Source organism: Protopterus annectens, chromosome 14.part0 (genome assembly GCF_019279795.1).
Source record: "Protopterus annectens isolate FY-2018-M chromosome 14.part0, PAN1.0, whole genome shotgun sequence".
NCBI classification, from domain to species: Eukaryota; Metazoa; Chordata; order Ceratodontiformes; family Protopteridae; genus Protopterus; species Protopterus annectens.
In genome coordinates, this window is record NC_056748.1 from 691,985,629 (window position 1) to 692,129,807 (window position 144,179).

Sequence of the window (144,179 nt, forward strand, 5' to 3'; positions counted from 1 at the left end):
ATGTTTGGTTTTAATGTGCTATTGTGGTGCATGAAGGATACACTTTACCGGACAAAGCAAAGCTGAGTTAACCTCAGTTTATCCAAAATGGAAAAAATAGAACATAAACAAATATGGACAGAATATTTGTGTCTCATGAATTTTATTATAAAACTTAATCTCCTGAAATTATATTGTGTCCGTTATCTGACCATAGTGCTTTGACTTTTAAAATAATTGTAAAATACAATAAACTGAGTGGTCCAACAGCTTAAATAAAATAGTTTAAAGGATTGTTTAACAAGAAATTAGAAAATTTCAAGGACAAAACAGTTGCTAACATGTTAAGGGATACATTAAAATATATTTGTGGCAAAATATTCATTTGGCTTAAATATAAGTTGAACAAGTGAGACAATGAACAAAAACAAGTACAAAAATATTTTGATTTTGCTAAATTAAATATAACTAAAGGTGAACTGCTATATAAAGATATAATTAATAAAGAACATTTAACAAATAATAAAGTGTAAACATAATTAGAAAATATTACATTTTCACCCTACTCGTTAACTGTCAAAAGTTTACAGAGATTAGCTAAAAGAAGAACATTAATTTTTAAACTCAGTAAAATTGATATCTCAAATCCAGAAAATACTCTTACTTTGGCTAAGTATGGCTAGCAGTTGTCACAGGAGGTTAAAGCTATGAGATGTTAACATGTAGGTTCCCGTGGTACAGGGTGTGAACCCTTTAGCTTCCATTTGCCTCCTATATGACTCTGGGCATGACACTTAACCAAACAGTCCACCCATGCTGAGTCTGAAAAAACTCAATGGAGATCATTGCTCTATCCTGTTTTGCAAATACAAATAAAATAAAAATATATTGTTAGGGTTTTTATAACTTATTCTGTAGATCTCAGTAGTGAAGAAATGGAACAATGAATGAGAAGAAATAAGAATGTATCTTGGAACAAAATGTTGATAAGAAATTATCTAAAGAGAACATTAACATATTAATAAAAGTAAATATAACAGAAATAGCAAGTCACATTTAAAAAAGCAAATGAAATATTGGGACTATATGGAATTATGCTAAAATTATATAGATTATTTCCACACAAAGCCAACAAAATCATAAATAAAGCATTTTAAATGCACAAGTAAAAATGAAATCCCTCCCTTGTAGAAATATACACTCTAACTCTCACACTAAAATGAGAATAAAACATATTTTATGGTCATTTTTTACGTGTATATCATTATTAAATATAGATTATAAAATATGTATTTTTTATTTCAGATGGAATTAAAATCTTTATATCAATGTCGATAGATGAAGACCAGTCATGATTTATAAACCGCATATAAATGAAAGATAACACAAAAAAGACCATTAACTTTATTTGATTATACAGACCACAGCAATAAAAAATTAACAATGAGAATTCTTTATACACCCACCAAGAGGAGAAAACGCTGAGAGAAGAAAGGAGCCACTTTTGAGATTTTAAGTATTTTTCTTCAGATTATTTGTTAAGATTTCTGCATTGCCGCCTACTTTTTGGCATTTTCCAGCTTGCTAAACTTGGTATCTGTATTAGAAACTGTATTTAGAACACATCTAGAGCCTGTTTACTGCATTTCCTGTGTTGCACTTATTTTAAAATCTTTTTTTTTTCTTAAAACTTGCATTTTACCTGTCTCTGGCCTAGCACTCAACTTGTTGCTACTTGTGTATCTCTGCTATCTTTAAACAAAAAAAAAAAAATCTTGCTTTTTTCCCACTTTCTGAAATTTAAAAAAAGTTCAGTTACAGATTTGCTGTTCTGAACTATTTGTAAGTTTCTTGGAGGCCATTGCTTGCTTGGGCTAAAGGGAAGCCTCTGTGTTCATCAGTGGCAGTGGTAAACACTGAACAGCCTGCCTGCCCATGTGGGAGTGGTTATTGCCTAGAAACTGTAGTTTTATTGGCCATTTTGGGTCAATTCCAAACTCCTTGATCCCCCTCTCTTAAAACCATGTTTTGCGCGGTTTTGTGCATTTTTGAGCATAGCGCAGCATCGGGCAGCGCCGCTTAATCAGGTTTAAAGTATTCCTGGCTCCACAAAGTCTGCTCTTCACTTTTTCCCTTAGAACTGTTCCAAATCTCAAAGTAAGCACTCTATTTTCCTTCTAAAACCCAGCAGTAGCTAGGATAAGTGTCTTATAAGTAAGCACTAATAAACTAAAGCACTACACCCTCTTATACCCCCTTTAAGTACTTGGCTCCCTATTGGTCCTTTTTGATCAAGTCAAAAAGTAATTCTTTATACTATTCTGGCATGTCCAAAAGTCAGTTTCAGGTTTACTCTCCAGTCCAGCTGGTGAATATGGGAATCTTGAGGCAATGTTACAACTGCCTTATGTACACAGACCACCCTCTCCTCTTCCCATCAAGCTCAAATATATGTGAGAGATGCAACTATATAGCCAAACTGGAGGCTGAGCTTTCCCAACATAGTACTGGCACGGTCAGCCTGGAGGAGAAGGTAATCACACACACCACAAATCCAGTCTCACATAGACCTATCGCAACAGCAAACCAAACACATAAACACACAAAAACATACTTGGAGGCTCTAAATAAAAATCTGCCCAAGCAACAGAGACCTCCAAAGTAGACATCCAAGCAACCGCTACCCCACAACAATACCCACGTATCACATAGTTCACAAAGTCAGTGTGCCACACAGTCACAGCCCTTAAGGCAAAACAACACACCTAATACACTTGTAATAGGTGACTCTATCATCAGACACACTGACGTCCCTCTCACCAGGCTAAACAAGGAGAAGGTCACTGTAAGCTGCCTGTCGGGTGCCAGGATCCACCACATAACACAAGCACTCAGGTCACTCCAAAGCAAGTACAAATATGACTCCGTCATTGTCCATGCTGGTGTGAATGACCTAAGACGTACCTCCCTGGATTACATGAAAAGAGACATAGAGGAGCTTTCTGATCATGTGGCCCAGGCCGGTATGACCCTGACCTTGAGTAGCATCTTACCCTCACCAAGAATGATACCACAGTATAAAGACAAAATGATCAATTTCAACAATTGGCTAAAGCATTGGTGTCACTCAAAGGGGATCCAGTGTCTGTCAGCCTGGGATGACATGCTTGACAAGCCATGTTGCTTCACTAGGGGTGGCTTGCACCTGTCACCCCTGGGTTTTCGAATACTGGCCAAGGCTCTTGCCACCCCCATAGTGCCTTTTTTAGGCAAGGCTCAAAAGACAAACCTACCTACTTGGACAACACAAGGAAAAAGAAGCTAAGGGTAATGTTGCTCAATGCCAGAAGTCTAAATTTCAAGATGCATGCACTTGAGGCTCTCCTCAGTATGGAGAATATCGATATCTGTGCAGTAACAGAAACCTGGTTCAAGGCTCCCGAGAGCACCCCAGCACTACCAGGCTATACCTCATACCATGCTTTTCGGCTCCAAAACTCGGACCGAACCACAAGAGGAGGGGGAGTACCCATATTCATCAAAGATACCCATACCTCCAGGCTAGTGGCACTGCATGAATCATCTGAGACCATCCATGTGCAACTAACAGTGGGCAAAACTGCCTTCCAGTTTGTAGCCTGCTACAGACCACCCTCCCAAGCTCAGGAACCCCACTCAGCTTTCCTGAAGACACTGGAAAATATGAAGGTCTCTCCAAACACCATTATATTGGGTGACTTTAACTACCCAAACATAGACTGGGAGCACTACTCAAGCCCCAACACCCTAGCCTAATGGTTCCTAGAATTTATAAACTCAAATGCTATGGAACAACTGGTCACCACTCCCACAAGAGGGGAAAACATATTGGACCTGATCATCACCAACATGGGGACTATATGTTCCATACCAGAGGTATACCCCTCATTGGTAAGATCTGACCATAAATTAATCACTATGGGCATCCATAGCCCATCCCCAGCCCCAGCAAAGGAAACCACGGTCAAAAACTTCTCAAAAGCAAACTTCCCACTTCTCAAAACCGAGGTAGAATCCTTCAAAGCCCCAGGGCCAGTGGAAAATACAGCCCAAACTGCAGAATCCTTTACAAATGCATTCTATGGATACCTACAGGAATGCATGGATTGTGCTATCCCAAATAAAACCAAGATACACTCCTCCAAGGACAGGAGACCTGTCTGGTGGACCCCAGCCATAAATAAGCTGTACAACAGAAGGAGGAAGCTACTACATGATAGAGCAAAATCCCTGAAAGGGAAGGCAACTCTGATCAGTACTAGCAAGAAACTACGATTCCTCATAAAATCATTTAAGGATAGCTTTGAAAGAAAAATTGCACAAGACGCTAAAGATAATCACAAGGCCTTCTTTAGTTATGTCAGAAACCTGGGTGGAAACTCCCAGATATGCTCTGAGTTAGTGCAAAATGACAAAAAATACACTAAACCCACAGACATTGCCAACATCCTGGCAGACAGGTTCAGTGCAAACTTCTCCCCCCCTTCCTCCCAGATGAGCAAATGACTATCTTGGTGTTGAAAGCCTTGGCGAGATCTAGATAAGCTGTGTGAACCATTTTACTCTCATCTATGGTTTTGGTGACTGCTTCAAAGAAGTCAATCAGGTTTAGGAGACATGATCTGCCTTTTACAAATCCAAACTGAATAGAGTCCAGAGTTTGGAGATTACCAATGTCTTTGCTTATGAGTTTCATGATGATACGTTCCATGGCCTTGCAGACCAGGCTCGTCAGGCTAATGGGGCGGTAGTTCCCGGGGTCCGTCATGGCTCCCCCTTTGTGGAGTGGGATAACTGTCATGGTGCGCCATTCAGTGGGTACAAAGCCTGAGGTGAGGCTATGATTGAACATGGTACTTAGGTAGGGTGCCAGTTCATTCTGTAGTTCGTGTAGAATGCAGCCTGGGATATTGTCAGGTCCCATGGATGCTGTGTTCTTGGCTTTGGAGAGTGTGTTTTTTACCTGTGCAGCCGTGATTATAGGAACTTTGCATTCTTCAGGTATAGAGATGGGCCCTCTAGGGGGCGAGAGGGGGGTAAAGTTAGCACTGAACCTATCTGCTAGGATGTTGGCAATATCAGTTGGTTCTGTATATTTAGTGCCATTATGCTGTAACTCAGAGCAGATCTGAGTGTTCCCATTTAGATTCTTGACATAGCTATAGAATGCTTTGTGGTTGTCTTTAGAGTCAGTGGCAATTTTGTTTTCGTAACTAGCTTTGGAGGATTTTATGAGGGATCTCAGCTTCTTACTGAGGTTGACCAGGGAGTTCCTCCAGTCATGGGATTTTACTCTTTTTTGCAACAGTTTCTTTCTTCTGTTGTAGAGTTTGTTTATGGCAGAGGTCCACCAGATTGGCTTCCTTTTTTGGAGGATAACATCTTGGTTCTATTAGGGATAGCATGATCCATACACTCGTGTAAGTGCTTATAAAGTGCATTTGTGTAGGATTCGGCAGTCATACCTCTATTGTCCGTCTGCATGGGTGTCATGAAGTTTGCCACTTCTGTCTTAAGAAGTGTGAAGTTGGCTTTTGAGAAGTTTTTACGATGGTTTCCCTAATTGGGGCTGGGGGTGGGATGTGGATGTCTAGGCTGATTAGCTTGTGGTCGGATCTGACCAACAAGGAATTGACCTCTGGTATGGAACACCGGTTTCCCATGTTGGTAATGACCAGGTCTAGGATATTGCTGCCCCTGGTGGGGGTGTGAATAAGTTGATCCAAGGCATTGGAATTTATGAATTCTAGAAAACGTTGAGCAAAAGAGTTGGTACATGAGTAGTTTTCCCAGTTAATGGTGGGGTAGTTGAAATCGCCCATTATTAGGATGTTGGGTTGTACCCTAATACTTTCCAGTGTATCAAGAAATGAGGAGTGTGAATCCTGGGGCATGGTGGGGGGTCTGTAGTAAGCTACAATTTGGATTGCGGTCTTGCCCAGAGTTAGTTGCACTTGGATAATCTCGGATGCATTATACTGTGCAACTAGCCTGGAGGTGTGGATATCCTTAATGAATATGGACATGCCTCCGCCTTTAGTGCTTCTTTCTGGGTTAGGTGGCCGAAAGGTGTGGTATGAATTGAAGCCTGGTAATGCAGGGGTGCTCTCTGGAGCTTTGACCCAGGTCTCTGTCACTGCACAGATGTCAATGTTCTCCATTTTAAGGAATGCCTCGAGTGAGTGCATTTTGAGGTTTAGACTTCTAGCATTGAGTAGCATTACCCTCAGATTTTGCTTGCTTGTACCTGCTACGGTGGTGAATTTGTCATTTGAACCTTGCCTAAAAAAGGCACTATAGGGGTTGCAAGAGTCTTAGCCAGTATCTGGAATCCTAAAGGCGACAGGTGCAGGCCATCTCTGGCAAAGCATCGTGGACTGTCAATTATGTCGTCCCAGGCAGACAAATACTGGATCCCCTTAGAATGACACCAGAAGCTTAGCCAATTGTTGAAGTCAATCATTTTGTCCTTGTACTGTGATATCATTCTGGGTGATGGCAAGATGCTACTCAGGGTTAGGGTCATACCTGCCTGGGATACAAGATCGGAGAGCTCTTCCATGTCTCTTTTCATGTAGTCCAGGGAGGTACGTCTCAGGTCATTCACACCAACATGGACAATGACAGTGTCATATTTGTACTTATTGTGGAGTGACCTGAGTGCATGCGTTATGTGGTGGATCCTGGCACCTGACAGGCAGCTGACAGTAACTTTCTCCTTGTTTAGTCTAGTGAGTGGGACATCAGTGTGCCTGACTATAGAGTCACCTATGACTAGAGTGTTGGGTACATTGTTATGCCTTATGGGCTGTGGTTGAGTGGCACACTGAGTTTGTGGGCTATGTGCCATTTGGGTTGTGTTGGGGGGTTTGCTTGCGTTTATGCTTTGGGTGTCCCTGATGCTTGGGCAGGTTTTTATTGAGAGCCTCCGCGAATGTAGGTGTGTGTTTTTTGTTTCTATGTGTGTGTTTTGGTGGTGTAGGTTTTGAGGGACTATGTGATGAGTGTGGTGTGGTGCAAGTGTTTACCTTCTCCTCTTGACTGTCTAGTCCAGTCTTGGGTGAAGAGAGCTTTGCTTCCAGTTTGTCTATATAAGTGCATCCCTCACAGGTTGTAGTGTTGGGTGGTAGGAGGAGAGAGTTGTCTGTGTACATGAGGCAATTGCTGCATTGCCCCAAGATGCCCAGATTCATCAGGTAGACAGGAGAAATCATTGGGAGCTGACCCTTAGACATGCCTGGATAAGTGCTTATTTATTAAGTACTAAAAACTGCTTTCCACTAGACAAGTGAGGAAAGTTGAGTGCTGTAGTAATTTGCAGTTTATGTAATGCTTACAATGAGTTCTGAACAAGTGCTGAGATCAAAGAAACAGAGTTGAGTGCTGAAACTAGAAAACTGGCTAGTTATAAGAAAAAAATAAGCTAGAAGGCTTCCCTCCAACACAGAAGGGCTTGGGGGCTCAGAAGCCTACAAATAGTCTATACCACTTAACAGGAAAGGCAGGAAACAAGCTTAAATTTTTTTTTTTCTGTTTCCCAGATGCTCTCTTTGTACACAGTTGGAGTGCCTGAAATCAGAATATGATCTCACTGCACTCAGTTGAGTGAGCAAATGAGATGGGCCCAGAAGGAGTATCCAAACACAAATTTACAAGAGGGGCAGGCAGTTTCAAGGCAACTAAGATTAACACCAAAACAAAAACAGGGAGGGTGGGTGGTACTAACTGAAGAGCAGAGTCAAAACTTCCAGTTCAGTTAATATTCCTGCAACACAGTTAAATCAATTTAAATACTGTATTTTTTTTTTAAAAAGTGCAGATAAAGGTACTTAAATTCTCTTATACGTCCAGTTGAATACAGCTAGTTCTTAGCCGGCCAAAGCTGAGGTTTTTAAGCAGAAAATATTTCACACTGTACCACTTAAATAGGCAAGGAAAGGAAATCAAAGAATGTGGCTACCCCAACACCTGCAATTACTAGCAAATAATAAAATTCAGCAAGCACTGACTAACTTCCAGTTCAGTTAATATTCCTGCAACACAGTTAAATCAATTTAAATACTGTATTTTTGAAAAAAGTGCAGATAAAGGTACTTAAATTCTCTTATACGTCCAGTTGAATACAGCTAGTTCTTAGCCGGCCAAAGCTGAGGTTTTTAAGCAGAAAATATTTCACACTGTACCACTTAAATGGGCAAGGACAGGAAATCAAAGAATGTGGCTACCGCCACACCTGCAATTACTAGCAAATAATTAAATTCAGAAAGCACTGACTAACTTCCAGTTCAGTTAACATTCCTGCAACACAGTTAAATCAATTTAAATAATGTATTTTTTGAAAAAAAGTGCAGATAAAGGTACTTAAATTCTCTTATACGTCCAGTTGAATACAGCTAGTTCTTAGCCGGCCAAAGCTGAGGTTTTTAAGTAGAAAATATTTCACACTGTACCACTTAAATAGGCAAGGACAGGAAATCAAAGAATGTGGCTACCCCCACACCTGCAATTACTAGCAAATAATAAAATTCAGCAAGCACTGACTAACTTCCAGTTCAGTTCAACTTGGAACAAAGCCAATTTTCAGCAGAGGCCCAGGGAGAAATGCTCCAGATGCATGTCTTTGTAACATGGGAGGAAACCAGAGCATCCAGAGGGAACCCACACGAACACAGGGAGGACATAGGACATGCAGACTCTGCACAGAAGGCACCCCAGCCGAGAATCGAACTGGAGAACCTCTTGCTTTGAGGTGACAATGCTACCGCTGCACCACTAAAGCACCTCTCCAACAATCTCTGAGTTTATTAATATACTGGATATAATTTGTGATAAAGAAATCAAAAGTTTAATGATCAAAATGAAAATAATCCCTGAAATAAAACCCAGCTGTTAGATAAATATAGAGCTAATATCGTATAAAACACAGTAAAGGCAAGATTAAATAAAACAGATTTCTAATTTATATGTACAGTAATTTATAATAAACATGATTGTATGACACACATACATATGTGTAGTATATCTAGTTATACTTATATAGTAAATATTGTGCATTGATATATTGTTTATTCTTATTTTAACATAAGAGAATGCATTCAGTTAATTACGGATAGTGCTTTCATCTCTTTTTTATCTCTTTCAGTTATTAAAGAAAAAGAAAATAATAAAAAAAACAATCAATCTATATTCCACTATCTACTATTCTCTAATCATATTTCTGGTGATGTCCTAAAGGGTCAGTCCTGTTTGCGAAATTCAGGGGAATATTTTGATTGTATCATGTTAGATATTACGAAATGACCAGATTAAAGTAGTAATTAATTCCTACTAATACCATATTCAGAGTATCTCCAGAATTAAATATCTTATTTCACTTGATGATCGTGTTCAGGTTATGCTTACAAAGATCTCTTCCAGAGAGAGCTAGTATAAGTTAATTTGTTTTATGTTTGTTGATAATGACCTTAAACATCTGCAGAATTCTTGGCTTTGGCTGGCATGTCTTAGCATTGCCTCATAACTCCAGTTTTGTGAGGTCTGTGCCAGCTGCTAATAGCCAAGAGCTCAGCATTTAAGATTCTCATTCTTACTTATCTTGCTTTACATAGCTTGAGCGTTGTATTTTAAAACAGCTATTGGTCCCTTTCTTTTCTGCCTGCCATTTCACCTCAACTGGAAAGGACTTAAATTAGATGGAAAAACTCCTACAAAAGAGCTGAGTGAACAGTATGTATTTTAAACAGTCCCAGGAAAAGACAAGGTGATAAAAACTTTGATGATTCTGAAATCAATTAAGTTTCAGGCTGCAGACACACTGAAGCTAATATTCAGTATGAGAATTCAGTCTTTCTGGCCAGTGTGCATCACTGAGAGCTCCTCGAAGGGGCATGGCCAAGATGGTGAACAGCTAGCAGCACAAAAGTTGTGCTGTGCTTCTTTCCAGTTATTCTGACAGTAATTTATATACTATAGATTGCAATACTAATTTCCATGATTAATTTTATTTATCTAAACTAATTCAGTAATAATATCTGGAAGAAAAACTAAGTTATTGTGATTTTTCTAATTCATTATCATTTCAGAAGTTTTATAATCAGTTTTAGACATGAGCCACTCTAAAGTTAATTCTCAGCGGAGTTTGATGAAGAAGGAGCTACAATCTATTCTTACTGGTATCCAGGATCTTTCAGTTAAAATGAATAAACTTGAGATCAAACTGGACAATATAAAAGAAGACTGTAAGAAACAACTGGATTTATTAAATGAAATTATTAAGAAAGAATCAGTTCGGATCTCAGCAATAGATTAATATTTTAAATATCAAAAAAAAGCAGTAAATGACTTGGATGGAAGGCTGACTGAGAATGAAAACCATGCTGAATTTATCCTAAACAGAATACCCTACTTTTTGAAAAGGTAGAAGACCTGGAGAGTAGATCTAGAAGGAATAACATTAGAATTTATAGAATACCAGAGAAAGAAGAAGGAGACAACATGATTCAGTTTTTAAACAACTGGTTATCTAAAATTTTGACTTACCAGAAGCATTTTCTTTTGACATTGAGAAAGCTGGTAGGTCTCTTTCAAATTCCTTTATAAAAATAATTCTACCCTCTCCTAGATTGGTTATTGTTAAGTTCCTATCAAGTCAGGACAAATATCTGGTATTAAAGACAGCTTGGTCAAATTCACCAATAAAAATTAAAGGAAACAATATCAGGTTTGATAAAGACTATTCTTTCTTAGTGATTTCTAAAAGAAAAGCTTGCATCTCATTTATTATCAAATCTCAACTTATTTTCCCAGCAAGAATTAAGATTTTCTTCCTGAATGACAAAAAAACCTTTAACACACTTGAAGAAGCTTTGGTTAAATTTGAAGAAATGGACTGGTCTTTGACTAATTTAATGAGACAAACAACTAGAAATGGATGGAAATCTAAAGAAAAAAACAACAACAAAAAAAACTTAAAGAAAAGTGATGATTCAGTTTATTTTTCTGTCTGTATTGTTTGTTTGTTTTTTCTTTTTAAATACTGCTTTGATCTTCTTCTTGGGAATATCACACATCACAAGGTAAAATCTTTTCATTTATTTGAGTGAGTTTCTTAATAATAAAATATTAATTTCCTTTAACCTTATTAAACTTTCCAGTAGTAATCATTATGATCTAATGGAACAGCTTGTTTTCAACTTCAGCACCAGCCATTTATTTTTTAAATCAGTACAATAATATCATTTGTTTTCATATTAATGAAATATCTAAAGTAGATATAATTATCATAATATCAGGATTGCTCCTAACTAAATAAGCTGTTTTTCACTGATACTTCTGTTTTTTTTTTTTTTTTTTATCCGCCACTCTGAATTATAGTAGTTACTGCGGTGGTGGTGCTGTGGTAGCATTGTCACCTCACAGTAAGACGTTGTCTCGTTCGATTCTCAGCTAGAGCGTCTTCTGTGTGGAGACAAGCGAGAATGGGCGTACCTTCATTGAAGGTTGTGCATCAGGGCCAGCAACTCGGCAAGTAAAAATCTACTGCCAGTCATTAGTGGACCGGAGTTCCCCTGTGGCGACCCCTAATCGGGAAAAGTCAAAAAACACAACTCTGAATTATAGTAGTTATCTAGAAATATGCTTTTTTTAGGTAGTTTATTAATGACCTTGTTCTGCTTAGTATCCATATTGGAATTGTTGGCGGATTTTAGTGTGCCTTTATGTAATATTATTAATATTTTCATATTTCCTGTAAATTAATGATGGCTTGTAAGTATAACAAAAATGTTTAATATTTTGTCTAATGGTTGAAATTACCTTTCTGAATAAGTTTATGTACATTTTTCTTTTTATTTGAACATCTGAATTTGTAACTTTTTTAATGTACTATAATGTTTTGGAGCTTTTCTCCCCAGGCCTCCACTAAAAAAAGGGCTATTCTCAGCTCAGTCGGACTTTTCCTGGAGTATATTTCCCACTTAAAGTCTTGTTATTGTCAAAAGTATCTTGTTTGAAAGAAGCCTCACCCTTGCTTTAACTCACCACAGCAACCCACCTTTGTTTGGATTCATTGTGGAAACCGGAAGTGTTCCATGACCTTTCAGATTTACAGAAACAGGAAAAACATGCTTTAAAACTTTCAAATGAGCAGTAATGAAAGAAAACACAAGTAAATAGTAGCTTTCTTTGCTTTTAATGATAGAATTGTTTCTCTGGTCATATAATATGCTGCATTTATACATCTTCTTTATACATTTAAGCTCAAAAGTAAATAATTCATACATTTTTGGATTATTTAGAAAGCTTGATTGAAATATATATACAGTCACTGGTAAATGGTTAGTATAGTTTTTGATTTATTATTTTAATAAATATGTTAGGAAATAGGTTATTATAAGTGAAAGTATTTGATAATTTGAGGATACAGTTTTAAGATGTTTTATATTGTACTAGTTTAGATATTTTAAATATTAGAGTGTTAATATATTTATTTTATGGACTTCTTGTCATTCAGTTGGGGTTTTGTGTTTGAATGAGTTTTTTCAAAGCAATAAGTCTTTTGTTTATACAAGTACTTTATGTAGCTTTGACTGTTTAATAGTAGTACTTTAGACTGTTTGAAGCCTTGTTATAGAATATTAGACTGATAGGTAAACATTATCTTATCTCCTTTATAACAGAGGGAAACCTTATGTATTCTATTATCAAATATTATTGGTACTGGATACTGATATTTTCAAACTGTATACAGTATGGTGGGTTATAATATTATTTTATGAAGGGATTAAGTTTAACATCATTAATAACATGATAGGTCTTAAGAAATAGAAAATATATAGAATTCTATAATTATAATAATATAGCAAATATTGTTATGATGATATATTTGAGTGTTTTAGTTTATTATTCATAAAATGATACATAATATTATTTGGATTAACTAATGGGTTTTGTACTGAACATAGTATTTATATTTTGTTTTTAACACATTATAGGGTATTTGTTTGCCAAGTATAAGTATTTTGACAATATAAATAAGATATTAGCTGGTATATTATGAGTTTTGTGTTCTTAGAAGGATCCAATATATGTTGAGTAATGATATTATGGAAGTTGTAGAATTCATAGTTAGCACATTTATATATGCTTTGATTGATTTCTGATTGGTATAATATTTTAAATATCAAAAGAAATGTTATATTACATTGATTTTAGTCTTTAGAAAAATTATATCTATAATATGAGTGCACCTTATATTCTATTTTATATTGTTATTTAATTAACATTAAGAAGTAGCAGCAAAAGACTGGGATTAAGTGGTCTGTATGACAATATCATCAAACCAGGAATTATAGGTTCATAGTGGTCTGTATGACAATATCATCAAACCAGGAATTATTACAAACACCCTCCACTTCTGTCCCTTGCAAGTACAGATTATGAACTGCAACCATGGATAGGCACTTCCCTGCTATCTCTGCATTTAGCGTGGTGGATATGGGCATCCTGAGGCAATGTAGCAATTGCTTTATGTACATTGCCAACCACTTAATTCTCAGACAGACAAATACAGTATGTGAAACATGTAGCTACACATTGACTCTCACATACAGACACAAAAATCAACAAACAGGTTGTCAGTGACATACATACAGACATACACCAGTCACTGCACCCACAAAGAACCAGGGACATAGATCCACATATGCAGAGGTGCTCACATGCAACTTACTGAAACTTCAAAGGCCTCTCAGGTGCAGACATCAGAAACTCCACATGCTCACAAACAAGACAATTCCCATCACAACACATAAAGCCATATCTCACTGTGTCTCAACTACCAGGCCCATAAGACGAAACACCCCACAACCCAATATTGTGGTCATAGGAGACTCCATTGTGAGACCCACTGATGACCCTCTTACTATGTTGGGTAAAGAGAAGGTTACAGTTAGTTACCTGTAAGGGGCTAGGATCCACCAGTTCAAGCAAACACTTAGGTCACTTACCCCCAAGTACTAGAATGACTATGTCATAGTCTTTGTAGGCATGAATGATGTGAGACACACCTCCTTGGGCTATATGAAGGAGACATGATTGAACTCTCAGAATATCTGTCACAAGCAGGTATGAGTCTAGCATTGAGAAGCATTCCACTGTCTGCAAGGATATGCCACAATAACAACAGAAAATGATCAGTTTTAACAAATGGCTTAGCTACTGGTGTCATTCTTTGTGGTCCAATACTTGTCATGGTTCACAGGCCCCGCTGCTTTGCCAGAGCCAGAGCAGCTTTGTTCACCTGTCATCACTGGTCGTTTGGATATTGGCCAAAACATTATTCACCCCTATAGTTCCTATAGTTCCTTTTCAGGTATTCCAAACAGACAAACCTTCCAACATAGCAAATGTTACTCCTGACAAGCTAAAGGTGTTGCTGTTCTGTACTAGGAGTCTCAACAAGAAATTGCACTTCCCAGAAGTGCCTCTCAACCTGGAGAATAGTGACAACTGTGCAGTGACTGAAACATGGTTCATAATCACCAAAAGCACTCTGGCTGTGCATAGCTATAACACCCTCCATACATTCCAACCACCCACTGAACATGAAAGAGCAAAAGGCAGAGGTGTATCTATCTACATAAAGGATAAGCACACCTTGCACACCTCAAGGCTGGTCAAACAATATGACATGCATGTATGACTCCATGTCCAGCTAACCATGCAAAAAAATCCATTAACATATTCCTGCTATCTACAGGTTCCCACCATGAACCAGGAAACTCATAAATTATAACTGAAGTTACTAGAATCACTCACCATCCAGTCCAGTACCATTCTCATGGGTGATTTTTAACTACCCCTCCATTAACTGAGAGGCATACACAGTGACAGACATTCATGCCTAAAGATTTATTGACTTTGTAAACTCAAATGCTCTGGAGCAGCTAGTCTAAACCCCCACTAGGGGTAAAAATATTCTAGATATAGTACTCACAAGTATGGGTGAATGCTCCCCACTCAAGTGTGATGTGTTCCCTGGTATGATCAGATCACAAAGCAGTCTCCCTTAAAATACAGGTAAAACTAGACCCCCTTCCTAACTCAAAACACTTAAGAACTTTTGTAAGGCAAACTACCTCCTATTAAATGATGGCATAGTTAATTTCCAAGCTCCCCAACCAGGAAAACACAGAAGCCTATGCAGAGGTGTACACAAAAACCCTGTATGACCATAAAAACAACTGCATAGAAACAGCAGTACCAGACTAAAATAAGTCCAGGTCAAACCGCAAAAACAAGCCACCCTGGTGGACCCTGGTATTATTAGGTTGTACAAAGAAATTCCTGTCAATAAGTAAGAACAAATGTGCACAGCAAAACAAAATGCCCCTCATTACATACATACATGCATACATACATACATATATTTCAAGCACAGGCATTAATGCCCTTCTAACCTGACAAAATACCAAAACACTTGTCCCCACAATAAGTGTCCAGCCTGTTCTTAAAAATATTTAAACTACTACTTGCTTTATTGTAATTTGGTAGTCTGTTCCATGCATTAGCTTCTCTCCAGGAGAACCAGTTAGAAGACTTCTCATTCCTATATAATGTTTTTTAATTTCTCCAAATCTTTTGGGTTTCTAATACCATGACAGGAATGAACCCAATTTCTAAGTAAAGTAAAGTTCATGAAATTAGTATTGTTTCAATCTTTGATGTTAGCCAGAAGTGACCTTCGCAGCATCCACAGTATGCCCAATAATGACTCCTGTGATTCGTATGGAATTATGTATTTCGATAACATCACAAGTGAGAAACCCATTTCTGTGCATTTAAAGTATTTTTTTATTGTATCTGCTTTATTTTCTGAAAAAAAAAAAAAAAAAAAAAAAAATATATATATATATATATATATATATATATATATATATATATATACTTGTTTTCCTACCTTTCTAAGCTAGTACAGTCCAGTTTTCAGGTTAGTGCTGAATTCAGTGTTGTGTTACAAGTTTCTGTGTTTGCCCATACCTTACTTGGATAGAAGGAAGTTTCTCTGTACACCTGTGAGAGAGGGGAGCTTTGAGCAGCCTATCTGTCCCTGGAGGAGTGGTTTCAGCCCAGAAATTAGTAGTTTATTGGTCATTTTGGGCTAATTTCTATCTCTTTCATTTCCCTGCTATAAAACCCACATTTGCAAGGTTTTTGTGCTTGTATACAGCTCAGCGAGCTCCTGCCTGGTGCCCTGTAGAGTTCTACAGCAGCAGAAAGACAAAAGAGAGACTTTGGAGTGATTAAGTATCATTTTTCTGCATTTTCTTGCTGCCTTTAGCCAATTCTGCCTAAAACGTCGATTTTTTTAGAGTTTCTGTGATTTAAAAAGCTTGTTTCAGCTACATATTGTACTTATTTTATTGCCTGCACTTTAACAAAGTCGTTTATGTGTTTAAATTACCTATTTAACTGTTGTAGGCTACACACACACACTAAAGTGTGAACGCCATTTCTGTGCATTTAATGTGATTTTTTGATTGTATCTGCTTTATTTTCTGAAAAAAACAAAAAAATATATATATACTTGTTTTCCTGCCTTTCTAAGCTAGTATAGTCCAGTTTTCAGGTTTGTGCTGAATTCAGGGCTGTGTTACAAGTTTCTGTGTTTGCCCATACCTTACTTGGATAGAAGGAAGTTTCTCTGTTCACCTGTGAGAGAGGAGAGCTTTGAGCAACCTATCTGTCCCTGGAGGAGTGGTTCCAGCCCAGAAGTTAGTTTATTGGCCATTTTGGGCTAATTTCTATCTCTTTCATTTCCCTGCTATAAAACCCACATTAGTGTGGTTTTGCGCGCCAGGCAGTGCTGGTTAGCTAGGGTATAACTATTCCCAGCTCCACAAATTCTACTCTTCAATTTTTCCCTTGGAACTAGACAAACTTTCAACTTAAGCACTCAAACCGTTCACTTCTCAGCCTGGCACTTGCTCAAACCTCATAGCAAGCACTAATAAACCTTAGCACTAGACCTCCCCCCCATACTGTAGAGAAGGACAAGGCTCTCTATACGACCTTACCAGCCAGTCAGTAAAACAGCTCACTGTACCTATCCAGGCATGTCCAAAGGGAAGTTTCAGGTGTACTCTCCGGTCCAACCAGTGAATCTGGGCATTTTGAGGCAATGTTGCAACTGCCTCATTTACACAGGCAACCCACTCATCCTACCACCAAACACTAATACATGCAAGAGATGCAATTATACAGACAAACTGGAGGCTAAGCTCTCTCAACCCAAGACTGGACCCGACAGTCAAGAAGACAAGGGAATTATTTGCATCACACCACTAGTCTCACATAGAAACCAGCACCGGCAAAAACCACACATAAATACACAAAAACATACTCGGAGGCTCTAAATAAAAATCTGCAAAAGCAACAGAGACCTCCAAAGTAGACATCCAAGCAACCTCCACCCCCCAATACAAACCATGAAACACATACTTCACAAAACCAGTGTGCTACGCAATCACAGCCCTTAAGGCAAAATAAGATACCCAACACACTAGTAATACGTGACTCTATAGTCAGGCACACTGACGTCCCACTCACTAGGCTGAACAAGGAAAAGGTCACTGTTAGCTGCCTGTTGGGTGCCAGGATCCACCACATGACACAAGCACTCAGGTCACTCCAGAACAAGTACAAATATGACTCTGTCATTGTCCATGTTGGTGTGAATGACCTGAGCCGTACCTCCCTGGACTACATGAAAAGTGACATGGAAGATCTCTCTGATCACGTAGCCCAAGCTGGTATGACCCTGACCCTGAGTAGCATCCTGCCCTCACCAAGAATGATACCACGGTATAAAGAAAAAATGATCAATTTCAACAATTGGCTAAGTTTCTGGTGTCATTCAAAGGGGATCCAGTGTCTGTCAGCTTGAGATGACATGCTCAACAAGCCACGCTACTTCGCTAGAGATGACTGCACCTGTCACCCTTAAGCTTTTGAATACTGGCCAAGGCTCTTGCCACCCCCATAGTGCATTTTAGGCAAGGCTCAAAAGACAAACCCTCCGCCATAAATAGCACAAGTAACAAAAAACTGAGGGTAATGCTACTCAATGCCAGAAGTCTAAACCTCAAAATGCATGCACTCGAGGCACTCCTCAGTATGGAGAAAATTGATATATGTGCAGTAACAGAAACCTGGTTTAAGGCTCCAGAGAGCACCCCAGCACTACCAGGCTACAACTCATACCATACATGTTGGCCACAAAATCCAGACCGAAATACAAAAGGCGGGGGCGTATCCATATTCATCAAGGATACCCACACCTCCAGGTTAGTGGCACAGCATGATGCTTCAGAGATCATCCACGTGCAACTAACAACAGGCAGAACTGGAATTCAAATTGTAGCTTGCTACAGATCACCCACCATGTCCCAGGACCCCCATTCTGCATTTCTGGAAACACTGGGAAACATAAAGGTCCTACCAAACAATCTGATATTGGGTGATTTCAGTTACCCAAACATTAACTGGCAGAACTACTCAAGTACTAACTCCCTTGCCCAACATTTCCAAGAATTTATAAACTCAAATGCCCTGGATCAACTGGTCAACACCCCCACCAGAGGTGACAACATATTGAAACTGGTCATCACCAACATGGGCGACTGGTTTTCCACACTGGAGGTCAACCCCTTGCTGGTTAGATCTGACCATAAACTAATAACTCTGGATATCCACATTCCACCCCCATCCCCAGTCAAAGAAACCACCGTGAAAAACTTTTCAAAAGCAAACTTCACTTTGCTTCAGATCGAGGTAGAAAGTTTCAAATCCCCCATGCTAAAGAATAACGCTGCCCAAGCTGCAAAATCCTTTACTAATGCACTCTATGGGCACCTACAAGAATGCATGGATCTTGCTATCCCAAGCAAAACTAAGACTCACTCCTCCAAGAAAAGGAAACCAGTCTGGTGGACTCCTGCCATAAACAAGCTATACAATAGAAGGAGGAAACTAGTACAGAAAAGAGTAAAATCCCAAGAGGGGAAGACATCCCTGATCAGTATCAGCAAGAAACTATGATCCCTCATAAAATCATCTTAGCTAGCTTTGAATGAAAAATTGCCAAGGACTCCAAAGATAACCACAAGGCATTCTTTAGCTATGTCAAGAATCTAAGTGGTGATTCCCATATCTGCTCGGAGTTAGTGCAGAATGGCACAAAATACACTGAACCAACCGATATCGCCAACATCCTGGCAGGCATGTTCAGTGCAAACCTTCACCCTGCTCTCACCCTCAAAAGGGCCCATAACCATACCAGAAGAATGTAGTGCCCCTGAAATCACAGACACTCAGGTTAAAACAGCCCTCTCCAAAACCAAAAACACAGCATCAGTGGGACCGGACGGTGTCCCAGGCTGCGTCCTACATGAGCTCAAAGATGAACTAACCCCTCACCTAAACACACTGTTCAAACTCAGCCTCTCCACAGGCTACATGCCCATCGAGTGGCGCATAGCAATGGTTATTTTGCTCCACAAAGGTGGAGCCACAACAGACCCCAGGAACTATCGCCCTATAAGCCTGAATAGCTTGATCTGGAAGGCTATGGAGTGCATCATCATGGATCTCTTTAACAGAGACATTGGGAACCTCCAAACACTGGACCCTTCACTGTTCGGCTTTGTTAAGGGCAGATCATGCCTCCTAAACCTGGTGGACTTCTTTGAGACAGTTACCAAGGCTATAGATGAGGGAAAGGTGGTCCACACAGCCTACCTAGACCTCACAAAGGCCTTCAACACCATTCTCCATTCTGGTATTATAGACAAGCTCACCAGCCTGAACATAAACCCCTACGTCACGAGATGGGTTGCCAACAGGCTCATGGACAGAACCCACATTATAAAAGTTGCGGGAGCTAGATCTGACTCTAAACCAGTTACACGTGACATTCCCCATGGCTCAGTCTTAGGATCCCTCCTGTTTGGCATATACTTCTCAGTGGTACAGGCAAGCACAGGAGGACTATGGCTGACCAAGTTCGCAGACGACTGCAGACTAGGGGCTATAATTGACTCTCCGGCTGACACAGACATCCTCCAAAAGGGTCTCACTGAGACAGATACCTGGTGTCAAAACCATGGCGTCAAGCTAAATGCCAAAAGGTGCATAGTCATCCCCTTTGGAAAAAACAAAGTACCCACAAATTACCACATAGGTGGTAACCCCCTAAATACGGAAGATGAAATAAGGGATCTGGGGACCCAAGTAGATAGTAATCTCTCCTTTGATAATCACATTGCCAAAGTGGTTAGAAAATCCTTCTATGTGGCCCACCTAATCACAAAAGGGTTTGCATCCAGATCAAAAGAGGTCATTGTGCCCCTCTACACATCACTCATCAGACCCATCATAGAGTACAATGCCCCATTGGGGATGTATCTTACAAGACACCTGCAACAGCTGGAAAGACCACAGAAGTACTTCACCAAGAGGATCACTGGCCTCAAACAGATTCCCTATGCAGCTTGATTGAAGAAACTCCAGCTGTACTCGGTTGCATACCACCTACTCAGAGGTGATCTCTGCCTGAGATACATGGCCATGTCCAACCCAGAATTGATGGACATGCTCCACCTAAAGAAAACCATATCCCCTCGAGCCACACTCTATAGGGATCTAAACCTCACCACAACAATAAATAGGACGTGCTGGAGGGATAGATTCCTGTCCCAGAGACTTTCCATGCTCTGGAGCAAGATTCCAATCTACATTAGGCAGAGCTCCTCACTAACACTCTTCAAGAGAAACCTTGACGAGTGGATGGGAAACAGGAAGTTTACCCCGGGGATCACTTCAGTGGCTCTGCTGGCAGAGGCACAGGGAACTAATCTAAGGGGCAGCGAAAGCCAACACATTCCTGCTAGGCTTATAAATGCCTTTGGGCAGATAGCCTAGTACCTACCTATGAACCTATATCTAAATACAATTGTAGAGTCTTTTTTATAAACCTCATTGCTCCTGCTACTATTGGAACTATCTGGGTATCTTTCTTCCACATTGCTCTCATTTCTGTCTGCACATCCTAAAATTGTATGACTTTGTGTCTCTCTGTACGCAAGACCTTCACCTAGGATGATACCTCAATACAAACAAAAATGATTGACTTGAACAATTGGCTTAGTTTCTGATGTCATTCAAAGGGGATCCAGCATCTGTCAACCTGGGGTGACATGGTCAGCAGACTTCAATGCTTTGTCAGAGATGGTCTTCATCTATCACCCCTGGGATTTCGGTTACTGGCTAAGGCTCTTGACTTGCCATTGCCATGCTGCCTTTTTTAGGGAATGTCACAAGAACAACATTCCCCACATAAAAATACCATCTAAAAACACCCTCGGGGTTATGCTACTAAATGCTAGGAGTCTGAACCAGAAACTGCACTCACTGGAAGCAGTCACCCTGGAAGATGCTTGCATTTGTGCAGTCACTGAGAACTGGTTTAAGGCTGCAGAGAGCACCCTGGTTATACCAGATTACATTTCCTTCCACACGTTCAGACCACAAACTGAAGGATTGTGAACACAGGGAGGTGGAGTAGCAATATTCATTAAAGATACATACACCTGTAAATTGGTTAAACAGCACTATTCCCTTGAATTACTTCAGATGCAATTGACTTTAGGTAGGGCCCGTGTTCAGGTCATTGTCAGTTATATGACCCCCTCAGTAAATCAGGGCATCCACTCAGCCTACGTGGATCTACGTGAATCAATCAAAATACAACCAAACACTCTGGCTTTAGGTGACTTTAATAACCCATCTATAAACTGGGTAAATTATATGTGTTCTAACTCACTTGCCCAAAGGTTCCTGGACTTCGTTAACTCCAGTGCTCTGGACCAACTGGTTGACACACCCACAACGGACTCAAAAATCCTGGACCTGGTGCTCACCAACATAGGGGACTGCTGCACCACCCCAGTTTGTGGCCATCCCTGGTGAGATCTGACCACAAATCAATCTCGCTAGAAGTAACTATAACACAATAATCCCCCCTTAGCAACAACTAGACTAAAAAACTTCTCAAAGCAACTAGACTAGAAAACTTCTCCAAGTCCCTCATTACATACATATATACATGCATACATACATACATATATTTCAAGCACAGGCATTAACTCTTATGTGATGGCATAAATAGATTTATAGCCCCTCCCTCCACTGATGGAACAGATGCCTTTGCTGAGTTATACACCTATGCTTTATGCAAGCACCCGTACAATTGTATTGACTCTGCCATACTTGATAGAAGCAAAGCATGATCTTCAAAGAAAAACAAACCTGCCTGGTAGACAACTGCCATTAATAGGCTATACAATAGGAGAAGGAAATTGCTGTTTAGTAGTAGAAAGGAATGGTCTCAAAACTGGAAACACTTCCTCCTCAACTTAAACAAGCAAATAAGACTCCTAGTGAAGTCCTCCAAAGCTAACTATGAATCCAAATTAGTTTCCCTATATAAGGATAACCACAAGATGTTCTTTAGTTACATCTGTAACCTCAAAGGTTAGGCCCAGATTTGCACTGAACTCGTAGTTAATCATACTACATATATAGAACCTGTGGATATACCAAACCTGCTGGCTGACAGATTCAGTGAAAACTTCACTCCCCTGTCCCCCACCTAGTATCTCCGAGGACCAGGTCTTAAATGCCCTCTCCAAGACCAAAAACACAGCCTCTGTGGGACCAGACAACATCCTGTGCTGTGTTCTACATGGGTTACAACAGGAATTAGTATCACCACTGAGCACATTTTTGAATCACAGCCTAAGCACTGGCTTTATCCCAGTGGAATGGAAAACACAGATACCATTTTGCACAAAGGGGTTGCATTGCATCCATGGACCCCGGGAACTATAGACTCATTAGCCTGACCAGCCTTATCTGAAAGGCCATGGAATGAATCATCATGGACCTTATTAACAAAAAATTAGGAAATCTCCAAATGCTCAACTCCACCCAGTTTGGCTATTTCAAAGGGAGAGCATACATGTTAAACTTGGTAGGTTTCTTTGAGACAGTCACCAAACCCCTAGATGAGGGCAAATCTGTGCATGCAGCCTACCTAGACTTAGCCAAGGCCTTTGACACAATCCCCCACTCAGACATCATTGATAAACTCACCCAGCTGGATATCAACCCATATATTGTCAAGTAGGTTGCAAAGTGGCTCACAGATAGAATTCATACGGTCAAAATAGGTGACTCCACCTCCTCCAGCAGATCCATAATCAGCAGTGTTAAAGAGGGATCATTTCTGGGACCCCTACTGTTCAGAATCTACTTCTCTGAAGTACAGGCTAAAACTAAAGTACTGTGACTGACAAAGTTTGCTGCTGACTGTAAACTGGGAGTTAGCATTGAAACCCCTAACGATGTCAACATCCTGTAAGAAGTTCTTGCACAGAATAATGACTGGTGCCAAAGTTATGGTTTTAAACTTAATACAAAAAAAATGCATTATCATTCCCTTCAGCAAGGGTGATGTTCCTGAAACTACCACATCAATAGGAATACCCTAAGCACAGTCAGTGGTGAGAGATCTGGGCACACAGGTTGACAGCAACCTTAACTTCGATCACTATTTCTCCACAGAGGTAAGAAGGGCATTTTATGTTACTCATCTCATAAGTAAGGGCAATGGCTCCAGAAAAAAAGAGGTGCTCTTTCCTCATCAGGCCAATAACAGAGTACAACACTCCCTTTGGTATGTTCCTTTCCAAACATCTGCAGCAATTGGAGAGACCACAAAGGTTCCTTACAGAGAAAATTCAGGATCTTCAAGATCTATCTTATATGGACAGACTAAAATCATTGTCACTTTAGTCAGTGTCATACAGACTGCTCAGAGGCAACCTGTGCCTTGCATATGGAGCAATCTCTGACCCATCTTCGCAAGTCAAATGGCACATGGGTCACTCACTCAAAGGACATTAACCTGGTATGTGATATCAACAGAACTTGCTAGAGAGACAGATTTGTCTCACAGATGTTGCCCCACTTTTGGAACAAGCTTCCTATTCATGTTAAACAAAGCCCCTCATTGACCCTATTTAAGTGTAATTTGGATGACTGGATGGGTAACCGGAAATTTACCACGGGGGTTCCACCTGTGTCCCTCTTCTTGGACAGGGGCAGTAGGTGCTAATTTTAATGCCTGCTTGAACCAGTCACCCTTGCGGACATGGGATGAATTTAGTTAGGCTTGTAAGGGCCCTGGGGCCATTAGCCTAGTAGCCTTCTGTGATTCTATGACCCTATGATACTGTAGTCACTGCGTGTAGCATTTTCAATGATCAATGCTACTTTCGTCTTCTTTTCATGGACCATTATATCTGGTTTTCTCGTATCTATCTTTTGAACTGTTGGTAATGGGTGATCTCATGTGATGTAGACTTCATCATTTTCTATGATGCTTTGTGGCTCATGTTTCCAGTGTTTTTCAGCTACTTCAGTATTATATTGTTTGCACAATCCCCAGTGCAACAGTCTTGCCATATTATTATGACCTTCAGTATACAGTCCTTCTACCATTAGTATGTCACAACCAGCAACAATGTGTGTGACTGTTTTCAGTTCTGTTTTACAAAACCTACATTTATTTGTTTCTCCCATATGTTCAATGGACTTTGTAAACCAATATGTACATAGGTTCATAGGTAGGTACTAGGCTATCAGCCCAAGGGCCTAAGTAAGCCTAGCCAACAAGGTTCCCTGGCTTACGCCACCCAAGAAAGTTAATTTCCTGTGCCCCTGTCAAGCAGAGCCACAGAAGTGATCCCCAGGGTGTATTTCCTATTTCCCATCCACTCATCAAGATTTTTCTTGAAAAGTGCTAATGAGGAACTTTGCTTGACATAGATGGGTAGCTTGTTCCAGAGTATAGGAAGTCTCTGGGACAGGAATCTATTCCTCCAGCATGTCCTGTTTATTGTGGTGACAAGGTTTAGGTCCCTAGAGCATGTAGCTTGGAGGGATTGGGATTTCTTAAGGTGTAGCATGTCCAACAGCTCTGGGTTTAACATAGGTTTATATGTTAGGCAGAGATCTCCTCGGAGTAGGCGATATGCTACAGAGTAAAGCTGGAGTTTTTTGAGATGTTCAGTGTAGGGCATCTGTTTGAGGCCAGTAATCCTCTTTGTGAGGTACTTCTGTGGCCTTTCCAGCCGCTGGAGATGTCTTGTGGGGTACATTCCAAAAGGGGCATTGTACTCTATAATGGGTCTAAAGAGTGCCGAGTAGAGGGGAACAATGACCTTTTTTTTCCTGGATGAGAACCTTTTTGTGATGAGGTGTGCCACTTAGAAGGATTTCCTGACTACTGTGGCGATGTGATTATCAAAGGAGAGACTACTGTCCACCTGAGTCCCAAGGTCTCTTATCACACGTTCAGCGTTAAGTAGACTGATGTTTATGTGGTAGTTCATGGGTACAGAGTTTTTACAAAAGGGGATGACAATGCACTTTTTGGCATTGAACTTGAGGCCATGCCTCAGACAACAGGCATCTGTCTCAGTGAGAACCTTCTCTAGGATGTCCACATCATTTGGGGACTCGACTATGTCTCCTAGTTTGCAGTCATCTGCGAACATCATTAGCCAGAGGCCTTCTGTGTTAGCCTGTACTTCAGAGAAGTAGATACCAAACAAAGAGGTCCCAGGACTGAACCCTGTGGTACTCCACTTGTCACTGGTTTGAAGTCAGATTTGGAGTCTGGAACGTTTACAGTGTGGGTTCTGTCAGTGAGCCAGTTGGCAACCCATCTTGTGACGTAGGGATTTATACCTAGTTTAGTGAGTTTAGCTATAATTCCAGAGTGGGGGATGGTGTTAAAAGCCTTGGCGAGGTCAAGATAGGCTGTGTGAACCACCTTAACCTAATCTACAGCTTTGGTGACTTACTCAAAGACGTCGATCAGGTTCAGAAGACATGATCTACCTTTCACAAACCCGAACTGGGTGGGGACCAGAGTTTGGAGGTTACCAATGTCTTTGTTTATGAGTTCCATGATGATACGTTCCAAGGCCTTGCACACCAGGCTCATCAGGCTAATAGGGCGACAGTTCCCAGGAACAGTGGTGGCTCCCCCTTTGTGAAGTGGGATAACTGTTGCTGTGCGCCATTCAGTGGGAAAAAAGCCTGATGTGAGACTATGATTGAACATGGTGCTTAGGTGATAACTGTTGCTGTGCACCATTCAGTTGGCGCAAAGCCTGATGTGAGACTATGATTGAACATAGTGGGGAGCCAGTTCGTTCTGAAGTTCATGTAAAACACAGCCTGAGATGTTGTACGGTCCCATGGATGCTGTGTTTTTGGTTTTAGAGAGTGCAGCTATTACCTGCATAGATGTGATTACAGGGACTCTGCAGTCTTCCTGTATAGATATCGGCCCTTTAGGGGGTGAGAGAGGGGTAATGTTAGCACTGAACCTATCTGCCAGGATGTTGGCAATATCAGTTGGTTCTGTAATTTTCGTGCCTTTGTGCTGTAACTCAGAGCAGATCTGGGTGTTGCCATTGAGATTGTTGACATAGCTATAGAATGCTTTGTGGTTGCCCTTAGAATCAGTGGCAATTTTGTTTTCATAGCTAGCTTTGGAGGATTTTATAAGGGATCTCAGCTTCTTACTGAGGCTGACCAGGGAGCTCCTCCACTCATGGGATTTTACTCTCTTTTGCAACAGTTACTTCCTTCTGTTGTTCATAGGTTCATACTAGGCTATCTTCCCTAGGGCATTTATAAGCCTAGCCAGAGTGTGTGTGTGGCTTTCGCCACCCCTTGGAATGAGAATACTATGCCCATTTAGGGTTTAGTTTACTGTGCCTCTGTCTAGTCGTGACACAGAGATGACCCCTGGGGTAAACCTACGATCTCCCATCCACTCGTCAAGATTTCTCTTGAAGAGAGTCAGTGAGGGGCTCTGCCTAACATGGACTGGGATTCTGTTCCAGAGTGTAGGGAGCCTCTGGGTTATGAATCTGTCCCTCCAGCACGTCCTATTTATTTCTGTGTTGAGGTTCAAATCTCTCGCTCTCGTGGCTCTGGTGGATTTGGATTTTCTGAGGTGGAGCATGTCCATTAATTCCAGATTGGACATGGCCTTGTACGTCAGGCATAGATCGCCTCTGAGTAGGCGGTATGTGACTGAATAGAGCTGGAGTTTGTAGAGGTGGTTTATGGCAGGGGACCACCAGATTTGCTTCCTTTTTGGAGGATAGCATCTTGGTTCTGTTTGGGATAGCACTATCCATGCACTCGTGTAAGTGCTTATAGAGTGCATTTGTGGAGGATTCAGCAGTTGTAACTGTATTATCCATTTGCATGGTGTCATGAAGTTCATTACTTCTGTCTTAAGAAGCATGAAGTTGGCTTTGGAGAAATTTTTTACCGTGGTTTCCTTAATGGTGGGTGGGGGCGGGATGCGGATGTCTAGGGTGATTAGCTTATGGTCGGATCTGACCAACGAGGAGTTGATTTCAGGTGTGGAACACCGGTCACTCATGTTGGTAATGACTAGGTCTAGGATATTGTTGCCCCTGGTGGGGGTGAGGATAAGTTGATCCAGGGCTTTGGAATTTATGAATTCCAGAAGGTGTTGAGCGAAGGAGTTGGTACATGAGTAGTTTTCCCAGTTAATGGTGGGGTAGTTGAAATCGCCCATTATTAGGGTGTTTGGTTGAACCCTAATATTTTCCAGTATATCAAGAAAAGATGAGTGGGAATCCTGGGGCATGGTGGGGGATCTGTAGCAAGCTACAATTTGGATTCCAGTTTTGCCCAGAGTTAGTTGCACTTGGATAACCTCGGATGCATTATGCTGCGCAACTAGCCTGGAGGTGTGGATATCCTTAATGAATATGAACACATCTCCACCTTTAGTGTTCTGGTCCAGGTTAGATGTCCAAAAAGTGTGGTATGAGTTATAGCCTGGTAATGCAGGGGTGCTCTCTAGAGCCTTGAACCAGGTCTCAGTCACTACACAGATATCAATGTTCTCCATTTTTAGGAGTGCCTCGAGTGAGTGCATTTTGAGATTTAGACTTCTAGCATTGAGTAGCATTACCCTCAGTTTTTGCTTGCCTGTTCCTGTTACGGTGGTGAATTTGTCATTTGAACCTTGCCTAAAAAAGGCACTATAGGGGTGGCAAGAGCCTTAGCCAGTATTCGGAATCCTAGGAGAGACAGATGCAAGCCATCTCTGGCAAAGCATCGTGGTCTGTTGACCATGTCACCCCAGGCAGACAGATACTGGTTCCCCTTAGAATGACACCAGAAGTTTAGCCAATTGTTGAAGTCAATCATTTTGTCCTTGTACTGTGGTATCATTTTGGGTGATGGCAGGATGCTACTCAGGGCTTGGGTCATACCTGCCTGGGCTACAAGATCGGAGAGCTCTTTCATGTCTCTTTTCATGTAGTCCAGGGAGATACATCTCAGGTTGTTCACACCAACATGGACAATGACAGAGTCATATTTGTACTTGTTGTGGAGTGACCTGAGTGCATGGGTTATGTGGTGGATCCTGGCACCCGACAGGCAGCTGACAGTAACCTTCTCCTTGTTTAGCCTGGTGAGTGGGACATCAGTGTGCCTGACTATAGAGTCACCTATGACTAGTGTGTTGGGTATGCTGGTTTGTCTTATGGGCTGTGGTTTATTGGCACACTGAGTCTGTGGTCTATGTGTCATTTGGGTTGTGTTGGGGGGTGGAGGTTGCTTGAGTTTCTGCCTTGGAGGTCCCTGTTGCTTGAGCAGGTTATTACTGAGAGCCTCTGTGAATGGTTTTGTGTTTCTATGTGTGGATTTTGGTGGTGTAGGTTTAGTGGGACTATGTGATGAGTGTGGTGTGGTGCAAGTGTTTACCTTCTCCTCTTGACTGTCAAGTTCAGTCTTGGTTGGAGAGAGTTTTACCTCCAGTTTTGCTAGATAAGTGCATCTCTCACAGATTGTGGTGTTGGGTGGTAGGAGGAGAGGGTTGTCTGTGTACATGAGGCAATTTCTACATTTCCTCAAGATGCCCAGATTAATCAGATAGACAGGAGAGAACACTGAGAGCTGACCCTTGGGCATGCCTGAATAAAAAAACTACTTTCCTCTGGACAAGTGAGGAAAGTGAGTATAAGAGCTGTTTTTCTCTAAGCAAGTGAGGAAAGTAAGTACAAAAACTGTTTTCCACTAGGTAAAGAGAAAGTTTGAGTGCTGTAGTAATTTGTAGCTTATTTAGTGCTAACAACAAGTTCTGAACAAGTGTTGAGCACGAATAAGCTTGGCCCACCAATATTAACCTTTCATCTTTTGTTTGAATTCACTGCTCCTTAACCATTCTTGCATTCGATCCTGATCATCAGGTTGTTCCTGGAGTTTTCTATACTTGCAATTATATTGATGCATTTTCCACATTTCTTGCCTTCTCATCTGATCCTTCACCTTCTATTCTTTCTTTCTTTTGTTTTTTAGCACATTCAGTTGCTGCCTGATTTTTATCTACTTCTGGCTTTATTTCCATTCCTGCTTGATGTGGATATGCTTCTCCAGAGTAAGAAAGGAAGTCATCTTAGATTTATTCTTCTCATGTTTCAAAACTTTCACTATTTTTGGGTCTTGTGAGGTCAGTGCATATGTATGCAATCCTTCGACTGCAGATCAAAACATGTAATCAATTTCAAGGACACCCGTACCTCCTTCTGAATGGGGAATATATAATCTTGGTATGCATTGATTTTTCTAAATCATTTGATGAGCATGGCACATTTTTTTTGTTTTCCTATCTAATCTATCCAAAACCTTTTGGGCCAATCAGTCACTCCAAAACTGTAAGTAAGGATAGGAAGAGCAAATTGGTTTATAGCTTGAACTCTTTAATTTCTCCAAATCTTATGGGTTTCTAATACCATGACGGAATGGATCCCATTCCTAAGTCAAAGTATGATTAAAGTTCATGAAATTAGTATTGTTTCAATTTTTGATGTTAGCCAGAAGTTCTCTTTGCAGCACCTGCAATGTGCCCAGTAATTATTTCTTCTACAATTCGTACGAAGTTACACATAACTGGTAACATATCTAAATACGATTGTAGATTCTTTTTTATAAGACCAGTTGCTCCTACTAGTATTGGAACTGTCTGGATATCTCTCTTCTACATTGCTGTCATTTCTGCCTTCAAATTCTGATATTTTATGATGTTGTGTCTGTCTGTATGTAAGACACTGTAGTCACTGGGTGTAGCAATTTCAATAATCAATACTGCTTTTGTCTTCCTTTCATGGACCACTATATCCGGTTTTCTAGCATCTATCTTTTGAACTGTTGGTAATGGATGATCCCATGTGATGCAGACTCCATCATTTTCTATGATGCTTTTTGGTTTATGTTTCCAGTGTTTTTCAGCCACTTCAATACCATAATAGTTGCACAGTCCCCAGTGCAACAGTCTTCCACATTATTATGCCTTTCCATATACAGTCCTTCTGCCATTAGTATGTCACAACCAGCAACAAGATGTGCAACTGTCTCCATTTCTGTTTTACAAAACCTATATTTGTCTATTTCTCCCACATGTTCAATGGACTTTGTAAACCAATGTGTACGTAGCCCACTATCTTGGGCGGCTAATATTAACCTTTCATCTCTTGGTTTGAATTTGCATCTCCTTAACAATTCCTGTGTTCGATCCTGATCAACATGAGGTTCTTCCGGAAGTCTTTTATACTTGCAACTATATTTATGCATTTTCCACATTTCTTGCCTTCTCATCTGGTCCTCACCTTATATTCTTTTTTTTTGTTTTTTGGTACATTCAGTTGCTGCCTGATTTTTATTTACTTCTGGTTTGATTTCCATTCCCGCTTGACACCAATATGCTTCTGCTAGACTAATCAGAGAAGTCATCTTAGATTTATTCTCCTCATATTTCAAAACTTTCACTACATTTGGGTCTTGTCAGGTCAGCAGATATGTGTGCAGTCCCATGATTGCAGATATATGCATGTAATCCATATCAAGGAGGCCCATACCTCCTTTGGAATGGGGAATATATAATCTTGGTATGCACTGATTTTTATAAATCATTTAGTGACCATGAAGCATCCTTCTTGTTTTCCTACCTAATCTAGCCAACACATTTTGGGGCCAATCAATCACTCCAGAACTGTAAGTCAGGACAGGAAGAGCAAATTGATTTATGGCCTGGATTTTGTTCCTTGATGTCAACACTGTTTTCAGGATTAATTTAAGTCTTCTAAAGTATTCCTTACTAACTTTTATTCACATTTGTTCATGTTTTATTGTTGATCCTTCATCAAATCCCAAATATTTATACACTCTCTCTTGCTCAAATTTTTTTATATCAAATTCTTGTCCCAAACTGATGTTTTCTTGGTGCTGCAGTTTTCCTGCTTTAAAGGTTGTTTTTGCAGGTTTATCAAGACTAAATGACATTCTTATATCATCTGAAAAAGTTTTGACAACTTGCAGTTGTGCTTTCAGTTCCTCATCTGATGAACTATACAATTTTAAATCAATAACAAAGAAAATATGTGAAGTCTTTACACATTGTTGTTTTCTAGGAGCCAAATTATAGCCATGGCCTAAGCTGTTAAGGAAATAGCTTAATAGGTTAAGGGTAAGACAGAATAGCAACAGTGACAGACAGTCACCCTGGAATACCCCACTTTGAATTTTTATCCCTGGAATAATAATTTGTCCTTTATCATGGCTTAATTGCAAAGTGGGCTGCCACTATTTCACGGTCATAAATATAGACTATCAGTGTAGGGTGTATCCTAGTATCCTCTTCATTTTTAAGCACTCCTTTATCCATGAATATGGGATACTATCAAATGCTTTTTTGTAGTCAATCCATGCCATACTTAGATTCTTCCCCTTTTTACAGTTCTCCACTATGACTTTATTTAACAACAAATGAGATTTTGTTCCATATGACATTCATTTATTGCCCTTTTGATCTATTGCCATAATTGAGTTTTCTTCTAAATGACTATAAACTCTGTCGGCATCAGTTCCAGTGCATAGTTTATATGTCGTTGGAAAGCAAGCTATTGGTCTATAATTTTTAAGGTAGCTTGCAGGTTCACTGTTAAGAAGGAGCATTGCTTTTCCTGTTGTTAGCCAGGTTGGTGTTTGTTCAGGGTGTATATAAAAAATAGTTCTTACTCATGGCTAAATCTGTGCAAAGATGTTAATACTTTTAACCAGAAGTTGGGTACTGCATCTGGGTCTGGGGTTTTCCAATTAGAGGCTTTTCTTAACTTTGTTTCAATCACTCTGGCTGTTACTTCATCCCATTTCATATCCTGTACCTTTAAACTTCTTATTCTTTCTTTTACTTCTTCTATCCATTTAGCATATTTGTTATGTTCCAGAGGATCTTCATATATACTTCTCCAAAATATATCTGTTTCTTCTTTTTTTGGTGGTTTTTCAATTCCTTTTACCTTGTTTCCCAATTCTTTATAAAAGTTTTTTGGGTCATCAATAAATTGCTTATTTTGTACTTTTCCTTTGTATTTATCTAAGTATCTTCTAAGATTTTCCGCCTGTGCTGAGATTTTTAGTTTGTTATTTGCAATAGTGCATGATAGATCCTGATCTGTTCTGATACTGTGCATTGCTTTTATCACGTCTTTCTAAGTATTTTTGTTGGTCTGTTTCCACTTCTATACTCTTCTAACAGTGACACTTCTTGTCTTAATTGCTTTATAGTTTTCTCTGTTCAATACTTCTATGATGGTATTCAATTTCTCCCTTTCCTTTCCCTCGCTACCCTGTGTTCTTATGGTAGACGTTTGTCAGTTATTAATTTAGCTGCACAGTAAAATATCCTGTTTCTTCTACATAGGTTATCTGATTATTCTCTAGTACTTTTTGATAACCCCGAACATTCCCAGAGATAGTTGTCTCTAAATGCCCTATATACCTGAATAAGATTTCCTCATAGATATCTACAAGAGACACTGTACAAGTTCAGATATTGAAGTCTTTCATAATAACTTAAATTTTCACATCCATGGATGCCATTGGTATATTTCCGTTGTATTCCTTCCAGTTTACTCATGTTTGTTTTCTTATAATGTTTCCATATTCTAATTCCACACTCAAGTTTCGGTCTAATGTAACTAAAAAACAATGACTTCATAATTTCTGATTTCCTAGAATTTATAAATATTTTTATAAAACTTATATTTCTATAACTATTATTAACCAATTGGTTGATATAATTAGAAAAACTCAAAGCTGGATCTACCTATATACCCAAGTCCTTAAATGAATCTACACTTTCAATCACTGTGTGCTGTATTAAATAGTCACCTTTCAGTTTATGTCTTCCAGATCTCATATGCTTAGTTTTTGATGTATTTATTAACATATTATTCTCATTCACCCACATGGTTGATTTAGTCAAGTTATTTTTCAGACATTCCTTATCTGTAACACATGTAATCAGTTTACCCAATTTCAGGTTGTCTGCCTATAGACTGTAGAGCACCTCAGATGAAAAAGTTAAGTCTGAAAAATACAATCTAAACAAGTAAAGGCCTAGTACAGAGCCCTGTGGGACACCTTGACTGTAACCAAGGATTTCACCTGTCCAGTTGGTATGTAATACTTGCCATGTCCTATTTGTAAGCTATGCAGCTACCCATCTAATCAAGATTACATCGATACCTTGTTGTTCTAATTTATTGATCAGTGTTTTTGTGTATGACCCTGTCAAATGCTGAAGTTAAATCTGTATAAATTACATCACAGCCCGTGCTTTCATTCATAGCTGTTATTATATTGTTATAGACAGGCATGTTACAGGAGGTAATAGAACTGTTTTCAACGTATGCATGCTGATATATGGTATCAAGTCACAACCTATCCAATTCTGACAATAACTTATCTAATACTAACTTCTCCAGTATGTTTGCACAGCATGGAATTGGGTTTGTCCTACTCCACTTTCCCTTAAAGACAGGTTTAATAAGCATGTCTCCAATCTTGAGAAATCTACCCATATTTGTATGACCTCCTAAATAATAGCTATAATGGTACTGTAAGTTCTTGTTGACTTGTTCTCAGGTCATTATTACTAATTCCGTCTCCTTCCTGTGCATGTGCTTTGTTTGGATCCAATTTGTGCAGTTCTTTTTCAATATAATTCCAGTATATGAGGTTACCTGGATGTCACTAGGACACTTATCACCCCCTTTGTGAAGCCAAACAGTTTTGCATAAGATTTTGTAACTATATCTATAATTTGTTGTGTCTGAGAATACATTTTAGAATCTGCATACAGTTTATCAATTTGCATGTCTTTGCTCCTTCCACATCTTATGTATCTATAAAACGGTTTCCTATTATGCTCAATATCTTTATATAAACTTTCTTTCACTATGCTTAATTTGTTTTTCCAGCTTGTATATTTCAGTTTTCAAAGTTGTAGTTCGACCTGTCTTCCATTTCTTATATTTTTCAGCTCTCACCTTAATCAGGTATCTTATTCTTATGGAAATATATCTTCCTGATATTCTGTGTCTAGATCTTGATGTTAAACATTTTTTTTGCATTCAAACAATTTCTCTTTCAGAACTTTCCACATTCCTTCTGCAGTTTTTCCAGTGAAAGCATCACTCCCACTTAGTTTTACATAGTGACTATTTTGCTTCCATATAGTCTGTTATTAATCTTCTGTGCATTGGCTGAATTGTCTAGCAACAAATTAACCTTCCATGATCAATGCATATAAACAGTGGTACACCTTGGCATGAAGTAACAGTAATCTCTCTGGGAACACAAATAATGTCTAGTATATTCCATTGCAGCCACTGGGGATGCACAAGCCAGTGCATTTGTTTGTGCCGGTCCCAAGCCCGGATAAATGGGGAGGGTTGCGTCAGGGAGGGCATCCGGCGTAAAATCTCTACCAAATGACTTATGCGGAGAACATTTCATAGTTCCATACTGGATTGGTCGAGGCCCGGGTTAACAACGACCACCACCAGTACTGCTAGCCAACAGGGTGCTGGCGGAAATTGGGCTACTGTTGGCCAAAGGAGAAGAGGAGGAGGAAGGCATGCCCGAAAGCAGGAAGAGAGGAGGAAGGTTAGGAGTGTAGTAGTGAGGTTAGGAACGTTGAATGTTGGCAGTATGACTGGTATAGGGAGAGAGCTAGCTGATATGATGGAGAGAAGGAAGGTTGATATATTGTGCGTGCAAGAGACCAGATGGAAGGGAAGTAAGGCCAGGTGTATAGGAGGCGGGTTCAAATTGTTCTATCATGGTGTGGATGGCAGAAGAAATGGGGTAGGGGTTATCCTAAAGGAAGAATATGCCAAGAGTGTTTTGGAGGTGAAGAGAGTGTCTGGTAGAGTGATGTTTATGAAGCTTGAAATTGATGGTGTAATGATGAATGTTGTTAGTGCATATGCTCCACAAGTTGGGTGTGCGATGGATGAGAAAGAAAAATTTTGGAGTGAGTTGGATCAAGTGGTGGTCGGTGTACCCAAGGGTGAGAGACTAGCGGACTTCAATGGGCATGTTGGTGAAGTGAACAGAGGGGATGAGGAAGTGATTGGTAGGTATGGTGTTAAGGAGAGGAATGCAGAAGGTCAGATGATTGTGGATTTTGCGAAAAGGATGGACATGGCTGTGGTGAATATGTATTTTAAGAAGAGGGAGGAGCATAGGGTGACGTACAAGAGTGGAGGAAGATGCACACAGGTGGATTATATCCTATGTAGGAGGGCCAGTCTGAAGGAGATTGGAGACTGTAAAGTGGTGACAGGGGAAAGTGTAGTTAAGCAGCATAGAATGGTGGTCTGTAGGATGATGTTGGTGATCAAGAAGAGGAGGAGGAGTGTGAAAGCAGTGCCAAGGATTAAATGGTGGAAGTTAAAAAAGGGTGATTGTGAGGTGGAGTTCAGGGAAGAGTTAAGACAGGCACTGGGAGGCAGTGAAGAGTTACCGAGTAGTTGAGTAACTACAGCAGAGCTAGTAAGGGAGACTGCTAGAAAGGTGCTTGGTGTGACATCTGGACAGAGGAAGGAGGACAAGGAGACCTGGTGGTGGAATGAGGAAGTACAGGAGAGTATACAGAGGAAGAGGCTGGCGAAGAAGAAGAAGTAGGATTGTCAAAGAGATGAAGAAAGTAGACATGAGTATAAGGAGATGAGGCGCATGGCAAAGAGAGAGGTGGTGAAGGCTAAGGATAAGGCATATGGAGAGTTGTATAAGAGATTGGACACTAAAGAGGGAGAAAAGGACCTGTACCGATTGGCTAGACAGAGGGACAGAGCTGGGAAAGATGTGCAGCAGGTAAGGGTGATAAAGGATAGTGAGGGAAACGTACTCACAAGTGAGGAGAGTGTGTTGAGTAGATGGAAAGAGTACTTTGAAGGGCTGATGAATGAAGAGAATGAGAGAGAGAGAATGTTGGATGATGTGGGGATAGTGAATCAGGAAGTGAAACAGATTAGCAAGGAGGAAGTAAGGACAGCTATGAAGAGGATGAAGAATGGGACTGAGGAGTGGAGAAAAAGTGTTATGGTACCTATCTTTAAGAATAAGGGTGATGTGCAGAGCTGCAGTAACTACAGAGGAATAAAATTGATCAGTCACAGCTTGAAGTTATGGGAAAGAGTAGTGGAAGCTAGGTTAAGAAGGGAGGTGATGATTAGTGATCAGCAGTATGGTTTCATGCCAGGAAAGAGCACTACAGATGCAATGTTTGCTCTGAGAGTGTTGGTGGAGAAATACAGAGAAGGTCAGAAGGAGTTGCATTGTGTCTTTGTGGACTTAGAGAAAGCATATGACAGGGTGCCTAGAGAGGAATGGTGAGGATGCAGGGAGTAGTGTTGGTAAAGGTGGATGAGTTTAAGTACTTGGGATCAACAGTTCAGAGTAATGGTGAGTGTGGAAGAGAGGTGAAAAAGAGAGTACAGGCAGGGTGGAATGGGTGGAGAAGAGTGTCAGGAGTGATTTGTGACAGACGGGTACCAGTAAGAGTGAAAGGGAAGTTCTACAAGAGGGTAGTGAGACCAGCTATGTTATATGGGTTGGAGACTGTGGCACTGACAAAAAGGCAGGAGTCAGAGCTGGATGTGGCAGAGATAAAGATGTTAAGATTTGCACTGGGTGTGACTAGGATGGACAGGATTAGGAATCAACATATTAGAGGGTCAGCTCAGGTTGGACAGTTTGGAGACAAAGCAAGTGAGGCGGGATTGCAATGGTTTGGACATGTGCTGAGGAGGGATGCTGGGTATATTGGGAAAAAGATGCTAAGGATGGAGCTGCCAGGTAAGAGGAAAAGAGGAAGGCCTAAGATAAGGTTTATGGATGTGGTGAGAGAGGACATGCAGGCGGTTGGTGTGAAAGAGCATGATGCAGCGGACAGGAAGATATGGAAACAGATGATCCGCTGTGGCAACCCCTAACGGAAACAGCCGAAAGAAGATGATGTTCCATTGTCTGGTAGGTTTTTTTACAACCTGAAGCAATTGTTGTTCCTGAACATACATCCTGAATAATTTCCTTACTAATGTTGATGAAACAATATTACTCCAATCTGTTTCTGGTAAATTTAAGTCCCCAGCTAATATTATTTTTCCCTTCCTGTGTTTTATGCAAGAAATGTCTGAATTTCTCTAGGTCATCCAACAATTGTTATGTGTTCCAGGGTTGTCTTTGTTGTCACAGTTACACAGTCTATAGTATTGGTGCTATCACTGAACATATAATAATCACAGGTCTCTTAACTATCTTTAATCCCTATCATAACATTTATTGTTAGAATGTCTGTTACAGTAAAACATTTATATCCTGACAGAAATGGTTTCCAGTCATTGCTCTTTAGCCATGTTTCACAAACAACATCAGTCTTGCAGAAATGTAGCACATTTTCCAATATAAAAACTTTATTATTAATGCTCCTAGCAATAACAATCATCAGAGATGCAGCAAATACTCTTACCTGTGAACTACTCATTTCAATTTCATGTAAATTTTCAACTTGGCAAAAATCCTGCCTAGTGTTTGTCAACTATTGCAAACAAATGCACACCATCCTGTCTGAATACATGTGTGCAAAAAATAGGCTTGGATGCTTTACACATTTCCTTTTTTTTAAAATGGGACACTTTTTTCTTGTAGTTATTTGCTTAAAGAATCTTTTCATTAATGGTGACCTATCTTTTCTATATGTGACTTGTGAAAAAAACGTCCTAACACTAGTACAAGTTATATTAGCTAAGAGGGCTGTAAGTTCCCTACTCACAGTCAAAGTGTCCTTGCGGATGGACATAAATAAAAACAGAATTGTACTTCCTTACATCAAGACATTCCAAGGCTTGTGTCACATCTTCTATTTTTGCTCCTGGCTAGCATCACACGATTTGATGTTCATTATCATCTCTGTAAATATAAGTATCAGTTCCTCTAGTAATAGAATCGCCAATTACAAGAATATGTTTTCTGACCAGATCTGAAGAATCTTCAACTTCTAATAAAGTAACATCTGGTCTATCAATTGTTAAAATGAATGATATTATTTACCATTAGTCTTATTAGTCCCACTGTTTTCATTGCATGTTAGATTTACAAGCACGCAATTCTCATCCAGATGGCTTTGTATAGCGACAGTTTGAGCCATGTAGTCAACATCTGTCTTTCCCTTCTTTTTTCTCACAGTAATATTCTTCAGTCCTTCCATGTTCAGTTTGGGTTTCTTCTTTTTCACCTGCCCCTTGCCTGTTTTTTTTTTTTTTTTTTTACCTTCTCTTTTGGAAACATTATGCTTTTTTCTGTATACTGAAGGTTTTCTGATATAAAAATGTTATCATTCCCTGTAATATGTGTGTTACATAACAAAAGAGTGTTTTTAGTATGTTTTGTCTTTCCTTTACAGATATTTATCAGTTTCTTTTTCTTCCTTGTTATTTGTTATGAATTTCTTCCTGTCTTTCTTTTTTGTTTCCTTCTAAACACTCTGAATCCTTAGATTGCTGAATACTTGCACCCAGAATTTCAAAGTTGTCAGGAGCATTGTCGTTTCATAGGGGGATTAGTGACCTTTACAGGCAATAGATGCATCATTTCCTAAATCTGTTCTATTTGTTCCATGCCTAACATTATTTATCTCACCAGTTCAGTCGTTAATATATGAAACAACAGTTCTCCAAGCCATGCCAATTGCACAAGTGCAATCATCATCATTAAGTCTAGATTTACTTCTAACAATGGTAGTCATCCAAATGTTTACTTGAGGAACACAGATCACCATTATTATCAGGTGTTAGCTTTAAATATGCATAACATTTATTACACTGTATAACATATTTGTGCTTTTGCAAGTCATTAATGGCATACTCATTTAAGGAATCCAGATTCAACTTCAAACAAATAAAAAAGGGAATTTAAATCAAATTCTTTGAGAAAAATCACATAAACAATATACAACCAAATACTAAACAGTAAAGTTGTTGTTCTGACCATACAAGTTCTGAAAGTCAGACAAAATATGTAATTTCTAACAATCACTCGCAGTTGTATTTCTTTTTAACAGTAAAGATCAATAAATCACAATCCAAGATAGGATTGTTTAGATAAGCTCTGGATTACCCTTTCTGCAGACTGTGAGAATTTATAGCTGACTAGGCTCCTTGGGATGGCTAGAGCTTGCCTGTCTAAAACCTATCCCTTTCAAACAACCAACAGTGAAATTAAAGGTAAAACAACAAAACAGAAATCAAAGTAAATCTTCTTGTCTACAAGCTATCCCTTCCTTCCTACAAGCAGTGGTAAAAAATAACATACACAGTCAAATAAAACTTCTCTTACCAGTCAACTCCACAGGAAATCACAAACCAAGATAGGATTGTTTAGATAAGCTCATTAGTCCAAACAAGTGAATCAGGGAACTAGTCAAGACTCTCAAGTTACTAGAATCACTCCCCACCCAGCCCAATACCATTTTCATGGGTGAGTTTAACTTTAAGAACTCTTCTAAGGCAAACTACTTTCTATTAAGTGATGGCATACCTATTTTTTCAGCTCCCCTGGAGCAGACTTTGAGGGAAAATAGCTTCCAAAGCTACAGATAACCACAAGGTATTTTTCAGTTAGGTCCGCAGTTTTAATGCAACACCCAACAATGTTCAGAATTAGTTGTGGACAGCATCACCTATACTTAGCCAAAAAATATACCAGATAAGCTGGCTGATAAATTCAACTTGATTTTCACCTCTCCATCACCCCCAGTTCTCCCCTGAGAAACACCCTGCACAACTCCCCTGCCAATTATCACTAAAGAACAGGTTGCCACTGTGCTCTCTAAAGCTAAAAACATGGCTTCACTTAGGCCCGACGATATACCAGGTTACCCCTTAAACAGCTTGAATCAGGACCTGTCTGGCCTATTGAGATCTGTATTTAACCACAACCTCTGGACTGGCTTTCTCTGAGAGCATGGAGAACAGCAACAGTCATCCCTCTGCACAAACAGGAACCATCAACTGATCTGGGTAATTACAGACCCATAAGTTTGACTAGTCCTATATGTAAAGCCATGGATGGAATATTCATGGGTCTGATAAATAATCACATAGGAGACCTCCAAATACTGGACCCAATCCATATCCAAAGAAGTTATATCCCATTGTAAGCAGCCCTTATTAGGCCAATAATTGAGTATAATGCACCATTTGGGATATACTTGATTAGGCACTTACAGCAGCTGGAGTGATCTCAGAGGTTCCTCACAAAGAAAATACAGGGTGTAAGCAACATGTCCTATGGATAGACTAAAAGCTCTATCCCTTTACTCTGTCTCCTACTGGCTATTAAGGGGTGACCTATCCCTAATCTACAAGGCACACCCAAATCCTGATGGAGCTGCTACACATCCGCAAGACAAACAGCATGGGGGTGACCTGATCTAGGGATCTAAACCTAGTCAATGACTCAAACAAAACAAGCTGCAGAGACAGATATGTGTCACAGAGGTTACCCCTTCTTTGTAACAGGCTTCCTTTTCACTTTAAACAAAGCCCTTCCCTAGCCCTCTTCAAATGTAGTTTAGATCAATGGATGGGGAATCTCAAATTCACACCTGGAGTAGTGCGCATGTCCCTTATGTCAGGGGCAATCTGTAAAATACTCAAGGCATATGCGCAAACATATGCCATCTTCTTGCCTCTAGGGGCCTCATATTGGTTAAAACTGGGTTATACTGGATAGGCTTGTAAAGACTCTTAAGCAGTTAGCCTAGTAATCTCCTATGAACCTATAAGACCATAGCAGAATACAAGACTAACAACCCAAAAGGGACTTTTAAAGCCTGGCCATCTTCCCAGAAATATTAGCAAGGTATTGGTCCCATACGTTATGTGGGGCATATAGAAACTTAGGTATGAGTGGTCTGGAATTTACAAATTTCTTCTCTCTAATAGAGACATAGGTGCCAGAAATTAGGTAAATTTGTGATTTCCCCATCCACTGATCCAAGTTATGCTTGAATAAGTGCACGGAAGAACTTGGCTTCACATGGATGGGAAGCTTGTTGCAGAGAAGTGGCACCCTCTGAGACACATACCCATCTCTCCAGCATGTTGCATTTATGTTGGAGGCTAGGATGGATTGGGTGTTTCTGGTGCTATTTGTTTTGTGGATGTGCAACAAGGCATTAAGTGTGGATCAGTGGATGCTTTGTAGGCATACCTCACAACTGTACAGGTTTTTGCAGAATGTACAGATTTTTGCCTCATATTTTTGGCTGTTTTTTCATAAAATTGTGTTTTTTTTTCTGGCAAATTAGTGGCAAATCATTAGAGACTGAAGTCAGAAAATAATGACAGACATTTGAGTTTCAGACTTCATACCATTCAGAAAATTCATGCTAATGCAAAACCTGTTATTCTATCAACTTTCTAAGTTTGTAAGAGTAATATTTAAAAATTATCCCTATTTTTGGGCCTTTGTCCCACTTGTATTTATAGCATTGTCCAGATTTCTTGCTCTAAGAGGTTGAGCGATATGTTTGTAGGACAGTCTTAGGTCATCTCTCAGCAGCATGTAAGAAACTGAGGATAAGTACAACACTTTTTCTGGTGGTCCACATAGGACTTGTGTTCTATATGTTGTATTCCTTATGGGAGTAACCTCTACAGTCACTCTAGTTATTACATATTCCTGGTAAGATACATGCCAAAGGGTGCATTGTACTCGATGACTGGTCTTATGAGGGCAGAGTACAATGGAACAATGACATCTTTGGAACGGGATTCCACAACTTTGCTTATAATTTCTGCAACATGGAATTATTTCCTTATCACTGTAGACTCATGATGGTCAAAGGCCAGGTCGCTGTCTACAGGCATTCCTAAATCCCTGCATAATGAGTCTACTCTAAGGTGTGTATTATTGATGTAGTAATTTGAAAAAGCGGTGGTTGTCTTACCAAAGGATACTATTATGCACCTTTTAGCACTGAGTATAAGACTAATACTCTGGCACCAGTTATTAACCTGTTTTAGGCCCTCTTGGATGATGTTGATGTCATGGTGGATTCAATGACTGCACTTAATTTGCACTTCTCTAGAATTTGGCCTGCCAAAGGCATTTGATGTTAACCTTCACTTCAGAGAAGTAGAAGCAAAACAGGATTAGCCCCAGTACCAAGCCCTGAGGGAATACACTAGTGACTGACCTTTTTGTGGTGGTAGCCTCCCCTATCTTAACTTCTTGGATCATACATATGAGTTAGATGGCTATCCATCAGGTGACATAAGTGTCTATACCTAATTTAGTCAGCTTGTCAACAATGCTCACCAAGTCTAGGTAGACATTATGCACCATTTTGCCTTCATCCATTGCTTTGGTGACCTTCTTGAAGAAGTCCACCAGGCTGAGTAGGCATAACATTCGCTTGATGAAAACAAAAACTGAGTTTGATCCAGCAGCTGAGGGTTTCCTGTGCTGTTATTTATCATGTCCATGGTAATTCTTTCTGTTGCCTAGCATTTGAGACTAGTCAGTCTAAAGAGTCAGTAGTTTCCTGGGTGTGTTGCTGGCCCACCCTTGTTTAGAGGGATAACACTTGTAGTCCTCGATTCACTTGGCATGAAGCCAGTTTGGAAGCTACAATTTAATGGTGCTTCTAGAGGCCACAAAAAGTCATGTTTCATGTTACTAAAAAGGCATCCTGGGATATTATCAGGTCTCTTCACTGCAGTGCTTTTTGCCTTACAGAGTGCACTCAGAAGTTGTTCTCTGGTGATAGTTGGGAAAGCTATGGTTGGTGGCATTTCTAGGGAGGTGTATGGGAGAGAAGGTAGGGTAAAACTGGAGCTGAATTTATTGGCAAGTAGGTTTGCTATGTCCTCAGCCTCGGTATAGGTGTAGGTGGCACCATTTAGAATTACTGGGGCACTCCTCCTCCCCTTCCTCTTCTACGCCGCCCCAATTCTTACCAATATCCAGGCCTCCACTCTAAACAAACTCCAACAGACTTACCATAAAATAGCCAGATTCATTACTAACTCCCCATACAACTCACACCACTGCATTTCTTTAAACTCTCTTCAATGGCTTGAACTTCCCCAATTTCTGCTATCTTATCAATTTCATATGCTACACTCTATTCTTTATAAACCCTCCTTCTGTCCATCTCTATCTTCCTTAGTCTCCATCTACGTCCCATCCCAGCCCCTCCGTACTTCTAACCAAAAATTACTTGATATCTACCACCCAAAAAGGTCAGTAGGCAAACTACTCTACAAACAATCCCTTGCCCATGCTTGGAACAAACTTCTCTTTGACTTACGTTCAATCTCCCACACCTCACACTTTAAAAATGAACTAAAAGCTTTTTTTCTCAGTTCCAGAACCTGCCCTTGCCATGACCCTACCTAGTCTTCCTTCCCTCCCTTTATGTACCCTCAAAAGGACCATACTTAGTACCTCATTACACCTCTCTCTCCAATGTGTCTACTATGCTTTTGCATAATTTTACACAAACAAAAATTTTTTATTGTTGACCTATTGAACTATAGCAATATAAAATTGTTACTTAGTTTCTTTTTAATGCAACTTTAACTTTATGCATGTAACCCAACATATGTGAATCTTTTTGCTATAACTGCTATTATATCAATATTGTTTAAAATTGTACTTATTTAAAATGTACTTCTGGAGCTTTTCTCCTCGGGTCTCCACTGAAAATGGGCCACAAGCCCAGTTGGACAAACCCGGTTAACAAATGTCAATAAATAAATAAATAAATATTGCTGTGTATTGTCATTGATGTTTTGGACCTAACTGAAGAATGTCTACTGGTTATCCTTAGACTGGAAGGTTACATTTACCTAAAGTTTGGCCTTAGGTCACTTAATTAGCCTCCTGTATTGTTTATTTAGTTTGATGAGGGAGTTCTGACCTTGCTGAGCATTGTACATCCATTTTTTATCAGGATTGTCTTCCTTTTTTATATATAATCTATTGATGTTCTGATTCCACCAGGGTGGCTTGTTTTTTGAGTTTGTCACGAACATATTCTGGGTAGGCGCTGCAGCCTTTATACAACTGTATAAATGATTATAGAGAATTCTTGTGAATGACTCAGTGTAGGCAGTGGTGTTTCCTGGGTTTTGGGTTGACCAGCTACTGTTGTGATCTTGTCCATTGTGATGTCTCATGCATTCTGCAGTACCTGGGGCAACACAGCACCACTCTTCCTTTGTGTGTGATGCTGGGTCCTAATATGGTCAGCCATGCCATTCACATCTCACACCAGATTTACTACCTTACATACTGGTCTGCACCTGTTTAGCTTGTAGGAAGAAATATACCAGTAATATAGTGGTCCTGCAGTAGCGCATCATTCTTCTGGTTTAGCGACTTCTCCAGGTGTTTATTCCCCTAACAGTTGTAGATATGCTTGTACATTTGCAGGCAAAATGTGTGTGTTACTGTCCATGATCTCCACTGTCTCAAACTGGGTATCACCTGCAGTCATCACTTGTGACTCATGCATATAGTACTGTATCCTGCAGATATGTAGAGCCGTAGCAATCCCCACCCTTTTGATGCCATGTTATTACATGAAATATCCTATGACAACTGTATCTTTCCCCACAGCCATACACATCCTGGCTGTATGGAGGCATGTTGGCTTTGAATGTGGCACATGTGGGTGAATGGTGCTTCAGCAGTTATGTCACCATATCTGAGGTGGAACACCCATATGTGGCCCAGCCTTGCATATGTGTCAGTTACACAAGCTACACACTGACCTCCCTCCCTCTCTCTCTTAGGCAGGCAACACCAGCAGTCCTCTCTTTAATAGTTCACATTTATGGCACTTTCACACTTATTCTAGTATATTCCACTCCTATGTCCCAGAGGTGTCTTATGCAAGTAGATGATTATGGTTTACATAGTACTATCTTGGGTCAGTTAGTGTGGTGTGAATGCTAATGAGACCAGATAGTGTCAGTTTCTGTGATTCACATAGTATACACATTGCAATATCCATACCTAGTCATCTGAGTATTGCATATATCACTTACCAAAAGGATTACAAATGTATTAATATCCAGTTACTGGAGCAGAGCACTGATACAGAATGACCATTTTCAAGATCAGCCTGCGTGCATATATATGCACGAAAAAAAGTGTTCAGAATAAAAATTAGTGCACTGGCAGCTAGATATCTGCATTAGCAAAACCAACACCATTCTAACAGGCATGGTTAGGAATGCAGCTGGCAGGCCCTGGCCATAGGGTCACTGGAGGATAAACCTGTCCATGGCATCAGCCACCCAGGTGTAGTATATCTGGGGTTGCTGCACTTTGGACCATTCAGCAAATGAACCATTCTCAGCAGTACACTCTGTCCCCTTCTAAGTCATTGTCTATGCCTTGTTTTTGGCCCATACTCCCCAAAATCATTCTACTACTCTCTGTCTGTCTGTGCCCATTTCTACTCTCTGTCTGTCTGTGCCCATAAACTATCTACCCCATCTTTTGCATGTTTAGCATAGGTTCATAGATTCATAGGTGTGTACTAGGCCAATGGCCCTGGAGCCTTTACAAGCCTAGCCCACAGAAGTGCCCTGGCATCGTGCCGCCCGACATTAGTACCCAGTGCCTCTATCAAGTAGAGTCACTGGAGTGATCCCCAAAGTGAACTTTCTATTTCCCATTCACTCATCAAGATTTCTCTTGAAGAGGACTAGTGAGGTGCTCTGCTTGACATGTATGGGAAGTCTATTCCAGAACGTGGGCAGTCTCTGGGTTATGAAGGGATTGGGATTCTTTTAAAAGTAGCATTTCTAACAGAGCTGGGTCAGACATGGCTTTGCAAGTCAAGCAGAGATCACATCTTAGTAGATGACATGAGACAGAGAATAGCTGGAGTTTTTTGAGTATGTCCATGTAGGACATGTGTTTAAGGCCTAGGATCCTCTTTGTGAGGTACTTATGTGGCCTCTCCAGCTGTTGCAGGTGTCTAGTAAGGTTAGGGTTGCCAACTTTCCATGTCAAAAATTCTGGACATGTACGTGAAAGCAAAATACGTTTAATTTTGATACCCCCACGCAGCCATTCCAGTGTCCCATTACTTGGCTATTTCTCCCCAGTTGCCATAAACACTGTTCAGAACTCTGTCTGCATACTGTCTTCTGCTTTGCTTCTAGAATGATTACAGATATTTGGATTTAATTTAAAACTTTTATTTCAAATTTTATAGCACAAACCATACATATTTGATCAAAAAAGCAATACAGTCTCACAGTGAAAACAGACTTGGCATTAAAACTTCTTTTCCTTTGAAACTCACATTCACTGAAACAGCACTGAAACCCATGTTCAAAGAAAATGCATCTGGCCACAGTGGCCAGTGGTGGGTTAAGTTTACCTTTGGGCTGTTTTCATAGGTCCCTTGCACACATTTTTAGGACCATGCAAAAGTTCTTTAATTCACCTTCCTGAGTGTATTAAATTATAATATATGATAATTAAATTATATCCCTTGAATAATACAGCACCATTTGTCAGAGCATGTTTTAAATTTATAGTTTTGAACATTTTCCAGTAAGTAATGAAACAAAACATATGAACCAATAATGTCAAAAAATGCCTAATTCAGAACATTTCAACCATAAAAGACCACTCAAACTTCTATTATTACAATCCACCAATATCAGTCAATATGCAAAATCTCTGCAGAAGTAAAAGTCATCTGAATAATTCTACATTAAAGAGATCTGTAACGAATGAAAAGGTTACTGCTAGCAAACAACTTTACATTTCAGTGTTTCATCTACAAATGCACTGCCTGCTGCCCTTGAAGAATAAATTGCCTATTTACATTAAAAAATGGTAAGCTGATAATCTGCCCTTTATCTTGACCTAAACAGTATTGAGGAACAAAAAAAAAAAAAAAGTTGAGAAAGAGCTATTTTCTAAAACACCTTTCAGAATATCAGTGCACATAGTATGAAAAGACCCAGTTTGATATTTCCTTGCGTACAATGCTTTTTGTTTTCTATCTCACATACAAACACACACTTTATTCAGTAAATGACAGTAATGAAACCCAATCCAGGAAAATAAACTGTTGCTTCGTTATATACTAGACAAAAGAAGACTGCTAGCTAACGAACCAAGGGACATCGGGCATGATAAGCATAAAGAAGTCTGGAAACTTTTCAGAAAACATGACTGTTAATGGTGTTTAACACATCTGCCTGCCAACACGTACTGTGTGATCTGTGATCTTTTAAACCTGCAGATATTTCAGAATATGTACCTGTGAAAACAATAGGGGTAATAAAATAAACTCAATGACAAACATTTTCAGAATCTTAGAATTACTACCAGTCTGCTACAAGCCAAATGGAATGTTACTGCAAGCCTGAAATTTAACTGCTAACCACAAAACAAAAACAAGTGTTTAAGTGCCATCTAAAACAAAACAAAAGTAAAAGAAAAATATTATCTTTATACAATTAAATATAGTATACATAAATATAAGCTTAAACCCAACAGCACTGATTTTCTGACATATCCGAAATGTAGTTGGAATAGGGCATAAAACAAACAGGCAAGCACATACCATTCAATTATCTCTGCATCACATCAGCAGTATGCAAATCATGACCATCATACATGAATTTATAGTGCAGTATGCCTTACACAGACAGAAAAAAGTGTGGCAGTACACATTTTCAGGTTTGCACTACAAGTCTAAGGAAAAATAAGTGCTTTTCTTGAAATTCTGAAACTGTAAGTGTGAGCAGAAGGAATTTTTACCTCAGAGTTAGTATATGTAAGTAACAGAGGTATGGGAGTATACCTCCTGCACAAAATGTTTTTAATATGTAACAGTGAATTTTGTACTGCACTGTTATTTTCATGGAAGTGTACTTAAAATATTGGCAGTCTCAGTGCTTTTCAACCTGTGCAGAGCATTAGCACACTACATCCATGACCTTGACAGATTTGAATTGTAATTTGTAAACTGTTAGTGCTTTTGTAGACTAAAATGACCAAAGAGTTTCTCCAAGAGTGATACACAAGAACAATGCAGGCTTTATGTGAGGCATATAAATACATTTACACAATACAAACACACCCGTCACTCTGACTCATCAAATAAATATCTCTAGGGGTCGCAGATCACTGATAACAGAGGCGAGTATATATTTTTCAGCTTTCCATCAACTTTCAGCTTCATGGTAGTGAAGAGGGCCTGCCTGCCTTAACATTTGGGGTCCTCTGTTGGTCTTAACCAGAAGAAGTTATTGAAGAAGGTACCAGTCGCAAATGCAGTCGCCTTTTCTCAGGCTTCATTGTACACATTCATACACACACACACACACACACACACACACACACACACACACACACACACACACACACACACACACTCCACACAGTCCTACCTCTCTCATTTGTCCGACCGTTCGTGGTGGTCCGCTGCAGTCCAAACATCTTCAAGAAAGTGGAGACTGGAATTCAAATTCCACCCGCCGCATGGAAGATGAAGACGTCACATAAATGAGAATCTCGGCTTCTGTGTCTGTGCAATGGCAACCAGACGCAAAGGGTGTTCTTGAAGAAGAACACCCTTTAAAAAAAAAAGTACTTTTTTTTTTTAATTGAAAGAAAAGATTTTATTTTTTCAGGACAAGAAAAGGCAGTCTCCATATTCCAGACAGTGTCCCATATTTCCAGACAGTCTGGAAGAATTCTGGATGGTTGGCAACCCTAATAAGGTACATGCCAAATGGGAGTTATACTCGATGACTGGTCTAATGAGGGAAGAGTAGGGAGAGATGATGACCTCTTTCTTCCTGGATGCAAAACCCTTGGTAATGAGATGTGCCACATAGAAGGACTTTCTGACCACAGTGGCAATGTGGTGGTCAAAGGAGAGGTTGCTGTCAAGCTGTGTCGCCAGATCTCTTATAACATCTTCAGTGTTCAGTGGGCTCCCATCGATGTGGTAATTAGTGGGATGACGATGCATTTTTTTACATTAAGCTTAAGGCCATGGTTTCAACCCCAGTCATTGGTCTCAGTGAGGCCTTTCTATAGGATGTCTGCAACACTTGGGGAGTTAATAAGGCTCCCAGCTTGCAGTCGTCTGCAAACTCAGTCAGCCAGAGTCCATTTATGTTGGCCTGGACATCTGAGAAGTAGATGCCAAACAGGAGAGGACCCAGGACCATTCACTGTGGGACTCCACTCATGACTGGTCGGCAGTCTTACTTGGAGTCATCTACTTTCACACCGTGGATTCTATCTGTGAGCCAATTTGCAACCCACCTAGTGATATAGGGGTTGATGCCTAGTTTGGTGAGTTTATCAATAATTGGCCAGATTGAGATAGGTTGTATGTACTGGCTTAACCTCATACACAGCTCTGGTGACTGACTCAAAGAAGTCAACCAAGTTGAGCAGGCATGATCTACCTTTCCCAAAATCAAATTGTGTGGGATCTAGAATTTGGAGATTCCCTATATCCTTGTTAATTAAGTCCATGATGATGTGCTCCATAGCCTTACATATCAGACTCATCAGGCTAATGGGGCGATAATTCCCAGGGTCTGTAGTTGCTCCCCCTTTGTGGAGAGGGATGACTGTAGCAGTGCACCACTTGGTAGGGACAAAGCCTGAGGTGAGGCTGTGAGTGAACAGGGAACACAGATGTGGTGCCAGTTCACTTTGCAGTTCATGTAGAACACAGCCAAGGATACTGTTGGGTCCCATAAAAGCTGTATTCTTGGCCATGGACAATGCAGCTTTAACCTGTGCTGCAGTAATGCTGTTGGTGCCTGGCATTCTTCCAGTATTGTGATGGGTCCTTTATGGGGTGAGAGAGGGGTAAAGTTGGCACTGAATCTGTCAGCCAGTATGTTGGCAATATATGTTGGCTCAGTATAGGAGGTGCCATTGTGCAGTAACTCAGAGCAGATCTGGGTATTGCCGTGCAGATTCTTGCTGTAACTATAGAATGCTTTGTGGTTGGTTCTAGTGTCTGCCACAATTCTGCCTTTATAGCTGGCTTTAGAGGTTTTGATGAGGGATCTCACCTTTTTGTTGAGGCTAATAAGGGAGATTTTCCAGTCTTGCATCTTCACCTTTTTCTGCAACCATTTCTTCCTTCTGTTGTAGAGTTTATTAATGGCAGGGGACTACCAGATTGGCTTCCTTTTTTTGGAGAAGAGCATCTTGGTTCTGTTGGGTATGGCCAGCTCTCTTGTTTGTCAGTCTGTACCTGCTACCTGCCCTTTCCTCTCGATCACACCCAAGGCCACTACTTATTGTCTTTCACTTCTATTCTTCCTCATTTCAGGATAAAAATTGTATCTATCCCATAAAAAGCATACCTATCCTCCTCTCTCAACCTCTGTTCCTTATTGCTAAGTCTTATGCTTTCCCATCTTCTTGCTGTATCCCCCTTACCTACTTTCCTGCCTACCCCATTCAACCCCATTGATATAATGGACAGGTTGGGCACATTGCTGTTCATGTAAAGTGATATGCCATGCTGTGCAATGCTGCCCTGCCTGTAGCTGCATCCTTTGGTGCATTGTTGCCAGCTGTGGCATTGCATGCTGCCAGGTGTATTTACTTGGGTAGAGAGGGAACATTTATGTATGATGTCATGTATGCTACCCATGCCTGCTGTGGCAGTACTACTCCTCTGGTATCCTGGTCTGGTGCAGCCCTACCTCTTAATGCTGCCCATCTGCTTTGTTATGGGACTAACACTAACCTTGCCTGTTACAACTATTTGGCTGCTTTGCACAAGAAACCACCTTGTGTTTGTGCTGCACAGTGGCACTGTGTACCTCTATAAGCCACAGTGTTAAATCAGTGCAGCACAAATGCAGTCAGTACAAGATAATCAAACTGTGTATATATTTGCTATCATATTATCAAAGACTGGAATAACACCAACCAAAACCCTAAGATAATTATACTTAAAGATTAAAATGTCGCAACTCACATTATCAATCTCCTAGACATACCCCCTTGCAGGGCCCATGTTAGCACCCATTCCTGGATCCACATCAGTATGAAAATTCAGTATTGTCTATTTTTTATCAATGTGGGTTCCAACATTTCAACATTTTAAGTTTTTGTATATATCTCTCTGGATTCTAATAGGCAATATTCTGGTATTCAGTAACATGATAGCAAACAATCAAATCCTGGAGTGTGTGTGTGTGTGTGTGTGTGTGTGTGTGTGTGTGTGTGTGTGTGTGTGTGTGTGTGTGTGTGTTTGAGTGAGTGAGATATATAATGAAGTCATAAGTATGCCTTGCACCTACTTCTGTGTTAGCCACCCAATGTACAGAGTACTGTAAAGATGTTATTTAATGTTGTAGTTATGGTAAGTTTCATTAGCTCTCATTATATGAATACCCAACTATTTTATCATAATTAAGGTAACAGGGACAAAATAAGAAAAATATTTTATGTGGGGAGCAAGCACCACCGTCCCCACATCCATTATGCAACACCTATTTAAAATAACCAACTCCAGAATGTCACAGCTCCAGGTTAGGTTATATATTCTCTATTTTCATATGTATTCAGTGAACCTGGCAGACTTTATTAGGTGTCAGTGAAGTGTGTCTTGATGGATCAAGAAATAGCAAAAGTCAGTTTTGTCTATATGGTTCTTCTGATTTCCCTGTTTACTAAAGTGGTAGATGCCTGCAAATGAGCTACAATTCCTCATGCCTTGTCTGGCAGTTTTAATTCATGCACTAAATATACATATTGCCTACAGGTTTGTAGTCAATAAATACAGCTATCCTGACAACTTTTCCTAATTGTACAACTTTCATACATACTATTTAGGACATGAATCCATGTTGTCTGAACAGAATGATAGTGCACTAGTTACTACTGATGCTTCACACCTGATGTCTCTCACCTCTGGGGTTAATTTCTGATGTGATAATGTCTGAGTGAAGTTTGTATATTCTTACTGTATACCTCTCTCTTTTTCTTACTGCTCAAGTTTATCATCTCTTTTAAATTTGTTCTAGAGTTTCCTTGGGTCTCATTTGTAAATTAATTTTATGGGAATATTAAAGGATGTAACATAAAATATGTAAACAATATATCCCTGCTTAGTTTTGCCTAGATATACATACATGGATTTATTTTGACGTTTCTTAATAAATTGGGTTACTTTTATGTCTCTGGACAAAACATTATAATGCAAGACTCATTTTTAAGAAGTGACTTATTGATTTTATTTCTTCCGCTAACCATAAGAAAACCAATACTTAAGACACTGAATATTTTATCATTTCAATGTACAAGCCAAAATTAAAGCACTGAATGCTTGGCAGCACTTTACTTTTAAATTTCCAACTTTTATCATATTCTACAAGCACACTTTATACAGCATGACACAGCAGATGTTGTTATGCTTAACATCAGATTCTGGTTCTGGGTTTCTGTATGTCAGTCGTTTCCCACATCATAAATCTCATTACACAGCCTCCTTCCATTGTTACAGCATTCAGTCCACCTGCTCATCTGCTGGAAAACTATTATTCTCAGGCAGTTCATCCTTTAACAAGGCACACGTCTATTGTTTCTCGCTGTTCACTGATTGGCTACAGTGTGTGGGAAAATGCACCAAACCAGAAACCCAAAGGTTTCCCTGCTGCCAGAGATGTATAAATACAGGGGAATCTCCCACCGCAGTATACAGACTCTTGCCTGACAGCAAACTGACAGTCACTGTTGCTGGTCAGAAATGGACAAGAATGTCATTGAGCAATGTGCTTATGGTTTATTCTAGTGATATGAACATTAACAAAGAAAATAATAAGGTACGTATTATCTACATATTATTGTAACATATCCATGAAGTGAATTTGTCTGCATTTATATTGGTTATGTTGGAAATGAATAACTAACTTTGTTGTGGCCACTATACTTTAGAAAACAATACATAACCAGAAGATCCACTGCAACAACACATTTTAGAGTAGAAATTAACATTTAAAATTGTACATTAACTATAATACAGAATATTTAAAAAATAACTTTTGCATTTTTCTTTCTTACAGTTAGCATATCATCTAATGATAACATCTAGTGCATAATATTTTACTAAAACCAGCAGCTACCCCTAGGCTATTTAATTCTTAATCCTAAAAAGGACCGTCTTTTAAAATTTCATTTTTTGTACAGCTTAGAAAACCTATAGTGGAGAAGATAAGGAGAAACCGTATCAACAGTAGCATTCAACAGCTAAAGGAGTTATTAGAAAAAGAGTTCAAGAGAAAAGAGCCCAGTTCAAAACTGCAGATAGCAGACATCATGGAAATGACTGTCAATGTTTTGAGAAAGCACAACCAAAGTCAGGAAAAAGGTAAGTTACTTCTGTGTTCTGTCCTTTCTCTTCAAAGTCAGTGGATTATAAGTAACTTTTGAGAAAGGATAGCCTCATCAGTGTACTAATGACTACTTTTGAGGAGGTTTATACATATATATATATATATATATATATATATATATATATATATATATATATATATATATATATATATTCATTAAGTTAATAGTTCAGTATTGTAATATTGTTTGCCAATCTAAATGCCAAGATTTCACTGAATGCTGTGGGTATGTTTTTGATTTTACTGGCACAAACCAGACATTTTATAGATTAAGTGGGCTGTGTAGTAAGGGTCAGATGGGATATTTCCAGATCCCACAGCACTCCAATGTAATAGTGTTGCTAACAGTGGTAGGCTAGGCTTGGATTGTAATATTTCCCTGTTCAGGCATGGTAATAATGTCATACAAAAAATATGGACACACCTAATGCACTCTCAAAAACAAAAAAAAAAACATTCTAGAATATAAAAAAGGAGCCAGATGAATAAAAAACTGAAAGAATTTCTGGGCCTGACATACAACCTTATATAAAAAAAGATAATGGACAAGATAGAGCTTGCATACACATTTATATGTGTTTTTATTAAGTAACATTCCACTTGTGGGAGGTTGGCACAATGGTTATGTTGTTTACCTTGCAGCTACATGGTGCAGGGTTTGATTCTCACATAGAGTAATTGGCTAAGCTTAAAATGGCTTACAAAGGTAGATAGCCTACTACTAAACTATGAAAAGTGAAACAGTGATCTAGCAATTTGTTGAAAATTAAGTCACCACTCTGTATAGCAAACAATATAGCACATCTTGCAATCAGTTAGATGTGTTTTTATATTTCTTTGTGCCAGTATATTTCTTTCTGCAGCCATTTCCATCATAGAGTGCCTATATAAAACTGGGCTTCACTCACTCAGTGGGATCATAGTCTTTATCTTTGTTAAATAATATTGAATAAATGCTGGTGCACAATTAAAAGAAATCAAATAATTTCACTTATTCCAATAAGGACTGGGGTATAGTGAAGTAATAATAAATGTATGACATTCCATTTAAGGCTTTACAAAACACAGCATGAACTGTGAAATATGTTATAATATTAAGTCATTGGCTATTGATATTTCAACATGGTGATTTTGTCTTTTTCAGCTGCAGGATCATTGGAGAACAGCTCCCATCAACATTTCAGAAATGGTTATGGCAGATGTTTACAGAAAACACTTGCTTTTCTTTCCTTACATGATCCTAACACAGAAGTTAAAACTCTGTTGCTGAATCACTTCCTTCAGATTCAGGCTGTAGATGCAGATGTGCATTCTGCTTCTGTTCCTCCAGCATCTCCTTCAGGTCAACATCTGCATCAGCAGGACATTATATCTCCACCACAATCTCCTTTATGTCAACATCTTCTAACCAAGGACACTCTGAACAGCACCAGAATGTTATGGAGACCCTGGTAAAGAAGGAAACATGGTGTAATAAGCACTTCTCAAACTAGAAGAAAATGAGGCTTCATGAGATTCTACATCTCCTCTTCATGTAGAAAACTAGGATTTTCCTGAATAAACTGACTGCAATAGTTTGAAGCTGTTTCCTTCAAATTGAAGGCTCTCAATTAATGGTTGAGTGGTTATTTGCATTGTTGTGAGATAATGTTACACCGGTAACTATTATAGTACTATAAAGTGTAAAGTGTGTCCTTCTTATTAAAGGAGCACAGTATTATGTAATCATTACTGTGTTATCTATAACGTTTATAGGATATTTAGAGCTAAATAAACTGATTATATCAGTGAAGTATGTGCTACATGTAGGAGTGAAACTCCATCTACTTTTATGAAACACACTGCTTTTGAAGCCTAGGGAAGATATTGTTATATAAGATCTACACCATCTTCAGGAAGGAAATTTGGATTTCCCTGAAGGCTTACATTTCTAAACCAATTACATTAGTTTGTAGCTGTTTCCTTTATACTGAAGGCTGCTAATGAAGGATTGAGTGGTTACTTGCATTTTTCTGAGATAATATTATACCAGCAACTATTTATTAATATATAAAGTGTAAAGTGCGTCCCTCCTATTGAAGGTGTACAATATTATGTTAATATCCTTAGTGTATTATCTATAATTTTTATTTAATGATTAGAGCTAAACAAACTGGTTATATCAGCGAATCATCTACTAAATGTAGGAGTGAACCTCCATCTATTATTATAAAACATTATTTTGGTTTTGACTTTCGCATTTATTGGAGAGTAGTACAGTTTATGAAGTGCTTTTCTGTACTGTATCCAAGTTAAAGGAAGTAACATTACATATTTTCATGTATGCTGTTGTTTACTACATAATACTTTACTGAATGTAGCAGAAGAATGCTGTACCAATCCTACAGCAAAGTACAACCCTTTCCTCATTGTTAAGTAGTCCTAAAAATGTACTGCCTGAATTGAAATGTATTCCATAGAATGGAAAACTTAAGGATACAATATGTTATATTCTACAGACTGAAATCCACCAGAAAAATGACTAGGAAAGTCCAGTGTAAAATGTGTTTGAGATTCAGTTAACTAACAAGTACCTGCATTTTCTATACTAATTTCATGCATTATATGCTTTCTAAAGAATGTTGTTATTTTTATTCTGCTGTCTATTTGAATAAAATGCTTAATTTATTAAGTATCTCAGCTTTTGCATATTTTTTGATCAACCTAATAAGAAATGTATAAGAACATGGGTACAGTTTGGAGACTGATTGGTCAGCTGTTGTGCAACACGAGATAAGTTTTGTCAGGAAGAAGATAATGTTACACGAGGGCAGAAAAATACATGCTTTTTCTAACTGAGATTGGAAATATATCTAGTGCACACAAAAATTCAGTGAGGAGTGGATGAGCCTAACCCTCATCTGCTGTGAAAGTTCACATTCATAGAAACAACAAAAGTGCTGTAGAAGGAAATAATCAGAAAACTAAACACTTAAAGTAAAAATTTGATAAAGTGGACGACTGACATTATTTTCATCCCTCTCTGATGTTTTTATGAAATATATAAATCATATAAACCTTTAGAACTGTAGGACCATGACCATTTCCATAGTATATCTATCTATCTATCTATCTATCTATCTATATATATATCCAGTAACATTATAATGAAGAAGTTCATAATCATTTATGACATTTTTCTTTATTTATGACATTTTTCTTCCAAGTACTTTATTTAAATCATAATGCTTCATTCTAATATTTTCTGCACTTACAGTACAATGTTTGATATTCTCTCACACATTGGTCTGCTCTTTATACATTGTGCTGCACACTTTGGTAAAATTGTTAAAATGATGTGTCTGTCTATCTTACTTGTTTTATTGACACCAATAACATGTATATGGATAACCACTGCTTTATATTGCTCTATAAACTTCTACAACAGCCATCAATGAAATAAGACATGTAAGTGATAAAAGACAAAACATAAAATGAAGAGTAGGTTCCAATGAAAACATGTTTCTAAAACAAATAAATACAACAGAGAAAAAAAAAAAAACAAAATTAAAAATAAAAAGCAAATGAAGTATTGGGAATGCATGCAGATACACCAGAATTAAATTAATTATAGCCATACAATGCATTCAAAATCATAAATAAAGCATTTTAAATACACAATTTAAAATATAACCTTTCCCAAATGTAAATATACACTACTAATCTGATACTAAAAATCGAAAAATAAAACTTATTTTATATTCATTTTCTAAACCTATATCACTATTACATGAAGATTATGAAATAATAAAACGTAGTTTATGCACATCTTATAGATCTATATCTTTATTACATGCAGATTATAAAACATTTATGCCCTTTATTACAGACAGAATTAAAACATTTATAGTAGCTTAGATGAAGACCAGTCAGGATTTGTAACCAATATATAAAGAGAAGCTAACATTAAAATAATATTAATTTTACTTGATTATACCAATTACAAGAATAAAAAATCAGCAAGAAGTCTTGATACGGAAAAAGCTTTTGGCTCATTAAATTGGCAATACCCATGAGTGTGCATGGTCATGAAAATAATTCCATTTGTATATGTTTCAAATGCAGCTTTTACATAAAACTAATAAGAATATTATGCTCTTTGATTGTATATTGTTATCTGAATTTTAGACTGATTGTCAGTCTTTGACATTCCCTGTTATTTCATATTATATAATGCTCCAATTTCTACATTTAAAAACAAGCATCAGTGTTCTGTTCTTTGATGCCTTTCTGCAGTCGAAGAAAATAATAACTAAAAGAATCTGGAAAAAGCACCTTTCCAACAATCTCTGAATTCATCAATAAACTGGATAGGATTTGTGATAAAGAAATGAAAAGTTTAATGAACAGAATGAAAAAAATTTACAGTAAATAATAAATTTTGGACGAAAGTAGCTCAATTATTAAATAAATATTGAGATAATAGCAAATAAAACAAAGATAATAAGAACAAGTTTTAACTGGCAGGATTTGTAACATATTGACACAGTGATTTATAGCAAACATGATTTTATGGTACAGTAATACATAGTGTATTTCATTATAATTACATGTTGAATATTGTTTTCTTCTGTCATATTGGTCCAGATTCCTTAAAGTTCGCGGGAGCTGTTTGTGGACAGCACAGCACACTAAAGGACGAGTTCAGCACACCTGGTGCAGACATGATGATAGAAGACATTTTCAAGGTAATCCGAGTATTTCCATATTCATCATAGGATAACTAGAGATTCCACACATCAATTTGATTCCAAAACACATCATGTGTACACAAAACAACTCAAATGTGACAAACAGCCACGGCGACTCTGTTTCTGGAAGTCCTTGGTGCACACTTTCTATAAAAATTCAACCTGCTGTTAATGGGGTCTATAGCACCATTTTGAATGGTGAAAATGCCAAATGCTGTTTAATCGAACTCAAAAGTTCAAAAGCCATAAACAGCGAACACACGGAACACCAATTTTTTTCCCAGGGAAAAAAAATCACTGCTCCATGAAAAAAAAAATAGCAACTTTAAACACAAACAAAAGTGGGGGGCTTCACCCCCACACCCCCTACTTAAATATGCCAACTCTGAGATCGCACCACAGTGGAGGAAATAGCAAAGCCCCGAAGACGGCCCACCGATTTTTTTTCCCGTGGAAAAAAATTGGTGTTCCGTGAGTTCGCTATTTACGGCTTTCAAACTTTTGAGTTCGATTAAACAGGGTTCAGTGTTTTCAACATTTGAAATAGTGATATAGACCCTGTTAATGTATTGGAACCGGCTGCAGTAATGCAAGCCATAAGTGGCTGTGTGTGTTAGAAGGCAGCCAGCTACAGTCAGAGCAATAGTGCAAAGGGATAGGTTCCTGACCCAGAGACTCCCCAGACTCTGGAATAGATTGCCCATACATGTCAAGCAGAGTGCCTCTTTGGACCTCTTCAAGAGGAACCTTGACGATTGGATGGGAAGACAGGGGTCCAGGAAAGTAAATAATGTGGGAAGAAATAGCCAGGGAATTGTTATGGCTAGGGCTGATAGCCTAGTACCAACCTATGAACCTATGAGCCAGACCAGCAAGTAATCGACAGATGCCATCTAGACAGATAACTGATGCAGGCTGTCTGTAGCATGTGTGCCGCACACATGTCTGTACAGACTCTGCAAAAAAACCCCACCCCCTTTGAAACCAAAGTCTGTCTCACCTTGGGTGCACTTGCATCTGAGACATTCCAGAGACACATGGGGGATGCTGTGGGAGTCTCACAGACAGCTGCCAGTCAATTCCTGTCAAAATTCCTGGAAGCAATGTGCAGCAAGGTGGATGAATACATTCACTTTCCATCCACTCCCATGGAGCAGAGAACTGTAATGCAGCAGTTCTATAGCATTGCAAGCTTCCCACATGTACTCAGTGTAATAGATTACACACACACACACACACACACACACACACACACACACACACACACACACACACACACACATCTATCAAGGCACCAGTACATCCTGAAGCTGACTGATACATAAACAGAAAGGGATGGCCATCTTTCAACTGCCTAGTAGTGTGTGCAGCAGATGGCAGCATAGCAAGCATTATGGCAACACACCCTGGAAGTGCCCAAGATGCTGTCATTTGTAGGGAAATTAGAGTGAGGGCTGCTACTGGATAAGTACAGGAACAGAGCTAGGATGAAAGTTAAGGACACCCTTCACAACAATATCCATTTTGAAAAAAGTGTTTTTATTCCCCATAATAAGTAACTGTAGTTATCTAGCTGAGCAGTGGCTAATGACCCTGTACTCTGAACCATCAAACCCTGCACAGGAGACCTACAATAGAGAACATGCAACAACCAGAAACACCATAGAGCATGTGTTTGGTGTATTGAAAGTTAGGTTTAGATGTCTGGACACATCTGTGGGTGCACTGCAGTACACAACCTGAAAAGCCAGCAAAGATGATAATGTGTGCACCATGCTGCAAAACATGATAACCAGAGCACATGGCAGTCTTTAAGTGGCAGGTGTGGGTCAGCTACTCAAAGAACCCCAATTGTCTGGAGGACATCCCACAGGTATCAGAGGAGGATCAGGAGGACATAGGAGACAGAAGTTACAAGTGCAGGCAACCTGGCAACATCTGACCCAAATATTTGAGTCATGCCAAGCCACATGAACATGAGTACACAGACTGAACATTGATATTCAGGTGTTGCCCCACTACAGTAACACTGATTGTATCTAATGACAAGTACCCACTAGATGTACATACTGGGCATCACACATAACATAATCATAACATATTCCAACATGATCATATGCAAATGTGTCAAAACAGGGATCATCAGCTCAGGGCACAACTGACACAGGTATGCATACACACTGAGACTGTTGTATCACTGTAGGGTAAGCAATAAGGGACACACATCAATGCTACACATGCATACGTACATATCTCTACAATATAATGTGAAAAAATTGAAATATTGCAGAACATAATGCAGACATTTTAATTTCAGAAGGCACATAGTACAGTGGCATTTCAATAATATGAGATAACTATGTCTATTACACTGTTGGACACACTCTAACGCAGTCTAGGGTGACCTTCCCGACATCTCACACCACATCGTCCTTTCTGCCCCGGCCACGTACAGACACAACATGCCCTGGTTGCTCCACAAAGGAGATGGATGGGTACTACAACACTGTGTTGAGGTGAACGAGCATGACTGCAACTTGAAGCCCTTGTGTCTTGCAGACCACAGCAGATGGGCCAGCAGTTGAACTCTGTGCAGGTTGAGCCACAGACACTGATGCTCAATGGCCAGTGGTGTTTCTGCAGACTGATGACCTGCCTCTCACAGGCTGTAATCTGCTGAGCACAGTCATGGAAAACACAGAATCCTGCCGCTAGTATGACACTGCTAAAGTATAGTAAAGGCCAGGATTTTCACTGACCTTGCCACAACAAGCACACTCATTCTGAGTGGACAATGCAGCTCTAATCTCAGTGTATCTGTGCTCTTTTCCTTCATGCATGACACATAGCTGGTGTGCAACATGATCTGTGACATAGGCACATGCATGGATTTCTGAATTATGCCCTTTCTGTGACCGTTCATTTGCCTGCAGTAGGAGGTGAACCCTCAGACGTCTGGCCATGCATGACATCTGCTTGCCTAGGTCTATTGCGATGCACTGTTCCTGTTTGTTATAGACAACAATGAAAGGCCAGTACTGAATGAATTCAACCAATATCAATTTTATTAAAACTATACTGTTAAGCGCTTTTCGTTTAGCACATAGGCCAAACTTCTTCAAACAAATTCAGTTCAGACAACCCTCATTTAAATAGTCACACCGTTAAATGCCTGATAAGCCCTTGTAAAAGATGTATCACTCGAAAATTTATATCCTTAAAAACGAAACAACAATCAACACTGAGTAATATGATACAACAATTAAATATCGTGCTAAGGTTAAGTTAAAATTAAATCAATATGTTATTGTCTACATATGTATATAAAAAAAACTCACATTTCATTACTTAAAACACAAATAAATAATTAATTCACTGTTTCACTGTTCAACCTGATAGCGTATATTGGAAAAAACAGGAAGCAAGTTAAGTGGCAGCACATAAGACCTGTTTATATCTAATATATACCCATATATTAAGTATTATTACTTCTATTAAATCATATAAAGTTCACATTAATGACAATTACCTTGCCCTAAATAACTTGGAAATATTCATCCTAAGTTACAAACACTTTGTCTAAAATATCCATTAGTTATTAAATGTTAAATATTTAACAATCCAGCTCTTGAAATTCATATTAAAAGTTATGTATGAACAAATACTCTCGAGTCCTTCATCTAGTCTATAATACCTCTTCAGCAATGTGAAAAGTATACCCAATATATTACTGAGTATACACAGATGTTAGGAAATATTAACAAATGTGTACTGAACAAACTGCGCTACCCCAGTGTATCTAAAAATAGGCCTAATAGACTATTTATACAATACTTAAGTTTAATGAGACAACCTAAAAGGAGATGTCATCTACTTAAATTTTTAAGTTTCAATACAGGTGCTATTGAGCAGGCCTCATTCAACCCATGCCAAATATGTGAGTTCAACCTTAGTTGCCACAGCAATTCTAACTCTTCGAGTAATAATGAAAAGGGACCCCGGGAGTCGGTCCTAATTGAGTCAATGACTCTGAATTTAAAACCATGTCCTGGGTGGTCCTTACAATGTCTGGCGAGAGGACTCTCCTGTTTACATTTACTGATGTAATAGGTGTGCTCATACACCCTATCCCTGAATCTACGGTCCCTCTTGCCAATATAATATGCTGGGCAACTGTGGCACTGTGCTAGGTAGACTATCAATTTTAAATTACAATTATATTTCTCTTTCGTGTAATAGTGTCTACCTCTTATTGTAACTTTAATGCCTTTATCTATGTGTTTGCATTGGTTACATGCTTCACATTTGTATGTCCCTGGGAATTTTTTACCACTAACTTTATTATTCTCCAGCATTGATTTAAGGTTCTGTCCTTTCCTATATGTTAGTACTGGGTAATCACCTATTTTATCTGAAAGGTCCCTATCATTGGTTAGGAGTTCCCAGTTCTTAAACAAAATGTTCCTGATAGCTAGGAAGTCAGTGTTGAACATAAAAGTAAAGCTTAGTTTGTAATGAGCTCCTGGTAGCTTAACATCTATCAATGGCATATCTCTTACTTCTACTCCAATCTGTAAGTTCAGGTTGGTAGTAGTGGAAACTTCTACGTTGCAATGATCTATCAAGATGGGTTTAAATTTACCTTGTTGCCATTTAAAGTCGACTTCATCTATCAGTTCCTCTAATACTTCCCTAAGATAGCCTCTTTTTATGAACATTGTTTTCAGTATCTTACATTAATCTTCAAATTTCTCCTGTTCTGTCGTCATCCTAGCTGCTCGCACCAGTTGCCCTTTTACCACTGATCTCTTTTGGTGGTATGGGTGTGCGCTGGTGTAGTGAAGGAAGCAGTTGGAGTATGTCTTCTTCCTGAAAATGCGTGCTCGGTACTGTTGATGTGTGTAGTCTTTTGACAATTCAACATCTAACTAATTGATGGTGTCCCTATTAAGTTGGCTAGTGAATCTTAGAAAATTTGTTGAGTTGTTAAATATATCCATCAGGTTGAGTGCTAATGTGAAGTCTCCCTTAATGATCATGAATATGTCATCCAAGAAGTGGGTATAATAGTATAAATGTTAGTTTACTTCAGTGCTGTCCAAGATTACCCTGTGTTCCCAATGGGCCAACACTAAGTTTGCAAAACTTGCTCCACAGGGAGAACCCATTGCTACCCCTATTTTTTGTAGGTACAAATGGTTGTTAAACATGATGAAATTATTTTCCAGCACTATCCCCAGTAATTCTTCCACTAGTCTCATTTCATTATGATCTGCTCCCTTAGATCTAATGTGATCTATCACCCTCTCGGTTCCCGTGTCTTGCGGTATAACCGTATATAAATCACATACACCAATTGTCATAAAATTATATTCTCCTTTAAATTCCAGGTTATTGATGTTGTCTAAAAATGACCAGGAATCTTAACAGATTTGTGGTTCGAGTGCTACATATTTTTTCAGTATGTTGTCAACAACCTTTGCACAGGAGTACGCGATGGATTGCCTGGCATCCACTAGAGCACACATAGGGGGATTTTCCTGATTCTTGTGAATTTTTGGGACTCCAAAAAGTACTAGCATTTTGGGAGAGGCCATAGTTAAATAGTTTAGTGTATTCAGGTCTATTAAAGCATTAATAAACAGATCATTTATAAATGTTCTTATTCTGTTGTAAGCTATATTCACCTCGTTTAAGCTTATTACTGTGTATGCTTCCCCTTCTAACACTTTATTCATACGTGTATTATAGTCCTCTACCTCCATCAGTACTAGTCCTCCCCCTTTATCTGGTTTCATCAATCGTACCGGGAGATATTGAAAGTTCTTGAGGGAGTCCCTTTGTTCTTTATTTAAATTCATTAAAGTATTGTAATTGAATTTGTGTGATGGGTTATTTAAAGTTCTAAAGTCCATCTCACACATTCTTTCAAAGAGTAAAATAGTTGGGTGAATAGGTGGATTAAATGCACTATGGACTCGTATCTGTCCTATAACCTGGCTCGAGTTATTCCCCATTAAAATAAACAAGTTAAATTTTCTTATGTACAATTTAAAATCTATTAGAAGTCTAGCTATATCCACTTTGTGTGAGGGAACAAAGGTCTGGCTCTTAGCAAAAACTTCAAAAAGTAAGGGGTCTAATTGTACATCTGTGAAATTAAAATTGTTAAAGTCCCCTTCTTTATTTGTTACTATATTACACTTTTTATTCTCCATAGTGGCAGCATTATCAATGTACATAAAGTAGTTAGAGTCACAGTCAAAATCAGAACAGGTAACAGAGTTAAGACTTACCCCTTCATCAGCCCCACATTCTACTTCCTCTTCTTGTTGTTCCTTCGTGTATTGTAAACACTCCATTGGTTCTGTTGTTGTTTGTTGTGGTTTTGGCCTCAAGGGTTTGGAAAATTTTGCTTGCTACTGTTGACATTCCCTATAGTATTATAATTATCCTCTTCTTCGAAGTTGTTTAGCATTTTCGTATTCTCCATAAGTCCTACATTCTGGTTGTTCCTTGTTTCACTGTTTGTTTCTCCTCGTGGGTAAGGTTCTACATGCCTACTAGGCGTTGATGTCATCGCTCTTTGGTTGTGTTGGTTTGACCCCTGCTGTTTTAGCCCTATCGGGTTCCACTTTTGGGAAGTGGGTGGGTCTGGATAGGCGACCCCATCATTGTAGTCCTTTCTGTCCCTCTGTAGTTTTCTGATTTTGGTTTCTCTGGCTTTCACTAACTGTTGGTTAATACTTGCGAAGGTTCTATTATAATCAAAGTGGTGTCTGTGGAAGTCTGTGTCAGCCTTAACTTCAGTGTCCAACAAGTTCACTTCCACAGTTAAGGTAATAATCCACTCTTGGTAATGTTTCGACATTAGTTGTAATAGTTCAAGACCCTGCTTGTTAAACAAGCTAATTAAGTCCTGGTGAAATAAGGATCCTCTTTCTACCCCTGTGGGGTACTGCCATGACCTAAGACCCTTAGGGACCAGTTCTTCCTTAATGCACTGTTCGAAGTAATTAATTTCGAGTTGCAGTTCACATTTTTTCAAAAGCTTGTAATCAAAATCCTTTAGTTTTTCAACTATATTTGTTGCTCCTCCAGCCGGTAGTCCCTAAGTGTTATCAGCATTGCTGCAGTTCAACCGTGGTTGGTTGTTTAAACAAGCGCTTAGGTTGGGGACTCCAATAAGCCCCGAGGAGCTCTCCATATTAGGTGAATTTTGTTGTGCGGTTTGTAGACCTGTGTTAGTAACCGCATTACTGTTGTTTCATCCCTGGTTTCCTTCTGCAATGTTTCCTGTACTGGCTCTATTATTAGAGCCTGTGCATTGTAGAGAATACATAGTGCTAGTTCCCGGTCCGGTTGTATTATCCTGAAACAAGGTCTCTACTTGGGTAGCCAGGGTCTCGAGTCTTTGATTCATGGCTTCTATGAGTAAAGTTAAATTCCCTGCTCCCTCCTGAGGTTGTTGATTTGGTGAATTCATGGATGTACTCAGCCTTCCTGTAGACATACTGACAACTTCCAAAGAAAATGTAAACTTGCGATAGACAACAACGAAAGGCCAGTACTGAATGAATTCAACCGATATCAATTTTATTTAAACTGTACTGTTAAGCGCTTTTCGTTTAGCACATAGACTAAACTTCTTCAGACAAATTCAGTTCAAACAACCCTTATTTAAATACTCACACCCTTAAATGCCTGATAAGCCCTTCTAAAAGGTGTATCACTCAAACATTTATATCCTTAAAAACGAAACAACAATCAACACTGAGTAATATGATACAATTAAATATCGTGTTAAGGTTAAGTTAAAATTAAATCAGTATGTTATCATCTACATCATCATCATCTTCTTTCGGCTGTTCCCGTTAGGGGTCGCCACAGCGGATCACCTGTTTCCATTTCTTCCTGTCCTCTGCATCTTACTCTGTCACACCAACCACCTGCATGTCCTCTCTTACCGCATCCATAAACCTTATCTTAGGCCTTCCTCTTTTCCTGTTACCTGGTAGCTTCATCCTTAGCATCTTTTTCCCAATATACTCAGTATCCCTCCTCAGCACATGTCCAAACCAATGTAATCTTGCCTCTCTGGCTTTGTCTTCAAACCTTCCAACCTGGGCTGACCCTCTAATATACTTATTCCTAATCTTGTCCAACCTCGTCACACCCAGTGCAAATCTTAACATCTTTAACTCTGCCACATCATCTACATATGTATATAAAAAACCTCACATTTCATTACTTAAAACACAAATAAATATTTAATACACTGTTTCACTGTTCAACCTGATAGTACATATTGGAAAAAACAGGAAGCAAGTGAAGTGGCAGCACATATGACCTGTTTATATCTAATATATACCCATATATTAAGTATTATGACTTCTATTAAATCATATAAAATTTACATTAATGGCAATTACCTTGCCCTAAATAACTTGGAAATATTCATCCTAAGTTACAAACACTTTGTCTAAAATATCCATTAGTTATTAAATGTTAAATATTTAACAATCCAGCTCTTGAAATTCATATTAAAAGTTATGTATGAACAAATACTCTCGAGTCCTTCATCTAGTCTATAATACCTCTTCAACAATGTGAAAAGTATACCAATATATTACTGAGTATACACAGATGTTAGGAAATATTAACAACTGTGTATTGAACAAACTACACTACCCCAGTGTATCTAAAATAGGCCTAGTAGACTATTTATACAATACTTAAGTTTAATGGGAGTTTACGTTTCTCAAGTTTACGTTTTCTTTGGAAGTTGTCTGTTCCTGTTTGTTATCTGGAACTGCCAGCAGCGGTGCAATCAACTTTGGCATGTGGTCAATGGCCTCACCCTGTTCAACATCCACTGTGGCAGCATCCTATTAATGGCTAGACAAGTGGACCTCCGCATCCGAGGCTACATCTACTGCAACATCACTGTCAGCCTCGTGGATAGACTCTCCAAATAGCACAAAGTCCTCTGTACCAGGGGTCATATTACCATGCTGAGACACATCTTAAACCCCATCATGATTGCTGGATGGGCTGCTGAATGATATAGATAGCTGATGTGCTACAAGGTACAAAGACGCAGATCAGAACATGATGGATATCATCGAATACATATGGCATATATATCTCACGGCAATGTACAAATAATAATAATGGGTTTATATGCAGTCTTCTGTATGTATGTTTCACAGATTCTACATAAATGAAGTATATAATGTGTTTACGTGGCCAACATACATGATATATATGATGAATAAAAAAACACACTCCTGGCAACAACTCATGAAAAGATAGTGCTGTTGAACAGGGATGAACTTTAACTAGTGTAGGGAAAAAAAACAGCATTACTGATCATATCATTTACACCATTAGCCAGGTGAACACAGTTCAAACACACAGAACGTGTGACATATACATACCACTCGTATGTGCACTTGAGGATTTTGATACAGACTGGCCTAGGAATGGTAAGAAGGACACAGCATTAATGGAAGTCAACTACAGGATTAACAGCAAGGACAGGTATAAAGCATATGTAATAGTATACCACTGACACACTCCTGCTGTCTAGAGGTTGTGGGTTGTACTATGGATCCTGCAGTGGAAAAGTAAAGAGAAAGACATCAAAGGCATGTATTTAGCAACAACAATACTGACAACATCACAAGTACAACACAGTAGCATGTGCTGCAAAAGTCATGTGATGGAGATTTCAACTGTACACCAGATGGGTCTGTATTGACGAATATTGACATAAATGTCAGGTATCACATGTGCTACACATTGTTGAAAGCTATGACAATTTTGCGTTAACAATCCTGGTTTGTCTGCACTTGAAACTGCATGCCTTTACCCTCCATTGGATGTACCTGCAGTGTACAATGGTAGGAAACAACAATATGACAGTAAACAGCAGTGCCATGAAGTGAGACTGAGGCACTAGCAAGGTAGTGTTCACGGTAACAGTACAGAGACACTCACCTGCTGATCCCTGGTTTAATGCCAAAGTAACTTAAAAGTTCTTGACACCCTTTAAAAGCACTTAATAGACCTCACTTTCCAAACTGAGCAGGGCTGTACATGATAACCTTTGTGTATACTTCAGTCCACTCATTTCTTATTCCCCAGTGGCAAAGATACTGGAACATGCAAAAACATTTCTATACAATAGTCTTTAACCCATCCCTTGTTGGAGAGGCCATTACACTTGAAGACCAGAGGTTCATACAAGACAGAAGGGCAAGTTGCCAAAAAGTATCCAAGCATTTCTGTAGCACAGGTAAGAGCTGCATTGTCCAAGGCCAAGAATACAGCATCCATGGGACCTGATAATATCCCTAGCTGTGTTCTATATGAACTACAAAATGAACTGGCACCACATCTGTGTGCCCTGTTCAATCACCACCTTACCTCAGGCTTTGTCCCTACCAAATGGCGCACTGCTAAAGTCATCCCTTTCCATAAAAGGGGAGCGACAAGAGACCCTGGGAATTATCGCCCCATTAGCCTGATGAGTCTGATATGTAAAGCTATAGAGTGCATCATCATGGACCTGCTCAAGAAGGATATAGGTAATCTCCAACTTCTAGACCTTATGTAGTTTGGCTTTGTTAAAGGGAGATCCTGCCTGCCTGCTTAACCTGGTTGACTTCTGCGAGACAGTCACCAAGGTTGGGGATGAGGGTAAGGCAGTGCACACAGCCACAGAAGTACTTCACTAAGAGGATCCTAGGCTTTAAACACATGTCCTACATGGACAGACTCAAGAAACTTCAGCTATTCTCTGTCTCTTAGCATCTACTTAGAGGTGATCTCTGCTTGACATACAAAGCCATGTCTGACCCAGCCCTGCTAGAAATGGTACACCTAAAGAAATTCCAATCCGTCCACACCACACGCTCCAGAGATCTCAACCTCATTACCGCAATCAACAGAACATGCTGCTGGAGGGACAGGTTCATTACCCAGAGACTGCCCATACTCATGTCAAGTAGAGCACCTCACTGGCCCTCTTCAAGAGAAACCTTGATGAGTGGATGTGTAGCTGAAAGTTCACCCCGGGAGGCGCTGGGAGCTAATGTCGGGCAGCACAATGACAGGGCACTTTTATGGGCTAGGCTTGTGAAGGCTCCAGGACCGTTAGCCTACTACACACCTATGAATCTATGAACCTATATCACACAGCTTACAAAAAAGGGATTGTGTTTAGCTCTAGAGATGTCATTGCCCCACTTTATGCAGCCCTCATTAGGTCAGTTATTGAGTATAATGCCCCCTTTACCAGGTTTCTGCCCAGACATGTGCAACATCTGGAACATATATCGAGATACAAGGCCTAAACAATATGCCCTACATAGACCAGCTCAAAGCCCTGTTACTATACTCAGTATCTTGCAGACTGCTAAGGGGTGACCTGTGTCTGGCATACAAGACACCCTCTGACCCAATACTGATTGACTTACTGCACATCGGCAAGTCAGATGCCATGAGAAATTCTTGGTCTAGGGATCTAAACTTCTTCTGTGATATCAGCAGAACAGCTTGGAAGAACAGGTATATCTTACAGTGCACACGACTGCTGTGGAACAGCCTCCCTATCCATGAAAACAAAGCACATTCCTGTCCCTATTCAAGCACAACTTGTATCTATCGATGGGTAATAGAAGCTTGATCATAGGACTACTCCCTGTATTACTGATGGACGTTCACAAATTGTAAATGATTTATCCCACACATCACCCCCCTCAAATTATATATGGAATGATCCCAGTTATTCTCACTAGGGGTAACATATAATTATTAACCATGGGATGGGTAAGAGCAATCTAACACCAAACAAGACAGGTTAATTTCTAAAGTCAAGAGCAAAACTGTCTAGGCTTAAAATGACCTACAAGGGCAGCTAGCCTAGTACTTACCTATGAACCTATGCACCTATGAATAACTGTATGTATATATATATATATATATGTGTGTGTGTGTGTGTGTGTGTGTGTGTGTGTGTGTGCGTGTGTGTCATACTGTAGTAATATAGTCAATGATAAACAAATGCGTCACCTGCAGACACATGGGCAGTAAGTGTCAGGCCTGCAGTCACACTGAAGCTGCTATTTAGTATGAGAATTCAGTCTCTCTGGCCAGTGAGCATCACTAAATGTTCTTCAGACTACATACACTGCTTCATTCAGCTGTCCATAGAATTATAAGATCGTAGGAGAATACTAAGATAACAACCAAAGCAGCATTTGAGACACATGCCCATCTCTCCAGAATGTCTTACTGATGATTCAGGCTAGGTTTATGTCCCTGGATATGGTGTTTCTCATGCTATTTGTTTTGTGGATGTGCAACAGATCCTTTAAGGGTGGATCAGAGGATGCTTTGTTGGCCAGCCTTAGGTAGCCTCTCAGCAGCCTGTAGGAAACTGAGTATAAAGACAATGCTTTTTCTTGTGGTCCACATAGGACTTCTTTTCTATACCATGTATTCTTTCTGGGAGGAACCTCTGTGGTCTCTCCATTTATTGCATATGCCTGGTCCTGTCCAATGTGATGTCTCTTGCATTCTGCATTGCTTGGAGCAACATAGCTGCACCCTTCCTTTGTGTGTGATCTGGGACCTAATACGGCCTGTCATGTCATTCACATCTCACACCATGTCATGCCAGATTTGCTACCTAACTTACTGCTCTACACCACTTTTCCTTTTAGGAAAAAATATGCCATTATTGTAGAGGTCCTGCCATAGTGTATCGGTCTCCCTGCTTAGAGAATTTTCCATGCGATTCCTTCCCTAAAGGTTGTTGATATACCTCTTTAGTTGCAGGCAAAACATGCCATTTACCAGGTGTATGTTCTCAGCTACAAAATACATGCATTACTGTCCATGATCTCCACTGTCTCCAACTGGGTATCACCTGCAGTTGTCATTTGTGGCTCACGTATATAGTACTGTATCCTACAGATAAACAGTCCCCCATGTTATCCCATGCAGTATCCTATGCAAACTGTATCTTTTCCCACAGCCATATACAACCTGGTTGTATGGAGGTATGTTGGCTCTGAATGTGGCACATGTTAGAGTCTGGGTGTCTCAACAACTGTGTCATGTGCTTTCACATGACTGTGTACTATGGTACCACCCCTGTGTGTGCTATATCTGAGGTGGAATAGCCATATGTGGCAAACCCTTGCATATGTGTCTGTTACACAGGCTACACACTGGCCCTCCCTCCCTCAGACAGGCAGCACAGTCAGTGGATTGGTACATCAACTACATTACTATCCCAAGGTTATCTTGCTCCTCTACAGCACTTTCACACTTATTCCATTCTTATGTCTCAGAGCTGTTTCGTGCAAAGTGGTGATTATGGTTTATATAGCACTATCATGGGCCAGTTAATGTGGTGTGAATGCTAATGAGATCAGATAGCATCAGTTTTTGTGATTCACATAGTCTGCACATTGCAATATCCATGCCATGTAGTCTAAGCATTGCATATCCCATTTGCCACAAGCTTTACATATTTATTTATTTATTTACATCTGTTTACTGGGGCAGTGCACTAATACAGATTGATCATTTTCAGGAACCGATTGCTGTGCAAGTAACACAGAAGTAAAAATAATTAACAATAGCAATCAGTGCGTTGGCAGCTGGACATCCACATTCACAATACTGCAAGCATTCTGAGAGGCATGATTAGGAACTCAGCTGGCAGGACCTGACCATAGGACCACTAGAAAAGAAACATGTCCATGGAATCAGCCACCCAGGTATAGTATGCCTGGGGTTGCTGCACTCTAGGCCAGTCAGCTAATGCATCATTAAGAGAATTCCACTCTTTCCCCTTCTGTGTCATTGTCTGCACCTTCTTTTTTGGCCCATCTACCACAAAATCCTTTTTCTACTCTCTGTCTGTCTGTGCCATCAGCTGTCTACCCCACCATTTGCGAGCTCACCACACCCGTCTCTCTTTCATGTTGGCCTGTCTGTATGTGCTAGCTGCCTTTTTCTGTTGTCACATCCAAGGGCATTACTCATATCTTTCACTTTTATTATTCTGTTTTTCTTTTCATTATGAAAATGGGATGCGACCCACAAAAAAACAAGTCTCTCCTCCTGTCATAACTTCTGTTCTGCATTGCTCAGCTTTGTAATTTCCCCTCTTTTTACTGTATTGCCCCTTACTATTTTTCTGTCTACACCTTTTCCACCCCATTTATATGATGCACAGGTTGGGCACATTGCTAGTCATGTACAATGAGGTGATGTGCTATAGTGCCCTTTTTGTGACTGTACCCTGTGATGCAGTGTTCGCAGCTGTGGTATTGCATGCTGTCAGGTGTACTTCCTTGGGTAGAGAGGAAATGTTTATTTATGATGTCATACATACTGCCCATGCCCACCTGTTTTATTATGGGACTTAACCCTTGGTATGCTGGCACTAACCTTTCCTGGTACATCCATTTGGCTGCTTTGCACAGGGAGCCCCCTTAAATTTGTATACCTCTATAAGTCACAGTGTTAAATTTCTATATTAGACATCCTTCATGCTGACTCAATCTGAGCTGCTCAAATGCAGTCAGTACAAGTTAAATGGACTGTGAATAGGTTTGCTATCATGTTACTAAAGATTGGAATATCACCAACCAAAATCCTAAGACAATGCTACTAAAAGATTTAAATGTTGCAACTCACATTTTCAATTTCCCAGACATGATCCCCTGCAGGACCAATTTTTGCATTAATTCCTGGATCTACATCAGCATCTACATCAACAAGAAAAGTTTTTTATGAATGTGGTTCTTAACATTATAAGCTTTCAGTATACCCGTCAAAGGATTCTAGTCAGCAATATTCTTGCATTCAGTAATATGATTGTAAATCATCAAATCCTGTACAGTGTGTGTGTGTGTGTGTGTGTGTGTGTGTGTGTGTGTGTGTGTGTGTGTGTGTGTGTGTGTGTTTGAGTAAGACAGATACATAATGAAGTCATAAGTATACCTTGCACCTACTTCTGTGTCCGCCTTCCAATGTACAGAGCACTGTAAATATGTTATTCAATAGTGTGGTTATGGTAGGTTTAATTAACTCTCATTATATGGAGACCCACCTATTTTTATCAGAATTCAGTTAACAGGCACAAAAGCAGAAAAATATTGTGGGGGGGGGGGGGTTGGCAAGCACCACCATCCCCCACACCTATCATGCACCATTGTTTTAAAATAACCAAATCCAGTATGGCATGGCTCTAGGTTAGGTTATAAATTCTCTATTTTCATATGTATTCAGTGAACCTGGCAGAGTTTATTAGGTGTCAGCGAAATGGATCTTGATGAATCAAGAAACAGAAAAGATCAGGTTTTGTCCATATGGCTCTCCTGAATTCACTGCTTCCCCATGAGGTCGATGCTGCAAATGAGCTCCAATTTCTCATGTCTTGCCTGCCAGATTTAATTCATGTACTAAATAAACATCCATAAACAGCCTACTGGTCTGTGGTTAATAACTATAACTAGATAACCAATTTTCCTAATTGTACAACCTTCATACATAGTGTTTAGGACATGAATCCATGTTGCGTAGGCAGAATATTAGTGCACTGGTTACTACTGATGTCTGACACCTCTGGGGTTAATTTCTGACACTTTGATAATGTCTGAGCAGAGTTTGTATATTTTTATTGTATACCTCTTTTTTCCTACTGCTCAGCTTTACCATATCTTTTAAATTTGTTCTAGAGTTTCCATTGTGGAGCTGCTCTCATTGGGTCTCCTTTGCAAATTAGTTTTATGGCAACATTACAGAGAGTAACATAAAATATGTAAACAATATATTCTTGTTCAGTTTTGTCTACATATCCATGCATGGATTTATCTTGACCATTCTTCATCACTTAGGTTCCTTTTATGTCTCTGGACCAAACTTTATAATGCAAAACTGATTTTAAACAAGTGACTTACTGGCATTATTTGTTCTGGTAACAATAAAAAAGGCAACACTTATGCTTAAGGCACTGTATATTTTTATAATTTCAAGGTACAAGCTACAAATAAAGCATTGAATGCTTGCAGCATTTTTTTTTAATTTCCCACTTTTCTCACAGACTACAAGCACACTTTACACCACATGACACAGCAGATGTTGTCATCCTTAACATCAGGCAGTGGTTCTGGGTTTCTCTGCATCAGTCCTTTCCCACATCTTAAATCTCATTACACACCCTCCATCCATTGTTGCTGCATTCAGTCCACCTGCCCATCTGCTGGAAAGCTTTTATCCCTGCGCAGTTCATCCTTTAACAAGGCACACGTTTATTGTTCCTCGCTGGTCACTGATTGGCTATAGAGTGTGGGAAGCTGCACTGAAAGAGAGAGACACAGGTTTCTCAGCTGCCAGAGATGTATAAATAGAGGGAAATCTCCTGCGTTAGTTTACAGACTGCTGCCTGACACCAAACTGACAGTCTCTGCTGAAGGACAGAAACATACAAGAATGGCACCAGGCAACATTCGTGCAGTTTATAGTAGTGATCTGAACATTAGCAAGAAAAATAATAAGGTAAGAATTATCTATATATATATATATATATATATATATATATATATTATTGTAACATATGCATGAACTATATTTGTTTGCATTTATATTAGTTATGTTGGAACTGACTGACTAATTTTGTTTTGGCCACTATTTTTCAGAAGAAAATACATAACCAGAAGATTCATTAAAATTTCACATTGCTCAGTTAAAATTAAATTGAACTTGTGTATAAATTATAGTACATAATATTTTTAAAATAACATTTCCATGTTTCTTAGTTGCAATTAACATTAAATGCATAACATCTAGTGCATAATATTTTACAAAAGGAGCAGCTACCCCTAGATTATTTAATTCTTAATTTTAAAAAAGGACTGTCTTTTAAAATTTCATTTTTTGTACAGCTTAGAAAACCTATAGTGGAGAAGATAAGGAGAAACCGTATCAACAGCAGCATTCAACAGCTAAAGGAGTTATTAGAAAAAGAGGTCAAGAGAAAAGAGCCCAGTTCAAAACTGCAGATAGCGGACATCATGGAAATGACTGTGAACATCTTGAGAAAGGGCAACCAACTTCAGGAAAAAGGTAAGTCACCTCTGTGCTCTGTCCTTTCTCTTCATAGTCAGTATACTAGTAGCTTTTGAGAGAAGATAGCCTCTTCAGTGTATTAATGAGTACTTTTGGGGAGGTTTATACAGATATGCATTAAGTTTATAATTCAACAATACAATATTGCTTGCTGATCAGAATGCTCAGCTTTTGCTGAATGTTGTGGGAATATTTCTGATTTTTCTAGCATAAGCCAGACATTTTACAGATTAAGTGTGCTGTCTAGTAAGGGTCAGATGGGATATTTCCAGATCCCTTAGCACTCCAGTGTAATATTGTTGCTATCAGTGGTAGGCTGGGCTTGGATTGTAATATTTCCCTGCTTTGAACAGCCATGGTACATGATGAAATAATGTTGTACAAAAATATGGGCACAGCTAATGCACTCCCAAAACAAAAAACATTGTACAATATAAAAATAGGAACCAGCCGAATAAAAACACTTTATAAGTATTTCTGGATCTAAAGATAATGAACAAAATATTCAATATAAAGTTTATATACACACATATTTGTTTGCCTTAAGTGAAAATCCACTTGAAAAGTGAAACAGTGGTCTGGCAATTTGAAAGCATCGCTATATTTCTTGTGACATTGAATTTCTTTCTGCAGACATTCCCAGTATAGATTACCTATATAAAAAAGGGCTCCTCTCACTCAGTGGGATAATAGTCTTTATCTTTGTTAAATAATACTGAATAAATACTGGTATACAATTTAAAAAAATCAAATAATTTCACTTATTCCAATAAGGACTGGGGGAAAATGAAGTGATAATAAATTCATGACATACATTTGAAGGCTTTATAAAACATAGCATGAACTGTGAAATATGTTAAAATAATAAGTCATTTGATACTGATGTTTCAACATGGTTATTTTGTCTTTTTCAGCATCGGGATCATTGGAGTACAGCTCCAACCAAAATTTCAGAAATGGTTATGGCAGATGTTTACAGAAAACATTTGCTTTTCTTTCCTTACATGATCCCAACACAGAAGTTAAAACTCTGTTGCTGAATCACTTCCTTCAGATTCAGGCTGTAGGTGCACATGTGCATTCTGCTTCTGTTCCTCCAGCATCTCCTTCAGGTCAACATCTGCATCAGCAGGACATTATATCTCCACCACAATCTCCTTTATGTCAACATCTCCTAACCAAGGACACTCTAAGCAGCACCAAGATGTTGTGGAGACCCTGGTAAAGATGGCAACATGGTGTAATAAGCACTTAAGTTCTCAAACCAGAAGAAAGTGATGCTTCATGAGATTCTACACCTATACTTCATGTAGGAAACTTGGACTTACTTTTCTAAACTGACTACAGTAGTTTGAAGCTGTTTCCTTCACAGTGAAGGCTCTCAATCACTGAGTGGGTACTTGCATTGTTGTGAGATAATTTTACACCAGTAACTATTATACCACTATAAAGTATAAAGTGTGTCCTTCTTATTGAAGAAGCACAGTATTATATTATCATTACTATATTATCTATAACGTTTATAGGATATTTAGAGCTAAATAAACTGATTATATCAGTGAAGCATGAGACTGCGGTGGTGGTGCTGCGGTAGCGTTGTCGCCTCACAGTTAGACGTTGCTTGTTCGATTCTCAGTTAGAGCGTCTTCTGTGTGGCGACATGCATGAATGGACGTTCCTTCGTTGAAGGTTGTGCGTTAGGCCCGGCAAGCCAGCACGTAAAAATCTACTGCCAATCATTAGCGGACCGGAGTTCCGCTGTGGCGACCCCTAACTGGGAAAAGCCGAAAAACACAAAAAATCAGTGAAGCATGTATTAACTGTAGGAGTGAAACTATATTTTTGAAACACATTGCTTTTGAAGCCTAGGGAAGATATGGTTCTATAATATCTACACCTTCTCATGAGGAAGGAAATTTGGGTTTCCCTGAAGGCTTACATTTCTAAACTGACTATAGTAGTTTGTTGCTGTTTCCTTCATATTGAAGGCTGTTAATCAAGAATTGAGTGATTACCTGCATTCTTGTGAGATAATATTATAACAGCAACTATTTATTACTATATAAAGTGCAAAGTTTATCCCTCCTATTGAACAAGCACAGTATTATGTTAATATCAGTACTTTACTATCTAAAATGTATATATAACAGTTTGAGCTAAACAAACTGATTAAATCAGTGAAGCATTTACAACAAACTGATTAAGTCAGTGAAGCATGTACTAAATGTTGGAGTGAGACTCCATCTGTTTTTATTAAACATTACTTTTGTTTTGACCTCCATATTTATTAGAGAGTAAAACTTACACTTCCTGAAGTGCTTTTTGTATAGTGTATCCTAATTAAAGGAATGTATTGTTAATTTCACTGAGAACCTTTAATGCAAAAAGTAATGTGTTTCCTTCATGTTGAAGACCCCTAAGGTATTTTGTGATGCATGTGATTATTAAAAGTTCAGTTCAAAATCTATACATTCCATACTGTCATACTGAAAGATAACTCGTGTGAATAACTACAGAGTAGAAATTAATGTATTCATTATGAAACTGACAGTGGTTTACTATGCATATTGCATGTTTTATGGGAAGAACACAGCCTGAAAAGGAAATACTGTATTCACTATGTGAGATATCTGTAAGAGAATAATTATTTCATATGTTTGCAAATTGTTCTGTATATCAATATACCTAACAAATAGTGTTTAATAGTAACATTACCTATTTTTCATGCTGTTGTTTACTACATAATACTTTAGTGAATATAGCAGAAGAATGCTGTAGCAATCCTATAGCAAACAACTACCCTTTATCAGGCTCAGGAATTCCTCATTATTAAGTAATCCTGATAATGTGCTGCCTGAATTTAAATATTTTCCAAAGAATGGAAAACTTATGGATACAGTATATGTTATACGCCACAGACTGAAATCCACCAGAAAAATGACCAGGAAATTCTACTGTAAAATGTGGCTGTGATTCAGTTAAACTGGCATGTACCTGCATTTTCTACACTATCTAATTTTTGATGAATGTTTTTATTTTTATTCTACTGTCTATTTCAATAAAATGTATAATTTGTTAATTATCTAAGCTTCTGCATATTTTTAGATAGCCAGATAAGAAATGTGTAGAAACACGGGATAGAGTTTGAAGACTGAGGGGTCAGCTGTTGGGCAACATCGGATAATCTGTGTCAGGTAGAAGGTAGTGTCACCAAAGGGCAGAAAAAACACAAACTTTTAATTAACTTGTACCCGGTACAAAAAAATTCAGTGAGAACTATACAAGTCTTAACTCTTATCTGCTGTGAAAGTCGGAATTCATTGATGCAGCAAAAGTGCTACTGAAACAAATAATAAGAAAACTAAGTGCTCAAAGTAAATGTTTAATATTATAGACTCTTGACTTTATGTTATACTTCCCTGGTGTTTTGCATTAAAAAATACATTACTCATTTAAATCTTATAAACTTTTTGAACCATAGGAATATAGCCATTTTTCAGAGTATCTAGTAATATTATAACGAACAAATTCACAATAATTCATAATGTTTTTTTCTTCCGGGTACTTTATTTACATCACAACACTTCATTATAATCTGTTCTGCACTTACACTACAATGTTTGATATTCTCTCACACATTTGCTTGCTCTCTATACATTGTGATGCACACTTTGTTGAAATTATTAAAATTATCTGTCGAACTTAAGTGTTTTATTAACACCAGATAACATGTATATGGATAACTATTGCCTTACATAGCACTATGAACTTCTACAACAACCATCAATGAAATAAGACTTATAAATGATAAAGAACATACTATGAACAGTGGATTCCAATGAAAATATGTTATAAAATAAATAAATATAACAGAAAAATCAAACTAAAATTAAAAATGAAAAGTAAATGAAGTATTCAGAATGCATGGAGATATACCAGAATTAAATTATTTCCACACAATGCATTCAAAATCATCAATAAAGCATTTTAAATACACAATTTAAAATATAATTATTCCCTCATGGAAATATATACTAATAAATCTGATAGTAAAAAAATAGAAAAAATAAAACTATTTTATGCTCATTTTACAGACCTATATCATTATTACAGGAAGATTGTTAAGCAATAACAATTATTTTATGCTCATCCTATAGACCTATATCATTATTACAAGCAAATTATAAAATATTTATTTCCTTTATTACAGACAAAATTAAAACCATAAAACTAGTTTTGATAGATGAAGACAAGTTAGGATTTGTAATTAATATATAAAGAGAAGCTAACATTAAAAGAGAATTAACTTTACTTGATTATACCAATCATAAAAACAAACAATCAGGAGTGAGAAGTCTTGATATAGAAATAGCTTTTAACTCATTAAATTTGCAATACGCATGCATGTGTGTGTTTGTCTAAGGAATGCCTGAAAGCACGTTTGTGTGCATGGATTCATGAATGTGTGCATGTGTCTGCATGCATGCATGTGAGTAGAGGAGTGCCTATGCTACTACATTATCTAGGCTGATAAGGCTGACAGCAAAGTGTTCAAATCAAAGGTACTTCAATGAGCCAGGAATTTTATTTTATTTATTTATTTATTTATTTTTGAATTAATTAGGGTAGAGCACTGATCACAACTTTCCAATTTTAGTCTCAGACTGGATTTCTGTCTCAGGCTTTCCAATGCCACTGAAGAGATTTTTCTCTGTTGCACAAACTGACCACCCAATTTTGTGAATTAGTACAGGTTTAAAGAATCTCTTTGAATCCTGCCCAAATGGCAAGAACATTTCTCATTTCAGAATCAGAACAAAAGGCTTTTGAATAAATGACATGACAGATTGTTTCATGGTCTTAGATTATATATATATTTTAATTTTATCTAATAACAATATGTGCAAAGTATTTTTATTTTAATTATACAAGATCCTAACACAACTTAAGGAACCAACATTAGATTCATTTTGGAAAACTTTGTATAACAGCAATGATATAATATTAATAGAAAATGATAAAGCTTTAAACTTAAAAAAATCTTTTTGGAAAATATTTACATGGACATTTTTGCATCAGACTTTTTATACACATAAAAACAAATACTTGCAAATAACCCCATTAGTATATGTTTCAAACGTAGTATAATTCTTAGATAAAAAATAATGTGAATATTCTGCTCTTTGATTGTACATTGTTATCTGCATTTTGGAATGATTGTCAGTCTTGCATGCAATCATCTGATGGGCAAAATTTACATTACCTATTATTTAATATTATATAATGTTTCAATTCCTACATCTAAAAACAACCACTAATATTATGTTCTTTGGTGCCTTTTTGCAGTAGCAAGGAAATAGTATACAGACATAGGTTTGTACTAGGCTAATGCCCTGAAGCCTTTACAAGACTAGCCCAAAAGAATTGCCCATGCACCATGCCACCCGATGTTAGTTCACAGTGCCCATATCCAGTAGGGCAACTGAAATGATCCCTGGAGTGAACTTTCTGTTACCCATCCGCTCGTCAAGATTTAAAAGCTTCAGTTCTATCAAGATTATATCACCCCAGATGGGACTCAAACCCACAATCCTTGGATTAGGAGGCCAATGTCTTATCCATTAATTAAAAGAAACTGGAAAAAGAACCTCTCCAACAATCTCTACATTCATTATTACACTGGATATAATTTTTGATAAAGAAATCAAAGTTTTAATGAGTTGAATGAAAAAAAATCTACAATAAGTAATAAAGTCTGGCCAACCTACAGCATGTCTTTGGGATGTGGGAGGAAACCAGAGCACTCAGAGGAAACCCACGCGACCACAGGGAGGACATGCAGACTCCGCACAGAAGGCACCCCAGCCGAGGATCGAACCGGAGAACCTCTTGCTGTGAGGCAGCTACGCTAACTGCTGCACCACCGTGGCCACCCCATAAATATAGACAATAAAGGCAACATTAAACAGAATGTAATTTAACTTACTGACACATGGCACACTAATACATGATGCATTTCATTATAAGTAAATGTTGAATATTGTTTGCTTTTGACATATCACTTATTCTTTTTTAAAGATTCTGACAGTGACCTAAGAAAATCCATTCAATTAATTATGCTGCTTTTATCTCTCTGTATTAAAAAAAGATAATGGAATGGAGGCAATTATTGCATGTACCACTATCAACTGATCTAATTCTCTAATCTTATTTCAGGACATTTTGCACAGACGGGACAGTGTTTCATGTGAAAAGTCAAGGGAGTATTTAGATTGCATCACCTTGCATGTCACTGAATGACCAGGTAGCTGTAATCATTAAGTCCTGATAATTCCATATTCAGAGCACCTCCAGCATTAAATATCTTATTCCACTTTATTATCTCTTTTCAGGTTATGCTTATAACGATGTCTTCCAGACAGAAATAATACTGAGTTAATTTGTTTTGGGTTTGCTGCTAATGATCTTGAGCATCTGCAGTTAGTGCAGAATTCTACAGCCAGGGCTTTGTCTGGTATGTCCTAAGACTGTCGTATAACTTTAGTTTTGTGAGGTGTGTGCCAGCTGCCAGTAATTAAAAGAGCTCAGTATTTAAGATTCACATTCTTCCTTATCTTGCTTTACATAACTTGAGCCTAGTATTTTGGTCCTTTTCTTTTCTGCCTGCCATTTGTCAAATAGGAAGGGATTAAATTAGCTGGAAAAACTCATATCCACATAGATGTATGAAATATAACCAGTCCCAGGGAAAGGCAAGGAGATAAAAAACCTTGATAATTCTGGAACTAATGGGGCAGCAGGTTGGACAAAAGCTGAAACTATTTTCATGGAATTTGCGAATGTGTTTGTTGATTACAAGTGACAGTAGGAGAGTCATGGTAGTGACTTCCCAATATCTGTCACTTATTTTGGATATAACCACATGAGATGAGACTGTCTTTGTTAAGGACACAGGAGGAGCTCGTATGGGACTGTCATCTACAGATTGCGGGATGGGATACAGTGAGGACATACACTCTCCAGCAGCTCTCACAGGTGCATCTGTAACTCTGGGTGTAGGTGCTCCCTCCTCCCTAAGAGTTACGGACATTGCACTGTATCATGAGATCTTGCTACCTGTAAATGGCCATTATCAGACACAGCATATCTGCTCATTTGTATTGTTCTATTATGCTAGACTCTTCCCCTCTGGAATCTGTGAATGGAACGCAAGAACATAATAATAATACTAGGTAAATGACTACATGCCTAGCCTTACGCACATTTAAGCTGATATGCTTAAAAGTTCTTGACACCCTTTACAAGCACTTAATAGAGCTTACCTGCCAAACTGACCAGAACTGTACATGATAAGCTTTGTGTATATTTGTGTCTACTCCTGCATAAATCATATGACAACACTGTCAGCCCAGAGCCCTATGGCTGTCTTTTCCCCAAGTGACAAGGATACTGGAACATGCAAATATGTTACAATACAGTACTCTTTAATGCAGTTCTTGTTGGACAGGCCATTGTACATACAGATCACAGATTCATGCAGGACAAAAGTCACATCCAGCCACTGTATGTATACAATTGTGTTATACTATAGTAATATAATCGATGATAAGCAAGTGCATTACCTACAGTCACATGCATAGTATGTGTCAGGCTTGCACTCACACTGAAGTCTCTGTTTTGTATGAGAATTTCGTCCCTCTACCATGTGAGCCTCACTAAAAGCTGTTTAAACTTAGTTTACCAGAGCTACTCAGAGCTTTTAGCCAGAGGTCTGAAGTGCATCTAAAGAAAAATCCAAGGCATTCACTGAAATCATAAAAAATAAGTATAATTTAAACCTGTTCCTGGACTTGTGTACTGTAGTTTATTGAACTGCTGCTTCATATTTACTGTTGTTTGCTGCTGTGCCTGTTTCATTCTGTACTTTGTAAACTGCTACTTCTGCCTTAAATAGCATAGGCTAGATTCAGACTTGACTGAATCAGACTTGCTGAATCTAGATGGTTTGGTATCACTAGAGCACTAAAACCAACCATCTTATATTAAGAAGGCCTCCCTGCACCCTTATGGCAAAAGTACATAGCTCAGAACCCATCTGAGTTGGGAATTGCTGGAATAAAGGTTTTGTGAGGGGCTTTCCTATTGGTAGATTTATTAAAACTGTTTAAATTCTCTTGTATTTAAGCTTCACGCTTGTACGTGGCTGTTCACTGTGCAATGTGAGTTAGTGGTACCTTATATAGATGCAAACACCTAGAAACACTTTTTTTCCCTGAACACCATACAGTGAAACCCTATCAAGCTTCCCTGCTGCTCTTCTGACAACTCTTGTGTGCATGTCTGCATTGTTGGCACCTCAGCTAACTAATGAGCAGTGACACCCAATCTCCTCGCTGATACTATATAAAATTAAGTTCCCTTGTTAATCCAAGAGTAATAGCTGCTCTAATTTGCCCTACCACAAACAAGGGATTACTTGCTACTATTGACAGTCAGTTTCCCAACATTTCTCCAACCAGCCAAATTGGCATGGACATCCTAAGGTAATGTGGCAATTGCCTCATGTATATTGACAACCCACCTGCTCGGAAAGCAAACAAACACCGTATGTGAGAGATGTCACTATACTATGAAACTTGAATTAGTCCTCCCATATAACAATAAACAAAAATCAGAAAGGTCGTGAGCTCACCCACCTCTCCTCTTACACAAGATAAAGTCAAGACACATAAGCTCACATACGTGGAGGTACTCACAAGAACCTACCAAAAGACCAGAGACCTCACAAGTGCAAAGAACCTTCACATACTAGTACATGAATAGAATCCACCAGTACATATAACAACATGCATATCAGAGTCTCAGCAATTAAGCCTCTAGGGAAAAACACTTCAAAACCAAATGTCCTGGTCATAAGCGAATCAGTAGTGAGACAAGCAGACATCCCCATTCACCAGGCTGGACAAGCAGAAGGTCACGGTCAGCTGCCTGTCAGGTGCCAGGATCAATCAAGTCACACACGCGCTCAAGTCACTCAGCAGCAGTTACTGTCATGACACTGTCATAATACGTGTTGGAGTGAATGACTTGAAATGTACCACTCTGGACTGTATGAAGACAGATATAATTGAAATCTCAGAGAATGCATGCCAGGCAGGTATGTCCCTAGCCCTAAGCAGCATTCTACCTTCACCTAGGATGATGCCACAGTACAGACAAAAAAATGATTGCTTTCAATAATTGTATTAGCTTCTATATAGCCACATAAGCAAATGCATTGACTCGGCTGTAGCTGACAGACCTAAACCCAGGTCTTCTTATAAAAACAAGCCATGCTAGTGGACTGCAATTATAAATAGGTTTTGTAACAAATGAAATAAACTGATGTCTAAGAACAAGACAAAACCTATTCAGCAAAGGGAGATTACACAGCTTAAAAAAGAAAATCAGAAACCTTGTAAAGCCTCTAAAGTTAGTCACGAGAGTAAACTGTTATCCCTAGCTAAACTCAAGTATAAGGCATTCTTTAGCTGTGTCCAGAACATCAAAGGGAGTACCCAGCTGTCTGCCAAATGTATAGTGGATGGCACCACTCACACTGAACCTGAAGAAATTGCCAACCTGCTAGATGATTTGGTGACAATTTCACCCCGTCTCCACCAGCCATACCTCATTGCATTTCTGTCACCAGTCCTCTACTGATTATCTCCAAACAGGTCATTCAAGCACACTCCAAGGCCAAAAACATGGCCTCCATAGTACCAGATAACACCCCAGGCTGCAAACTAAACAATCTAAAACAAGACCTAGCAGAACAACCTAACTGTCTCTTTAACCACAGTGTGAGCACTGGTTTTGTGCTGGTGGAATGGAGAACAGCAGCAGTAATCCCCTTATACAAAGGGTGGGGGAGCATCAACTTACCCTGGGAACTATATACCCATTAGCCTGACCAGCCTTATCTGCAAGGCCACAGAAAGAATCATTATGGACCTTATCAATCAGAACATAGGAAACCTTCAAGTTCTTGACCAAACCCAGTTTAGTTTTGTCAAAGGTAGATCTTGCTTATTAAACCTGGTGGACTTCTTTGAGCATGTTACCAAAGCCCTGGATGAGGGGAAAGCAGTACATACCATGTATCTTGATTTAGCCAAGGTGTTTGACACAATTCCCCACTCAGGGATCATTGAGAAACTCTTCCAGCTGGGTATTGACCCATTCATCACTTAATGGGTAGCAAACTGGCTCACAGACAGAAGCACATGGTCAAAGTTGGTGAGTTCACTTCAGCCAGTAGACCAGTTACCAGTGGTGTACCACGAGGATCTGTACTGGACCCTCTACTGTTCAGAATCTATTTTTCTGAAGTCCAGTCAAAAGTAGATAGCCTGTGGCTTACCATGTTTGCAGACAACTGTAAACTGGGCACAATCAAAGAGTCCCCCAACAATGTGAACAAATTACAGAAGGGACTGACAGACAAATGATTGGTGCTAGGGCCATGGGCTGAAACTAAATGCAAAAAAAAATTGCTTATTATCCCCTTTGGCAAAGAAGTAGCCTCCAATATTTATGATATAGATCGTACCCCACTAAGCTCAAACACAGTGATGTAAGAAATGGGAATGCAGGATGACAGGAATTTAAACTTTGATCACAATGTTTCCATAGTGGTAAGGAAAGCCTTTTGCACTGTACATCTCATAAATAAGGCCATTACATCCAAAGCCAAGGAGGTCATAACTTCCTTTTACTCAACCCTTATCAGACCACTGAGTGAGTACAATTCTCCCTTCTGTATGTAATGCACAGACACCTGCAGCAGCTGGAGAGACCACATAGGTTTCAAACCAAGATAATTCAAGACCTCCAGGACATGACCTACATGGAAAGACTGAAAGCCCTGTCACTGTACTCTGTATCATAAAGGCTGCTGAGATGTGACCTGTGCCTGGCCTGCAGATCAGTCTTTGACCCTGCCCTAATGGAAATGTTGCACATCTACAAAACAAATGGGACAAGAGTCACTCGCTCCTGGGATCTCAACCTAGCCAATGACATTTATAGAACTTGTAGGAGAAACACATATATCTCCCAGAGATTGCCATTCCTCTGGAATAAGATCCCACTTCATGTGAAGCAGGGCTCCTGAATAACCCTATTTAAGTGCAACCTTGAGAATTGGATGAGTAACCGCAAATTCACCCCAGAGATGGCACCTATGACCCTCATGAACAGGGGCAGTCTGTACTGGTCATAGAATCGCTCTGCAAACAGCAACCATCTAACTATGGTCAATTAGGGTATTCATGGTCTTTTTACATGGCTAGGCTTGCAAAGGCTCTAATAAACTCCTATGCACCTACAAAGCTATTAACCATCAGCTGCTTCAATAGTCCATAAGATCATAAGATCAGAAGAAAATACAACCCAAAATAGCCATTTTAAGCCTAGCCATGCTTCTCAGAATAATACAAATATTAGAATGATATCTGTCCCCTAAATTGTGTGGGGGAATATGTAAACATAGGAAAGAGCAGTCAAGCATATTCTTTTCTCAAATAATGACATAGGTGCCACACCCAGGGTAAATTATAGTTCCCTATCCACTGATCCAAGTTACATTTTATAAGCCTGTTCCAGAGAAGGAGCAGCCTCGGAGACACATACTCATCTCTACAGTATGTCCTATTTATGTTGCAGGCTAGGTTCATGTCCCTGGATTGGTGCTTTTTATTCTATTTGTTTTGTGAATGTGGAACGGGTCCATTAAGGTGGGATCAGAGGACGCTTTGTAGGCCAGCCTTTGGTTGCCTCTCAGCAGCCTGTGGGAAACTGAGTATAAAGACAATGCATTTTCCTGGTGGTAAACATAAGACTTGCTTTCTATACCATGTACTCTTTTTGTGAAGAACCTCTGTGGTCACTCTATTTATTGCGTATGCCTTGACAGGTACATGCTGAAGGGTGCATTATATTTGATGACAGATCTTATGAGGGTGGAGTGCAATGGAACAATGACATCCTTGGACCTGGATGCCATAAACTTAGCATTACTTGTGCAACACGGAATTATTTCCTTATTACTTTAGACATATGACGGTCAAAGGCTAAGCTGCTGTCTATATGTATTCCCAAATCCCTGCCTATTGAGTCTACCTTAGGGGTGTATCATTGATGTAGTAAGTTGCAGGGGAGGTTGTCTTACCAAACAATAATATTATTATGCACCTCTTAACATTGAGTGTAAGACCTTAGTCCAGCACCAGATGTTAGTCTGTGTCAGGCCCTCTTAGAGGATGTTTATATATTGGGGGACTCAATGACAGCACCTAATTTCTGATCACCTACAAATATGGTCAGCCAAAGGCCTTTGACTATAACCTTCACTTCAGAGAAGTTGATGCCAAATAGGAGCTGCTCCAGCACTCTGCACTGAGGGGCTTCACTCATGCCTTGTTCTTTTTGTGGTGGTAGACTCACCTATCTTAATTTCTTGGGTCCTGTTTTTGAGCATTTTGGCTATAAAGCAGGTGACATAGGGGTCTATACCTAATTTAGTGAGCTTGTCAACAATGTTCGCCTGGTTGCGCTTTGCAGTATGCAACATTTTGCCCTCATCCATTGCTTTGATGACCTTTAGGTATAACCTTCCCTTGGCAAAAACAAACTAAATTATTTCCAACATCTGAAGGTTTCTTGTATTGTTATTTAATATGTGCATCATAATTTTTCCAATGCCATGCATATGAGATTAGTCAAGCTAATGGGTTAGTACTTTCCTGGGTCTGTGTCTGGCCACCCATATGTAGTGGGAAAACACTTTCAGTCCTCCATTAACTTGGTACAAAGCCTGCTTGGAAGCTACAATTAAATGGCGCTTCTAGAGGCCACAGAAGATTATGTTTTATGGTAGTAAAATGGCATCCTGGGAAATTATCAGGTCGCATCACTGCAGTGTTTTTTTTTTTGCACTGTGGAGAGCTTTCAGGGTCTGTTTTCTGGTGATAGTTGGAGAGTAAAAGTTGAGGGTATTTCTAGGGAGATGTCTAGGAAAGAAAGTGGGTTAAATCTGGAACTGAAATTATCGGCCAGTAGTATTGCTATGTCCTCAGTGCAGGTGGCACATTTTGAAATAATTTGGCACATTGTTGTGCATTGTCATTTAGGTGTTGGACACAACTGAAAAATGTCTTGTGGTTGTCCTTAGCCTATGAGGCCACATTTACCTCATTTTGGCTATAGGTGCCATAATTAGTCTTCTGTGTTGTTTATTTAGTTTGATGAGGGGGTTCGGACCTTGCTAGGTATTGCATTTCCTATTTTTGGCCTAGGATTTTCTTCCTTGTTCATATAATCTATTGATGATCTTATTCCACCAGGGTGACCTGTTTTTTGAGAACTTATTTTAGGTGGATAAAGCAGCCTCTTTATAAGTGCATAAATGATTGTAGAGGGTTCTTGTGAATGACTCAGTGTAGGCAGTGGTATTCCCCAAGGTTTAGGTTGTCCGTTTGCTGTTGTGGTCCTGTCCAATATGATGTCTTATGCATTCTGCATTGCATGGGGCAACATAGGTGCACCTCTTCTTTGTTTGTGATGCTGGGACCTAGTGTGGTCTCTCATGGTATTCACATCTCACACCATATCATGCCAAATTTGCTACCATTTATACTGGTCTGCACCACTTTGCCTTGAAGGAAGAAACGTGACATTAATGTAGAGCTGCTACAGAAGCACATAATTCTCCTGGCTTAGGGACATCCCAGATTTTGCCTTCTCTAGAGGTTGTAGCTATACCTGTACACTTGCAGACAAACCATGTAACTTAGTGGGTGTATGTTCTCAGGTACAAAATGCATGTGTTACTATCAATGATCTCCACTGTCTCCAGCTAGGTATCACCTGCAGTTATAATTTGTGGCTCATGTAGTGTATCCAGTAGATATGCAGGGCCATAGCAATCTCCCATGTTATCCCATGCAGTATCCTAGGAAAACTGCATCTTTCCTCACAGCCAAACACAACCTGACTGTATAGAGGAATGCTGGTTCTGAATGTGGCACATGCAGGTGTCTGGGTACCTGAGCAACAGTGTCACATGCTTTCACATGACTGTTTACTGTGGTACCACCCCTGTGTGTGCCATATATGAGGTGGAGCACCCATATGTGACACACCCTTGCGTGTATATCAGTTACACAGGCTACACACTGGCCCTCCCTCCCTCAGACAGGCAGCACAGGCCAGTGGATGGGTACATCAACTACATTACTATCCCAAGGTTATCTTCCTCCTCTCTTTAATATTTCATATTTATGGCACCTTCACAGTTATTCCTGTATATTCCATTCCTATGTCTCAGAGCTGTCTTATGCAAGGTGATGATTATGGTTTACATAGCAATATCATGGGCTAGTTAGTGTGGTGTGAATGGTAATGAGACCAGATAGTGTCAGTTTCTGCGATTCACATAGTCTGCACAGTGCAGGATCCACAGCTAGTCAGCTGACTATAGCATATACCACTTACAACGACGTTTACATATTTATTTGTATTTGTTTACAGGTACAGATTGACCATTTTCAGGATCAGCCTGCTATGCATATAACATAGAAGGAAAAAGTGTTAACAATAACAGTCAGTGCACTGGTGGATGGACATCCACATTAACACCATTGAGAGGATTCTGACAATCATGTTTATGAACTCAGCTGGCAGGTCCTGCCCATAGGACCACTGGAGGAGAAACCTGTCCATGGCATCAGCCACCTAGATACATTATGCCTGGAGTTGTTGCACTCTGGGCTAGTAAGCTAATAAACTGTTATGAACAATTCACTCTGTCTCCTTCTAAGTTATTTTCTAAACCTTGTTTTTGGCCTACCCTCCCCAAAATAATTTTTCTCTCTGTGCCCATCAACCGTCTACCCCACCTTTTGCATAATCACCACGTGTCTCTGTTTTATGTTTGTCTGTCTGTACCTGCTGCCTGCCCTTTCCTAAGGTCATTATTCCTGTCTTTTACTTCTGTCTAAAACCATTTGGACCTACAAAGCTGATATACGTTTTTTTTGCATTTGCTGTTTCAGTGCTATTTAACATTTCATTTATTGATTTGGTTGAATTTATCTCTGTTTTTCAGTCTGCACTTGTTAAAAAAATGCCATTTGTTTGTTACTGTACTGCTCTTAGGTTGTTTTAACACTATTCTGGTATTTCCTAACCTCATCTGATACTGCAAAAGCTGGTCTGAGTTTGCCAAAGTTCTCCTGGGTCTGCAAAAATATTTCTAAGTTTTGGAAAGTTTTTTTCTGTGTTGTTGAAGTTTTCTTATGCTGGGCACTTTATTTTATTTTGTGAACATTTCTCAGGGTTAGTGAACTTATTTCCAATGATTCCTGATTCTGCAGGAATTCTGACTTTTGTTGTAAAGCATTTGTTACTGCACTTCAGCTCAAAACCAGTTAATTTTACATTGAGGGTTCTTCTGTACTCTGGTGAGAGCAGATAGCTGAATTCAACCCATCCAAGTTGGGAACTGCTGGTGGAAGCCTTATTGTGTGTTGATTCAATTGGCCTCAGGGTTTAACTGTGTAAAAATCTTTCATCCTCTTGGTGTAAAACAATTAGATTTTATGAGATTGTGCTCATTTATTCAGAGCTTCCCTGTGCCTGACTGGGACACCTGTCATTACAAGACTTTGATTGCTTCTCAAACCATCTGTAACCACAAAGATTATATAAGTATTCTTTTGCTCTTCCTATAACTGTCTTGGTGCTATTTAACACCTGGCTTGAGGGCTTAACTCTGAAAAAGTCTTTCATCCTGCTTGTATAAAAGATGCACAAACTCGGGTCCCCATGCCTTGTATATAAGCAAACCTCTCCAGTTTAAAATTCTCTATAGGAAACACTTTCCATTGTTTCCCACTATTCACAGCTGCTCAAAGAGCTTCCAGTTTTTGCTAAGGGTGGTAACACTACAGGTCATCTAACAGTATACTATTAAACCCTCTCACTTTGACCTTTAAATGACTCTCCTTTCCCATCTACTAAGGATCTGGTAAAATGGATAGGTGCTTCTCTGTCATTTTGTTTCTGGCCTGGTGGTTATGGGCATCCTGAGGCAGTATAGTAACCTGCTCATTGACAAGCATTTAATTTCAGAACAAACAAACACAATGTGTGAAAGATGTAGATACACAATGTCATTGGTGGTAAAGCTCTAACATACGCACACAACAAAATGCCAACCAGGTTGTTAGTGTAACACCCAAAATATTCACTACCAACACTAAGGAACAAACACATAGATCCACATATGCAAACGTACTCAGTTATAATCTTCCCAAACCTCCAAGACCTCCTATAAGCATATCTCAGTGGCCCTGCACACACTCAAAAAAGACAGCACCTCACAAAACAGATAACTCTGAAAATCATAGAAGCCCCACTTCCAGGCCCATAAGGCAACACGCCACAAAGCCAAACATTCTAGTTATTGGTGATTCCATTGTAAGACATACCGATGTCCCCTTTATCAGGCTAAGCAAGGAGAAGATCACAGTGAGCTGCCTGTCTGGAACCAAGATCTGCCAGATCGTGCATACACTTAGGTCTTTAAAGCAAAAGTACCAGTATGATACGGTCATAGTCTATGTAGGCGTAAATGACCTAACATGTACCTCACTGGACTATATGAAAACAGACATGATGGAGCTCTCTGAATATGTGTCCCAGGAGGGTAAGAATCTTGCCTTGAATAGCATCCTAACTTCACCTCTGATGATGCCACAGTACCTGCAAAAAGTGATTGACTTCAACAATTGGCTTAGCTTCGGGTGTCACTATAAAGGGATCCAATATCAGTCAGCCTGAGGAGACATGATCAACAAACCACAATGCTTTGCCAGAGATGGTTTGAGCTTGTCACCACTTGGCTTTTGGATAGTGGCAAAAAATGTATCTATCCCCATAGTGCCTTTTTTAGGCCATGCCATGTAGCTAAAACCTCCAACATAAAAAAAATCACTCACAACTACCTAAAGGTTCTGCTTCTCAATGCTAGGAGTTTAAGTAAAAAAAATGTGCTCCCTGGAAGCACTCCTCACCCTGGAGAAAGCAGACACATGTGCAGTCACAAAAACATAGTTCAGAACTATAGAAAGCACCCCAGCTATCAAAGGCTACAATGCCTTTCATACATTTCGATCCCCCTCACCTCAGGATAAAACAAAGGGAGGAGGTGTCTCAGTGTTCATAAAGGACAAATACATTACTAGACTGGTCCAACAACATGACTCACTTGAGCTACACCATGCCCAACTAACCATAGGTGCAACCTCCTATCATATCCTTGCTAACTACAGATCCCCTAACAAGAGTATTGAAAACCAGATCTCCTACCTAAACCTACTGAAATCTCTTAATATTCAGCCTATCACCATACTTATGGGCAACTTCAACTATCCCTGTATTAACTGGGAGACTTATACGACCCATAATTCACTTGTTCAGAGTTTTTTGGACTTTGTCAATGCAAATGCCCTGGAACAATTAGTTAGCTCCCCGGCAAGTGGTACAAATATCTTAGACCTAGTACTGACGAACATGGCGATCTGCTGCACCGTCCAGTGCATTAACTCCACCCTGATAAGATCTGACCACAAAATGATCTCCTTTAGTACTAAAACTAACCTAGAACCCCCATCAAACTCCAAACCTGTTAAGAACTGTGCTAAGGCCAATTACCTCAAACTAAGTGGCAGCTTATTAAACTTCCAAGCCCCTCCATATCTGGATGACACTGGCACCTACTCTGAGCTGTACACAAAAGCACTGTACAATCACATTCATAGCTGCATAGAGGAGGCAGTACCTGTCTGAGTCAGACCTATGATTACTGGCAAAAATAAACCACCCTAGTGGACCCCTAGCATACATAGACTATTCAACAAAAGGGAAAAAATCCTCTGTAAATCCAACAAGGAACAGACAAATCAGTACAAAAGGACACTCACCAGTCTTAGAAAACAAATTAGAGAGCTAAACAAATCTGCCAAACAAACTATGAGGCAAAGACAGCCTCCCAGGTGAAAGATAACCATACATTTTTTTTTTAATTATGTTCATAACCTCAGGGAAAATGTTGAGCATTGTGCCAAGTTAATCATAAATGGCAACACTTACATCCAACCTGAAACTATAGCAAACCTGCTGACTGACAAATTCAGTTCAAACGTCTCCACCCCATCACCTCCTACCACACCCAAAGTAATACTCACAACCATCCTCCTACCAGTCATTATAAGGGAACAGGTCCTTCCTGCTCTCACTAAATCCCAAAACACAGCCTCCATGGGTCCCAAAATATTCCAGGATGTTTTTTAAATAGCTTAAAACAGAATCTATCAGGGCCACAAGAAACCCTCTTTAACCACAACCTTTGAAAGGTCTTTATCCCAGAGGAATGGAGGACTATAAGAGCCATCCCTGTGCACAATGGGGCCCATCAACTGACCCAGTGAACTGCAGACCAATAAGCTTAATTAGTCTTATCCGCAAGGCCATGAAGAGAATTATCAAGGACCTGATCAATAATGACATAGGAATTTGCCAAAAACTGGACAAGACCCAATTTGGCTTTGTCAAAGGGAGATCTTGCCTGCTCAATCTAGTGGACTTCTTTGAGAAAGTCGGCAGAGTCAAGAGTGAGGGTAAAATGGCACACACCACTTATCTAGACCTGCCAAAGCTTTCACACAGACCCCTCATTCAGAGCTCATAAATAAACTTACTGAGTTAGGTATAAACCCCTACATCATCAGATGGATAGCCAACTGTCTCACTGACAGGACACATGTTGCCCGGATCTCTCATCTGTGTTTTATGTTTGTCTGTACCTGCTACCTGCCCTTTCCTTTCAATCAAACCCAATGCCATTACTCATTGTCTTTCACTTCTATTCTTCTCTTTTTCATTATGAAAATAGGATGTATCCCACAAAAAAGCATGCCTCTCCTCCAGTCATAACCTGTGTCCTGCATTGCTCAGCCTTGTGTTTCCCCTCTGTTTACTGTATTCCCCTTACTATTTTTCTGTCTGTACCTTTTCTACCCCATTTATATAATGAACAGGGTGTGCACATTGCTATTTATGTACAGTGATGGCCTGTGTTGTGTATGGTGCCCTGCCTGTGGCTGTATCCTGTGGTGCAGTGTTGCCTACTGTGGCATTGCATGCTGCCAGGTTTACTTTCTTGAACAGGGAGAGCAGGTTTATTTATGATGTCATATATCTTGCTCATGTCTGCTGGGACAGTACTGCTCGTCTAGTGTCATGCCCTGGTGCAGCACTGCCTGTTAATGCTGGTCACTTGCTTTATTATGTAGTTTAACCCTTGGTATGCTGGCACTGACCCTTGCCTATTACATCCATTTGGCTTCTTTCCTCAGAGACCCCCCTTGGATTTGTGCTTCACAGATGCACTATGTACCCCTATAAACCACAGTGTTAAAACTCTATATCAGAAAACGCTTCATGCAAATGAATTCAGTGCAAGTTAAGTGGACTGTGAATAGGTTTGCCCTCATGTTACTGAAGACATATATCACTGATTAGAATCCCATGCAAATTATACAAAAAGATTAAAATGTTGTTGCTCAAGTTATCAATCTCCCAGACATGACAGTCTGTCAAACCCATTTTAGCACTTATTCCTGGATCAACATCAGTAGGCAAAGTTGATATGCTGTGTTTTTCATCAATGTGGGATGCATCATTTTAGTATATTCATCTCAGGATTCTGGTTGGCAATATTCTGGTATTCAGTATCATGACTGTAAACCATCAAATCCTGTACAGTGTGCATGTGTGTGAGTGTGTGTTGAGTGAGACAGATATATAATGATGTCATCAGTGTACCTTGTACCTACTTCTGTGTCTGCCTTCCAGTGTACTATAAATATATTATTTAATAGTGTGGTTATGGTAGGTTTCTGTATGAAGACCCAGCTATTTTATCAGAATCCAGTTAACAGGCACAAAATATTTTATGTGGGGGTCAAGCACCACCATCCCCCACATTTCTCATGTATCACCTTTTTAAAATAACCAGCTCCAGTGTAGGTTATACATTCTCTGTTTCCAAATGCATTCAGTGAACCTGGCACAGATTATTAGGTGTCAGTGAAATGGGACCTGGTGAATCAAGAAACAGCAAAAGTGAGATTTTGCTCGTATGGCTCTCCTGATTTCCCTGCATCCCAGAGAGGTAGACGGCTGCAAATGAGCTGCTATTTCTCATGTCTTGTCTTCCAATTTTCACTTATGTACTAAATAAACATATTACCTACAGGTTTGTGGTTAATAAATACAGCTAGCAGACCACTTTTCCTAATTGTACAACCTTCATGCACACTTTTTAGGACATGAATCGATGTGTGAGCAGAATGGTAGTGCAATGCTTACTGCTGATGCCTCTCATCTCTGGGGTTAATTTCTAAAGTCTTCATAATGTCTGAGTGGACATTCTATAGTCTTACTATACACCTCTCTTTTTTCTATTGCTCTTGTTTATTCTCTCTTTTAATTTATTTCTAGAGTTTCCACTGTGGAGCTGCTCTCCATGGGTCTCTTTGTCAACTACTTTTATGGGAACATTCCATGGAGTAACACAAAATATGAAAACAATACATCCCTGTTCACTTTTGTCTACATACACATACATGGATTTATTTTAACCATTTTTCATAAATTAGACTCCTTTTACATATTTGGAGCAAACTTTATAATGCAGAACTCATTCTGAGCACGTGACTTATTGGCATTATTTCTTCTTGTAACAAGAAAAAAAATACTTAAGACACTGAATATTTTTACAGTTTCGAGGTGCAAGCACTGAATACTTGGCAGCACTTTTTTTTTTGAATTTATCATTTTTATCATACACTACAAGCACACTTTACACAGCATGACACAGCAGATGTTATAATCCTTAACATCAGGCAGCAGTCCTGGGTTTCTATATGGCAATCCTTTCCCACATCTTAAATCTCATTACACACCCTCCTTGCACTCTTACTGCATTCAGTCCACCTGTCCATCTGCTAGAAAACTATAACCCCCAGGCAGTTCATCCTTTAGTAAGGCACACGTCTATTGTTCCCTGCTGGTCACTGATTGGCTAGAGTGTGGGAAAATGCACCAAACCACAAACCCACAGGTTTCCCTGCTGCCAGAGATGTACAAATACAGGAGAATCTCCTTTCTCAGCATACACAGTCTTTCCTGACGGCAAACTGACAATCACTGTTGCTGAACAGAAAGGGACAAAAATGGCATTGAGCAATGTGCTTGTGGTTTATACTAGTGACATGAACATTAACAAGGAAAATATTAAGGTAAGTATTATCTACGTATTATTGTAACATATCCATGAAGTGAATTTGCTTGCATTTATAATAGTTATGTTGGAACTAAATAACTAATTATGTTTTGATCATTATACTTTAGAAAAAAAATACATAATCAGAAGGTTCATTAAAAGTTCACATTTCTTAGTTAAAATTACATTGAAATTGTGCATAAATTATAGTATAAAATATTTTAAAAATAACATTTGCATGTTTCTTAGTTGCAATTAACATTAAATGCATAACATCTTGTGCATAGTATTTTATTAAAAACAGCAGCTACCCCCAATTCTTAATTTTAAAAATAACTGTCTATTAAAATTTCACTTTTCTGTACAGCTTAGGAAAGAAGATGAGGAGAAACCGTATTAACAGCAGCATTCAACAGCTAAAGGAGTTATTAGAAAAAGAGTTCAAGAGAAAGGAGCCCAGATTAAAACTACAGACACAGGACATCTTGGAAATTGCTGTGAACATCTTGAGAAAACACAAGCATCTTCAGGAAAAAGGTATGTTACTTCTGTGTTCTGTACTTTCTCTTCATAGTCAGTGGACTACAAGTAGCTTTTGAGAGACGACAGCGACTTAAGTGTATTAATGAATACTTTTGGGGAGGTTTATACAGATATGCATCAAGTTCATAATTCAGCAATACAATATTGCTTGCCAACCAGAATGCTCAGTTTTCATTGATTACTGTGGGTATGTTTTTGATTTTTCTAGCACAAACCAGACATTTTATAGATTAAGTGTGCTGTGTAGTCAGGGTCAGATGAGATATTTCCAGATCCCTTAGTACTCCAGTGCAATATTATTGCTATCAGAGGTAGGCTGGGCTTGGATTATGATATTTCCCTACATTGAACAGTCATGGGACATGATGGAATAATGAGTGAAGTAGAAAGGCCAGCACAAACAGGTAGCATCCAGTATCATTCTCTTTTATTGTGCCATCATAAATACGTCAAACCAGTTTCGGCACATAGCCTTCATCAGTGACATACATAATACAAAGAAAATCAAATATATACTACTACCAATCAAAACTCCTGTGATGTCATTTCCTCTATAATTTAAAATTTATCATAAAGACCAGGTGTGAACAATGCTCCTAATTTCACAATCCACTTTTTTTCTATCTGGTTAAGCATAGAATGCCAGCCCCATTTGCATATTTTGTCATCTAATATCCTATCAATAATTGTAAAAGGAAACTTTGCAGAATGGTGTGACTGACAATGTCTATATAATGCATTGGTGATGCGTTTGTTTCGAATGTCAATTAGATGTTCAGATATTCTAAGACGAAGGTGTCTAGATGTTTGTCCTTCATAAAATGAGCGGCAGTGGCAACAAGCTAAGTAAATTACCCAATCTGATCCGCAGTTGGCATAGAAGTTGATGTCATAGACCTGGCTGGTGTTGTAACTAGAGAATTCATTGGTTTTACAAAGATGTTGACAGAAGGAACAATGTCCGCATGGATAGCATCCCACTAGCTTATCCCCTGCAATACTTAATTGATGAATAGTATTCCTATTTCTAGGCTGATGTTTATAATGTGAGAGGTAAGAGCCTAGTGTTTTGCCACGGCGGAAAGAAAAAAGACATTTGTCCGGTAACAATTGATTCAATTCCTCATTGGCCATCAGCATGGTCCAATGTTTATTAATCACATCCCTGAGTAAGATGACATTTCTGCCATAAGTAGTAATTAATCTGATTGTATCCGATCCTTTCTGGTCACCCTTGTTCTTATATGTAAATAATTTATCTCTAGATTGTTTAGAAGCCCATTCCCTGGCAGTGACTACATCCCCCAACCTATAGCCTCTGTTCAAAAATCTACAGGTGAGATCTTGTTTAGAATCATTATAATCTTCTTCCCTTGAACAAATGTGTCTAATTCTGGAAAATTGTGACTTTGGTATATTTCTAATGGTGTGTGTGGGGTGTGAACTAGTCGCATACAGTAAACTATTAAATTGTGGATATTTTCTATATACAAAAATACGTAGGGAATTGTCAGATTCTCTTGAAATCTTAACATCCAATAAACTGATTTCATTGTAAGTATATGATAGAGAAAATTCAATGCCCCACTTGTTGTCATTCAAGTACTGTACGAACTCCTTTAGATATTCAACATCCCCACGCCACACCAACCAACAATCGTCCAAAAATCTCCTCCAAATGTCCATATCAGGCAGATGGATATTTTGTGACATGTTATAAATCAGTTCTTCTTCTATATAACCCATAAACAGGTCTGCATAGATGGGGGCAAAAGACGCCCCCATTGCAGTTCCCTGGGTTTGCCAATAACAATTACCCTGAAAATAAAAAACATTTTTGGTCAATACATGCTCTGCCATGCAGATAAGGAGGGTATTGAATCCAACAAGATATAGAAAAGTTTTGTTCAGCCAATAGTCTAGGGCCTGTAGTCCTGCCCAATGGGGTATGCTAGTATACAAGGATTTGACATCAAGGGTGCACATAAGCCAATCAGATTCTATTTTGAATTTGATATAATTGACAGGAATTCAGTTGTATCCCTAATTCTAGCCTGAACCGATGATAATAGTGGCTGTAAATACTGAGTTAGGTAGGCTGATAATGGTTCTGTAAGTGAGCCTATACCTGATACTATGGGTCTACCCGGAGGCTTATCCAGACTTTTATGAATCTTTGGTAGGAGGTATAGAATTTGTTTACCTGGATCCCTCACTACAAGCTGTAACACTGTGGATTTATTAATAATGCCTTCCTCCACTGCCTTTTTTGAAAATGTGTCAATTTCTTTCTTAAAATTGGGAGTCGGGCCATTGTGCATGTGCATGTAATGCAGGGGGTTAGACAATTGTCTATTTCCCTCCACCCAATAATAACTGGGTTATCCATGAGCACCAGTGCCCCTCCTTTATCTGCAGGGAGGATAGTGCCATTAGTGTTACTGCGAAGTTCTTGGAACGCCCTTTGTTCATCCTGTGAGAGATTCTGTCTGAGCATCTGGGTAGAACACTGCCTAAAATGTAAATCTTTGAGTATGGCTTGTTGAAAGATTGCCACATTTTTATTCATAGGTTGTATAAAGCTAGACTTTAGAAATTTGAATTCCATAGATTTTTGAGATTCCAAATTAGAACCAAAAAACAATTTTAAATTAATTTTCCTACAAAAATCCAAAACATCAGTGACCAAAACATTTGGTATTGGCATTAGACAACATCTGGACAGTCTGAAGGTTTAGAACTTTTGGACTATTTGGTTTTGAATTAGCTCTATGGCTATGAACGCAAAAATGTTTATATAATTATATTCTATGGTTGCTATGGTTTGCGACTAACATTTTTAACCTGATAATATGTGTCCTTTTGGGTATGGCTTTTTTGTGGAATGTCTTTGCGATATAAATGTATGAACATCGGGGAGCTTGCTGTTCACAGCACCAATCCTTGTTGGTTTATCACAGTGACTTGGATGCTTTGAACAGGGTTTTTTTCATTTCTCTATGTAGGGACTGTTTCATTTTCTATGGGTAGTGTGAGGTCTAAATACCCTCTTTGTGATTTGGACATATAGACAGTCCCTTTGAGAGATAGAAATTAGATGGATGGTTGAATATCACTATTGGACAATACAGGATGTTTTAATTAAAATCTAAGAATATTATAGGACTATTTGTACTGCTTTTGAATGGTAACCTACAAGTTAAGTCTGGTTAGATCTGAGGCATTCAACATTTCCTCAGTAGCTGTCATTCATCATTTTGAATTTTTGCAACATTGGAAAACTATATACATGTCTATATTTTTACATTTTTGTATATATAATCATGGGGCCATGGAACATATTGTGGACTAATCCAGAATAATTTGAATGCACATATATTATTAGGTCTATTTTGGACAATTTAGTACTCTTCAGTAATATAAAGTGTGGAAACATTATAGGATGCACTTTCATATCACTCGAGTCACTGATTTTTGAAAAATAAGATATAGTCATTTTCAGGATCTGCAAGATTTGGATATTACCTGCTGTATAGTGGATAGGTGTGGTTGCCCCAGCACTTTATTGTTTAGTCTTTTAGTAGTCCACACCAGCTTTTATATGCCCTAAATAGTTTCTTAGGTCCTTTGAGCTATCTTGATAAGAAAGTAGAACAGTACAGGGTTGAATAACCATAACAGCTTATGGTCATGGATCTTATCACCATCTTACAGGGGTTATGTGCAGATAAAAATGATATTCAAGTTTTTGGTCTTAAGGGACATAATGATGGGAAAACAGTGGAGAGTAATTTGGATCCAGTTGATGGCTGTAATATACTGTTCAATAAAATGGGCAAACTAATGAAATATCTACGAACCAATATATGGCACCTGAAGCTGTTTAGGGCATACCAAAGTAAGAACATTACTCCTAGAGGCTTAAGGGTAAAAATTCAGCCACTGGTGGGAAAATTGGATGATACTTTGGTCCAAGAGTGGGGTGTGGCTCAACAAAATGCTTTCCTAGACTTTGTAAACATCTTATCAGCATATTATGAATGCATTATAGATGAAAACATCAGTGACGTTAAAATGGCAAGCGAGGAAGTAAAGAAGTATGAGGGGCAGCCACACTATGCGGGCTGTAAGAGCAGGCTGTCCAGGGATTTGCTGGCCTTTGAAAATCAGATTAAAGAGAAAAAACTACGTAAATTTAACAGAGACTTGGAGGATTATGAAAGGGACAAACCTTTTGAGTCACACAAGAATGTGCGTTTTTCCTGACACTACTAGATTAGGTACCATTACACGCAAAAAAAGACCATGCTCCATTATGAAGAGATATGGATCTGGATACAATACCTCGGGGGATCAATCCTCCACTACAGATACTGAGGAGGTTCTCAATAGGGAATATCCAGAGCCAAAAAATAGAAGGGTCAGGACCACCCTTTAGGGGATATAAACATAGGGATGGGCGGAAACATCAGAACAGAAACACTAGAAAATCTTCTGCAGTCTCTGGTCAAGTGAATGATGAATATCATAATAACCATAATATATCTACACATGTTTTAACTCTGGAACAATAACAGCTTCTTAATAAAGGGTTAAATTTCGTACCAAGCTTTTGTGTTGATGAGAATGTTTTGGTCACTGATGTTTTGGACTTTTGTAGGAAAATTAATTTGAAATTGTTTTTTGGTTCTAATTTGGAATCTCAAAAATCTATGGAATTCAAATATCTAAAGTCTAGCTTTATATCACCTATGAATAAAAATGTGGCAATCTTTCAACAAGCCATACTCAAAGATTTACATTTTAGGCAGTGTTCTACCCAGATGTTCAGACAGAATCTCTCACAGGATGAACAAAGGGCGTTCCAAGATCTTTGCATTAACACTATGTCACTATCCTCCCTGCAGATAAAGGAGGGGCAGTGGTGCTCATGGATACCAGTTATTATTAGGTGGAGGGAAATAGATAATTGTCTAACCCCCTGCATTACATGTACATGCACAATGACCCAACTCCCAATTTTAAGAAAAAAAATTGACACAGTTTTAAAGAAGGCAGTGGAGGAAGGCATTATTAATAAATCCACAATGTTACAGCTTGTAGTGAGGGATCCAGGTAAACAAATTCTATACCTCCTACCAAAGATTCATAAAAGTTTGAATAAGCCTCCGGGTAGACCCACAGTATCAGGTATAGGGTCACTTACAGAACCATTATCAGCCTACCTAACTCAGTATCTACAGCCACTTTTATCATCAGTTTGGGCTAGAATTAGGGATACAACTGAATTCCTGCTAATTATATCGAATTCCAAAATAGAATCTGATTGGCTTATGTGCACCCTTGATGTCAAATCCTTGTATACTTGCATACCCCATTGGGCGGGACTACAGGCCCTAGACTACTGGCTGAACAAAACTGGTCTATATCCTGTTGGATTCAATACCCTCCTTATCTGCATGGCAGAACATGTATTGACCAAAAATGTTTTTTTTTATTTTCAGGGTAATTGTTATTGGCAAACCCAGGGAACTGCAATGGGGGCATATTTTGCCCCATCTATGCAGACCTGTTTATGGGTTATATAGAAGAAGAACTGATTTATAACATGTCACACAATATCTATCTGCCTGATCTGGACATTTGGAGGAGATTTTTGGATGATTGTTGGTTGGCGTGGCATGGGGGTATTGAATATCTAAAGGAGTTCGTACAGTACTTGAATGACAACAAGTGGGGCATTGAATTTTCTCTATCATATAGTTACAATGAAATAATTTTTTGAATGTTAAGATTTCAAGAGAATCTGACAATTCCCTACGTACGTTTGTATATAGAATGTATCCACAATTTAATAGTTTACTGTATACGACTAGTTCACACCCCACACACACCATTAGAAATATACCAAAGTCACAATTTTCCAGGATTAGACGCATTTGTTCAAGAGAAAAGGATTATATTGATTCTAAACAAGATCTCACCTGTAGATTTTTGAACAGAGGCTATAGGTTGGGGAATGTAGTCACTGTCAGGGAATGGGCTTCTAAACAATCTAGAGATTAATTACTTACATATAAGAACAAGGGTGACTAGAAAGAATCGGATACAATCAGATTAATTACTACTTATGACAGAAATGTCAGCTTACTCAGGGATGTGATTAATAAACATTGGAACATCCTGATGGCCAATGAGGAATTGAATCAATTGTTACCAGACAAATGTCTGTTTTCTTTCTGCCATGGCAAAACACTAGGCTCTTACCTATCACATTATAAACATAAGCCTAGAAATAGGAATACTATTCATCAATTAAGTATTGCAGGGGATAAGCTAGTGGGATGCTATCCATGCAGACATTGTTCCTTCTGTCAACATCTTTGTAAAACCAAGGAATTCTCTAGTTACAACACCAGCCAGGTCTATGACATCAACTTCTATGCAAACTGCGGATCAGATTGGGTAATTTACTTAGCTTGTTGCCACTGCCGCTCATTTATTGTAGGACAAACATCTAGACCCCTTCGTCTTAGAATATCTGAACAACTAAGTGACATTCGAAACAAACGCATCATCAATGCATTATATAGACATTGACAGTCACACTATTCTGCAAAGTTTACTTTTACAATTATTGATAGGATATTAGATGACAAAAGATGCAAATGGGGCTGGCATTCTATGCTTAACCAGATAGAAAAAAAGTGGATTGTGAAATTAGGAGCATTGTTCACACCTGGTCTTAATGATAAATTTTAAATTATAGAGGAAATGACATCACAGGAGTTTTGATTGGTAGTAGTATATATTTGATTTTCTTTGTATTATGTATGTCACTGATGAAGGCTTTGTGCCGAAACTGGTTTGACGTATTTATGATGGCACAATAAAAGAGAATGATACTGGATGCTACCTGTTTGTGCTGGCCTTTTTCCTTTACTAGTTACTGTTTTTGACCGTTTGCACTTGCTGTACATGCAAGCTCTTTATGTCAAGTACATGATGGAATAATCTCATATAAAACAGTGGGCACAGTTAATGCACTCCCAAAACAAAAAAAACATTGTAGAATATAAAACAGTGGGCACAGTTAATGCACTCCCAAAACAAAAAAACATTGTAGAATATAAAACAGTGGGCACAGTTAATGCACTCCCAAAAACAAAAAAACATTGTAGAATATAAAACAGTGGGCACAGTTAATGCACTCCCAAAAACAAAAAAAACATTGTAGAATATAAAACAGTGGGCACAGTTAATGCACTCCCAAAACAAAAAAACATTGTAGAATATAAAACAGTGGGCACAGTTAATGCACTCCCAAAACAAAAAAACATTGTAGAATATAAAACAGTGGGCACAGTTAATGCACTCCCAAAACAAAAAAAACATTGTAGAATATAAAACAGTGGGCACAGTTAATGCACTCCCAAAAACAAAAAAAACATTGTAGAATATAAAACAGTGGGCACAGTTAATGCACTCCCAAAAACAAAAAAACATTGTAGAATATAAAACAGTGGGCACAGTTAATGCACTCCCAAAACAAAAAACATTGTAGAATATAAAACAGTAGGCACAGTTAATGCACTCCCAAAAAACAAAAACACAAAAACATTGTAGAATATAAAACAGTGGGCACAGTTAATGCACTCCCAAAACAAAAAAACATTGTAGAATATAAAACAGTGGGCACAGTTAATGCACTCCCAAAACAAAAAAACATTGTAGAATATAAAACAGTGGGCACAGTTAATGCACTCCCAAAACCAAAAAAACATTGTAGAATATAAAACAGTGGGCACAGTTAATGCACTCCCAAAAACAAAAAAACATTGTAGAATATAAAACAGTGGGCACAGTTAATGCACTCCCAAAAACAAAAAAAACATTGTAGAATATAAAACAGTGGGCACAGTTAATGCACTCCCAAAAACAAAAAAAACATTGTAGAATATAAAACAGGAACCGGCTGAATAAAAAAAAACTATTAAGTATTTCTGGGCCTAATATGCAACTTTATCTAAAAAAGATAATGGACAAAATATTCAACAAAAGAGCTCAGATACACATTTATATTAGTTTTTCTTAAGTGAAAACCCATTTGAAGAGTGAAACAGTGGTCTGGCAATTTGTTGAGAATTAAGTCACCACACTGTATAGCAAATGATATAGCACATCTTGCAATCAATTAGGTGTGTTGTGATATTTCTTTGTGTCAGTTTATTTCTTTCTGCAGCCATTTCCATCATAGAGTGCCTATATAAAATTGGATTTCACTCACTCAGTGGGATCATAGTCTTTATCTTTGTTAAATAATATTGAATAAATGCTGGTGTACAACTTAAATAAATGAAACAATTTCACCTATTCCAATAAAGACTGAGGTATAGTGAAATAAGAATAAATGGATGATATTCCGTTTAAGGCTTTACAAAACACAGGTTGAACTGTGAAATCTATTATAATATTAAGTCATTCAATACTAATGTGTAAACCTGTTTATTTTATCTTTTTCAGCACCAGAATCATTGGAGTACAGCTCCAACCAAAATTTCAGAAATGGTTATAAAAGATGTTTACAGAAGACACTCACTTTTCTTTCCTTACATGATCCCAACACAGAAGTTAAAACGCTGTTGCTGAATCACTTCCATCAGATTCAGGCTGTAGGTGCACATGTGCATTCTGTTTCAGTTCCTCCAGCATCTCCTTCAGGTCAACATCTGCATCAGCACAACATTATATCTCCACCACAATCTCCTTTATGTCAACATCTCCTAACCAAGGACACTCTAAGCAGCACCAAGATGTTGTGGAGACCCTGGTAAAGATGGCAACATGGTGTAATAAGCACTTAACTTCTGAGACCAGAGGAGGTGAGGCTTCACGAAATTCTACACCTATACTTCATGTAGGAATCGTGGACTTTCCTGAGTGCTTATGTTTCCAAAATGACTGCAATAGTTTGAAGCTGTTTCTTTTACACTGAATGCTCTAAATCATTTGCTGAGTGGGTACTTGCATTCTTGTGAGATAATGTTACACCGGTAACTATTATAGCACTATAAAGTGTAAAGTGTGTCCTTTTTTTTTGAAGAAGCACAGTATTATGTTATCATTACTGTATTATCTGTAAAGTTTCTAGGATATCTAGAGCTAAACAAACTGATTATATCAGTGAAGCATGTATTAACTGTAGGAGTGAATTTCACCTACTTTTCTGAAACACAATACATCTGAAGCCTATGGAAGGCATGGTTCTGTAAGATCTATACCATATCATGAGGAAGGAAATTTGGGTTTCTCTGAAGGCTTGCATTTCTAGACTGACTACAGTAGTTTGTTACTGTTTCCGTCATATTGAAGGCTGTCAATCATGGTTTGACTGGTTACTTGCATTCTTGTGAGATAATATTATACCAGCAACTATTTATTACTATATTAAGTGTAAAGTGTGTCCCCCTATTGAAGGTGTACAATATTATATTAATATCCTTAGTATATTATCTATAACGTTTATATGGTAGTTAGAGTTAAACAAACTGGTTATATCAGTGAAGTTCATACTAAATGTAGGAGTGAAACTCTATTTATTTTTATAAAACATTACTTTTGTTTTGACCTTCATATTTATAGAAGAGTAAAACATTCACTTCATGAAGTGCTTTTTCCATACTGTATCCTAATTAAGGAAGGTATTGCTGGTTTTCACTTAGAACTTTTAATACAAAAAGTAATCTGTTTCCTTCATGTTGAAAGCCCTTATTGTAATTTGTGCTGTTTCTGATTATTTAACAAACAGTTCAAAATCTGTATATTCTGTACTTTCGTATTGAAAGATAACTCGTGAATAACTACACAGGAGAAATTAATGTATTCACTATGAAACTGACAATCGTTTGACTATGCATATTCCATGTTTTAAAGGAAAGAACACAGTTTGAAAATGAAATAGTTCTATTTATTGTGTGAGACATCTGTAAGAGAAAAATTATTTCATGTGTTTGCAAAATGTTCTGTATATGAATATACCTAACGAATAGTGTTAATAGTAACATTACATATTTTCATGTATGCTGTTGTTTACTACATGATACTTTACTGAATGTAGCAGAAGAATGCTGTACCAATCCTACAGCAAAGTACAACCCTTTATCAGGCTCAGGAATCCCTCATTGTTAAGTAATCCTGATAATGTGCTGCCTGAATTTAAATATATTCCAAAGAATGGAAAAGTAATGGATACAGTAAGCTGAAACGCAGACAACCACCACCCCCTAACACTACCCAAATGACACATAGCCCACAAAAATCAATGTACCACTCAACCTCAGTCCATAAGGCAAAACAATGTACCCAACACACTAGTCATAGGTGACTCTATAGTCAGGCACACTGATGTCCCACTCACCAGGCTAAACGAGGAGAAAGTTACTGTTAGCTGCCTTTCGGGTGCCAGGATCCACCTCATAACGCATGCACTCAGGTCACTCCACAACAAGTACAAATACGACTCTGTTAGTAACATCAGGAGATTTTGCTCAATTTTTGAAAAAACTGGAACATCCTAAGGTCAGTCAGTGAACTGGATGGGGTTATTGATGATAGACCACATTTTTGTTTTAGTAACAAGAAATCTCTTAAAAGACAACTTTGTTATAGAACAAGGAACAACAGATGCTTAATACAATCTCAAAGAATTGGAACATTTCCATGCAGGAACTGCATGGCATGTAGCTATCTATATAGTAAACCTACCTTTTCACACCCCACTTTGAATTTTGATATAGAAATTAATTTCTATGCAGACTGTAAAACACAACACTTAGTTTACTTCAGTTTTTGTACTAAATGTTTTGTTTTTTATATAGGGAAAACCAATAGATGCCTCAAAGAATGTGTATTAGAACATCTAAGAGATATAACTAACAAGAAGGATACTAATGCTCTAGCGAAACATGTGTTAACCGAGGACACGCAACATATATTTAATTTTATGGTGCTAGAGATTATTTAACAAAACATTAGAGGGGGTGATATAAACAACAGAGTAGAAGAAATAGAGGAGAAATGGATACTACAACTACAGGCAGATAAACCACCAGGGCTAAATGGTGCAGTTTCACTGAAACCCTTCCTGGAAGCTAGGTCCCTGAAACATTGAATTTATAGGTTTAATTATATGACACATTTTTTTATTACTATTTTTTGTATACTGCTTTAAAGCTTAGAATTTTTTAATTGTTATTAATTAATGATGTCATATAGGATGTGGTATCTTATTGGTCAGTAATTTAAATTTAGTTGTTTTATTTGTATGAATGGAGTCTGAAGAAGTGATTAGTTGTAAATCGTGAAAGTGCTTACTCTTATGTGTTTTATTAAAACTGTTTGAATTCACCGAGCCGTGGTCAGTTCGTTGCTTTATTTTTATTTTAATATTACTCTGTTATTGTCCATGTTGGTGTGAATGACCTGAGATGTACTTCCCTGGACTACATGAAAAGAGACATGGAGGAGCTCTCGGATCTTGTAGCCCAGGCAGGTATGACCCTAGCCCTGAGGAGCATCCTGCCATCGCCCAGAATGATACCACAGTACAAGAACAAAATGATTGACTTCAACAATTGGCTAAGCTTCTGGTGTCATTCTAAGGGGATCCAGTATCTGTATGCCTGGGATGACATAGTCGACAGACCATGATGCTTTGCCAGAGATGGCCTACACCTGTCGCCCCTGAGATTCCGGATACTGACTAAGGCTCTTGCCACCCCTATAGTGCCTTTTTAGGCAAGGTTCAAGCACTAAATTCACCATCATAACAGGTACAAGCAAGCAAACTCTGAGGGTAATGCTACTCAATGCTAGAAGTCTAAACCTCAAAATGCACTCACACAAGGCACTCCTTAAAATGGAGAACATTGGCATATGTGCAGTGACAGAGACCTGGTTAAAGGCTCCAGAGAGCACCCCTGCATTACCAGACTATAATTCATACTACACCTTTCGGCCACCTAACCTGGACCAAAACACTAAAGGCGGAGGTGTATCCATATTCATTAAGGATATCCACACCTCCAGGCTAGTTGCTCAACATAATGCATCTGAAATTATCCATGTGGAACTAACACTGGGTAAGACTGTAATCCAGGTTGTAGCTTGTTACAGATCCCCCACCATGCCCCAGGATTCCTACTCTTTATTTCTTAAGATACTGGAAAATATTAAGGTACAACCCAATACCTTAATTATGGGTGATTTCAACTACCCCCCCCCCCCGTTAACTGGGAAAACTACTCATGTACCAACTCATTCGCTCAACGTTTTCTCAAATTCATAAATTCCAGTGCCTTGGATCAGCTTGTCCACACCCTCACCAGGGGCAATAATATCCTGGACCTGGTCATTACCAATATTGGCAACTGGTGTTCCACGCCAGAGGTCAACTCCTCGCTGGTCAGATCCGATCACAAGCTAATCACCCTAGACATCCATATCCCACTCCAACCCCCCATTAAGGAAACCACCGTCAAAAACTACTCCAAAGCCAATTTCATGCTTCTTAAGACAGAAGTGGTAAACTTCCCGACACCTGTGCAGATGGAAAATAGAGGTACGACTGCTGAATCTTACACAAATGCACTGTATAAGCACATAAACAAGTGCATGGATCGTGCCATCCCCAACAGAACCAAGATGCTATCCTCCAAAAAAAAGAAGCCAATCTGGTGGTCCCCTGCCATAAACAAACTCTACAATAGAAGGAAGAAGCTTTTGCAAAAAAAGAGTAAACTCCCAAGATTGGAGGAACTCACTGGTCAGCGTCAGCAAGAAGCTGAGATCCCTCATAAAATCCTCCAAAGCCAGTTATGAAAATAAAATCACCACTGATTCCAAAGACAACCACAAAGCATTCTACAGCTATGCCAAGAATCTCAATGGCAACATTCAGATCTACTCTGAGCTACATCACAATGGCACTAAATATACAGAAATAACCGATATTGCCTACATCCTGGCAGATAGATTCAGTGCTAACTTTATCCCCCTCTCACCCTCCAAAGGGTCCATCTTAATACCGGAAGAATGCAAAGCCCCTGTAATCATGGATGAATAACCAAAGACAGCACTCTCCAAAGCCAAGAACACAGCACCCGTGGGACCAGACAACAACCCAGGCTGCATATTGCATGAACTACAGAATGAACTGGCACCCCACCTAAGTACCATGTTCAATCATAGCCTCACCTCAGGCTATGTGCCTACTGAATGTCACACAGTGATGGTTATCCCACTCCACAAAGGTGGTGCTACCACGGATCCTGGAAACTACCGCCCCATTAGCCTGACGAGCCTGGTCTGCAAGGCCATGGAATGTATCATCTTGGAGCTTATAAACAAAGACATAGGTAACCTCCAAACCCTGGACCCTGCTCAGTTTGGGTTTGTAAAAGGTAGATCATGTCTACTTAACCTGATTGACTTCTTTGAAGCAGTCATTAGAGCCATAGATGAGGGCAAGGTAGTGCACACAGCTTATCTTGACCTTGCCAAGGTTTCGATACCATCCCCTACTCTGGAATTATAGATAAACTCATTAGACTGGGCATAAATCCCTATGTCACAAGATGGGTGGCCAACTGGCTCACTGACAGAACCCACACAGTAAAAGTAGCCAACTACAAGTCCAACTTCAGACCAGTGATGAGAGGAGTGCCACAGGGTTCGGTCCTGGGTTCTCTCCTGTTCGGCATCTACTTCTCTGAAGTGCAGGCCAACACAGAAGGTCTTTAGCTAACAAAGTTCACAGATGACTGCAAACTGGGAGCCATAATAGAATCACCTAATGATGTAGACGTTCTATAAAAGGGCCTCACAGAGACAGATGCTTGGTGTCAAAGTCAGGGCCTCAAGCTCAATGCCAAGAAGTGCATTGTCATCCCCTTTGGGAAAAACTTCATACACATGAACTACCACATAGGCGGTAGCTCACTAAACACTGAAAGTGTGATAAGAGACCTTGGGACGCAGGTGGACAGTAGTCTCTCCTTTGATAACCACATCACCACAGTAGTCAGGAAATCCTTCTGCGTGGCACACCTCATCACAAAAGGGTTCTCCTCTAGAAAAAAAGGAGCTCATTGTTCCTCTCTACTCATCCCTCATCAGACCCATTATAGAGTACAATGCCCCGTTTGGCATGTATCTCACAAGACACCAACAACAATTGGAAAGGCCACAGAAATACCTCACTAAGAGGATTACTGGCCTCAAACAGATGCCATATGCAGTCCGTCTCAAAAAACTCCAGCTCTACTCCATCACATATCCCCAACTCAGAGGCGATCTCTGCCTAACATACAAAGCTATGTCAAACCCAGAGGTGCTACACTTAAAGAAATCCCAATCTCTCCGAACTACATGCTCCAGGGACCTAAACCTTGTCACCACAATAAACAGAACAGGCTGGAGGGATAGATTCCTGTCCCAGAGACTTCCCATACTCTGGAACAAACTACCCATTCATGTCAAGCAAAGCTTCTCATTGGCCCTCTTTAAGAAAAATCTTGACGACTGGATGGGAAATAGAAAATTCACCCAGGGGATCACTTCTGTGGCACTGCTTGACAGGGCCACAGGAAAATAATTTTCTTGGGTGGCGAAAGCCAGAGATCCTTTTTTGGCTAGGCTTATATAGGCCCCAGGGCTGATAGGCTAGTACCTACCTATGAACCTATGAACCTATGTTATGTGCCACTAACTGAAATCTACCAGAAGAATGACTAGGAAAGTCCAGTGTAAAATGTGCTTTAGATTCAGTTAAACTAGCAAGTACTTGAATTTCTATACTCATTTCATGTGTTATGTGCTTTTTGAGGAATGTTTTAATTGTTATTCTGCAAGGTATAGTGTATTTCAATAAATGCTTAATTTATTAATTATCTAAGCTTTCACATTTATGTATTTTATTTATTTGACATTTGTTAGCAGGTCTGATTCAAGTGAGACAGAAGCCCATTTTCAGTGGAGACCCGAGGAGAAAAGCTTCAAAGTTTACAGACCAATAAGTAGTAATAATTACACAAAAATATTTATGAATACAGAAAAGAAATATGTATGAATACAGAAAATGACACTAAAAACGTGTAATTAAATACACTTGCAGGATGTGATTAATTATTTTTTTTTTGTAATTATGTAGGAAAACAACAGGAAGAAAAAGCAGTGTTAGAATGTGTCATACTGTATCTTAAGAGTAAAATATTAAAGTAGAACATGATAAGGAGAAGATAATTAAAAAGAGCTTAATATGTACATTTGAAAAAACACACGCACAAAAACCAAGTAAAAAAACGCCAGAAGTTCATGGTTGATTAAAAGTGAACGAAACGCGTAAATTACATTTTAGACTCCTGATCTTCTGTTACTCGTCATTTTTCTGGCGTTTTTTAACTTAATATGTACATATTTACAAGGAGTTACAGTAGCAAAGCGCATGGAATTAAAAAAGTAAACAGTGTGTTTAGAGTAGAGAAAAACAGGAATCAAAAATTTGTGTGAAGAATCTGGAGAATGAAAAGGTGTGTGGAGGAATTAGGTACGGTCATGACAGGGGCAGGACCTTGTGTTGAGCAGGAGTTGTTTTAGTTCCTTTCTGAAGTGTTTGGGTGGGAGATTGTTCTTATGAATGAAGGGAGTTTGTTTTAGGCTTGGGCTACAGTGTATTTGTATAGTAGTTTTCCAATGTTTTTGTTTGGTTTGTAGATATCAAGGAGTTGTTGGTCGGAGATATGGAGAGGACAACTGGGGGTGTAGTAGGATACAAGGGAGGAGAGAGAAGAGTAAGATGTAGATTTCTATAGAATGGAATGTATGATGTGAAATTGTGATAGTAGGAGTTGTTGGGAGAACTGTAGCCATTGAAGTTTATGAGGTGAGTTAGTAGCAATCGGGCTACTTTGTGGTACGTTTGTTCTAGCTTGGATAAAGGTGTAGATTGGATGTTAGTAAAAATTGGGGCACCACAGAGAAGGGAGGGAAGGAGAAATGCTTGAGCAAGAGAGAGTTTAGCATCAGAAGTAAGACATTTCTTATTTCTGTACAGTAGACATATTTTAATAAACCAAATAAGAAATGTGTATAAACATGAGATAGGGTTTGGAGATTGAGGGGTCAGCTGTTGGGCAACATGAGAATATTTGTGTCAGGCACAAGGTAATGTCACTCAAGGACAGAAAAATACAAGCTTTTGATTAACTGAATTAGAAATGTATCCAGTACACAAAGAATTCAGTGAGGAATGTTGAGCTCTTATCCGCTGTGAAAGTCCGAACTCATACATACAGCAAAAGTGCTACAGATGCAAGTTATCAGAAACTAAGCATTGAAAGTATAGTTTGATATTACAGACCACTGACTTTATTTTCATACTTCTCTGGTATTTTGTATTATAAGGTATATAACTCATGTAAATCTTATAAACTTCATACCTCTCTGGTATTTTGTATTATAAGGTATATAACTCATGTAAATCTTATAAACGTCATACCTCTCTGGTATTTTGTATTATAAGGTATATAACTCATGTAAACCTTATAAACTTCATACCTCTCGGGTATTTTGTATTATAAGGTATATAACTCATGTAAATCTTATAAACTTCATACCTCTCTGGTATTTTGTATTATAAGGTATATAACTCATGTAAATCTTATAAACTTCATACCTCTCTGGTATTTTGTATTATAAGGTATATAACTCATGTAAATCTTATAAACGTCATACCTCTCTGGTATTTTGTATTATAAGGTATATAACTCATGTAAACCTTATAAACTTCATACCTCTCGGGTATTTTGTATTATAAGGTATATAACTCATGTAAATCTTATAAACTTCATACCTCTCTGGTATTTTGTATTATAAGGTATATAACTCATGTAAATCTTATAAACGTCATACCTCTCTGGTATTTTGTATTATAAGGTATATAACTCATGTATTTATTTTTTATTTTTTTATTTTATTTTACATTTGTTTACCGGGCTAGTCTAACTGGATATATTTCCATTTTTCAGTAGAGGCCTGGGGAGAAAAGCTCCAGTAGTAAACAATTTGATTTTAAATTGGAAATTACATTACAATACAAAACAATACCAAGATGTGAGTCATGGTTGTTACATAGTAAACGATAACAGTACAATAAAAATGCAGGAAGCATAATAAAAATAGAGATAAAAGTTGGTATTACATTAAATGAAGGGATTATACAGGTATATGTTAAAATATTTACACTAATACCAGTCATAGAAGGTGATTATAGAATTATGAACCGATATGTTTTGTGATAGTCAGAAGGAAGAAATACATTAGTATGTTCGAGTGTGTTCACCAGTTCCAGCTCTGCAGCAAGAAGTATGGAATGAAGTATAGGAAATTTTGTAGGAGGTGGAGATAATATTAGCAGAACTAGAGGGTTAGTCTGGGTTACTGCAGGGGCATAACCAGTGTGTCTTAAGGTGAATTTTGAGTTTTTGTTTAAAGAGAGACAAGGAGGAAAGTGATGTTAAGTCATTGGGAAGTAGGTTCCAGTCTTTTCCCACTGTGTTAGAAAACAGGGAGTCACCAGCTATGTTGTTAGTCTTGGTAATGCTAGCTAGAAGTTTACTAGAAGAGCGTAGGGAATTTAAGTTTTTATAGGGGATTATGAGATCAGATAGTATTGGAGTGCTGTTGGGCTGGTAAAATATCTTATGGGCAATGGTTAGTTGGGAGATTTTCAGATGGTTTTGAAGTTCGAGCCAGCCTAGCTGTAGTAGATTTAGACAGTGGTGAGTTCTAAAGGGATTACCAGTGGCAAATCTAGCGATGCTGTTGTAGGCATGGGCCAATTTGGCAAGGTTATTCTTTTTGAGGTTTGTATATATGGGAGAGGCATAGAGAAGAGTTGAAATTAAATGGGAGTTTGCAATCTTGGTTTTGGCTATTGGAGTTAAGAAAGTTTTGATTCGGTATAAAGAGCCTATCTCTCTTTTATGTAAATCTTATAAACTTCATACCTCTCTGGTATTTTGTATTATAAGGTATATAACTCATGTAAATCTTATAAACTTCATACCTGTCTGGTATTTTGTATTATAAGGTATATAACTCATGTAAATCTTATAAACTTCATACCTCTCTGGTATTTTGTATTATAAGGTATATAACTCATGTAAATCTTATAAACTTCATACCTCTCTGGTATTTTGTATTATAAGGTATATAACTCATGTAAATCTTATAAACTTCATACCTCTCTGGTATTTTGTATTATAAGGTATACAACTCATGTAAATCTTATAAACTTCATACCTCTCTGGTATTTTGTATTACAAGGTATATAACTCATGTAAACCTTATAATCTTCATACCTCTCTGGTATTTTGTATTATAAGGTGTATAACTCATGTAAATCTTATAAACTTCATACCTCTCTGGTATTTTGTATTACAAGGTATATAACTCATGTAAATCTTATAAACTTCATACCTCTCTGGTATTTTGTATTACAAGGTATATAACTCATGTAAATCTTATAAACTTCATACCTCTCTGGTATTTTGCATTATAAGGTATATAACTCATGTAAACCTTATAAACTTCATACCTCTCTGGTATTTTGTATTATAAGGTGTATAACTCATGTAAACCTTATAAACTTCATACCTCTCTGGCATTTTGTATTATAAGGTATATAACTCATGTAAATCTTATAAACTTCATACCTCTCTGGTATTTTGTATTACAAGGTATATAACTCATGTAAATCTTATAAACTTCATACCTCTCTGGTATTTTGTATTATAAGGTATATAACTCATGTAAATCTTATAAACTTCATACCTCTCTGGTATTTTGTATTACAAGGTATATAACTCATGTAAATCTTATAAACTTCATACCTCTCTGGTATTTTGTATTACAAGGTATATAACTCATGTAAATCTTATAAACTTCATACCTCTCTGGTATTTTGTATTACAAGGTATATAACTCATGTAAATCTTATAAACTTCATACCTCTCTGGTATTTTGTATTACAAGGTATATAACTCATGTAAACCTTATAAACTTCATACCACTCTGGTATTTTGTATTACAAGGTATATAACTCATGTAAACCTTATAAACTTCATACCTCTCTGGTATTTTGTATTATAAGGTATATAACTCATGTAAATCTTATAAACTTCATACCTCTCTGGTATTTTGTATTATAAAGTATATAACTCATGTAAACCTTATAAACTTCATACCTCTATGGTATTTTGTATTATAAGGTATATAACTCATGTAAATCTTACAAACTTCATACCTCTCTGGTATTTTGTATTATAAGGTATATAACTCATGTAAACCTTATAAACTTCATACCTCTCTGGTATTTTGTATTATAAGGTATATAACTCATGTAAATCTTACAAACTTCATACCTCTCTGGTATTTTGTATTATAAGGTATATAACTCATGTAAACCTTATAAACTTTTTGAACTATAGGAACATGGCCATTTCTCAGAGTAGCAAAAGAAAGAATCCAGCAAAAGGCTTCTAAAAAGACCATGTACATTAATTATTTAAAATAACAAAGCAGTTCAAATATTACAGAAGGTAAGTGCTTTCATGCTACATGTTAGCACTTCATCAGACCTAATGTAGAACCACAAACCACATGCTAATATAGAGTGCAGACCAATCAGGTAAAACATAGGGACAGATTCAATAAAGCCTTCACTAAATGTACACTAAGTGTACACGATATGTATTCAATAAAATTATTATCACATGTTTTTTCCTTTCCAGTCACTCAGAAAGATAACACTAAGTGTACATGTAGTCTGCACTTTGTGGTAACCTTTATGAATCCCTGTCAATATTTAAAGTTACAAGAATTTCAGTAGGAAAACTATTAGGAGGAAGAAGGTGTTTGTCATGTCTGTGTTGTCTGTTCACTCAGAGCAGTGTACAGTTAGTATACACTTTGTGTAGGCTTTATTGACTCTGGCTCATAGTTAATTCTCTGTCATCTAACTGGCCAAGCTTTTTAAGATAGCTTTAAAGGTACACAGCCATTAAATCCATATTCCTTGTCTGCTTGTAATCGTATTATCCATTTCAATTCACTCATTTCTATCAGATTATACAAATCCCCCATCCTCATACGTGGCATTACTAACTGTAACACCATAAATGTGAATGTGTGTGTAGAATCCCTATCTGAGACATGTTTAGCTAACGCAGTAGAGATCCTGCATTTCCGAATCTCACTAAGATGTTATTTTATCCTTCTTTCAAAGGACGTCCGGTCTTGCTACATAAAAGCAGGGGCATGCCTTACAGATGTCTAGATAAACTAAATTGCTGCTGCAACAATCAGCATACAAATCTGGGAGAAACTGGATGTATAAAATCATAGCTACTCGAGATGTATTCACAAGCGTTACAACCTCTTCAGGGACGGGTTCCGATACATGCTGATTTCATAGTATCCCTCTTTCCAGAAAAAAAATTCTCTTCACAGATTTCTTATTTTTAAAAGAAAACTTGGGTTGTTATCAAAATATCTGCTTTATCTTGTCATCAGTTGTCAAGATGGATCAGTTATGTCCGACGATATCACATTAACATTACTTGAGCAGAAGATCGGGACTGACACCCTTCTATTATTCCTTACTGGATTATTCTGATTTACACCATTATTATTAATACTGTTAAGCTCTATCCTGAATAATAGGAAAATGTCACTAATGGCTGAGGCTATTTCTTTAGCATTATAACCCCTATCCTTTAACTGTTGAGTGAACCGAACAGTCTCCTGTTCAAAAAGCTGTTGTACGTTATTGAGTCTTGATAACCTTATACATTGCCCCTTCTCAATATTCTCATTGTATGAGAGATGCGTATTGTTCCTGTGTAATATATTATTTCTTCAGTAAGATTTTCTAAAAGCACTCATGATGAGGCCCTTATCTAAGTTTCTCGTTACCATCTTATTTAAGAAATCTAGTTCTTTATCAGAGATGTTAACCATAAACCTAAGAAAACTGGTGGTGGTCTCTAGAAATGTAACAAATTCTTCAAACTGGGATACCAAGCCTCCCCATAAAAGGAAGACATCATCCACAAATCTCTTATAAAACTTGATATATTATGCATATGTTATTGCTGAACAGACATACAGCTTCACATTGTGCAAGCACCATGTTAACGTAGGAGTTTGCACATATGGTTTCCATTGCCACCCCTTGTCTCTTTAAATAATACTTCCTCTCAAATAAGAATACATTATTTTCCCAAATCATCCCTAAACGGGCACAAATCAAAATGAGGTTAGCATTCGAATCTTCAATGTACTGTGTTAAATGTAGCCTTACCATTTCTATTCCTGCTTCATTAGGGATGATGGTAAATAAGGAGCAGATATCTACAGTCAGCAAATAGCAACTACTGATTTCAATATCACTGTTTAAACACTCAAAGAGGCTCTGTAAAAAATGTTTTGTATCTCTCAATACTGAATCAGCCCTGCCAAGTATGTCTTAGCCTATGCTCTATGAACAAAGAAGCAGGTTTTGTTAACCACCCTGGACTAGATACAATGGGTGATATTTGGGGGGGGGGGTCTCTGTGGATCTTTGTGTATTTTTGGCATGCCATGAAACACTAGTATAACTGGGTGCTCCACTAAAAGGAAAATGTACATATCCATGATCCTAACTTCACACCTCATTTCCTAAAACATACTCCTTCTAACTTCCTCCCCCACATTCTTCTTCTTCTTTTGGCTTTTCCCGGTTAGGGGTCACCACAGTGGATCATCTGTCTGCTCATGATTGGCAGTGGAGTTTTACAGAGTCGAGTTGCCAGCCTGGCGCCCAACCTTCCACAGAAGGCACACACACACACACACACACACACACACACACACACACACACACACACACACACACACACACACACACACACACACACACACACACACACACACACACACACACACACACACACACACACTCACACACACACACACTCATGCCTATGGCCAATTCAGAGTATCCAATCCACCTACAGCTTGCCTTTGGGATGTAGGAGGAAACAGGAGCACCTGGAGGAAACCCACGTGACCACAGGGAGGACATGCAGACTCTGCACAGAAGGCACCCTAGCTGAGGATTGAACCAGAGAACCTCTTGTTGTGAGGCGGCAATGCTAACCACTGCACCAGCATGCTCCTCCCACATAATCCTTGTCCTACCACCTTTTACTTTCCTTCAAGCTTGTGACACTCAAAGGACATTACATCATGTCTAGGGCATACATTACTTTTTAAGACTCTGTTGCTTATACCATTAGCGATTAACTTTCACTTCCCTTCAATATTGTAAATACATTTGACAGTCATTATTCTTTGTACTGCTTATTTACTTGAAGTTTGTAATCCTCTTTTTATCTATTGTATGTTGGAGCTTTTCTTCCTGGGCTTTCGCTGAAAAAGGGCTGTGTCCCAGTTGGACTATCCCAGTCAACAAATGTCAAATAAATAAATAAATAAATAAATAAAAATCATAACTGATATGTCTGCACATCAACATATCATAAAGGTTAGAATTACATTGCCTACAATTTTATTCACATGAGTACATTGTAACTGCAAATATGTAATCTCATCCATCAACATTTCATTCATTTTGCCAATATAAAATGTCTTATCATGCCACCTTTATCAGCCAGGCTTATATAAATACTATTGTGTTGCTGCAATGGTTTAAGTGCTAACCTTTCATTTTTTGTTAAATTACAAAAACATCTATGGCATTAATCCTTTTTCTTATAACTAATGATCTCATCCTCACAGGTTCTTAAAAAAAACTTCTAACATGGGAAGCAACTGTGGAATATGAAAACTATGCTTTTTTTAAAACATTCTTATCTAGTATGTGTATATCATCAAAATGCAAGTATGCAAGCATAACATGTTTAGTAAACAGTTGCAGACCTAAAATTGTATCACAAACATCAAATTGAACTGAAGGCATGAAAAACAATCCACGGCCCAATACTGCATACTGTTCCTCAGTTAAAGCAATTTAAGATATATTCCAAACCAGTGATTGCTGTTCCAAGCCCAAATCATCTTGTTGTTGCTCGTTCAATGTGAATATTCTCCAGTGGACTTGCATCTTTTTTTCCCTTGACTGTGGGAGCAATTCCCTCTCATATAATCCAAGTCCTTTAAAGGGATCAGGAGACTCAGAAAAACTAAGAAGACTTCACTTTCCCTGCTGTTTGTTGATTAGTCGCCACCTTGCTTTGAACATCAGGTGGCTTGACTGATTGTTTTTTCTCAGCTGACACATCCAATCCTTTAACAGTACTGGAATCTTTCTGAATAGTGGATTCATTCATTATTTTCAACCCTGTCACAAAAAGAAATATTGCCAGCCCAACTCGCTGTAATTTTGTAAATAATTATATGGCATTTGTGAATATTAATATGATTCATATGGAAGTGTGACATTAGGAGACATTTCCAACCCAGCTATCTGGAATTTTGTAAATCAGTTGTGAATGTCAACATGATTCATATGCTGGTGTTACAAATGTATTAGAACTGTATGTTATATGTATATCAAACTGCTGGTACAGAAATGTATGTGAAAAGGGTTTGTACACTACTGAGCTTAAAGATGTATCCACAGTGTACCCTACTGGAAAAGAACAGAAATGTATATAAACTATTGTAAGTGTGTAAATGTATATGTTTTAACAGTGGAAACTGGCACATAGAATGTTAACTTGTAAAACTTCAGTAAAATAGTTTAAATTAAATTGTTTTATAACTGCACCATAAAACAGATGTTATCTATTAGTTTCAGTGCAGCAAGGAGACAGGATGTCTAAAACTAGGGAGCCTTCTGCATTGTATTGTAAGTATTTTATTATTTTATGTCTTCTAGCAGCTGCAAACATCTGAAGGATATGTATTTTCACAGGGAGTTGCTAAAATGCTAGCAGTTTCTAGCAATGGTTATTGGTTGTTGTTGAGCCTGGGAACAGAAGTTAAGTGACAAAAAGTGATGTCATGCCGCAAGTGTCCCAGCAGTAATACTTGATATTAATTTAAGAACTCTCTCAGACAGTAACTGGGCATTTTGTATTTTGTAATTCACCTGGAAACATCCACTCACATCTGCACTTGTTTTGTTGTAAGTAAGTTAACTAGGGTGCAGTAATTTTTTTAGATTCAGTAAGGAATATAGTGAAGATTAGTTTAATGTTTTCTGTATTTATTTGAGACTATCCTGCAATGCTGTTTTAAATTCTGAAGTCACTGTGAATACATATTTAGTATTGTCTTGTTCTTTTATTATTTATTATTAAATATATTTAAACCTTTCAATTGTGGCTGGTCTGTCTAGAGATATTTAAGCTCTTAAGAGTACTTGCATATCTATTTGGTGATACTGGGCAGGCCACTCCTAGTAGCCTTGCTCTTGGTCAAACTACCATTTGGATTAATAGTAACATTACACAATAGGATTGGACACCCTTTGTTAAGACCCTTAAAGTAGCTGATAAGTAGTGGCTGGTGGTGGTGGAAACTACCTTATAGTCTGGGTAGAAGGGGGCATAGCTATTAAACCTTTACCAGACTTTCCCAGGTGTGTGTATATGTGTATAAATCAAACCTCAAAGTGTATATGTGTCAGCTATTTGGGCAGGAACATGATGCACTGGTTGAATAGAGAAGGTGCTGGAGGTCTTGGTTTGGCCACTCAGCTGAGATCTCAACCCTATAGCTCTGCCAGTGGGGATTCTTTTTGGGGATCTGGAGAAAGAGGGAGAAACCAGCCCTAGACTGACTGTGGTCTTTGTGTGTTCTTAAGGGAAACTGCACTTTACTGTGTGTGTGCTTATCATCCTCCTAGTGTGAACGTTCCCCACTGTTGCTAGTGGTGAGGATTGAGGCTCCTTGATTACTGGGCCAGTGCTGAGGCATCACAACCCCTTCTAACAGTCATTCCCTATCATCAGCTGATTGGTTGCCAGCTGCCAAGCCCCTTTTCACTCGAGCATTGAGCCAGGAAAAATATGTCCTTTAGAAAAGGCAGCATAGTTCCTTTTCTAGCTTCCTGTTTTGTTAGTACAAAGTCTCACCTCATATAATGAGACATTATTCAAAATTTCATCCAAATCCAGTCAGGTTGTTTCATTAGAACATTGTATTAACAGATGATGTTGTAACTTGTCAATGTCAGCAATCATCCCTTCTTCTGTCAGTTTAAAAAAGTCAGTCAACAACCTTATATAACCAAAACCAGTCTCTATGTTAAATTGCTGCCATTTCTTCAACAAGTCCGGATAGAAATTGCTGTATGTTGGCATTTTCACTATCCTCACTCTACAAGGGATGAATTTAAAATGTAGACAAGCTTCAAGGTGAAACCTCTGCCATTGTAGTCTCTTCAAATGCTATAACTTATTCTCTAAATCTTTCAACATCACAGAAACATTTGTCATCAACTTCTACTTTATCAGCAACAGTCAGTGGCTCACTCGTATCTAGCAGCAGCAGTGGATTACCTTCCACCCTGGTGAATTTCCCGACTCATTCATTGATTTTCTGACCACAGGATTAAAATCCAGCACAATATTGAAGCCTTCTTCCATACCATGCAATAAAGAGCTATATCCAGTAAGGCTAAACATACAATAAAATCCCAAAACAATCACAGCAGCAGCAAAAGAAAGAATCCAGCAAAAGGCTTCTAAAAAGACTATATACTTTATTTAAAATAACAGAGCAGGTTAACTATCAAAAAAGGTATAGTGCCTTCATGCTATATGTTAGCACTTCATCAGGCCTAATGTAGAACCACAACCCACGTTCTAATATATAGTGCAGACCAATCAGGTAAAACACAGTTCCCAGAGTACCCAGTAACATTATAATGAACAAGTTCATAACCATTTATGACATTTTTCTTTATTTATGACATTTTTCTTCCAGGTACTTTATTTAAATCATAACACTTCATTATATTCTCTCACACATTGGTCTGCTCTTTACACATTGTGTTGCACACGTTACTGAAATTATTAAAATTATATTTCTGCCTGTCTATCTTATGTGTTTTATTGACACCAGAAAACATGTACATGGATAACTACTGCTTTACACAGCACTATGAACTCTGCAACAATCATCAGTGAAATAAGATAAGTGATAAAAAGCACGAACAGTAAGTTCTAATGAAACCATGTAACTAAAATAAATAAATGCAACAGAAAAAAACAAAAATTAAAAATAAAAAGCAAATGAAGTATTGAGAATGCATGGAGATACACCTGAATTAAATTAATTATAGCCACACAGTGCATTCAAAATCATAAATAAACTATTTTTAACTACACAGTTTAAAATATAAATCTTCCCTCATGGAGATATACACTACTAAATCTGATACTAAAATTGAAAAATAAAACTTATTTTACACTTATATTACAGACCTATATCGGTATTACATGAAGAATATGAAATAATAAAACTTATTTTATACACATCTTATAGATCTATATCTTTATTAACATGCAGCTTATAAAATGTTTATGTCCTTTATTACAGACAGAATTAAAACCTTTATACTAGTTTTAATAGATGAAGACCAGTCAGGATATGTAATCAATATATAAAGAGAAGCTAACATTAAAGGAGCATTAACTTTACTTGATTATACCAATCATAACAACAAACAATCAGCAGTGAGAAGTCTTGATACAGAAAAAACTTTTGACTCATTAAAATGGCAATACTCATGAGTGTGTCTGTTTGTGCAAATAACTCCATTTGTATATGCTTCAAATGCAATTCCTAGATAAAAAGTGACAGGAATATTATGCCCTTTGATTGTATATTGTTATCTGCATTTTAGAATGACTATCAGTCATTGACATCGCCTGTTATTTAAATTAAATAATACTATAATTCTTACATTTAAAAACAAACTTCAGTATTCTGTTCTTTTGCACCTTTTTGCAGTAGAAGGAAATAATAGTAACTAAAAGAATCTGGAAAAAGCAGCTCTCCAACAATCTCTGAATTCATCAATAAACTTGATATAATTTGTAATAATGAAATGAAAAGTTTAATGAGTAGAATGAAAACACTCTATAGTAAATAAAACATTCTGGCCAAAAGTATCTCAATTATTAGATAAAGTGATTTATAGCAGACATGATTTTATAGTACACTAATATACAGTATATTTCATTATAATTACATGTTGAATATTGTTTATGTCATATTGGGCTGGATTCCGTAAAGTTGGCATAAGCTATTTGCCGACAGCATACCACACCAAAGGAAGACTTCAGTGCACCAGTTTCAGAAAACATGCTGAAGATAGACCAAGTACTTAAATGTTCAGCATAGGGTAATTTGGGATTCCACGCATGTTGGTCTGATTCCAAAACATGTCGTGTGTATACAACACAACTCAAATGTGACAAACAACCACACCAACTCTGTTTCTGAAATCCTCTGTGCATACTTTCCAGACCCCAAGGAGTTCATGCAAATACTTCAGATTATGGTGAAATCCATAGCAAAACATAAAAAAATATGTAAAAATGCACCCTGAAGTTAAGATACTGGAACAGGCTGCAGTGATGTAAGCTATAAATAAGGCTGTGTCTGTGTGTCCTAGAAGGTAGCCAGCTAGAATCAGAGCAAGGCTGCAACTAAACTAGTTGTTAGACCAGCAAGTAATCAACAGATACCATCTAGACTGACAAGTGGTGTAGGCTGTCTTTAACATGTGTACCCCAAACATGTCTGTACAGACCCTGTGAAGACCACCCCTCTTGAAACCAAAGTGTGTCTCACTGGCTGTACTTGCATATGTGAAATTCCAGAGACACATGTGAGATGCTGTGGGAGTCTCACAGACAGTGGCCAGCCATATTCTGGCAAATTCCTGGAAGCAATGTGCAGCAAGGTGGATGACTACATACACTTTCCATCCACCCCCAATCTATAGCACTGCAAACTTCCCACCTGTATTTGATGGAAAATATTGCATACACACACCTATCAAGACACCAGTGCAACCTGAAGCAGACTGATACATAAACAGAAAGGAATAGCCATCTTTCAGCTGCCAAGTTGTGTGTGTAGCAGATGGCAGCATAAAGAGCATTATGGCCACACACCCTGGAAGTGTCCATGATACTGCAATTTGTAGGGAAATTGGACTGAGGGCTGCATTCCAGCAAGATGAAATGCCTGAGGGACTGCTACTGGGTAAGTACAGGAACAGAACTGGGATGTATGTTAAGGATACCCCTCCCAACAATATCCATTTTGACCAAAAGTGTTTTTATTCCCCACATCAAGTAACTGTGGGTATCTAGATGAGCAGTGACTAATGACCACATGCCCTGAACCATCAAACCCTGCACAGGAGGCCTACAATAGAGCACATGCAACAACCAGAAACACCATAGAGCATGTGTTTGGTGTACTGAAAGTTAGGTTGAGATGTGAGAGGCAGTCTACCTGTCCGAAGAATCAACACTGGCAATTGGCCAGTGACCCAACCTGCACAGAGATCAACTGCTGGCCCATCTGCTGTGGTCCATCAGTCACAAGCCCTTCAACTTGCAGTAATGTTCCTTCATCCCAGCATGATTTTGTAGCCCCATCCATCTCGTTTGTGGAGCAACTGGGGCTAGAGGTGTCTGTATATAGTTGGGACAGAACGGACCATGGTGTGAGATGTCAGCAAAGTCACCCTAGACTGCATTAGAGTGTGTTCAACAGTGTAGTACACCTAGTTAGCTCATATTACTGAAATGCCACTGTACTATGTGTCTTCTGAAATTAAAATTTCTGCATTATGCTATGCATGATTTCTCTTTTTCCACATTATCATTATATTATAAAGATATGTATGTATCTATGTGTAGTGTTGATGTGTGTCCCTTTTGCTTACCATACATTGATACAACAAGCTGAGTGTGTATGCATACCTGTGTCAGTTGTGCCCTGCATTAATGATCCCTGTTTTGATACACCTGCATATGATCATTTTGGAATATGTTATGATTGTTATGTGTGATGCTCAGTGTGTAAATCTAGTGGCTACTTGTCATTAGATACAATCTGTATTGCTGTGGAGGGGCAACACCTGAACATCAATGCTCAGTCTGCATACTCATGTACATGTGACTTATCTTGACTCAAATAGTTGGGTCAAATTCTGCCATGTTGCCTGGGGCTGCACTTGTGGTCGTACTCTCCATTGCCTGCACCGGCGATTTCTGTCTTCTATGTCCTACTGCTCCTCCTCAGGTACATCTGGGATGTCTGTTCAGACATTTGGGGTTCTTGGGGTAGTTGACCCACACCCACAGCTGAAAGACTGCCATATGCTCTGGTTAGCATGTTGTGCAGCATGGTGCACACTGTTATCATCTTTGCTACCTTCTCTGGTGTGTATTGAATTCATCCCCACCTGATGTGCACGCGATATATACTATGAATAAAAAACAAACCACACTCCTGGCAACAACTCATGGGAAGATGGTGGTGTTGAACAGGGATGAACTTCAACTAGTGTAGGGGGAAAAACACAGCATTAGTGATCACATCATTTATACCATTAACCAGGTAAATACAGTTAAAACATATAGAATGCATGACATGCACATACCACTTGTATGTGCCCTTGAGGACGTTGATGCAGACTGACAAAGGAATGGTAAGAAGGACACAGCATTAATGGAGGTCAACTACAGGATTAACAGCAAGACAGGTATAAAGCATATGTAATAGTATACCACTGACACACTCCTGCTGTCTAGAGGTTGTGGGTTGTACTGTGGATCCTGCAGTGGAAAAGTAAAGAGAAAGACAGCACAGTCATGTATTTAGCAAAAAGAATACTGACAACATCACATGTACAACACAGTGGCATGTGCTGCAAATAGTCATGTGATGGAGATTTCAACTGTACACCAGATGGGTCTGTATTGACAAATATTGACATAAATGTCAGGTATCACGTGTGCTACACATTGTTGAAAGCTATGACAATTTTGCTTTAACATACCTGGTCTGTCTCCACTTGGAAATGCATGCCTTTACTTTCTACTGGATGTACATGTAGTGTACAATGGTAGGGAAGCAACAATATGACAGTAAACAGCAGTGTCATGAAGTGAGGTTGAGGCACTAACAAGGTAGTGTTCACAGTAACAGTACAGAGACATTCACCTGCCAATCCCTGGTTTAGAGCTGAAGTAGATGGACCTGTGAATATTAATGAAAACAACATTACAAATGTTGCACCACACTGTCGAACAAACCAAATCTCACACCACAAGTTCCAGGCCAGATGAATTCACTCAAGTTTAGTACACAGACTGATTTATGAAAATAAAAAAATAAAATCTGCAGTAAAAATTAACAGCAAAACTTCAAACTCTTATACCATTAAGAGCAAGTAACACTTCTTTAGCGCCTCAGCTTTTAGAAAAGCCTTTTCAGAGTACCAGTGTTGTTTGGACTGCTCTGTCTGCAACTCAGTTGTATAAATGCATGTCATTAGACTTATTATACCTTGTGTGGATGTGTGTGCACAGTTCAACTCCGCTGCTGTATTCAAAAACATCAATACATGAATATGCATTATAAAGCAATATGCAGTGATTGTAATGGAGATAAAGACATTCATGTCCGTCCTGGAACTCCAGCGTCAATCCCAGTACCTGTGATACTTCAAACCTTCTTACTTCGGCCAGTATATTGTGATGTCATGGGGGTGGGGTCTGTGGTGGTCCACCACCGGTGGCATCCCTTGATCTTTCATAACTTGTCACTCAGTTGGCTGCATGAAGGATCATGTCTGAGCAGCATCATCTACAGGCTTCACGGGACTGGTTGTGACCTTCAACTGCATTGATCATGTTGGTGGGTCTCCTTTCATGTTGGCAAAGAGCATAAATTATGACGTCATTTTCCTGGGGGAGAAGTTGTCACCCATAGGAAGACTGGCCATCTGAACAACTGTGATGCACACATGATAATCATGTTTGAGTCCATTTATGCATTTAATTCTGTGAATGGTATATATCAACATAAACAGCATGCATTCCTGTGCAATAAAAATGTCTGTATAACACTGTGTGATAAATACTAATGTGGCATATTACAAGTAACAACAATGCCTTCATGCTTAACATTGGTAAAATAAAAATAACTTGCAATATTTTTATAGCTCTTTATAACTCTTGAGTGGGATTAGAACTTCTGACATTTCATACAATACTTACATATACAAGGTTCTACTTTAGAACATCGAATTAACAAAGCAGCGAACATTAAATCAGTGAGACCAGAGTGTTGTAAGCCCGTAACACTGCAAACATGTAACATCAAGCCTTAAAACATTAGAAAACAAGACCATAACAATGAAATCCCAAAACATCAAATTAACAGATGGCGAGGAAACAGTTCACCATTGTCTCCCGTGTAATCCAATATAAAGACCAACTTCCCAAACATGAATAAAACACCACAGTGCAAATGTGACAACCTCCTCCAAATATTTACATACAACAAGAATTAAACATGGAAACAACTATAGCTTGCAAACATCTCACTTTGTAGACTCCTATATGACAGTACCCTATTAGTGTTAAACAGCAACTTATCTCGAAAGAACAAAAAACGCACAAACAGTAAACTGCACGGTAGTCCACACGTAAACTGAAATTATGGATCATAGCTTCAGTAAACCAGCAAGACCGTTCAGATAGCTGATGGTATCATAGCTGTCCTTGCTCCATAACACTACTTCAAATTGAGTCTGCCGTAACAGCAGTTTTCTTTTCTTGGGTGATGGTGGACACCCTGCTGCCATTTTCAGTCGCACGTCCTCCATTTTGTCTTGCTCTCTAGCTAATGTTAACAGTAGAACAGACAGATCTGTTGCCCGAGCCCTCAAAACACATTTGATCCTTTTATGCCACCTTTCAATACTATTCTGTGTCAGAGGCAGACATTGTGCATTTAATTGAGGCATTTTCCAATATTCTATGGGGAATAAAGGTGGAAAGCAGACAAACGGAGTAGTTTTTGTAGTGAACTTTCTCGCCTTCCCCAATAAGTACCGCTCGCTAAAATATTTTAACAAACTCTTCCCTTTTAAGGGAAATGATTCTCGTGAAGCGTTAAATGCAAGTAGCACTTCCTCTTCATCTAGAAACACAAGGGCTACTAAACTTTTAACTGCAAATTGGAACCTTTTGATTTGTTATATAAAGCAGCCAAACCCAGAGATTGCACCTTTCTCCACACATTTTGGCTAAAGTGGAAGAAGCAACCTTTTGGTATTATGCCACTAATATTAGTTCTCACACTTTAAATAGCTACTATCTCAAAATCACAGTGTACATATTTCACATTTGTTTCAAACTGATGTCCATTTCGTAAACTGAGTACTGAGTGCCAGATCATATTAGAACTTCTCAAGGACTTCTTGGTCATTAGACAATACACTAGTGGTACCATTTTTGTATAGCCACTGTATTTTACAAGTCCATGCAAGCTGTACAGTTGTCAGCATATAATTCCCTTGTAAACAAAAGTCCCATCCATTAACCAAATTGTGGCATGGCTCAGGTCATATAAATTGTTAACAGTTGTCATTACTAATAGAGTCAAGTCACAGCTGGTGTCTCTATAACGGTTTTCTATAAATACACCATCCTTTAGAAGAAATGCAGTGAGATCTACATTTTCTAGAGTTAAGTTAGGATTCGCTTGTGTTCTACACTGCTTTCTGGGAACTCTACCAACTTGCTGTAATACAGCTTTACGGCTAGGTAGGTTGGGAATAAAATCTAATGATGTGGATGCCATAACATCATCCACAACTAAGCATGGGGTATCTCTAGATAATAACACTTTCTGCTTTAACTCAGTGCACATCAAGTACCTCTCCACTTCTGATGGATCACCCACGTGTATATGGGCAGCTGATTTACATAACTTTTCCCCATAGATAATGAAATGGTAAACGTACTACCTTTGCATATGTCTGTATACTTCTGTTTGCAACACCAATATTTTTTGCAATTCACGGTATGTTCTAAATTAGAAATGTACCCATCAATAAGTAATACCTCCTTACCCTTTTGAGATTTAGTATTAGGGTACAAGTTTCCAAAATTCCGGGACTTTGGAATGTATTCCCCACCATGTTTACAGCACTATGACCGACGTATTAAAGAGGTCAGATCTTTTATGTAGCATTTCCAGGGCACTTTCAAGTATCTTATTATCAATGTTTTGGGATTTCATTGTTATGGTCTTGTTTTCTGATGTTTTAAGGCTCAGTGTTATGGGTTTGCAGTGTTACCAGCTTAAGAAATTCTGGTCTCACTGATTTAATGCTCGGTGTTTTGTTAATTCGATGTTCTAAAGTAGAACCATATACACACACACACACACACACACACACACACACACACACACACATATATATATATATATATATATATATATATATATATCAATGTAAAAAATATAGGAGGCACCAGACCAAGGCAGGTGAAGATAAAGTTCAATTTTAATCCACAGACAACGTACAAACAATGGTGGGTGCTTTCGTAGCAAGTGCTACTTCATCAGACAGTTAAAATCATTACTCACTCTTATTTAAAAGTTACAAACAGCCAGTCAGAATCAAAGTTCAATTAAGACATTACTATTAAGCTGTAAATTAACAACAATATAATAGACATATTTAACGTGCCAAGTCTAGTCTGTAGTCCTAGAATAAACCTATAAAATATATTTAAAATATATTTAAAATTACATTTAAATTTTTTTATCTGTGCAATGGTTTATGAGTAAGTACAGGTTTAATAGAAACTTTGTCATTTAGGCCTCTGCCTATATTAGCCCGCATCCTAATGATCCATTCAAGTTCCTTATTTTCTACCAGGTTCTTTATAGGGCCACCTCTACAACCTATTTCGACTTTCTCTACTACCATGAATTTAAATGTGTGTGTTGTATCTGATGCCATCACGTGTCTTGCTAGGGCATTAGTCTTTGCCCTCCTATATATATTATAAACATGCTCCCTGATCCTATCACGAAACCTCCATGTGGTCATACCTATATAAAATGAGCAACATACATTACAATGAGCTAAATATATAATATTTGTGGTATTACAGTTAGCTGATAGTTTAAAGTAAACAGTCTTCCTCGTATCTGGGTGTTCAAAACATCCTTCCTCATCAATATATTTACAATAATTGCAGGAATTACAGGGAAAGGTTCCATGATTGTGTGTTATGGGTTCAGTATTCAACTCATGGCCATATCTAGGTCCACATAAAAGCCTCTTAATGGATTTCTTGTTTTTATATGCATATGTGGGGTTATCTCCTACCAGTGTTTTAACCTTTTCATCTGATCGGAGTATATTCCAATTTCTGGAATAAATCTCCTGTAACAGCCTAATGTTACTTGCATACATAACTGAAATCCTCAAGAGGTTCGTTTGTGCAGTTTTTTTGTTCATAAACCTGATTCAGACTGGAGAAATAAGGTTCCCTATGCTATTCCTGATGGAGTGTGTATTAGAGGTGATGGAACTAATTTCCTTTTTCTTATACCCTCTCTCATGAAATCTCCCTTCTAGCTGGTGCAGTTCACTTACAAATTTCTCATATTTGGCTGTTAATCTAGATGTTCTTAGTACTTGTCCTTTTATCACATTTCTGAACACATGCTGGGGATGCATACTCTGTCTATGTACATAAGTGTTTCTGTAACATTCTTTACGAAAAATCTCAGTATAGAATTCACCTGTGCTTGCCCTAGTAACATTTATTTGAACTATGTATATATATATATATATATATATATATATATATATATATATATATATATATATATATATATATATTCACTTTGAATCATCGAATGTTCAGAACATCGAAGTTCTGGTCATCAAGACCAGAACATTGATGTTCAGAACATAGAAGGTTCAAAATGAACCATAAAAACAAGAAAAAAATCACAAACACTATGTTATGCAGGGGGGCGTTGCCCCCCTGTACTCCCCCATGTGGGGGGCTGTGCCCCCCCCATACTTTAATATTCAAACTCCGAGATCGCACTACAGTGGGAAAAGGGAAATCTCCCATTTACCGCTATATGCGGTAGCACTAAACGGGAGATTTCCCGTACCCTACCTGCAATGCCAACACTCAGATGGCACACACACATACACACAACATGCAGGAAACCTTGCTGCCCTGCATACACACCCAACATTTCACACTCTCACTTACCTGTCACTTCCACTTTAAACCTTCGTTGTTCTGAACATCGATGTTCTGGTCTCGATGAACAGAACGTCGATGTTCTGAACATTCGATTATTTAAAGTGAACCCATATATATATATATATATATATATATATATATATATATATATATATACATATATGGAATAGGCTCCCCATTCATGTGAAGCTGAGCTCCTCCCTAACCCAATTCAAGTGTAGCTTGGACAATTGGATGAAGAACAGGAAGCACAAGAAATTCATTCTGATTTGGCACCTATGTCTCTAATGGACAAAGGCAGGCTGTAAATGGCTATTCTCCCTGGCCCCTGCTTACATTTATCAAGGGTACCAGAACTTGTCAGAGATTTGGGATGCATGGCTAGGCTAAAAATGGCCATTGTGGTCATTAGCGTAGTAAACACCTATGAACCTATATATATATATATATATATATGGGTCTACTTCTAATGACCGAAACGCCGATTCGCCGACAGTGAAATCACCGACACGAAACGACCGACAACGCAGTTGACCGACACGCTCGAATCCCGACAGACGGAAGACCGACAAGGGGAATGTGTAAGCGCGACCTGGTAAGTATGCGATAGTGAGGGATTTAGGAGTAGGGAGCGGACAGGTAAGTGTGCAATACTCAGGGATGTAGGGTTAGGGTGTGTGATAGGTGAGTGTGCGGTAGTGTCGGAGCTTGGGGTTCGGGGTGTGTAAGTGAGTTAGGGTTAGGGTGCAGGTAGGGAGAGTGTGCGGTAGTGTCGGAGCTTGGGGTTCGGGGTGTGTAAGTGAGTTAGGGTTAGGGTGCAGGTAGGGAGAGTGTGCGGTAGTGTTGGAGCTTGGGGTTCGGGGTGTGTAAGTGAGTTAGGGTTAGGGTGCAGGTAGGGAGAGTGTGCGGTAGTGTCGGACCTTAGGGTTAGGGTTTGGGTTAGGGCTAGTGGATATGTGTTGTAGTGTACTGTGTTGTTTACGTGTAGTGTGTCGGTGTTATGGTGTTCGGTGTTTCGCGTTGTCGGGTTTGTGTGTTGTCGGTTTTCTGGCGTCGGTGATTTCACTGTCGGCGAATCGGCGTTTCGGTCATTAGAAGTAGACCCATATATATATATATATATATATATATATATATATATATATATATATATATATATAAACAAAATGGCACAGGTGGAGTCCAAAATTGACTTTTATTTAGCGCTTTCGTCAGCGATAAGCTATTGACTTCTTCAGAATATTAAAACCATTACATTTCATCTTTTAATATACTCATTGAATCATGTGACTAAACTACTTAATTAATTCATTGGTCAAATCTCATTCAAAATTGAGAATCAATTATAAAATTATAGGATCAATTAAAAGACAGCAAGGAGGGCTAAAATGGGATACATAATCACAAAATAGTTATAAAGTCTCAACTATAAAAGACTAACTAATATTGTACTACCAATTCATTAATAATTACTTAGAGATGATATTCAGCTTTTAGCTTGAGATAACTTGATATGGAAACTACTTCATTGAGCCCGGGGGATTGGGTCGCATTACATTTGAGTTGCCACATCAATTCACGAAATTCTAAAAATAATTCATGTGGACCCCCTCTATCCTTCCGAGTCACTTGCTCAATAACACTAAACTTGAAGCTATGGTCTGGTTTTTCTTTTATATGCTTATATAGTGCATTTTTTTTCATTGCACTTCCTAATGTCATATAAATGCTGATATATACATTTATTTAAGCTATTGACCATCTTTCCTATGTAAAAACTTGGACAATTTTGACATAAAGCTATATATACTAGACTTTTACTAGTACAATTAAACCTTTGCCTCAAGTAAACCTTCCCAAATCCCTGTATTTTAAAACCTTTGTTCTCCATAACATGGGGGCATTGATTGCAGCAACCACACTTTTTCCATAGTGCCACAAGCTCTAATAATTGGATTGGCTTCTAATAAATTTTTAAATGACTTATTCTTTTTGTATACCACTACTGGGTGGTCCCCCAGTTTGTTTTTAAATTGCTGCTCCATATCAAAAAATGCCCAGTTATTTCTTAGCATGGTCTTGATACTCTCAAATGATGGACTAAAGGTCAATACCATAGAATACTGGTATGTTGATTTGTTACTTGGTAATAACTCAGTACTCAAAGCATTGTTGTTTGACCTCCCCAATATAGATGTAAAATGACCCTCATTCCTCTTGTTAACAACCTCATTGACGATAGGGTCAATAAATTATTTGGGGTACCCCGTGCCATTAACATGTTCACCAAGGTCTCGACTTCCTTCAAGAATAATGTGTTATCGCTGACCATTCTAGCCAACCTAACTCCTTGCCCCTTTACCAAAGATCTTTTTTGGTGCACAGGATGTGCACTTGAAAAATGTAGAAGGGCATTGAAATAGGTTGGCTTACGATATATTGTGGACACGAACATATGGTTTACCTTGTCTTTTGATATAGTAATATCAAGAAAATTGATGGTATCATCATTAGTTTCCATGGTAAATTCCAAAAAATGTGTACTAGAATTTAAGACACCCAAAAATTCATGTAGCATGTCATGATTGCTATCCCATAGAATTAATATGTCGTCCAAAAAACGACCATAAAAAAGACATCTTTTGAATAACTCTGTCTTAAATATAACAGAAGTTTCCCACTCAGCTAAAATATTAGTGAATTAGGGCCCACATGAAGCCCCCATCGCTACCCCTACCTTTTGTTTAAAGTAGTGCCCCTCAAACAATATAAAATTGTTTTTAAGAACCAATTCCGTTAAAGTTTGGAACATTAAAATCCTGGTATGTGTTAAACCAGAATATTTGCACTGGAAATCATAAAACATATTGATCCCTTCTTCATGTGGTATACTAGTGAACAAATCTTTGACATCTATAGTAGCAAAGATAAGATTTTCTTTATATAATTCATGGGATATTTTTCTAAGGCAATCCCAGGAATCTATTAAAATATGTCCAAATTGCTTTAACCCATCTTTACAACCCACATCAACAAATTTTGCGATTGAAAAGATATTGGATGCTTTAGCATCAACGATGGGTCTCATGGGGGGATCCGAGATGGACTTATGTATCTTAGGTACACCGAAAATTGTGGGTATATGTGGATGTTCCTGTTGTAATTATGCTGCCCCAAACTTATTTGGTAATCTAATAATAATTCCATTAATATAATGTCAATATGTCTGTATGCAATATTTACTTGATTGAGGGACATTTCTTCATAAACTTCACTATGAAGATGGACAAGTATTTTCTGAATATAATCTTCGTGATCCATGGCGACCAAACCACCCTCTTTGTCAGGTTTCATTAACCTGACATTTTTGTCCTTAATTATACTGTCCAACAAATATTGTTTTTGCTGAAAAAGGTTATTGAGATCATCACTACTCACAGAATTCATTCCTGAGATGGTATCCCTGATTTGGGCTGTACATAACTTTTCATAAACTTGTAGAATAGGGTGCAGGGGGGGGATTAAATGCACTACTCGTCTTACATAGTTCCTGAGGTCCAAACTCTATGTCATTTTCAAAATATAATCTAAAATTAAGTTTACGAACATACAGTTTTAATTCAAGTGTTGCATTCTCAATGTTAGTGTTTCTCTTGGGAACAAAGTTTAGGCCTCTTTGAAATAGCTCGGCCCACTCCCATGTAATAGGGGCTGAGCTTAGATTGTATATCTTGTAATCACCTCTTTTGTTGGAAATAATAGTGTTCACTTCCAACTCTCTCTCATTTTCTTTACTTCATGGTGCAATATCTACCTCCTTGTTTGCTCTCTCCCCCTGCCCCATTGATGGCCCCCTCTCTGTGTATAAGATCGCATTCTCGTCCCGTTGTTGTTATGATAATTGCTGTAATGTCTCTCTTCCCTTTCCTCCCTCTGTTGTCTGCAGTTCTGTAAGTGTTCTGAACACCTCAAAGGCTCTTCTAAAGGGATATTGTTTATATTATTAACATTGTCACCTAATCCTTCCTCTTCTTCTTCCATAACATCGTTTGCGGTAATGTTAAATCCATTTTGACAAGTAGGTACAGGGTAGGCTATACCTCGTTCATATTCCCCTTTATCTCTATTAAGTTTTTTAAGTTTTTTTGTTTTTATCCCAGAAATCACCTTGTCAGCATTGACAAACAATGCCCTATAATCATTTGTTTTAAAATTAAAACATAAATCAGCGATGATGTGGTTATTTAAAACATCTACATAACAATTAAGCTCATTCAATTTTTTGTTATTGTCTCTCACCAATAGTTCTAGTAGCTCAAGTCCATGTCTGTTAAACAAAACCAATAAGTCCTTGTGTAGTTCAGAGCCATTCTCCAATCCTGACAGGAACTTCCATAGATGCAGCCCTTTTGGAACCTGCTCTCTCCGGATACATTCCCTCAAGTAACAGTTCTTGATCTGCAGTTTCCGCAACTTCAATAGTTGTTGTTCAAAATGCGTAAGTTGTTGGTCAAGGGTACTGTACTTCTCTCCGTTGTTGTGTCCAGAAAAAGTTTCATTGCTATTCCTCTGAATCCACTCAGAGAACGAAAACAATTTATTCAATTCACCTTGCTGTCCATTGACTTGGCTATTGGAAAGCCTGCCAAGTCCTGGTACTACTCCAATGGATGACGTAGATTGCATGATTCCAATGGAAACGGGGCTAACCTGCCCAGAAGGTATAGAACTTACTTGTGACAAGTTGGAGTCAATTAAAGCTGTAGAAGACTTATTGAAATTACCAAACGTTGTTGGACCTGAATTAGGTCTTTTTACTATTGCTTTCTGTTGTTCCAACAGTACATTGATTAGTGCTATGAGGTTCAATATAGAGTTATTCGAATCTTGTACAGAACCTCCATTGCTGGTTTCCACCCTTGCCTGTTGTTCGTCACTTGAAACTTCCATACCAAACAATTCACTCAAGCCCAAAACAATATATAGAAGAACAAAACGGCGAACAGGTGGAATCCAAAACTTGACTTTTATTTAGCCCTTTCATCAGCGATAAGCTGTTGACTTCTTCAGAATATTAAAACCATTACATTTCATCTTTTTATATACTCATTGAATCATGTGACTAAACCACTTAATTAATTCATTGGTCAAATCTCATTCAAATATATATATATATATATATATATATATATATATATATATATATAGTAGATATAGATATAACTATAGCATTGCAGATGATCTGTAAATCAGCCTTCATACACTGTAAACATTTACAATGGAAGTCTATCTATACAACTGCATATGGGAATGAGATAAACTATTTAAAAGAACAACACCTGTATGCATAAACTTCAAGATGACATCACTCCAGTAAATTATACAACTTTTATTAAAGATGACATTTGAGTAAAAATTTATTTAAACATGTACCTTTTGAAATGACTAACTTTAAGAGATTTACTAATCACCAAAACAGAAATGCTACCAATTGCCAATGTACTTCTCACTCTGAACCATAGAATCAAAGTGCACCTTATGTACACCTACCTTTACGTACCTTTTTCACCATACATAACTAATGAGGTGTATTAAAATTCACGTTTTTGGAATCCCATTCATGCACATTCATGTAAATTGACTTCATGCACTGAAACAACCAGGTATACTGTGTAAACACTCAATACATATCAATAAATGATACCATGTGTGGCATGTGCCCATTATCTTCCAATGATCTGATAACATGACATCAGTGCCACTTTCGAATATCGATTTTGATACATTTACTGATCAGACCATTGCTAACTGCAAGCTGAGTTGAACCTCAAGGATCATTTCTCTGTGTTTTGCATTTTCCAGACTTCTTCAACTTGAGGATTGTGATGTGATGATACTTTGAGGAGGCTGAGACATGTCCATGCACCCAACTAGACCAATGATGAGATGACCCAGATGTTGACTGTGTACACCAGATTGGAGCAGAGGATAACAGCCAGACCCAGGACCTTCTCCATGATCGATGTGTGGAACTGGATTGTGAGGGAGCATTGATGGAGGATGAGGATCTACCACTTTGGAGTGCAGGTTCATCACCACTATGATGATCTGCATCAGATGGACATGGAAGAACTTTGAAGGAGGCTTCCTGAGGTGTGGAGGCAGTCTGTAGATCCCTACAGCAGAGTATTGCTACAGATTTTAAAGATATTTCTCTGCCCATATATATCAAATAGATGTTTTTATGATCATGTATTAGCTGCTATGACAATTAGCTCATGGGGATAATTAAGTGGACTTAATAAATGCTGTCCTATAAAATATGGGTTTGATTCCCATGTTGTTCATTTATTTAATAATGTGTATGATATCCATAGTTATGTCCTTGGTAGATATACATATGTTTTACAACATCTACTGTAACTATATAATTTCACATAGCCACTGCCCTCGTACATCACAGACACCAATAGCACCTAGGCCAGAGATGACTGTGTGCTTTGTAGTTTTCTGTTATAGTCCCATGGTATCACCTACTGCACCATTATATGTTGGAATAAAAACACGTATATAACTTCATTACATCATTCCTCCTAAAACATTACACAGACACATTTATTTAATTTAAAAAGCAATGCCTGTCGAACTACTTACACATACTGTATATTTTTGGTTGCATGTTGATAGCTCTTTCTTTGCAATGAAAGGTCCAATAATTGTTTACATTTTCCGTATTCATCCGTTCCCCAGATGACTTGTAATAAACACCTGCAGTACCTGTTTCCTAAAATGAAACACTTGATGAAAGTTAGCTTGGCCTGTAAATTAGGGAATAAACCCCATAACCATAAGAAATATTACCAACCTTCAAGAATTCAAGAAAACCCTCAAAATATACCTTAAAAGTACATGGACCTGCCTCTGTAACCATCCTACCTGAACTCATCCTTTGCTCGCTCATTTACCCCTCTATTTTCTCCCTTCTCTACTCTTAAACACTGACACTGCACTAGACTATATCCCACCTATATCAACTCTTTGACTTTTTCTGCTAGTTGCAATTTATCTTTACTTTCACTGTTATGAATACTTTCTTGCTGTTGTCCAATTCATCTCTTCTTTTGACAATTTTTTGAACTCATTCTTAAGTATATAGGGTAGTGACTTAGACATTTTTCTACTGTTTTATTGTATACTATATACTTTATTCAATGTATTGACTCTTTCTGCCTAGTTGCAGTTTATCTTTACTTCAACTGTTTTAAAAATTTGCTTATACTTGTCTAATTCATCACTTCTTTGTCAGCATTATAACTCATTCTTAAGTGTATAGGGTAGCAACTTAGACATTTGATGAATTGTTTATTTGTATACTATATACTTTATCCAATTTGTTGTTTAATGCTTATTATTACTTTTACTGTGGAGCTTTTCTCCCCAGGCCTCCACTGAAAAAGGGCTTTTGCTCAGTCACACTATCCCGGCCAACAAATGTCAAATAAATAAATTAATAAATAAATAAAGCAACTGGCCAGCATGACTAAGTTTTAAAGTGCTGTGGGTTCCAATCCACATAGGGGAAACATGTATCTGTACCTATTACCTTATTTAAATTCATGCATAGCATTTTTTTAAGAACCATATAACAATACGTTATATTTATGCTCATATTGTACATGGGAGCAAGTCACTGAATTAGTCTTTTAATTTCTAAAAATATGACCATAATACATAATGCTCTGATAACATCAGCTTTCTAAAAACAGGGTTTATAAAGCAGCATCTATCTGTTTAAGAATAGCATGTGCTGGCTGGTAGCTCACATCCTAAGGAAACAGGCCAGTATATCTACATTTTGGTTAGACGTGTTCTCAAATCCATAGAGGGGACACATATATCGGAAACAGTTATCTTGCTTTAATATACCCATAGTATTCATTTATAGAAGCATATTACACTCATTGATATTAATGTATATTTTGAACATAGTTGCAAATAACATGGTTATTTGTCGAATTCCTAACATATCAGTAATTTGTAACGTGCCATTAACATCAGCTATTTAACAGTAAATCTTGTTAAATCCTGTTATATGTCTCAGCAATTCTTTGGTTAATATTGTATACTTTGCAAAAGTGCTATGAAGGTCTGTTTTCTCATATAATATTAAAGTCAGTTCTAGAGCATCATCCTCAAATGTTGAGGGAGTGTGATGGGCAGACAAACAGTTGAAATGCAGAACAGGAAAGATGTGCATATTTTCCTAGTGACATGCAATTTTACAAGGGATATCATGGTCTTCACAATATCTTACTATTTCCATTGTGTACAGCAACATGTATGGTTCTGTACACTGTCACACTGCCTGAGGAATGTATGTTCTCCATTACTGTTAATGTTTCTGAACACAGTGATAACACGAATGTAATTTTCAAACATATAAGCAGCACAAGTTCATACTTTGCAATATTAAGCCAAGATCCTTATTAGTAGACCATCCCCATCCAGATGATTTCATAACATAAAGTCTTTTCACTGCATGCAAAACATTTCAGTTTAGATGTGTTAGGTAGGAGGGTATCTCTCAAGGGTAGAGTTTGTATGTAGATTAGTGTTGCAGGTTTGAATCTCATGTCCTCAAATCTGTGTTCAAATATGTTAACACCCAGATGTAAAAATGTGAACAGTGTATTATGATTATCTAATGTTCTTCAGAAAAAAATCTTTACAAACTGTGCTGAGAGAAATGTATATAGGGTCATAGGTAGGTACTAGGCTATTGGCCCTAGGGCCTATATAAGCCTAGCCAAAAGGTACCCTGGCTTTCGCCACCCAAGAAAATTTTTTTCCTGTACCCCTGTCAAGCAGAGTCACAGAAGTGATCCCCAGGGTGAATTTCCTATCTCCCATCCAATCATCACGATTTTTCTTGAAGAGTGCTAATGAGGAGCTTTGTTTGATATAGATAGGTAGTTTGTTCCAGAGTATGAAAAGTCTCTGGGACAGGAATCTATCCCTCCAGCAAGTTCTGTTTATTGTGGTGACAAGGTTTAGGTCCCTAGAGCATGTAGCTCAGAGGGATTGGGAGTTCTTTAAGTGGAGCATGTCCAACAGCTCTGGGTTTGACATAGCTTTGTATGTTAGGCAGAGATCGCCTCTGAGTAGGCGATATGCGATGGAGTAAAGCTGGAATTTTTTGAGACGGTCTGCATAGAGCATTTGTTTGAGGCCGATAATCCTCTTTGTGAGGTATTTCTGCTGCCTTTCCAGTTGTTGTAGATGTCTTGTGAGGTACATACCAAAAGGGGCATTGTACTCTATAATGGGTCTACTGAGTGATGAGTAGAGGGGAACAATGACCGCTTTTTTCCTGGATGAGAAAACGTTTGTGATGATGTGTGCCATGTAGAAGAATTTCCTGACTACTGTGGCGATGTGATTATCAAAGTAGAGGCTACTGTCCACCTGTGTCCCAAGGTCTCTTATCACACTTTTGGTGTTAAGTAGACTACTGCATATGTGGTAGTTCATGGGTAGAGAGTTTTTACCAAAAGGGATGACAATGCACTTTTTGGCATTGAGCTTGAGGCCATGGCTTTGACACCAGGCACTTGTCTCAGTGAGGCCCTTTTGTGGGATGTCCACATCGTTAGGAGTTTTGATTATGGCTCCTAGTTTGCAGTCATCTGCGAACTTCATTAGCCAAAGACCTTCTGTGTTAGCCTTTACTTCAGAGAAGTAGATACAGAACAGGAGAGGACCCAGGACTGAACCCTGTGGTACTCCACTTGTCAGTGTTATTTGAGGAATACATTACTGATACATTCTCTTTTTTTATTTCAGGTGAGGAAGATTGCAGCCAGAACAGATCCATGTGCATCTAGTGGATGCACAGGCTTGATTATCAGGGGAGGGAGAGAGGTATGTTGATTATTTTACATATTTTATAAACTGAAATGTATCTTCCTTTGCTTACAGGCCTATATTTTTTCACAAAAACATGTATATTGATTAGAATGCAGGAGTATCCATCATGCATCAGTAAGGTAAGTGAAATCATCACTGGGCCTATTCCCACCAACAAAAAAATTGCCCATGCCCCTCTACATTTCCCTCAGATTTTTCTATTCTAACATCCCTCTTGTGTGCCACACTTATTCTTCCCGTACCACACATCTTCTTTTCTACCTCCCACTTGCCTTAAGTGTGAGAGTTACTTGTGTTCCCCACACAATTCTGAACCCATTGTTAGCAACTGTTAGTTATGGCAATGTGGCTGGACAGGATTAGGAATAAGTATATTAGAGGGTCAGCTCAGGTTGGAAGGTTTAGAGACAAAGCCAGAGAGGCACGATTACGTTGGTTTGGACATGTGCTGAGGAGGGATGCAGAGTATATTGGGAAAAAGATGCTAAGGATGAAGCTGCCAGGTAACCGGAAAAGAGGAAGGCCTAAGATAAGGTTTATGGATGTGGTGAGAGAGGACATGCAGGTGCTTGGTGTGACAGAGCAGGATGCAGAGGACAGGAAGAAATGGAAACAGATGATCCGCTGTGGCGACCTCTAACGGAAGCAGCCAAAAGAAGAAGAAGAAGAAGTTATGGCAATGTGGCTGAGATTCCCTTGTCTTTAATTTTTTTTTTATTAGAAAATGCAAAGATACCATCGGAATCTGTAAGTTCAAGCCAAAATATTTTACTAATACATGTATTATGGAGATATCCATAGTTGTCTATCAGTTTACTGTGAGAATGATGCCAATATTTACATATATATATATATATATATATATATATATATATATATATATATATATATATATATATTACAAATAGCACTGTTGCTTTGAAGCACGCATTTTAAATTAGTGGAGGAAATACAGAAATATCCATAATTGTCT

General features: G+C 38.4%; 1 protein-coding gene across 1 annotated transcript; it reads left to right on the forward strand.

Annotated features, from left to right (window-relative positions):
* Positions 1 to 10,123: 10,123 nt before the first annotated feature.
* Positions 10,124 to 56,616, forward strand: LOC122788718 (transcription factor HES-5-like). The gene is made up of 3 exons (XM_044055608.1): positions 10,124 to 10,303; positions 53,839 to 54,019; positions 55,189 to 56,616. The coding sequence occupies exons 1-3, from the start codon at positions 10,124 to 10,126 to the stop codon at positions 55,497 to 55,499; spliced, it is 672 nt and encodes a 223-aa protein (XP_043911543.1). The 3' UTR covers positions 55,500 to 56,616.
* The last annotated feature ends 87,563 nt before the right edge of the window (positions 56,617 to 144,179 follow it).

Bases quoted from the DNA above. Each gene is read 5' to 3' on its own strand.
- LOC122788718 (XM_044055608.1), top strand. From the start codon at position 10,124: ATGAGCCACTCTAAAGTTAATTCTCAGCGGAGTTTGATGAAGAAGGAG. The intron at 10,304-53,838 runs GTTCGGATCTCA...TTTTTTGTACAG, and splicing joins AAATTATTAAGAAAGAATCA to CTTAGAAAACCTATAGTGGA. The intron at 54,020-55,188 runs GTAAGTTACTTC...TGTCTTTTTCAG, and splicing joins CAACCAAAGTCAGGAAAAAG to CTGCAGGATCATTGGAGAAC.